The following is a 105,282-nucleotide window of genomic DNA, read 5'->3' on the forward strand; positions in this document are numbered from 1 at the left end:
TCCTTTTTTTTTATATATAAATTGTACTGAGTTTTGAAACCGAGCACATCCTGTCTGCGATAAAGTGACAAGATAGAGGGCTGAACTTTCCCATTTTTCTGCAGAGTGGTGCGGTGGACGGGAGAAACGGTGTGGAAGGGCCGACGGCTTGCTCCGAAGAAAAGTGAAGGGGCAGGTCCCACGAAGTAACACCGATTGAGCCCATCCTGCCAGCAAATAGGTTTCAAAAGATCAGGTGCCCTTTAATATACATAAAATTAAAAATAGAACATTCCGCCAAACACCACCTACCCCCTCCAACACCTATCCTAAACATCACCCTCCATGGAACACCCCACCACTCTTCCTCCGGGTGCTCCAGTTTCCTCCCAGAGTCCAAAGATGAGCAGGTTAGGTTGATTGGCCATTGCTAAACTGCCCCATAGTGTCAGTAGGATAGGCAGGGTAAATACACGGGGTTGCAGGGATAGGGCCTCGGTGGGATTGTTGTCAGTGCAGTCTCGATGGGCCGAATGGCCTCCTTCAGTTGAAGGGATTCTATGAGAACCCACCCTCCCCCTCACGCAAACCCTCCCAGCAGTGCGTAGGCAGAGGGTGCAGTGCCTGGGCAGAAACTGCTCCCCCTGAGCCATGCACTCACTGGAACTCCTCTGGTGGGTTCTGCTCGCTAGGTGCACACAGTGGGAGGCAGCACGCTGATGTGAATGGATTGTGCAAAGTGGGGGGGAGGGAAGAGAGACCCGATAGTGAGATATAAGTTTATCGTGATTGGTTTCCAGTGTTGAATGGTGGGGGTTCCTGTTATGTATTTGGTGGGATCTGGGGACAATTGCAATGGAAATTCCTGCTGGCATAAATTGCGTTTCGGGTCTCTTGCGATAGTTTGTTCTCCCGTCACTATTAACACCTGCTACAAGCAGGAGCACAAAATCCTAGCCATAATGTTGGCATACCTTTCAAATAAAAGTTAAAGATCAAGAAGAACTTGAATCCATGTCTTTGAATTAAACAGCATTCTCCAAAGAAAGAAAACTCATGATGAAAACTAGCCCCAGTTAAATGCAGGGACAACAGAGGCCCCATCCCCAGATAGACTTCTGTAATAATGTTACATAGAATCAGGAAATGCTAGAGATGGACAACATCTAGAAATAAAGATAGATTAGGAGCAATAAACACTAGAAAGGGAATGCATGCTTTATTCGGACTGAACAAAGCAAAGGGGAGTACACAAGACTACAACATGTAGAAGAACTAGGAAGGCTGATTCCAGAAAATAGATTCTTCAGGGGTTGAAACTGGTGAATCATCTGCAGGGTTTACCTTAAGAGGCCATAAAAGACATCAAAAGGCCATCAAAGACAAACACACAGACAAAGTGCAGGAAAAGATAGAACAAATGCAGGATCAACAGATCCGAAAACACCAAAAAAGAGGTGGAACAAGCTGATATCCCAATGCTTAAAGTGTTTGCATGTACCTTCAGTTACAGTTAAAGTGACAGGGGAAGCCCAGCTTGAAATCAGAGCAGTGGAAGAATTACCAGTGTATCTTGGATGAAACAGTCCTTGAGAAAAGCAGAGGAGGACGAGACAAGGAAATCTGCTGGGTGTTAAGGTCAGGTAGATGGTGGAAATGGTGGGATATCATCTGGAAGTCTCGATGCCTGTAAGGTGGAACATGATGTCATAGAAAAAGGAGAATAGAATAATAGAACCCTACAGTGCAGAAAGAGGCCCTTCAGCCCATCAGGTCTGCACTGAACACAATCCCACCCAGCCCCTACCCCCCTATCCCCACGTTTTACCCACTAGTCCCTCTAACCTATGCATCCTTGGACACTAAGGGGCAATTTCTTTGCATGGCCAATCAACCTAACCCACACATCTTTGGACTGTGGGAGGAACCTGGAGTACCCTGAGGAAACCCACACAGACACGAGGAGAACATGCAAACTCCCCACAGACAGTGACCCGAGCTGGGAATCAAACTCAGGACCCTGGAGCTGTGAAGCAGCAGTGCTAACCACTGTGCTACCGTGCCACCTAAGGTACAAGATTCGAGAAATGAGGTAGACATAAACCAGAGATCTGTGGACCACTGCCAGTGGGAAATCCTGGCTAAGAGAAATTAAGATGAAACTTCTGAAGTACTGATGCAGAAATTGGAGCTTTTCATTGTCGGCTGTCCCTGGATTCAAGCAGTACATCTACTCAGGGTTGAAGTTTTCTACCAAGGATCTTCACGTGATTGACCAGGCTAATTCTCGAACCACAGATCTTTGAGCACATGGGGCAGGATATCCCACATGGTGATGGGTTCGGAAGTGCAAGATTAGCTTCCTTTCTTCTCCTCTGTGCCTCATCAAGATGTTGGAATTCAAAATGTGTTGCAACTTGATGGACAAGTTGTCACCACTTTGAACTATTGGTTAAAAAGCCCCTCCCAGTCATTAACATAAATGTCACCACGTTTGAAGTTTCAGAGTCTCTTTGAAGTATTTTCTTTGCCCTCCCTGGAGGAGCGGGCACACTAGAAACAAAGGAAAAGAGGTTGGCTGAGAAGAAGCATTTTGGGAATCTATGACCTTGTAGTAGATGTCTATGGAAAGTCAATTAGATGTGTTGGAGGGAGCTGTCAGAAATGGATCATGTAAAGCTGAGGGATGTGGAGAAACTGGAATGCAATTCTCAAAGTCAAAGTGAAAGAAAGTAGTAAAAACACACTCATCAGTGTAATGTGTCAGGGAGCTCCCGAGCAGGATTAAAAAAGAGAATCTTTTTATTTCTTATTTTAATTTTCACAGTGCCTGTTGGGGATTGTTTGTGGGTTTTTCTTTTGTCTTTTGTTCAATTTTTTTTTCAAAGTTTACATGTCTCAGTACCTGAAATATACAGAGACTGTTTATGCAAAATGCAGAGATAATCACAACTTCGCAGGAACACAGGCTATAATTGGAAGTTCTGCAGGATTTTTACAGAACAGGATATTTAGGAAATGGAATGTGTTTCACTTCACGAAGTAGAGGTCACAAAAGAATCAGGTTGCTGAAAGCAAGGTGGATGTGTACGTCCACTGGCAAATGAGGGTAGAGTGTCCTGTAGGGTGATTTCAGTTTGTGGCAATGTTTGAGGTGGCTGTGATGTGGAGATGCCAACTGGGGCGGGCACAGTAAGAAGTCCCACAACACCAGGTTAAAGTTCAGCAGGTTTATTTGGAATCACGAGCTTTTGGAGTACCGCTCCTTCATCAGGTGACTGGAGAGGTAGGTTTCACAAACACAGCATACATAGGCAAAGACACAATTGCCACTGGGGGATGCAATGACGTTGTAGTCATGGATTTGCAATCTGGCAGAGTGTCAGCATTCTCGTTATACCAGATGCTGCCTGACCTGCAAACTTTTTCCATCCTTTCTTTGCCTTATTTCAAATTTCCGCCATCTGCATTGTTTTGCTTTTCTCTGGGCTTTAGTCTGTGTTGTCACCCGTCCCAGTACATCCCACTGGGGTAGGGATTGCATATTTTACAACATACCACAATATGACCCAGGCTGCGTGCGTCTGTCGGTCTTCCCCTCGCTGTATCATAGCTTCAGATAAATCTGATGGTGTCAATCTCACGTAGCAATCGCAGTGAAAAAATAAATTCTAACAATCTAGCCTCATGATAGTCTTGATGAGAGATTATAACCTATTCTGCTGCTGTATTCCCAGTGTAATGATCGCTTTCCCAATTACTCTTCCATTCCCAGTTCACCAACAATTTCTTACTCAACTTAGTTGCTCTAGTGAATCTGTCAGATATAGTTTTAAGAATTAATCATTATTTTATCACTGTGAAATTATTCCCACCCCCTCCACTCCTTCATGTTGACCTGTGGCTCACTGAAATTCCCCCCAATTTCATTACAGTTTGCTGCAGTCCTTTCTGTTTTCCCCAAACACCTCCTTAACCTCTATTTCACAGTGAGCTGGAAGTTAGTTCGTCATCACTTTACTGTCTTTAACACTCCTAATTTCCATCTAAATTGATTCTGCCCACTCTCTCACTGCTGTTACATCCACCCATTCCATACTTACTGAGCTCATCAACCGCGCCTCTACTCCAGTTAACTTTATGAGCCATTCTGGACCTTCTTAGTCCATCTTCTGACCATTATCAATCCTCATCGTGCTCTTTGGATATCGCTAATGCAAGTATATGCAATTGGAAATAACACTGGTAACAGTCATTTGCATTATCGTAAAAGCATTTCTGTTGAAACCACTTCAGTATTGTGCGTTAATTGTATCCTGCCTCCACCCTGATCAATATTGTTTTCTTCGCTTTGTTGTTTACTCCTCTTGAGTCATCGTCTTCTCAAATCTACCCCCTCACATTAAAAGCTGCAGATTCCTGATCTGACCACGACTATTTCATTACCAAACCAGCCTCTCCAGGACCAGTGTGTGTGAGGCACTGCCCACATCCTTCCTATACATAGGGAGTGCCCCATGCTATGCGCAATACCCATGGAGCAGACAGGCCTTTAAATTTGTCCCTTTATAAACGTATTTTGCCCGATCCCTGAGTTTGGCCTCATCCAATCCTCTATTAATAACCCCACATTAAACTTGTTAGCTGCTAACCGATTACAAAGATGGTGACTGAGCTTATCTGCACACTCCTCCAATATAAAGTATTGTCATTCAGAGTGCCATGTTAATGCTAATACATTATCATGCTTACCTTTACCTATCGAGCAAATGCCACCAACTAGTTTTGTTTACGTTCTTTATTTTTCACTAGATCATTTGCCTGTTATAGCTTCTCAAGTTCAGAGACATGCCAGAAATGACCCCATAGAACATTCCAGCGCAGTACAGGCCCTTCGGCCCTCGATGTTGCGCCGACCAGTGGAACCAGTCTAATGACCCTCTAACCTAAACTATTCCAATGTTATCCATATGCCTATCCACTGACCATTTGAACGCCCTTAAAGTTGGCGAGTCTACAACTGCTGCAGGCAGGGCATTCCACGCCCTTACTACCCTCTGAGTAAAGAACCTACCTCTGACACCCGTCCTATAATTACCACCCCTTAATTTAAAGCTATGTCCCCTCGTGTTAGCCATCACCATCCGAGGAAAAAGGCTCTCACTGTCCACCCTATCTAACCCTCTGATCATCTTGTATGCCTCAATTAGGTCACCTCTTAACCTTCTTCTTTCTAATGAAAATAACTTCAAGTCCCTCAGCCTTTCCTCATAAGACCTTCCCACCATACCAGGCAACATCCTGGTAAACCTCCGCTGCACCCTTTCCAATGCCTCCACATCCTCCTTATAATGTGGCGACCAGAACTGTACACAATACTCCAAGTGCGGCTGCACCAGAGTTTTGTACAGTTGTAACATGACCTCATGGCTCCGAAATTCAATCCCTGTACCAATAAAAGCTAACACACCGTGCGCCGCCTTAACAACCTTATCAACCTGGGTGCCAACTTTCAGGGATCTATGCACATGTACACCGAGATCTCTCTGCTCGTCGACACTACCAAGAGTCCTTCCATTAGCCCTATATTCCGTACTCCTGTTACTCTTACCAAAGTGAATCACCTCACACTTTTCCGTATTAAACACCATCTGCCACCTCTCGGCCCAGCTCTGCAGCTTATCTATGTCCCTCTGCAAACTGTAACATCCATCCTCACTGTCTACAACTCCTCCAACTTTGGTGTTGTCAGCAAATTTATTAACCCATCCTTCTACACCCTCATCTAGGTCATTTATAAAAATGACAAACAGCAGTGGCCCCAAAACAGATCCCTGAGGTACACAACTTGTAACTGAAACGGTGAGGAAGATGATGGATATGGTATTGAGAAGAATGATAGGTGGAATACACATCTAGATGGTACCTGTGGACACCGCATGCTCCCTCTCTAGGAAACCCAGCTGCAAATGTAGCCGCAGTAGAGGGGCACAAAGTCTGGTCAGATGGCTCCCTTAGTTGCCCAGTGTCTGGACCTGTTCATGGCAAATTTGGCCAGGCCCAGGAACAGGTTCACGAGGGGCTCCTCCTCCTTCCCTGCCCACCTCCATACTGGTTGCCTGTACATCAGGAGTGTGGGACTGAACTGCAAATAAAACATTAAAAGAAGATTTTTTAAATAACAAAAGGGAGTGCAGTCTTAAAGACCCAATATAAACGTGATCCGTGGGTGCTGCAAGGCCACAATAAGGGCAGGTTTCTTGGGAGTCTGTGCACCGATGGATCCTATGATTGTATGGGACTGCTATGTGCAACACCCTCCATCCTGGTATTAAAGGGGAGGATCACTCCTCAAAGGGACCTCACTACCAGACAGCAAAAAGGCCCAGCAAACAGCAAGGCATGTCCGGGCAAGGGCAGGGAAGTGGAATGTGTGCAGCAGCAGCCCATAAATGAAATCCTGTGCAGTGGCAAAGGGTCTCACAACACCAGGTTAACGTCCAACAGGTTTATTTGGTAGTAAACCCGCTGGACTTTAACCTGGTGTCGTGAGACTTCTTACTGTGTTTACCCCAGTCCAACGCTGACATTGCCATATCGTGGCAAAGGGCACAGAAGGCATTTCCGTCAGGCTGTGGGCTCCCAACCCCTGGGGGTAGGGCGAGTCTGGGCCTGGGGCATCCAAGAGCAGACATCTGAGCAAGGCTGTGCCTCCTCAAGACCACATGATTTCCGAGCATCACCGTTTTGAGATGGTGGATAAAATTGGTTGTGAGCTGAATTCCCACTTACGCGCACTGAGCCAATTCACGGGGTGTCATCCAGCCCACTCCTCTGCCACCCTGGCATCCACAGCCCATCTCTCCACCAGCCACTGGAAACAGAGTTGGTGGAGGAATGGATTCCTGAGCAGTGGTTCCTGGGCGACAGCCTCTTCTTCAGAAGGGGGAGAGCTGTGGCACAAGGTGACAGAGTTTAAGACTTGAAGGAGGTCCTGGTAAAAGATGGACAATGCCGGCAAGGAGCTTTGACAAACCCTCTGGTCTATGAACAGGAGCTACACATCACAATTCAGGCCATGCACCTGGCAGAAGAAATACGTCACCAGGGCACACCATGGAGGAGAGAGCTCAATGTAAAGGCGTCACTGCAGGGCCTGAAGACAGAAGGTCACCACCTGGGTGCAAAGGCATACCAGTGCCTCACCGCCCTCCCGAAACAGGAGGTTCAGAATCTCAACAACGACCCAGCACAGTCTGTTGTCCAAATATACTCCTGGGGCTAAAGGAATCAAGGGGAGAAAGGCAGGATCAGATGATTGTAATGAATAGTGGAGCCCTCTGGATGTTTGCGACAAAGTCAGAGGGAGGGGTCAAAGTGACCAGCTGGTACCACAACATGGAAACAACCAGCTGATTTATGATGAGAATCCATGCCCTGTAAGGCAGCACTCGGATTGGTCCTTAGAGGGGCTCGCTACTACATCCCTCCCCCTCTAAGTGTCTCCTTAACAAATACCAACAGAAGTTAAACTATCGATAATATCACACTATAAATACATAGTCTACCACAGTCCATTATAAAGTCAGTCTGTGAGGGGATCTCCTCTCCCTCTGGGAGTGACACAGCTTAACAGGAGGAGCCTCAGCAGCAGGGCCAGAGGCAGTTCGGGTTTTAGAACTTGGCTTTTCCACTGATAAAGATGCTTTAGTGCAGCTCATTTCTCCAATTTCCACAGGAAGACCACTCCACCCTTCCTCAGGCTGACTTGTTTCCATACAACATCATCACGGTGGTTAGCTCTGCTTCCTCTCAGCACCAGAGAACCCCAGGTTTAATTCCTGGCTTGGGTCACTGTCTAGGAGGAAACCTATGCAGTCTCTGCACACAGTCTGAAAGACGTGCTGGTTAGGGACACTGGCCACGCTAAAATCTCCCTGGTGGGCATCCTCAGACCAGACTTTCCCACTGGTTTTTCATGTGATTCTCTTCTTCCCAAATGATCTCAGTGCTTCTTCAATCTTTTACCTTGAAATTTGACATCATACAGTAACAGGCCCATCCTGGGATGCAATTCTGACACGTCACAAAATGTTTTGCATATACTAGATCTCCCACTTCTCAGACTTTGTAGAATCATAAAGTTTCTGCTTTGCCTTCACCTTCCCCACTATGTTTGGGAACACCAGGTCCAATCTGATTCGAATATGCCTACACATCAACAACTCCAGCGATCATATAAATTTCTATATATCATTAGAAAATGTGCTAATATGATCTGGAGGGGTTCTGGCAACTTTTTTAAATTCATTCATGTGATGTGGGCATTGTTGGTTATGCCAACATTTATTGCCCATCCCTAGTTGCCCTTGAGAAGATTCTTGTGAGCTCTTTCTTGAATCGCTGCAGTCCTCGAGGTGTAGGTACACCCACTGTGCTGTTAGGGAGGGAGCTCCAGAATTTTGACCCAGCGACAGTGAAGGAACGGTGATGTATTTCCAAGTCAGGATGGTGAATGACTTGAAGGGGAACTTACGGTATTCTCAGGTATCTGATGCCCTGGTCCTTCTAGCCGGGAATGTTGAGAAGGTGCTGCCTAAGGAACTTTGGTGGCACGGTGGTTGGAACTTTGGTGAGTTCCTGAAGTGCATTTTGTAGACATTAGGCATAGCTACCACTATTGGCAGTGGGGGAAGGGACTGAATGTTTGTGGAAGGGATAGCAATCATGATAGCTTTGTCTTGGATGGTGTCACACTCGAGTATGGTTGGAGCTGCACTCATCCGAGCAAGTATAAAGTATTCCATTACATTCATGACTTGTTGCTTGTAGATGGTTAACAGGCTTTGGCAAGTCGGGAGGTCAGTTACTCATTGCAGGATTCCTAGTCTTTGACTTGCTCTGGTAGCCACTGTATTTATTCGCTTGTCCAGTTCAGTTTCTGGTCAGTGGTAATGATGGTGATAGTGGGGGAACTATTGATGGTAATGCTATTGAACGTTAAGGGGCTTTCCTTGATGGAGATGGTCATTGCCTGGCACTTGTCTGACAAGTAGCAAGTAACATTACCACCACACAAGCCTGGATATTGTCCAGGTCTTGCTGCATCCAGATATAGAACAAAGAACAACACAGCACGGGAAACAGGCCCATCGGCCCAACGAGCCCACGCCCTCATTTCAACATTGTGAGTTCCACCCAGGACCCTTTGTCTACGCTTATGGCACTCCACATTGAAAACCAGATTGAGGGGAGACTAATTTAGGGACAATTTGTTGCACCAATCTGCCTAAGAGCACATCTTTGGGGTGTGGGAGGAAACTGGAGCACCCGGAGAAAACCCACGCAATCACGGGGAGAATGCGCAAACTCCCACAGACACCGACCCAAATCCATGTACCTGCACAGCAAACAGTGATAGTCACTGAACTGTTGTGTTGCCCATCATCTGGTCCAGTTTAAATGTACACTAACGATGTGAAGCACTAGGCTACTCTCGAAACATCCAAGAGCAGCCCTTGCACAACCCACTGCGTGTATGCCCCTTGTTGGACAACAATGCGGACCGAAGCACCTGTGGATTAAAAGAGAAAAACATCAATAACATGCACATCCTTATACAAACGTTCAAGGGAATCCCCAGAAGCTCAAAAGTAAAACAAGTGAGCCAGAAAATATGTTGGAAGGTCCATAGAATCAATTGATTCCCAGGGATGTCCAAAGGCTCTTGATCTTTATTTAAAACAGTCTCCTATATCCCTCCATCTCTATTCCGTTCATGTGCCCATCTAACTATCCCTTAAACAACTCCAGCATGCCTGCCTCCACCACCTTACTTGGCAGTGCATTCCATACCCCCACAACCCTCTGTGTGAAAAACCTCCCTCTAACATCCGAATTATACCTCGCCCCCCTCACCCTAAGCCCATGGCCCCTCGTAATATTTGTTTCCAATCTTGGAAAAAGCTTACCACTGTTTACTCTATCTATACCCTTCGTAATCTTATACACCTCTATTAGATCTCCCCTCATTCTCTGTCTTTTTAAGGCAAACAGTCCCAATTTGCCCAATCTTTCCTCATAACCCAGTCCTTCCATACCAGGCAGCATCCTGGTAAACCTCCTCTGCACTCTCTCCAGGGTTTCCACGTCTTTCTGGTAGTAAGGAGACCAGAACTGGACGCAGTACTCCAAATGCAGCCTAACCAACGTTCTATACAACTGCAACATTAGACGCCAGCTCTTGTACTCTATACCCCTTCCTATAAAGGCTAACATACCATAGGCTTTCTTCACAACCTTCTCCACCTGTGCTGCCACCTTCAAACACTTGTGCACCAGGTTCCTCTGCGTTTCTATACTCTTAATAGGTCTACCCTTTATCATAAAAACTCCCCCCTACATTATTTCTTCCAAAATGCATCACCCCACATTTATCAGGATTAAATTCCATCTGCCATTTATCTGCCCAATATACCAGCCTATCTATATCCTGTTGTATTGCCTGACACTGCTCCTCACTATCTGCCAGTCCAGCCTTCTTACTGTCATCTGCAAACTTGCTGATCACACCACATACTCCCTCTTCCAAGTCATTTATGTATAGCACAAATAGAAGAGGTCCCAGTACTGAGCCCTGCGGCACACCACTAGTAAAAAGTCTGACAACACCAGGTTTTAGTCCAACCTATTTATTTGATAATATACTCGCAAGCTTTTGGGTTAGCCCCTTCGTCAGGTGAATGGAGAGTTCATTCACCTGACGAAGGGGCTAACCCGAAAGCTTGCGAGTATATTATCAAATAAATAGGTTGGACTAAAACCTGGTGTTGTCAGACTTTTTACTGTGTTCACACCAGTCCAACGCCGGCATACCCACATCATGCACACCACTAGTGACAGACCTTCAGCTAGAAAAGGACCCTTTCACTACTACTCTCTGTCTCCTATTACCAAGCCAGTTATCAATCCATCTAGATACCTGTCCTTGTATTCCATGAGCCTTAACCTTTTCAACCAACCTACTGTGAGGGACTTTGTCAAACGCCTTACTGAAATCCATGTAGACGACACCAACAGCTCGTCGTTTGTCGACCGTTTTTGTCACCTCCTCAAAAATTTCTACCAGATTCGTAAGTCATGACTTCCCCTTAACAAAGCCATGCCGCGTATCCCTAATCAGATCGCAACGCTCTAAATGCGTATACATCCTATCCCTAAGAATCCTCTCCATCAACTTGCCTACCACTGACATCAAACTCACCGGCCTATAATTACCAGGGTAATCCCTACCATCCTTTTTAAACAACGGTATCATCCTCTGGGACCTCACCTGCATCCAAAGAGATGTGAACTGCTTCAGCATCTGAAGGGTTGTGAATGGTGCTGGATGTTGTGTAGTCTACAGCAAACATCCCACTTCTGACCTTATGATGGAAGATAGGTCATTGATGAAGCAGCTAAAGATGGCTGGACTTAGAACACTAACGATGAGGAACTTCTGCAGTGATGTCCCAGAACTGAGATGATTGATCTTCAACTACCACAACTAACATCCTATGTGCCAGGTATGACTTCAATGAGCAGAGAGTTTTCCCCACGATTCCCATTGAGTCTATTTTGCTAGGGCTCCTTGATGCCACATTTCGGTCAAATGCTGCTTGAAGTCAAGGGCCTGTACTGTACTGTGCTGTACTGTTCTATGTTCTATGAAGACTTTATCCTAAGAGTACTAAAGAGGTTTGACTGCATCACTAGTGAAGAGGGCCAAACATTACTGGCCGAGTGTTTAGTGAAAGAAAGCACTGTTTGCTTTCAGGATGTTGTTACCTTTATCAAGGACAAAGAGAACAACAAGATGTGCAGTGCATACCTTCGTGCACTGTGGAACATTGGGAGAGTCCAGCAGGGGAAGAGGGGGGTGAATGTAAACAGGAGAATGTTGTGTGGGAATCTGTGTATGCATGCAGGACCTGAGGTATTTAACTCTCTACTGTCTACTTCATAATGTTGAAAACATAGGCTTGTTATTAATTCTCTGTACATTTGTGTCTTTGAGGAAACAGGATAAACTTGATTTCTGAGTCGGTTTAAGCACAGGAACTAAGGTGCACCAGCATTTTTAGTTCAATGTGAGTGTTGCCATTTTATAGAATTTCAGAATTATTGCCTCATAAGAGAGATTTTATTCTGAAAACTTGAAATGTCTGACAGATGTCCAAATGGAACAATTCAAAAAATATTAACAAAAAACTCCTACTCACCTGACAAAGGGGCAATCCCCAAAAGTTAGTGGCGTTTACTACCAAATAAACCTGTTGGACTTTAACCTGGTATAGTGAGACTTCTTACTTTTTTTCTCATAGCAGCTTATGATTTTTAAACTTGTTTGATTGAGTATTAACCCTTTCAACAAGCATGTCTCTTTAATCGCAACCATACCATTCCCATGTTTACCAATTTGCTCCGAGTTCATCTACCTTATAATGAATGCTCCATGCATTCAGATACAGTGCTTTTAGGGTTGTCTTTTAATTTTTTTTAACACCTTTTTTTTGTATTATGGCCCTATTTGCTGCTCTCCCTCGCTTCCTCTGCCTGCCCTTGTGCTTTCTACTTTTCTTCTTTCATTTTTATCTTTGTTTCTTCACTCAGTTTCATATCCTCCTGCCACTTGGAGTTTAAACTCTCCCCAATAGTGTTAGCAAATACCTCTGTGAGGATAGTGGTCCTAGTTCTACTGGGGTGCAACATGTCCAGCTTGTTCAGGTCCCCTCTTCCCCAGAATTGGTCCTAATGCCTCAGGAATCCGAATCTCTACCTCCCACACCATCTCTCCAGCCATGCATTTATCTGGTCTATTCTCCTTTTCCTGCTGTTATTAGCTTGTGGCACTGGGAATAATCCTGGGATTACTACCTTTGAAGCCCTGGTTTTCAATTGATTTCCTATTTTCTATATTCATCTTTCAGGACCTCATCCCTCTTCTTACGTATGTCATTAGTACCAATATGGACAACCTCTGGCTGTCCACCCTTGCCCTGCATCCACTCAGTGACATCCTTGACCTTGGCACTAGGGAAGCAACATCCTGGTGTCACATCTGTAGCTGCCAAAACATCTATCCATTCTGTTTACGATAGAATCCCTTATCACTGCCACCCTCCCACCCTGGTTTGAAGCCAGAATGCACTGTAAGACTCTGTGGGGATTATAAACTACCTGTGAACGAGGGAAACCAGATAAGTAGATTCATTCTGAGAATCAAAGACCTCTGTACGAAATTAGCAGGGCATCTTAAACACACCAAATTAGTTCTGTCATATCCAACAGCAGCTGGAGTTAGATGAAGATTCTCAATGGTTAGCCACAAAAGGCTATACCAGCACACATGTTGACCCTTCAGCGTCTCATCGGCCTGTGCCATTTTCCAACGTACAACGGAAAGTTTATTGCAGAACATTCCGAAAGTAGCGATGTACGTGGATGATGTCCTAATTACCGGAGCATCCACTGAGGAGCACAGAGCAAAATTAGATGACGTCCTCAACAACACTAAAGAAGCTTAACACCATTCAGGAAAAAGCAGCCCGTTTGATTGGCATCTCATCCACAAACTTTCATTTCTTCCACCACCAATGCCCTGTGGCAGCAGTGTGTGCCATCTAAAGCAGGATAGAGGCACTATGATAACTTACTGACTGCTGGATAGTTGTGCTTCCAACGACTTGTACACGAGGTCTGTTCTGCTGTTCTCCGTGACAGATGGAGAGCACTCTGTTGTAGTATTTTGGACAGAGTGGCAACCATCTAATGGAGTAACTGAAGAACTGTTTATTAACAGGAATAATTTCAAATCTTAATGGTTGAAATTTAAGATATTAATTTGTTGCTGCAGGAACTTACCAAGCCTCTTTACATAACACCTTCCAAACCATCTAGAAAGACAAGGACAGCAGGCACATGGGTACATCACCACCTGGAAGTTCCTCTCCAAGCGACTCACCATCCTAACTTGGAAATATGTCGCCGTTCCTTCACTATCACTGGGTCAAAATCCTGGAACTCTCTCACTAACAGCAATATGGGTGTACCTACACCACATGAACCGCAGCAGTTCCAGAAGGCATCTCACCATCACTTTCTCAAGGGGCAATTAACGATTGACAACAAATGTTGGCCTAGCTAGCAACGCCGATAAATTAATTTAAAAAGCAATGTTAACAGCAACAAATTACTATCTTAAATTTCAAACATTAGTGAATTATCCAGTCTTAATAACTACTTGATTAGTTATTTATTTTTCAGTTATGCATTGAGGCTCACTGTGTATTTAATCTGTTTCCAGTTTAGTAGTAGCGAGCCCCTTTCAGGGGCACAGTTTCAGAGGGTCATGTGACCCATTCAGGCAAGAGCACATGAATCTTGGGGCTGAGCGTGAGCACTCGATGGCAGTCTGGAGACTGGAGTCCAAGTAATGGGTACCATATTTCTCACTGTGTACAATTATTCCCATTAATAAACCGTTCTTCAGTTACTCCACTAGATGGTTGCCACTCTTTCCAAGAGACTGCAACAGAGAATCAACAGTGTGCTTTCCATCTGCCACAGTGAACAGCAGAGCAAACCTCGTGTACAAGTCGTTGGAAGCACATCTATCCACCTATCAGTGAGTTATCATGATGCCTCTATTCAGAAAGCTTGAGTCGTTTGACCTTAATTCGGAGGATTGGGTTCAACTGGTGAACACCTGCTAAACTTCTTCAAAGCAAACAAAATGCGGGGTGGAGGCAGAGGAGAAGCAGAGGGTAATTCTGTTATCAAACCTAAGTTGATAAAGAATTTGATTTCTCTGGGATGCCCCTGACCTATGAAGGGCTCAAAGAAATACTAAAAGACCATTCTCACCCGAAGCCCTGGGTGACTGTGCAGAAATATAAATTTAACTCAATGGTGAGAGCCCCCTTGAGGAGACAATAGCAACTCTCGTGCCTTGGTTGGTAATCGGGGGTTATCAGTGCCAGGAACTGAACAGGATCAGACACACCCACACACAGCAGACCCCACATGACAAACAGAACTGATTCCACCTGCACCAATCCTGGCAGCTCATATTTCATACTCGCTGTATAAGTTGACCCACATTTTGGGTTGATTTTTTCAAAGCTTCATTGGCGAATTTCACATCATGATTTACAGTATACTGCTATTCCTTCACTGGTGCCGGGTCAAAATCCTGGAACTCCAATCCTGTCAGGACTACAGGTGTACCTGCATCAATGGACTACTCACTGCCATCTTCTCAAGAGCATTTATAATGGGCAACAAATGCTGAATTCATCAACAGTGAACACATCCCATGAAAGAATGAAAAGGAAATTCTGCTCTTTTGTACTTCCTTGATGTCTTTTTTTTGGTGTGAAGATGAGGAGGATCTTGAATGAGGTGAGTAGACAAGGTGCTTAAGGGAGGAATGGACATGATTTGATTTTTATTTAAGATTTGGTTTGTTACCGAGGACCAAATTACAGCTATTATCTGTCCTGCCCAAAACCATTGCTAAATACAAAGGTTTCAGTAAGTGGCAAACAGCTCTCCACCCATGAGTCAGGTTTCAGTCAAAACCAAGGTATCAATCATTCCAAATAAGATGAGTTGTTATAGTCCAGTAAACCAAGAATGCAACTCCGAGACATAGCATAAGACCAGGCTAGGTGGGAACCTAAAAGCTAGTTTCAAAACAATGACATAGAATATTTAACTTACAGAATGGTGATGCAGGAAGTAAATGAGTGTCAAAAGCTGTGACAGAGAGGTGGAATTAGAGACTTTCTGGATGAATGAGATAAGCTAGACCAAGCGGCTCTCTTCATATAGGGTAGCATGATGGTTAGCATTGCTGGCTCACAGCACCAAGGACCCTGGTTCAGTTCCCACCTTGGGTGGCGCATGTCTGTGTGGGTTTCCTCTAGGTGCTCCGTTTCCTCCCACAGTCCAAAGACGTGCAGGTTAGGTTGATTGGCCATGGTAAATTGCTGTAGCAATTAGTAGCATTTACAGGGATAGGGCCTGGGTGGGATGGGCCAAATGACCTCCTTCTGCATATTAAGGATTCTATGATCTGTATTTCGCATGTATACGTCCTCAAATATGGTGCTGAAAGTTGGAATTACATTGTAACGTTGGAGCTTGCTCTTTTCCTACATTGGAAAACTGCTCCATCTTGTGGTGAACAAAAGCGGTGAATCAGAAAAATGTGAAATTAAGCCGAAGACTGAAGTTTTGTGGGTTCTTTGGTCGTAGATGCACAGAAACTTTATCACTCATATGCTACAGGTTAATGAGTCTAAAACAATATTTTAATCAGCATTTATGTTATGTTTGGATAAAAGCAAATTACTGCTGAAAGAAGGGATGTTGGCAAGGCAACACCAGTCTTAGACTCATCAGGACAAACACAAAAATGCCAAATTTCAAAACAAACCAACAATTTACACACAGGAGACAAGTTGTGCTAAATTGGTTGGCCAGTTTGATTTGCTGAGGTGTTGCTATGGAGTAGGCGTTAAGTAATTCAAAAAAGGCACAAAAATAGGGTAGATCAAAGCGATTCTGCCGACCAGTGATCATCCTGATCGGATCACTGTTCATTGTGTCTGATGCAAATTTGCGAATGGGCTAAAGGCTGCCACATTCAGACCTGAAAACTGTCCAGTCTAACTTTCTAGCATAATTCTAGATGAAGTATCTCAAACTTGAAGAACAGGTTAAGCAATCCATTTCATACTATTACTATACAGTGGCATTTGGAATGGTATTTCCACTAATAGGATGTTGCCATCAGTCCCAAGAGGCGTTCTACCTACCATATAGTTGTGCAATGTCACTCTTGAATTTCAGTCCTGATGTGATGACAGGTATGTAGGCCGTGGGTCCGAATGATTGGCTGATCAGAACAAATAATATGTTCCTCTGATTGTTCATAACAGGCAGAGCACAGACTGTATTCAACCAGCCCCATTGCAAAACACAAAACGTGTTAGATATGATGCTGCAACTGGGCAGTTTGCTGATCAATACTGAGTGTGCTAATAATTACATTAACAACCAATTTAAGATAATCAGTCAAGGTCATAAAATGGCTCATCTATGCTTGCTAGAAGCAAAATACAGGTTTATTTTCCAAAGAAGTGAGTACAGACGCAAAGGTGATGGCAGAGATTAGCCTTATGGATTGTTCCATTGCCTTTCCATCACCTCCTTTGATGTCACCACCAACACATTCCTCCCACACTCTAGGTAACATTCCCAAGGGACCATCCCCTCCCTTACACCTTGGTTCACATATTTCTTGAGAATTACTAAATAGTTTCACAATTGCTTATCTATCAGATTTTCAATTTAACTTCCAGGCTTACCTGAGGCAACTCGGCCCTCACCTTCACTTAAATTGGTTTTATGCATGCTTAGTTATCTCTAGATTTGACTATACCCAGATATTCTGGGTTTGTCTCCCACATTCCATTCCCAATAAACTTGAGACCATCTGAAACTCTGCTGGCATGCCTTAACTTGCAGCGAATCCCCTGCCACTAACATCTCTACCTGCTGACCTACATAGAAAATTTATGTTAGAAAGAGGCCACTGGGTCCATCATGTTGCATGGTCTGAAAATCAGGCCATGCAGCCTAATCCCACTTTCCAGCATTTGGCCCATAGTCCTGCAGATTATGGCACATCTAGACACCTTTTGAAGTTGAGGATTTCTGTCTCTACTTTCAGGCTGCGATGTGATGCGATGCCCTGCCCCTTCATTCCCCCACGAATCTTTCTGCCAATCACTTAAAATCTATATCCCCTAGTCACTGGCCTTTATCGTAGTAAAATAAGCCCTTCCCATTCACTCTAGATAGACCTCTTACAATTCTGTACATCTCAATCAAATCTCCCCTCAGCCTTCTCTGTTCCAGCCTATTCAGTCTTTCCTCATAACTGCAATTTTCCAGTCCTAACAACATCCTCATGAATTTCCTCTGTACCTTCTCTAGTGCAATCACATTCTTTCTATAATGGAGTGACCAGAAGTTGTGAGTTAACTAATGTTTTGTATAGTTCCAGCATGACCTCCTTGCTCTTGCAACTGCACTTCCCACTGCTGTGACACTAATTTGCCTTCTAGTAGCTGTTGCCAGTCCACTTTTGCTCAATCACTCCTCAGTTTAGTAAAGTTGACCTTTTATCTTTGTCCTTTTCCAGATGTTAAAGTTAACAATTACTATCACTACCACTGCAATGCTTTCCCAATGTCACTCCCTCCACCTGCCCAGCATAATTTCCTAAATCCAGATCCTCATCCTCTCTTTGACTTGCTACATATTAGCATTCTCCTGAATGCACCTTAAAAACACAGTTCCTTCTATTCCTTTCACACTAAGAAATATCTCAGTTAATACTGGTTAGTTTAAGATCTTTTACTTTACTGCCTATTATTTTTGCATGTGTCAAGAAATCGATAAAGTCAGCATTAGATTTGAGGAAAAGGGGTGCAACAAGTCCAGAAAGAAATGGATCAGAATGAGTGAGGGGAGCAGAGAAGTTAGGATGTTTGATGTCAGACTGACAGTTTTCAAATGATAAGATCAAGAACAGGTGAGAGGTCTGTCAGAGGGGCCCCAAATGGGGGGAAGTATTCAGAGACAAGTGAAAGGTCCATTCCATGGAGGGGAAGGTTTATTTCCCAAAGAAGTGAGTACAGAGGCAAAGGTGATGGCAGAGGAGCTCAGTGTCATGCCAAGCCAGAAATTCATTGTGATAAGGGTATAAGAGGATTAAGCTGATTTATTTGCTAAGCTCAAATCGTTCAGCATTAGACAGGGGAAAGTAAGAGGGTACAGTGAAAACATGTGAGAGATGGGATTAGAAGAAAAGGATGGGGTTGAAAGGAATGGTCTGGAGGAATGTTGGTATCCATAAATTGTTGGCGCTCGTGTTCCTCAACACACGAAAGGGAGAGAATTTGTTAAGATGCAGATGAAACGAAGAATGAAATGAAAGTTGGGACCACGACAGTTGTAAGAAAGGACAAGTTGGTGCTGCTGGAGAAGTCAAGGGTACGTGTGGGGACACATGGCATTCTGAGTGGTCTCAGGGTATAGTGAAAACAGTGAGAAATGTTGCATATCTTGGGGATATCTAGAATCCAGGGCAGATTTGAAACATGAAGGATTGATCTTCAGTTGGAAGCTACATAAGGTAAATTTAGCCCAGAGCCAGACAATCACTGAAGATGTGGCTGTGAAAACTAGTTTGGTCAGGAAGGAAATGGAAAGCTGTGAAGGTGAACAAGATGAGACAAACTGAATTCCTGCTTGGGAGAAAAGCAGAACTTCAGGGCAGTCATTCTTGGAAGAGAAGTGGCAAATTAAACACAAAAAAAAATACTGCATATGCTGGAGATCAGAAATAAAAAACTCAGGTCTGGCAGCATCTGTGGAGAGAGAAACAGTTTTGAGTCCAATATGATCAGTATTTAAGGGACATATTGGAATTGAAACATTAACTATTTCTCTCTCCACAGATTTGCTGAGTTTTCCAGGGCGTTTTTTATCTAAAATAATTATACTTGTTGGTGCCACAAAAATTGTCTCTAACAGATTCCATGAACTTATCCTACAAGAAATAGTGAGGCACCTTGAGAAGAATTGTTTGATAGAGCAGACGCAGCACGGATTCGTTAAAGGGAAGTCGTGTCTGACGAACTTATTGGAATTCTGTGAGGATGTGACTAGTGAGGTGGACAGATGGGTGTGGTGTTTCTCGATTTTCAGAAGGTGTTTGATAAGGTGCCGCACAAAAGGTTGCTACACAAGGTTAGGGGGCATGGAGTTGGGGGTAAGGTGTTAGCGTGGATAGAGGATTGGCTGTTGAATAGGACGCAGAGAGTAGGTATCAATGGGTGCTATTCGGATTGGCGGTTGGTGACTAGTGGAGTGCCCCAGGGGTTGGTGCTGGGGCCTCAGCTATTTACCATTTATATAGATGATCTGGAGGAGGGAGCTGTGTAGGGTGTCAAAATTTGCTGATGACACAAAGATAAGTGGAAAAGAAAATCCCTCTGCAGAGGGATCTAGACAGGCTGAGCGAGTGGGCAAGGACCTGGCAGATGGAGTACAATGTTAGCAAGTGTGAGGTTATCCACTTTGGCAGGAATAATAGGAGGGATTACTATTTAAAGGGCAAAAAGCTGCAGCATGCTATGGTGCAGAGGGACCTGGGGGTCCTTGTGCATGAGTCGCAAAAACCCAGCCTACAGGTGCAGCAGGTGGTCAGGAAGGCAAATGGGATGCTGGCCTTGAGAGCGAGGGGGATTGAATATAAAAGCAGGGAGGTCTTGCGGCAACTATACAGGGCACTGGTGAGGCCGCAGCTGCAGTACTGTGTGCAGTTTTGGTCGCCACACTTGCGGAAGGATATTTTGGCCTTGGAGGGAGTGCAGAGGAGGTCCACCAGGCTGATACCGGAGTTGAGGGGGTTGAACTATGAAGAGAGGCTGAATAGACTGGGCTTATACTCGGAGTTTAGAAGGATGAGGGGGGATCTTATAGAGACGTATAAGATGATGAAGGGATGGATAGGGTAGAGGTAGAGAGATTCTTCCTGCTCAGAAAGGACAGCAGGACTAGAGGGCACAGCCTCAAGATTGTGTGTGGGGGGGGGGGGGGTGCAATTTAGAACGGAGTTGAGGAGGAACTTCTTCACTCAAAGGGTGGTGAATCTCTGGAATTCTCTGCCCGTTGAAGTTGTGGAGACTACCTCACTAAATATATTTAAGACACGGGTAGATAGGTTTTTGGTAGGCAAGGGGATTAAGGGTAATGGGGAGAAAGCAGGAAAGTGGAACTGATCCACTTCAGATCAGCCATGATCTTATTGAATGGCAGGGCAGGCTCGAGGGGCTAGATGGCCTACTCCTGCTCCTATTTCTCATGTTCTTACAAACTGCTTTTGCCAATTTGATATTTCCAGTTGAGACAAAGATTAACAATTCCCTTTGCCTTTGTTATAAAATCCTGTTATTTCTTGACCAATACACTAACGGCAGAGCCACTGTTCCAAGATTTTTAAGTAACTCCCAGCAGCCTTGTTATTTCTTACTTCCGTCCACCTACTCATCGTTTGAGCCCAAATTCTAAAAACTGACTTTGTCCTTCTTTACTTGAAGAGCTACATCACTTCTACGGGCAGCACAGTGGTTAGCACTGCTGCCTCACTGCTCAGATCTGGGTTTAATTCCTGGCTTGGGTCACTGTCTGTGTGGAGTTTGCACGTTCTTCCCATGTCTGCATGGGTTTCCTTCCACAGTCCAACGATGTGCAGGTTAGGTGCTTTGGCTATGCTAAATTGCCCCTTAGTGTCCCGGGATGTATAGGTCAGAGGGATTTGCAGGGTAAATATGTGGGGTTAAGGGGATTGGGCTTAGGTCGGATTGCTGTTGGTGCAAACCCGATGGGCTGAATAGCCTTCCTCTGCACTGTATGGATTCTATACGTCTTCAAAATATCACATACCTGAAATATTTTATGATTGAATTTGAAGAGTACTCGCATGAAATTCTTTCCCCAATTTACAATAATGCAGTAGTGAAAGGGAGACAAAGGCATAAAAATAGAGAAGTGAAGAATAGAGAAGTGAATCCAATCATAACATTCACCTTAGCTTCCTAGGTTAAATAAATCCAGCTGACGTTAGAGCCATAAACGTCTTTGCTCTAATCAACCTCCTTTGTTGGTCACAACAAAGATTAAGCTTCTTTTCCATGAGGACATGCCTTTTCCAAAAGGAGAATGTATGCAATTATTGGCAAGCAATAAGGAGCTAAACAAGATTTTAATAATCTAAGCAAAATATCAGGAATTTAGCCCTTATGCAATCATTTGGGGCCCCCACACAGGTATCAGATATAAAATCTAAAAGAATATAAGGTTAAGCATCCTTGAAGTGTAGATTTTAAAGGCTGTGGCTGATTTAGATTAGTTGGTTTCTTGGATGTGGTCAGATGTAGATGATGTAATTGTTAGATTATGAGAGGCATGGACAGAGCAAAGAGTCAGAAGTTTTTCCCCAGGGTGGAAGAGTCAATTACTAGGGAGCACAGGTTTAAGGAGCACAGGGCAAGGTTTGAAGGAGATGTACGAGACAGATTTTTTTTTATGTATACACAAAAGTGTAGCGGCTCCCTGGAACTCGTTGTCGAGGGCACCTTGACAAATACATGAATACGATGGGAATAGAGGGATATGGTCCCCGAAAGGGTAGGGGGTTTTAGTTAAGTCGGGCAGCATGGTCAGTGCAGCCTCGGAGGGCCAAAGGGCCTGTGCTGTAATTTTCTTTGTTCTTTCTCAGTTTGCTGGTAGGTTTCTGGTAGAGTTGGCTATTTGAACTGGACTTAGAGTGCACGCAGCCTTCAGCCTGTTTCCTCTACTGAGGATTTGCTGACACTTGCAACATTCTCAAATGGCTAGGCAGCCTTGCCTTGAATACTTTACCCTTCAGCTGATTAGACATCAAACACTAGAATTCATAAGAACATAAGAAATAGGAGCAGGAGTAGGCCAACTAGCCCTTCGAGCCTGCCCCGCCATTCAATAAGATCATGGCTGATCTGTCGTGGCTCAGTTCCACATTCCCACCCTCTCCCCATAACCCTTAATCCCCTCTCTCATCAAAGACTCATCAACCCGCGTCTTAAAAATATTTAGCGAGGCAGCCTCCACCATTTCAACGGGCAGAGAATTCCAGAGATTCACCACCCTTTGAGTGAAGAAGTTCCTCCTCAACTCTGTTCTAAACCACCCCCCCCCTTTATCTTGAGGCTATGCCCCGTAGTCCTACTATCCTTTCTGAGCGGGAAGAGTCTCTCCACCTCTATCCTATCCATCCCATTCATCATCTTATACGTCTCAATGAGATCTCCCCTCATTCTTCTAAACTCTAACGAGTACAAGCCTAATCTATTCAGCCTCTCCTCATAGCTCAACCCCCTCAACTCCAGAATCAGCCTAGTAAACCTCCTCTGCACTCCCTCCGAGGCTAAAATATCCTTGCGCAAGTACGGCGCCCAAAACTGCACACAGTACTCCAGCTGCGGCCTCACCAATGCCCTATACAGCCGCAGCAAGACCTCCCTACTTTTATATTCAATCCCCCTCGCGATGAAAGCCAGCATCCTATTCGCCTTCTGACCACCTGCTGCACCTGCAAGCTGGGTTTTTGCGACTCATGCACAAGGACCCCGAGGTCCCTCTGCACCGTCGCCTGCTGCAGGTTTTCTCCACGTAAGTAATAATCCTTCCTACCAAAGTGGACCACCTCGCACTTACCAACATTGAATTCCATTTGCCATTTCCTGGCCCATTCGCCCAGCCTATCTAGATCCTTCTGTAGACTCTCCCCACCCTCCGCACAATTTGCCTTTCCACCAATTTTGGTGTCATCAGCAAATTTTGACACCCTACACTCGGTTCCCTCCTCCAGATCATCTTCCCTTCCTAAATCATTCCCTTCCTAAATTGCTCTATCCTTTAAGATAATCCTTCAAGTCTACCTCTTTAACCAAGGTTTTGATCACCTACCCTATTATTTCCTTAGGGAGACATTATGTTAAATTTTGTCTGATTAGATTCCTATGAAACCCCTTGGGCCATTTCCCTGCACTTAAGTTGCTATACAAGTGCAAGTTGCTGTTTTTGGAGCAATGGCATTTGCTTTTTGCAGTGTCAAATGTCTAGATATCCTCTGCACAAAAATGAAGTTAGTAACAATAAAAAGGGATAATTTCATCATTTTATTTCTTTGGTTCAATGCCTCCAAATTACCTGACCTGCAAAAGGAAGTGTATTTGTTCCACCTCTAGAAAGCCCCTGGGTGTGCATGCCTCCTCTTGTAGGACTTCAGATTTGCTTGGCACTATTACACACTTATTGGCTTAGGGAGGTTTCCTTATGCAGCATCATAGATACAAGGCTATCTATTAGTGTGTGTAATCTCTTCACATACCTTATTCTTTTATCCAGGAGAAAGAAAATATCCTAATGGTATAATCACTTATTTACTGTTAAATAAAGCTAGTAACACAAGTTGCATATATCTTTATTACAAGATAATACTGTTATAGAAACATTTCAGGATAGTTAATAACCCATCCCCAATAAGGCAAATAGAAATAACTAGGTTTCAAACTCAGTAAGTCATCCTTCCAGCACAGAAGTGATAAAGGATTAATTCTGCAGATAAATAAATACTTTTGAGCTAAATCTTTGATGCCAAGTTGCTTCCTGTTGGTTTTGTGCAATGTTGTGTGAAGGTAAGCAGCACAGAGTCTTGATTATAATGCCATGTACTATTCCCTCTTAGGAGTGATTGTGCAGCAATCCAAAAAATTTCCCACACAAGCCATGCACAAGTTGGCCTGCAAGTTACCATGTTGTAAGACTCCACAAAAAAATTAAACAGTTAACACCCATGCCAGTGAATTGGCCACACAAGAAAAAAGGGTATGTTAGTCCCAAGTCAATTACTGTCCAATGGAATAAAAATGGTGAAAGTCAACTCAGCAGCACCAAATCAGAGAGAGGTGGTAAGGGAGATAGGGAAAGGAGAGACAGACTTCAGCCAAATGGGGCATATCACTGGCAGCACCATCCAGACAAGAACTAGAGAACTGCAAGTTTGTTAAATGTGTACTTTTCTTAAAAATTGTTGGTTCATCACGAGAAGATTTTGCAGGAAAAAATCCTCATCTGTTGTAAATCTACCTTTGGCACTGTAAATTAGCCACAGGGATACTTTTTTCCTGATCCTATCCAGTTCTTTCCACATGAAGAAATAGCACAAGTTGTGCTCATACTAATTTACATATGCTGCAAACTATAATTGTCCAGTTATAATTTAAACAGGATGAAAACAAAGAGCACTCACATTACTGTTTAGGTCCATTCCAATCTATAACTAACCCTATAACTAAATTCAATTCAAGTATAAAGCTGACCAATTTACATACAGGTTGCCTAGAAAATCTCGTCAGCTCTGGCACCAGCATAACATGGTGGGAGTTTGATTCTTTAGTAGAGAGCAGTAAAACACCACAGTACACTGTCACTCAACCCAGACGGGAGTAATGTTGATGGCTGCCCAGTGCTGAATGCTTTTTATCATTTAAGATAAACATTTTATGTAAAAGCTGGAATTGCAATTATTTACACTTTATCATGACCTATTCAGCAAATTAGTTTTCAGGAGTCAAGCCTGCCATCAGAAGTGACCAAAATCCTTCTATAAACTAGAACTTTGAAGTAGTAACCATGCTGGGGATAAAGGGAAATTGGTGGATGTATTGTACTTAGATTTCCATAGATTTGGTAAGGTGCTAAGGTTATTGCAGAAAATGTGTTTTAGGGAGTTAACATATCAGCATGGATAGAAGATTGGCTAGCTAACAGGAAGCAGAGAGCATGCCTAAATGGGTCTTCAGGTTGACAAGATGTAATGAGTGGTGTGCCACAGGGACCAACTGTTAATTTATAAGAATGATTTAGATGAAGAGATTGAAGGGATGGTTGCCAATTTGCTAATGACACAAATTAAGTTGTGAAGATAATATGAGCAAGCTACAACAGTAAGATAGGTCAAATGAGTGGACAAATATCTGGCAATGTGGGAAAATGTGAAATTGTCCATTTTGGCAGGAAGAATAAAAAAAATCATCAAATAGTGCGAAATTGCAGAGGTCTGAGGGGGAGAAGAATCTGGGTATCCTAGTGTATGAACTGTAAAAAGCTAGCATGCAGGTACAGCAAGTAACTAGGGAAGCTAACAGAACATTACTGTTTATTGTGAGCTTATACTTCAGTTGTACAGGGCATTAATAAGCCCACATGCGGAGTACTGTTGGTCACCTTATTTGAGGGAGGATGTAAATATGTTGGAAACAGTTCAGAGGATGTTCACTAGATTATCAGGAATGAGCAGGTTGTCTCATCAGGAAAGCTGAACAGGCTAGGGTTGTATCCGCTGGAGTTAAGAGCAAAAGACGACTTGATTGAAATATACTAGATCCTGAGGGGTCTAGATAGGATTAATGTAACAGCTATGCCAGTGTCACCCACATCTCAAGAACGCTGGAAATCTGAAAGAACAGAAAATGTTGGGGGCAATACTCAGCAGGTCTGGCAACATCTGTGAAGAAAGATACACAGCTAATGTTTTAGGTCAATAGCTTTTCTTGCTGAAACATTTAGCATTTTTTTAATCTTTGACTAACAAATTGAAAGTTGTCAATCAATTGCATTGCAGTATTCCATTGTCTTATGTAAAAGATGGACAAAATAAATCAGCCAACATATACCTTGGGTACAAACCCGATATGGGCCAAAGGATCATTGTACTAACTTTGACGTCAAAGCAGTCATGTGCAGTGTGTGAAAAGCCCCCAAAACAAAACATAACATTCCCATGGGAACAGGATCAATATATGCCAGGGTCAAGGCAGTTATTTCTTCCAATCATCCATCCTTTTCTCACTTCTGATACAGACACTTGATATTAAATTGGAGATTATAAAAATCAGTATCTGCAATTGATATCCCATAGGATTCGATAGCAACCAGGCACATTGGGGAAAAGTACCTTACACTAAGAGCCTAATATATAAATTGCTGTAGAAACAAGATATTGCCACTGAAAGTATTACGCGTGTGACAATTATTTGAAAAATGATAAGTGCTTCTGTCACCTTCTGGCTCAAATATTTCAGATCTTCAGTGGATCAGAATGCAACATTTGAAGAAACTGTTTTGCTAGTAAGCATAAGCAGTGGTCATGGTGGTGCATAGGAATATATTTCATTAAAGGATCTCCGTAACTGCACAACACTTCAACATGCACAAAACCACACCAGACAACTTCCCAACTCAGCTTAAAAAAATATATGTTCACATCATGCAATATGAATAAATAAAATCAGGTTATAAAGTCTTGTGGTTATATCAAATGCAATGAAAATGCAATTAAGGCGGCAAGTAAAACAAAACATACAAGTATACACAGACATCAGTATTATATTACCAGCCCTGCACTTTCTATAAACAAACAGTGCAAAAACATTGTTAAGGGGTAAGGAACCCTCAATATCAGGACACTCAAATACCATTATAAGTTGTAAAAGATTGGTTAGAAATTATGATTATCATCTGCCAGAGACTAGATCGTCAGTAATTCACCAGACAGGTATCAGGTGTAACATATTATCAAGGATATGGTTTTGTTTTGATACTGAGTGACATTCCCCTCCCTGCTTTTGTCTCCCTCCCATCATGTAAAAGTTGTGCACAAGTTCATACAATGGTGCTCTTAGAAACCCAGCTGTGTTGTACTGTTCAAAAAAGGGATGTATGCAATTGACTGGGTGCAAAGAAGAATAAAAATATTCTTGTAGTAGGAGGAGGTGATCGAAAAAGTTGGAGTATATAAAGTACACTGGTAAGAATAACAATACTGTTTTGAGATAAGATTAGTTAATAGAATCAAGAAACAGATTTGGCATATAGCTGAGATATTTTGAAAAAGGTTTCAGCATTGAAAAGCTGAAATATTTGGAATGCTCTGCCAAGAAAGATAAAAATACATTAGGGATATTCCAAATGTAGATGGGTATTATGCTGAACAAATCAGAATATAGAAAGGGCAAGTTTCAGTGGGCCAAATGGCCATTTGTCACTCAAATTGGATATCAGAGCATAGGAACATAAATCTGTGTTGTCAAGTTTTGTGATACAAGAAATGTCTCATGTCGTTGGAATGGTTGATTCCCCTTCTCCACCTGAAGCCATATTTTCTGGGATATCATATTTCAAATTCAGCAAAGCCTCTCAAGGTAACTTGTCTTGATAAAGTTTTGCTAAAAAAGTAAAGGTGTCATCCTTGATCTATGCTGAGTCAGTTTATCTTGTGGCTTGCCCTTGAGGAATAAAAAGTTAATCCTTCATTTTTTCCTGATCTCTACCATGGAAGTGTGCACCATGTACAAAGAGAATTGGGCTGAGCTATTCAAGTCATCTGCCAACATGCTAATAAAGCAAATGACAACAGGGGGAGCTTCTGAAGTTTAATGGATGCCTGTAATCTATGTCCCTACAAATTACCCTCTTTAGAAGAAAAATTAAGGGGTGTGACATACTAAATGCCACCAGTTTAACGTTCACTTCCTCCCCTGCTGGCAAGCTATGAGCTGTAGTGTGCACCATCCTCAAGATATATTGCAGCAACTAGCAAGGTTCCTTCAATAGCATCTCCCAAACACACAACCCCGAGCAACTAAAAGGATAAGGGCAGTGATTACATGGAAATACTACCACCTTCAAGTTACCCTCCAAGTAGCACACCATTCTAATTTGGAATCTATCATTCCTTCATCAGCTCTAGTTCAAAATCCTGGAACTCCCTCCTTTTAATGGAGAGAGTGTAGCTACCAACAGTCCACAGCAATTCAAGAAGCCCATTTGCCACTCCCTTCTTAACGGAAGTTAGGAACGGTCTGTAAATGCTCCTCCTGCTAGCAACATCTCATGAAAAATATGAAGGTTCTCAAAACAGTCTCTCGAATAATGATTTTTCAGTTTCAAAACAAAACTTGGAAAGCTGCTTTGCACATTAGCTTTCATTATTTCAAAAAATGAATACATTTGAGGGTTCTTTGGAGGGTTTTAAGTAAATTACTCATTAGGTCAAAAAATAAGGACAGATGGAGTTATAAATCTACTATGTGTCCAGGAATATACAACATCAAATACATTGTTTATCATTACTTAATTCAGCAGTTACTAAACTACTGAAAAACTCCTAATATTTCTGAAACAGATCAAAACAATTCCAGTTACTTAAAACAACAATACATTCAACCATCCAACACAAGCAATAAAATGAAATCTCCAAACTCAGCACCAAATCAAAGAGAAATCAATGTTTTCTCGTTATTTGACACTTATTTTTACTCTCTCGACAACAGAAGGGAATGAAGTCATGTTACACTGTGCAGTATACGTAACAGTACTGTAGCTGTGTAGAGAGGTATAAGGCACTAAACAGTTATTGATAGGGCAGTACAAATCACTAAAAAGTTTGCACTGCACACCAGGAACAGATTAAGGCACTAAAATAGTCAACTTGCTTTTTCTGCTGGAGGCAATTATGCAAGGGTGCTTGAAAACTTGACATTAAAAATAATTTGAGAAAATTAATAGGTATTATGCAATTTTACCACAGGAAATCTAGTTAACATGGCGGCAGTTCAATGTGCTTAACCCACTGACCATTCAGTCCCATTATTTTTTCTTCTGGGCCAGATAAGAGAGAATGGAATAGTGCTGTAAAATACTTAAAATTAACACTATTTTATTCACTATAAAAATAATCTTGCAACATCAGCCCATTGTCACCAAATTAGACTGGCATAGAATTATTGATGTCAGTTCGGAGTATCACTATTTGAGTTTTTAGGCAAATCAAACAGCCTGCTCCTGAAACTCTCACCAGATTAGTTCCTGAGAAAAGTTTGCATCAGAACAACTAGTGGATCAGCTACAGTTTGAACACAATTTTGTTAATCTGGAGGACACCAAGGTGAATTTTCAACCTCCAGTTATAGAACATGTGAGGCAAAGTACTAAATTGGAATATCCTTTTGCCCGCATTACAGAACCAGGCCCCAGGATTAGGGAATATTTGTTTTCCAATCCAAGCTAGAAAGCTATAGCAATATGATAAAAATCCATTGATGCTACTTAATTCTGGGATTTAGCCCTTTAAACTTGTGATTTCAGAAAAGGTGCACATCTTAATATCTCCCGAGTGACCCTTATTTGCACACTGGATTACTGATCGTTATATTCCTTTCATTAAAGCTTATGCAAGAGACTGGATTTAAACAGATCTATTTGGCAAATGCAGGCATTAACTTCCCAAATCGGTGTCATCACTTTACTGTGAGTTGGCATTTCAACATCAAACCCCACCCTTCCCCAGTTCTTTGGCATCACTCATTAAAGCATTTAACCCTGAAAGTAACACTGTCACCTGATCTCCATTAGACAGGAGTCAGCCTGTCTGTACCTCTGCCTGGTTGTCTTTATTTACTGTTGAGAAGACCAGCTGTGGTGGAGAGGTTTCAGAATCACCTCTGGCTCGAGGGGACCCACTGTTCCGGTCAGTGCTCTCAATGCCCACTTGCAAGCTGCTAACTTTCAGAATGTCCTGTGGATCCCGTAGGAAGACCAGCACCACAGTGATATTGTCACTAGAACCACCTTCTTTTGCAGCTGCTACAAGTGTCTCTGCAACTGTACTGCCATCACCCGCATTTTCTTGCAAGTGTTCTTGCACAAGGTCCACAACCTTGGAAGGTTCAATTCCATCAAAAAAGCCATCGCAGGCTAAAACAATGTAGTCCTCCGTGCCATCTAGTTGGAACGAGGCACTATCTGCATCCCCCGAAATGTAAGGTTTTTGGTCAATATCCCCTAAAAGAATGAACAAAATCATCTTGATAACAGGAAAGAAAAATTAACATTCCAGAATTTGGTACAGTGCAGAATGTCAGTAAATACCAATTCACCTTTGGCAATGTGGATTCATTCAACTCAAAGATGAATTTTTTTTAAATAGTTATTGAAATCACTAAAAATATACACATTACTCAGAACCAACTCAAACTAAATATGAATTCATGTGAACCAGGAAACAGAAATAAGAAATGACATTTATGCATAGACACTTGTAAGTGCCTTATAAATGATATTTATGCAAGGAAGTTTGACCCTCCCATGTGAGTTATACGTGATCCAAATGCTCGTGATGGGAAGGGCAGGAGAATTCTTGCTGCATTTGGCTTGTACTGTATGAATTGAATACACATTCACAAAAACAATGCTAGTAACTGGGTAATAAAAGGACATCTAATTCATTATTGTATTATTTCCAATAGTTTCAAATTAATGCTAATACTGAAGATCCAAACACTATTCACCCGTGTCAACATCAAATATTCTAGATCAATTACAGCATAATCAGATGGAGAAATGAGGCATCAACAATAATGCATTGCAACCCCAAACTCAACTGTGCTTACTTATGTGGTAATGTAAGTTTTTCTATTCCAATATTAGACATTCTTGCATCTTTTCTTAGATAGTTCAACCTGTAAGTTTTTTTTTGGTATGGGAGCGTGCAATACCAAAGCCCCACTGCCTTGGATTTGTCCTGCTGCTTAAGAGATATTCAATGTCTGAGTAAAAAATTGCTATAGCTAAATATCGGAAAGACCCAAACCATTACCTTTGGTCCGTGCCACAAACCGTATTCATAAGTCATAGAAACCCTACAGTACAGAGAGAGGGGTCATTCGGCCCATCGAGTCTGCACCGACCACAATCCCACCCAGGCCCTACAGCCATATCCCTACATGTTTTACCCATTAATCCCTCTAACCTACACATCTCAGGACACTAAGGGGCAATTTAAGCATGGTCAACCTAACCCGCACATCTTTGGACTGTGGGATGAAACCAGAGCACCTGGAGGAAACTCACGCAGACAAGGAGAACGTGTAAACTCTACACAGACAGTGACCTAAGCCAGGAATCGAATCCAGGTCCCTGGAGCTGTGAAGTAGCAGTGCTAATCACTGTGCTACCGTGCCGCTCATTCTCTGGTCACCAACCCTATTCTTCCTATCACTGTCTCAGGTTGAACTGTATTATCTGCATCGTGTTCTTACTGACTCCAAGACGAGCTTCTCCCCCCATCACCACGACCTCCCCCCTTCGCACTTCCACTTCTATGTAACACCACCCATCTTTTCCACAGTCTCAGCTCATCTACTGATGAAACTCTCAACCAAGCCCTTGCTACCGCTATACTCAGCTATCCCAGTGCTCTCCTTGCTGGTCCATCACTTTGCATCCTTCATAAATTTAAGGTCACACCCTAACTTGAACCAAGTTCTAAAATCCAATTACCTCAGTGCTAACTAAGCTACATTGGATAAGAATTTTAAAATGGAAGCATTTAGGTGTTGGGAACCAATCTTCAAATTCCTCCATTGACTCACCTCATCCCAATCTCAGATTTGTGCACTCTTCCAGTTTTGGTCTCATGTACATTATTGCCTGCAGCTCCAAAATTAGCCACCCTGCTTCTGCCTAGACTCCAAGCTGTTGAATTCCCAGAATAAACACCTCCATCTCACTTTTGTTCTTAAGTTCATCAGGAAAGCTAATAGAATGATATCACGTATTGCGAGGGGAATTAAATACAAAAGTAGGCAGTTGTGCTTCATTGGCACAGGGCACAAGTGAGACCACATTTGGAGTACTGTATGCAATTTTGGTAACCTTATTTAAGGAAGGGTATTAATACATTGGTTTACCAGACTAATATCTGGAATGTGTGGATTGTCTTATGGGGAAGGCTAGGCTGTATCTGCTGGAATTAAGAAGAGTAAGAGGTGACTAGATTGAAACATAGAAGATCCTAAGGGTCTTGACAGGGTAGAAATGGAGATGTTGCCTCTTATGGGAGGATTTAAACTAACGGTCACTGTTCAAAATAAGAGGTTAAAACAGAGATGAGGTGACACTTTTTCTCTGAGGGCCATAGGTCTTTGGAAGCCTTTGACAAGATCCCATATGGGAAACTTGTAAAGAAGGTAAATGCACATGGGATACCAGGTAATTTGAAAAATGGATTCAGAATTGGCTCAGTTGTAGGAGGCAGAATGATGACAGAAGGCTGCTTAAGTGCTTGGAAGTGTCCAATGGAGTACCGTAGGGATTTTGTTGGGTCCCCTATTACTTGTAATTTATATAAACAACATAGGTGACTATGTAGGGGGTAGGATTAGCAAGTTTGCAGATAACACAAAGATTGGCCAGGTGGTTAACAGTGAAGTGGAGTGTCTTGGGCTGTAAGATATAGATGAAATGGTCAAATGGGCAGATAAGGAGTAGATGGATTTAACCCCAAAAGGGAGATGATACACATTGAATACTTCCTTGTTTAATTACTTCTTCCAATGAACAGCATGACAGTAGGAAGCTCTGTGGGACAAAGGGACCTTAGCATGTTTGTACATAGATCTCTGAAGATGGAAAGGCACATTAGTAGGGTGGTGAAAAAGGCATATAGGACACTTGCCTTTATCAATCAAGGCACAGATTACAAAAACAAGTCAGTCATGGAGTTGTACAGAACTTTGGTCACAGCTGGAGTACTGTTTGCAGTTCAGTTGCCACATTATACGAAAGATATGATTGCACTGGAGGGGTGCAGAGGGTATTCACTAGGATGCTGCCTGGGATGGAACATTTAAGTTACGAAGAGAGGTTGGGTAGGTTTGGGTTGTTTTCGTTGGAGCAGAGAAGACTGAGGGGTGACCTGATCAAGGCGAAAAAGATTATGAGGGATATGGACAAAGGATAAGAAGCAGCTGTTCCCATTAGTCCCAATTAGTCAGTCAGAAGGGAACATAGGTTAAAGGGGAAGGGCAGGAGGTTCAGGGGGAAATGTGAGGAAAGCTTTTTCCACCCACAGAGTGGTGATGGTCTGGAATGCACTGCTTGGGAGGGTGGTCGAGGCTGATTGTCTCATATCCTTTAAAAAGTACCAGGATGAAAACCTGGCACATCATAACATTCAAGGTTATGAATCAAGTGGTGGTTAATGGAATTAGGTGGGAATTCATGTGTTTCTCATGCTGGTACAAACCTGATGTGCCAAAGGCCCTCTTCTGCATTGTACAATTCTATGATTCTTCCTGAAAAGGTGGTGCAAGTAGAGTCTTTGAATATTTTTAAGGCAGAGGTGGATAGACTCTTGATTAGCAAGGGGTGATAGGTTATCAGCAGTACGTGGGATGCAGATTTGAGGTTGCTATCTGAACAGCCATGATTTTGTTGGATGGCATAGCAGACTCAAGGGATGAATAGTCTCCTCCTGCTACCTGTTCATAAAAACTCCTTAGGTACCTTACCGTCAAAGAAAGAACTGTTTAAGGAAGGGAGGGAGGCAGCAGACGGGAAATTATAGGCCAGTTAGCCTGACTTCTGTCATTGGCAAGATTTTAGAGTCTGTTATTAAAGATGAGATTGCACAGTACTCGGAAGTGCATGATAAAGTTGGATCGTGTCATCTCAGCTTTGTCAAGGGGAGCTCATGTCTGATAGATCTGTTAAGAGTTCTTTGAGGAGGTAACAAGGAAATTAGATAAAGGAGAACCAGTGGATGTAATTCATTTAGATTTCCAGCAGGCCTTTGACAAGGTACTGCATACGAAACTGTCAAATAAGTGCCCATGTTGTTAAGGGTAAGATCCTGGCATGGATAGAGGATTAGCTGACTGGCAGAAGGCAGAGAGTGGGGACAAAGTGGTCTTTTTTAGGATGGCAGCCAGTGACTACTGATGTGCCTCAGGGGTCAGTGCTAAGACCACAACTTTTCATAACATACATTAATGTTTTGGAGGGAGGAACTGAAGGCACTGTATCATCTGAAAACTTAGCAACAAAGGTATGTAGAGGGACAGGTAGTATTGAGGAAACAGAGGGGCTGCAGAAGAACTTGGACAGGTTAGGAGAGTGGGCAAAGAAGTGGCAGATGGAATACAATGTGGAAAAGTGAGGTTATGCATTTTGGAAGGAGGAATGGAGGCACAGACTATTTTCTAAATGGGAAAATGCTTACGAAATCAGAAACAAAGGTACTTGGGAGTCATTGGTCAAGATTCTCTTAAGGTTAACGTGCAGGTTCAGCTGGCAGTTAGGAAGGCAAATGCACTGTTAGCATTCATATTGAGGGGGCTAGAACACAACAGCAGGGATGTACTTCTGAGGCTGTAAAGGCTCTGGTCAGACTCCATTTGCAGTGTTATGAGCAGTTTTAGGCCCCATATCTAAGGAAGGATGTGCTTGCCTTGGAAAGGGTCCAGAGGAGGCTCACAAGAATGATCCCTGGAATGAAGAGCTTGTTGTATGAGGAACGGTTGAGTACTCTGGGTCTGTACTTGGAGTTTAGAAGGATGAGGGGGGATCTTATTGAAACTTACAGGATACTGCAAAGTCTGAATAGAGTGGACCTGAAGAGGATGTTTCCACTAGTAGGAAAAGTAGAACCAGAGGAAGCCAGAAGTAGAACCTCAGGCTAAAGGGACGATCCTTTAAAACAGAGATGAGGAGGAATTTTTTCAGTCAAAGTGGTGAATCTGTAACAGTCTCTGCCACAGAAGGCTGTGGAGGCCAGGTCACTGAATGTCTTTAAGACAGAGATAGTTAGGTTCTTGGTTATTAAGGGAATCAGGGGCTATGTGGAAAAGGTGGGAGAATGGGGATGTGAAAAATATCAGCCATGACTGAATGGAGGAGCAGACTCAAATGGGCCAAATGGCCTAATTCTGCTCCTATGGTCTAAATGCTCTCATGAAGCACTTTGGGATGTTTAACAATGTAAGGTTATTATATAAATGCAAGTTCCTGTTGTACATGAAACAGTTGGGAAACCAGGAACTTGGGTCCCACATAGTTGGAAATGAGTCAGTCACTTGTCATCTGGATATAGACATGAAAAGACAGTGTGCAACACTATCCTGCTTAGAAATTAGTGAAAGAATTTGAGGAAAAAGCAATATTTTGATACAATAACTAACTTCACTTTAGCAAATTTCTGGCAGTTAAGACCAATAAATGTTTGCTCTTACCATATTCCCAAGAATTCATTCCATAAGTGCAAACACAAAAATTAAAGCTCATTGAGGAAAGAGATCATCCAAAAGATGATTTTCATTATTGGATGCTGGGATTTCTGTTTTCTTTTCACAGATTGTAAAAGAGTTGGATTATAAAATGGGAACACGGAACTCAAGTTTAATCGGTATTACATTGGCTATAGTTGGAGTATTCCATTCACGGTTTGATAATCTAAGATGACCAGTTGTTATATTCAACTGGTCTCCTATTGAGAGGTCAGTCACATACTCACCAATCGCCCTAGAAACTGCAAGAGTTCCATTTACACGCCAACATCCCAGAAATACCACACATCCACCAAGGTCTTCAATCCTCTCTTTCTCTTTCTAAAATAGAATAATTCACACAAATAACCATTTACTCAAAGCTGAAGTTAATCAAAGTGCGGTTAGAAATATTCACAGGGCAGAATAATCCAGTTCAAATATAGCTGCTTTTATTAAACTTCACCATATGTAGGCTATGCACGTCTTCAGAATCACTTGAAAAGAAAAATAGGTCAAGATCCAACTTGTCAAATCAACCAACTAGTGATCTGAACATGAGTTTCAGCAGATTCTTGGAGACTGAAAATGGTGAAGCAGATTGAACCTTGCAAGGAGGGGAACACTGGTACTTATTGTTTTATGAAGAATCAAACATTCTTCAGAAATTGTAAAAGCCACACTGAACTGAGAAAAAAGGAGCTGCTTCATCCTCAGACCAGGTCTTTTGTGTGTAACAGCACAGCTAAGTCCCTCTAATTCAAGACTATAACTGCTTTGGAATTGCACTGATGCCAGAGGACGCTGACATACAGCGACAATAGGCAAGGAGATTTCTCGGTCTAAGGACAATTGTGGGATGGGCTATAAAGGCTGAATTTGCCAGTGACAGCAATATCCATGAATAATTTTTTAAAAGTTATTGGAAAGACTCAGTTTGAATGAATGAATTTCTGCTAGCATCGGTGACTTCATTGAGACTCTGGCATTGCTGCTGGCTGCACAAAGCTTTTGCCTCAGAGACTGGTCGTACTACAGTAGCACTTAAGCACCATTTCTGTGACCAGTTTGCAAACTAACTTAAGATATTCGCGGGTTCAAGTTAAAAACTACATTACGAATACTAAATACATCATGCTGTTAATTTTTTGTAATTCTCATACATATCAGTAATTAATGGGTTGGCTGAATACATTATTGCCAATTTTTCACACTGCTAACAGCCTATATTTGTAGTTATATTCATGGGCAATATTTACATGCAACAGTCAAGCCAGAAATCATGATTTAGCTGAACTGCCTCCACTTTCTTTTAAAAAAAATCTACACTTGATGGCTCACTCACTTCATTCTCAGGTTTGTGGGGCTCCATAAGTGTCACAACCCTGCCCTGTCGAACCATCATCACCTGCGAATCCCCAAGCCAGGCCACATGCAGCGAACTGTCAACAATCAAGGCTGCCACTCCAGTCGTACCACTCCGTAACTTCTGCAACACAGATGATAACTCAGTTAGAAGCATCCATTCCACGACAGTTACAGGTTTAGTGAGTCACCTCCTCTATTTAACCTAGCTCTTACTGAACTACACCTGCCTTCTTCCCAGCAGAAACCAGTCTCTCCTTTTTACCCCTTTATATGCAATCTTGAAATTGTTAATTTAATATGAAAACTCTACCTTAAAAGATGAACTATTTTAACACATTACCATCTAACAATTACATTCTATGCCAACAGTACAAGCTCCTGGTGTTTTTTTTATATTACTTGCATGAAGTACAAAACAAAACTAATACTACAGAGTTGAAAAAATGTTGCCTTTCATTTACCCCTCTGTAGTATGGCATTAAAACTATGCTTTATTTATGTAAGTGTCTCGTATGCCTATGTATTTCTCTGCAGTCATTGCCAGCTGTCCCTAGATTCAAGGTTAGCACCTATTTGGGGTTGAGTGTTTCTGCCATATCCCAGTGTCATGAGACTGAACTGACTGATTCCTGGCTAGCACATTTGGCAGGATGTCCCACAAGGTAGTGGAATCTAGAGTGCAGGATTTACTTCATTTATTTCTACCTCAGAAAAAGGGACACCTTATTTTTAGAGCACTTTTTCTAGCCCCTTCCCCATTTGAGGTGATCAGAAGGTACTCTGAAGAGTACCTCAGTCATAGATGTTGCTGCCCAAAGACACTCCTGTCCGTACACAGGTGTTCAACAATCTTTATTCATCTCACCCGTGTACAGATTCTTGGGCTAGGGACTCCTAGGTTCACAGGCCCGTCCTTGTGCCAATTTTCTATTGCCACAGGACTTAGCAAATAAGAACATAAGAACATAAGAAATAGGAGCAGGAGTAGGCCATCTAGCCCTTCGAGCCTGCCCAGCCATTCAATAAGATCATGGCTGATCTGTCGTGGCTCAGTTCCACATTCCTGCCCTCTCCCCATAACCCTTAATCCCCTCTCTTATCAAAAACCCATCAACCCGTGTCTTAAAAATATTTAGCGAGGCAGCCTCCACCACTTCAACGGGCAGAGAATTCCAGAGATTCACCACCCTTTGAGTGAAGAAGTTCCTCCTCAACTCCGTTCTAAACCGCCTCCCCTTTATCTTGAGGCTGTGCCCCCTAGTCCTACTGTCTTTTTTGAGCGGGAAGAGTCTCTCCACCTCTATCCTATCCATCCCATTCATCATCTTATACGTCTCAATGAGATCTCCCCTCATTCTTCTAAACTCTCACGAGTACAAGCCTAGTTTATTCAGCCTCTCCTCATAGCTCAATCCCCTCAACTCCGGTATCAGCCTAGTAAACCTCCTCTGCACTCCCTCCAGGGCCAAAATATCCTTGCGCAGGTGCGGCGCCCAAAACTGCACACAGTACTCCAGCTGCGGCCTCACCAATGCCCTATACAGCTGCAGCAAGACCATAGCTCCCTCTCCCTTTGTTTAACATGAAACTGAAACCTCAATGGAAGAAGCCAGACAGTGGTTGTGGAGGATTGCTTCTGAGTGGAGGCCTGTGACTAGTGGTGTGCCGCAGGGATCAGTGTTGGGACGGTGTTTGTCATCTATATCAATGATCTGGATGATAACGAGGTAAATTGGGTCAGCAAATTTGCTGATGATACAAAGATTGGAGGTATAGTGGACAGTGAGGAAGGTTTTCAGAGCTTGCAGAGGGATTTGGACCAACTAGAAAAATGGGCTGAAAAATGGCAAATGGAATTTAACGCAGACAAATGAGAGGTATTGCACTTTGGAAGGACAAACCAAAGTAGAACATACAGGTAGGACTCTGAAGAGTGCAGATGAACAGAGGAATCTGGGAATACAGGTACAGAATTCCCTAAAAGTGACATCACAGATGGATAAGGTCGTAAAGAGTGCTTTTGGTACACTGGCCTTTATAAATCAGAGTATCGAGTGTAAAAGTTTGAGTGTTATGGTAAGGTTATATAAGGCATTGGTGAGGCCGAATTTAGAGTATTGTGTACAGTTTTGATCACCTAGTTACAGGAAGGATGTAAACAAGATTGAAAGAGTGCAGAGAAGGTTCACAAGGATGTTGCCGGGACTTGAGAAGCTGAGTTACAGAGAGAGAGATTGAATAGGTTAGGACTTCATTCCCTGGAACATGGAAGTATGAGGGGAGATTTGATAGAGGTGTATAAGATTTTGATGGGTATAGATAGAGTGAATGCAAGCAGGCTTTTTCCACACAGGCTAGGAGAGAAAAAAGGGTTAAGGGTGAAAGGAGAAAAGTTTAAAAGGGAATATTGGGGGGCGGGGGGGGGGGCTTCCTCACACAGAGTGTGGTGGGAGTGTGGAATGAGCTGCTGGATAAAGTGGTAAATGTGGGGTCACTTTTAACATTCAAGAAAAACTTGGGACAGGTACATGGATGAGAGGGGTGTGGAGGGATATGGTCCAAGTGCAGGTCAGTGGGACCATGCAAAAAAAGTGGTTTGGCACAGATAAGGACCAAAAGGCCTGTTTGAGCTGTAAATTTATGGTTTTCTATGGTTTCCATGAAGAATTTGGGGTGCTGTCATTGTTCACATGATTGTGACAAGTTGATGGTCAGATTTCAGTGACATGTCAAAGCACAATAACTGGGACAGCCATACTGCAGCAGCCCTTTTTCCACCTCTACAGCTGTTGATCTACATCTCAGCATATAAGTTGCTGACTGTTGGTTCCGGTAAGGAAAAAGAGTTTTGGCCACCAACAGTGCTGACGTATTTTTGGTCTGAATCTTACAGCTCAATACTATTAATCTTTATTCCCACAAATTGCACACCGCCACATAAGGACTTAACTGCTGCAAGAACTGGGGAGCTCCGTGTAAACAGTTCCCCAGCACCTGTTGCAAACAATTGCAGATGGCAACCAAGAAGTCAGCACCACGCTTCATGGAGAGGTCCTTGTCAAGCTGCTCAATGGAATGACACACAAGAACATAAGAAATAGGAGCAGGAGTAGGCCACCTAGCCCTTCGAGCCTGCCCCGCCATTCAATAAGATCATGGCTGATCTGAAGTGGCTCAGTTCCACTTTCCCACTTTCTCCCCATAACCCTTAATCCCCTTTGCCTACCAAAAACCTATCTACTCGCGTCTTAAATATATTTAGCGAGGTAGCCTCCACCACTTCAACGGGCAAAGAATTCCAGAGATTCACTACCCTTTGAGTGAAGAAGTTCCTCCTCAACTGTGTTCTAAACTGCCCCCCCCTTATCTTGAGGCTGTGCCCTCTTGTCCTGCTGTCCTTTCTGAGCGGGAAGAACCTCTCCACCTCTACCCTATCCATCCCTTTCATCATCTTATACGTCTCAATGAGATTCCTCCCCCCCCCCCCCCATCCTTCTAAACTCTAACGAGTACAAGCCCAGTCTATTCAGCCTCTCCTCATAGCTCAACCCCCTCAACTCTGGTATCAGCCTAGTGAACCTCCTCTGCACTCCCTCCAAGGCCAAAATATCCTTGCGCAAGTGCGGCGACCAAAACTGCACACAGTACTCCAGCTGCAGCCTCACCAGTGCCCTGTACAGTTGCAGCAAGACCTCCCTACTTTTATATTCAATCCCCCTCACTATGAAGGCCAGCATCCCATTCGCCTTCCTGACCACCTGCTGCACCTGTAGCCTGGGTTTTTGCGACTCATGCACAAGGACCCCCAGGTCTCTCTGCACCGTAGCATGCTGCAGCTTTTCGCCCTGTAAGTAGCAGTCCTTCCTATTATTCCTGCCAAAGTGGATAACCTCACACTTGCCAACGTTGTATTCCATCTGCCAGATCCTCGCCCATTCACTCAGCCTATCTAGATCCCTCTGCAGACTTTCCACACCCTCTGCACAATTTGCTGTTCCACTTATCTTTGTGTCATCGGCAAATTTTGACACCTTACATTCGGCTCCCTCCTCCAGATCATCTATATAAATGGTAAATAGCTGAGGCCCCAGCACCGATCCCTGGGGCACTCCACTAGTCACCAACCGCCAATCCGAATAGCACCCATTGACACCCACTCTCTGCCTCCTATTTGACAGCCAATCCCCTATCCACGCTAACACCTTACCCCCAACTCCATGCCCCCTAACCTTCTGTAACAACCTTTTGTGCGGCACCTTATCAAACACCTTCTGAAAATCGAGAAACACCACATCCACCGGTTCCCCTCTGTCCACCGCACTAGACACATCCTCATAGAATTCCAATAAATTCATCAGACATGACTTCCCCTTAACAAATCCGTGCTGCGTCTGCTCTATCAAACAATTCTTCTCAAGATGCCTCGCTATTTTCTCTTTGATTACAGATTCAAGCATTTTTCCTACAACAGATGTTAAACTAACCGGCCTATAATTCCCTGCCTTTTGCCTGCTACCCTTTTTAAACAGCGGCGTAACATTAGCCGTTTTCCAATCTGCCGGCACTTCCCCGGAATCCAGCGAGGTTTGGAAAATAATCACCAAGGCGTCCACTATCACCTCTGCCATTTCCTTCAGAACCCTTGGATGCATTCCATCCGGTCCTGGGGACTTGTCCACCATCAGTCCCTCTAGTCTGTCGAGCACTGCCTCTCTAGTAACAATGATCTCATTCAGGCCCTCCACTCCTACCATCTTTCCATCGTTAACACCCGGCAAACTATTCGCATCCTCCTCTGTGAAGACCGAAGCAAAAAAGTTATTCAAGGCCTTAGCCATTTCCTCATCCCCCACCACTAAATCCCCCTTCTCATCCTCTAAGGGTCCAACATTCACCCTAGCCAGCCTCCTCCTTTTTATATATTTATAAAAACTCTTACTATCCTTTTTTATATTTAGCGCTAGCCTAGATTCATAGTCAATCCTTCCTTTCTTTATCAACTTCTTCGTCATTCTTTGTTGATATTTAAACCTCTCCCAACCCTCTTCTCGCCCACTACTTTTAGCCACTCTAAATGCATCAGCTTTTAATTTAATACTCTCCTTTATCTCCTTCATTATCCACGGCTAATTATCTCTTCTCCTACAATCCTTCTTTACCATCGGAATAAATTTCTGCTGAGCACCAAGAAAGATCTCCTTAAAGATCCTCCACTGTTCCTCAGCAGACCTACCTCCCAATCTGCACCCCCAATCTACATTTGTCAATTTGTCACAGAGGAGGGAACCACTATACCCATGCTCCAGGTGGCAGACATCCAGCAGGGTAACCACCATTTGGGATGCAGTGGCAAGCCTAGTCAGTGCACTGCAGCAGACGGGATAGCACTGTTAAAAAGATGAATGATCTTCTTCACTCAGCCAGGGTAAGTGAAGCAGTTCAGTCTCCCACTGGATCTCCCTTGCACCGCCAACCCATTCTTGCACTCAGCCACCTTAGCCTCTGCCAACATCAGGCACCAAGTTCCCCCTCACTCGCTCCCAGAGCCACCATATTCCCCCAGTAGCTGCTATACTCCGCACATTCCAGCATCCACCCAAACCCCACGCCCACCACAATCTAAATGCCCACACTCCCACCTACCCTCTTTCTATTCACATCATTGCAGGACAAGCTTGAGCACAAGTGTCAGCAGGCATGCCCAAGTTGCAAACCCACACACGCTTTTGGGTGCAGGCCCTCGAGCTGGCTGGAGAGGAAGAGCATACCTATGCTGCTAGTGAAGTGGGGCAGCCAGGAAACTTCAGAATCCTCAACACAAATACTGTCATTCCTCAAGTATCAAGTGAGTAATCAACATTCCCTCCCTGCACTGATATCATGTGCTTGCCCTTGCAGGCTGACTGCTGGAACAAGCCAGACAATCCTCACTCCCACTGGAACCAGTTGAGGGGGGGAATTTCTCTGACCCCACCATGGAGGAGGCATCACAGCACTCACCCATGCCCAGCACCAGCAGATACTCACTTCGGTAGGTTTAATAAGTAGATAGGCTTACCATCGTGGTCAATCCACAGCAAGCAGAAGCAGGAACATCCCAGGGAACCGGCACTCGAGATGCCGGAGCCAGACACTGCTGAGCACCAGGCTGATATGCCCATGGGCATGGTCTTCCCACAATTGCTGGAGCTGCAAAGGCAGAGTCGCAAAACTCAGGAAAAGATGACAGTTGCCATCCTCAGACTGCAAGGCCGATTGGAGGAGTCCCATTGCCTTCCATCTGAGGAAATGGTGCTGTCACTGCTGTGCATGAAGGTTGGCCCTGGGTTGGAGACCTTGGTGCAGGACATGCATTCCATGCCAGGTGTCCTCACCATGGCACAGGTCTTCATATGCACTGGTGGCAATCAGGAGTGTCAGCACCAGGAGAAAGTGGAGCTTCTGCTGGTCACTCCAGCTGCCCCTCCATCTCATGGAAGAACACAGTGGTCCCCAGGAACCCAAGGGGAAGAGAATCAGCAAGATGTTATTTGTCATTATTATTAACGGTTTGGATGAGAATATAGGAGGCACGGTTTGTAAGCTTGCAGATGACACCAAGATTGCAACGGGATCTTGACCAATTAGGCCAGTGGGCTGACGAATAGCATATGGAGTTTAATTTAGATAAATGCGAAGTGATGCATATTGGTAGCTCAAACCAGCGCAGGACTTACTCAGTTAATGGTAGGGTGTTGGGGAGAGTTACAGAACAAAAATATGTGGGGTACATGTTAATTGCTCCTTGAAAGTGGAGTCACAGAGGTGGACAGAGTGGTGAAGGCGGCATTCAGCATGCTTGGTTTCATTGGCCGGAACACTAAAAACAGGAATTAGGAAGTTTTGTTGAAGTTGTACAAGACATCGTTAAGGCCACACATGGAATACTGTGTACAGTTCTGGTCACCCTATTATAGAAAGGATATTAAACTAGAAAGAGTGCAGAAAAATTTACTAGTTTGTAGCCAGGACTTGATGGTTTGAGTTACAAGGAGACGCTGGATGGACTGGGACTTTTTCCTCTGGAGTGTAGAAGGCTAAAGGGTGATCTTACACAGGTCTATAAAATAATGACAGGCATAGATCAGCTAGATAGTCAATATCTTTTCCCAAAGGTAGGGGAGTCTAAAACTAGAGGGCATAGGTTTAAGGTGAAAGGGGAGATATACAAAAGGGTCCAGAGGGGCAATTTTTGTTTAGGGTGGCAAGCGTCTGGAACAAGCTGCCAGAGGTACTAATAGATGCAGGTACAATTTTATCGTTCAAAAAGCGTTTGGACAGTTACATGGGCAAGATGAGTATAGAAGATATGGACCAAATATGGCCAATTGGGACTAGGTGTTTAAAGAAAGGCAACATGGACAAGTTGGGCTGGAAGGCCTGTTTCCATGCTGTAAACCTCTGACTCTGAGTGCAGCCCAGGGTCCTCCAGCCAGAGAACTCTAAGCCTCTCTGACCAATCTGCCATTCACCCTCCCTGTGAGCAACATGCCTTCAGCCCCTGACACTGACAGGGGACAGCAATCCAGCCAACCAAGCTGCCCAAAAGCAGGCCTGGAACCTCAAGATCCTAGCTCTCTGGGGAATGCCTGCCAAAGTCATCTCAGATCAGGCAGCTACCTCAACCTCAGCTGTGGATCCTGGGGACGCATTTAAATGTAATGCGTTGATGAGGAAGATTAAGGAATTGTAGGCACTTAGTGGGCATGGGTGACTATAAGCACTTTGCAGTAAGGTCACCATTTTGTTCTGAATGTTTTTCAATCAAGTTCAGTTTGTGCATCCACCTAGCCTCCACTATCCATTCACGCCACATGGTGTCTCAACTCTGTGGAATGAGGAAATGGCAGTGTTGGCACCCTCGTCAGCCCCCACTAAGGAAAGGCACTCCCTCAGCTGTGATATAGACAGAAACCAAGGGAGGACGACACAGGAAGCGCTGCCTGCATATTAGCAGTCACAACCCCTTTACAGCAAGGCGCAGCCCAACATTAAGGGTAGTAAGGCCTGAAAATTACCCTTCCTAACCCCTCTCCCCCAAAATAGCAATTCTGGGACTCCCACCTCCAACTGAACCTATCCATGTCTCCCAGTCCTTTCCAGTACCTCCCAAGCACTGCACACTGTGAAGGGTACTGGCTGCCAGAGTGTACACCTCTAAAATCCCCCACAGAGGTGAAGGCCAGGTTCAGACTTCTGCGTATGTTGTAACATGACATCCTGCCGATACCAGCTGAAACCTGTGCTGTGGATCCTGGGAAGACATAATAGGTGAACCACCTCTTCAGTATCTAGAAAGAGTGCTAATGACATGCTAAAGTATTAAATTGGGTGTTCTGCAGTCCTGTGACCACTCCACCAGTGAGGGGCCAGTGAGATTTGAACTTGGAAACGTGCTGGTGTAAATCACACCCTCTGGATTTTGATCACGTGCCATCATTCCCGCAGACAGAGTGCAAGCTCAAAATTGCCCCCGCAGTTTTCTTTTGAGTTTTGGATCAAACTTGTCTGATGCGTCTTCCCAGTGTTGCTGTTTTGGGTAACCATATCAAGAGCAAACAAGATGAACGGAAAAGGAAAGAGCAGCAAACAAAAGCTAGCAAAGCAAAAATTAAAAAAAGTCAGGTTTTTGAAGCCTAGATTGTATGAAGGAGAATTCCAAAGGGCCAGAGCAAAGTTAAGGAGCTGTTAAAACGAGAAGTAGCTTGGTGTTGCAAAATTCTTAAAGGGATGTTGAGCTGGAGGGTTACAAAGGCCCACAACATGAAGGGTTTTGAAGATGAAGACAAGGTTGTTGAAAATGATGCTCCTTTTTATAACAGCTTGACATGTTTGTGTGTGCAATGAATACAAAATATATAAAAAGGGTTTTACTGGTTTCAGGGGCTAACAGTTTGAAGACATTCATTCATAAAAAATGATAAGAGCTCTTTGCTCATTCTAAATGCAAATTTCTATGAGAGAGAGAAAAGACCACCCTATATGCTGTTGAAATATTTCCTTGGAATCACAATGAATTGGTTTGCACCAGAGTAGCTGATGTAAAACCTAAGCAATCTAATTCCTCGCCCACTTATTTTGGTGCTATCTAATTAAGCATTCTAGAACAACCCGAAAGTGTTTCACATTGAAAAAAAGGCAGTAAAACAAAAAATTAGGTTGTTACGTCAAATAGTTTGTTGGCTCCACATTTCAATCTAAATGGAGAGATTGATATTGCCCATTTTTGTGCTATTGTTGTGATGAGCACAAAATGATATTACGGAAAGGTTTTCTCTGATGGGATAAATGCTGATGTTATGCGACTTGATCCTTCTAAGATCTGTCCAGCTTCACTACACTCACCTTTCTCTTAGCTCTCTGAAGAAACATCTCATCCGTCTGTTTGAAGGCCCGCCTTAGTGCCTCATCTGGCTGAGTCATAAACACTTCTTGATGTGCAAGGTTGACGTGAAGGTGCATTGCAGCATAGACAGCAGCATCTACTCCACCATGGCCATCAAACACAGCAAAATATGCCCTCTCTTTCGCATCCTAGAATGGAAAACAGTCGTCTAATACAAAGTGATTGAGAGGAGAATTCATGTTTCACAGCTCATCAACCCGCACCTTTGGCTCAGGAAAAAACAAACCTCAAGCCCTACGGCATAAATTCCTTACTTTGCCCCAGATTGATAATTAATTGTTGCATCTTAGAAAGATAATGCAACCAACTTACATGTACAAAAATAGTTGGCAGACAGACAGATCAAAGTTGCAAGTTAGAAAGGAAGTAAAAGCTAAACCACAGTCTGCAACTCTGCTAAATGCTGCACTCCTCAAACAGTAATTTTCAAACCTACAGCTACACATTAGGCATATATTGCACTGACCACTAGCTTTAGAAATTAAATAGAGCACAACTTACTACAGATTACTCATGATCTTGCTTTACTTCTAGCCAAATGATCTTCACAAGATAAAATGGGGAACTTGAAAACAAGACAGAGAGAACTACAACTCTTCACTACAAACAAGTCAAATGCCTGACTTGAAGCCTTTTATTTACAGTGGTTCAATTTTGGCTCAGTTGATATGGAAACTCAAGTATGGGCAACATGGTGGCACAGTGGTTAGCACTGCTGCCTCACAGCACTAGGGACCCAGGTCAAATTCCAGCCTTGGATGATGTCAGTGTGGAGTTTGCACATTCTCCCTGTGTCTGCGGGATTGTTGGCGGTGCAATCTCGATAGGCCAAATGGCCTCCTTTTGCACTGTAGAGATTCTATGATTTTTGTGTAGAAGAATATTTGGTTGCTCCAGGCTCTGACATGACCTGAACAAGACTAATGGAAAAATAAAAGGGAAGGGGAGTTTTGGTAAACCAACAGTAAGCAAATTGCGTAAAAGCTATGGTACAGAAATAGGCCAACCATCCATACTAGTCTGTTAGTATTTATACCTCAGACAAACCTAATCCCATTCTACCACTCCTCACTGTCTTCTCAAATCCCTTTCCCATGAATGCCCAAGGCTGGACTCATCATTGTTTAAAGCCAGTTGTTTTACTCTAGCAAATGACTTACTTGCATTCAGTATTTACATTTCACATACCCATGGCAGGAATGATCTTGTCAGATAGCACTGCAAACTGCCTCAGGGACAGTGATAAAGATGACAGGTAGCTGGATTGTGTAATTCATACAGATGTACAAAGAAATCTTTGATATATGCTTATTGAGCTGATGTCAACAGAGGTTGTGATAAGGGTGCTGTAAATGGCCTCTGCCTCAGATTCACAACAGAGAAACAAATTTAATGGATTCCTTTTATCATCGAACCAGCCACCTTGCTGAAAATCAGGTATGGGCAGAATTAGGCTCAGCTGTCAGTTTACATGTTGGGATTTTTCTTCAATGGAAATCATCAGATCTGTTAGATTATTTACTGCACAATATTAAACAAGAAAGCTTTTAATTAAGCTAGATTGAGGCACAGGACCAAAATTAGGCTATCTGAATGACAGAGCAGACTCGATGGGCCAGTCATGGTTGATAAGTTTCTCAACCTCATTCTCCTGCCTTTTCCCTGCACCCTTTGATCCCCTTACCAATCAATAATCTGTTATGATTATAAATGTACTCGATGACTAGACCTCCACAGTCTTCTGTAGCAATAAATTCCATAGATTCACCGTGCTCTGGCTGAAGAAATTCTTCCTCATCTTGGTTCTAAGGCTGCGCCCTTGGATCCTAGTCTCACCTACTAATGGAAACATCATCTCCACATCCTCCTTATCCAGACCTTTCAGCATTCTGTAAATTTCAATGACACTCCCCCTCATCCTTCTAAACGCTATTGAGTACAGACCCAGAGTCCTCAAACACTTCTCATATGTCAAGCTTTTCATTCCTGGGATCACTCCTGTTAACTTCCTCTGGCCCTCTCCAAGGCAAGCATATCCTTCCTTAGATACAGGGCCCAAAATTATTCAAGTATTCCAAATGTGGTCTGACCAGCTTTATAAAGCCTCAGCAGTACATCCCTGCTTTTGTATCCTAGTCCTCTTGAAATGATTGCTAACAATGCATTTGTCTTCTGAATTACCAATTCAACCTGCAAGTTAACCTTAAGAGAATCCTGAAGTAGGACTCCCAAGTCCCTCTGTGCTTCTGATTTCTGAATTCTCTCCCCTTTTAGAAAATAGGTTACATCTTATTCTTCCTACTGAAGTGCATAACCTCATACTTTCCCATGCTGTATTCCATCTGCCACTTCCCTAACCTGTCCAAGTCCTTCCTGCAGCTTCCCCACCTCCTCATACAACCTATCCTTCCACCTATCTTTGTATTATCTGCAAACCTAGCTACAATGCCCTCAGTTCCTTCATCTAGGCCACTGACATATAAAGTGAAAAGCTGTGGTCCCAACACATCCCTGTGGAACTCCACTAGTCATTGGCTGCCATTCTGAAAAGGACCCCTTTATTCAAGTCTCTGCCTTCAGCAAGTCAGCCAATCTTCTATTCATGCTAGTACCTTACCTCTAACACCATGGGCTCTTATCTTACTCAGTAGCCTGTTGTGCAGCACCTTGTGAAAGGTCTTCTGGAAATCCAAGTAGATAATGTCCACTGATTCTCCTTTGTCTAACTTGCTCGTTACCTCCTCAAATTATAAGAGATTTGTCAGCCATGACCTCCTCCTGATGAAACCATGCCGAGTTTGCCCTATTTTACCATGCACTTCCACTATTGGTTAATAATATTGAGGCTCATGAGTAGGAAAAAAGTGTGTCAAATTGGATAAACAAAAATAGCTTCAGGACCAAAAACAGCAAGTCAGTCATCGAAAATGACTTTTCTTGGAGGGTGGTAGACATTGGTGATCAGAACAACTGTATTCTTTTGTTTAATACAATCAATGATATTGACCTTGGAATAGGGTAGAATTTTAAAATATGATACCAAACTTGAAGGACTGGCAAACAGCACAAAGAATACAAATCATCTTCAGCATGACATAAATAGACTAGCCTTTTCTGACTTTTATATTTCATTCCTTTGCAAGAAACACTATTCCATTTTCTTTTCCAAATCACTTGTACCTACATACTAATTTTGTGCTGTGCGTGCCAGGACATCCAGATCTCTCAATATCACTGAGTTCTGCAATCTCTCTCCATTTAAATAGTATACTTTACTTCCATTCTTCCGGTCAAAATGAGCAAGTTCACATTTTCACACATTATGCACCATCTGCCAAATTTTTTGCCCTCTCAACTTATATTCCTTTATAGACTTTATGCCTCATCTTGAGGACTCACTTTCCCAACTATCTTGGTGTCATTGGCAAATTTAGCTACTACGTATTTGATCTTCTCAAAGCCACTAATATAGATTACGTATAGTCAAGGCCCTAATAGTGAGTTATGTAGCACACCACCTCAAATGTCTTTTGAAAATTTAGGTTCACCACATCTACAGGTATCCTTTTATCTACATTGCTTGCTACTTCCAATGAATTAAACACTTTTTCCTTTTCACAAAACTCTGCTTGATTGCATTATTATTCCAAATAGCCAGCTATAATCCCCATAATAATAGATTCCAGCAATTTCCCTTTGGCAGATCTTAGGCTAACTGGCCTGTAATTCTCTGCTTTCTCTTTCCCTCATTTGTTGAATAAAGGCATTCGTTATATTCCAGTCAGTTGGGACCTTTCCAGAATCTAGGGAATTTTAGAAGATTATAACCAATGCCTAGAAAGCCAGACAGGCACACTCTCAGAAGTAATCATCCATAGCTCAACCACTTGTTACTTCTCAGACAGAAGTTGTGATTTCAAAGTCCAAAGAGATTTCCCACATATTGGCATTGGAGGAGAAAACTTGCATCCAAATTCAAGGTTTAGCACATCAATACGCAGAACCATTGTCAATTTTGATGCAAATCTGTGCCAACTAAGAATTGAAGTGAACTCATAAATAATGAGCAGAATTTTGCAGTCAGTGGCAAAGTAAGGGATCCTGAAGAATGTCTCACTGTGGCATGTTCTGATCTTTACCCCGCTTGCTAAGCAAGTGGTTGTAGTGTAGTTTAATGGAAATTCCCCAGATGAAATTGCAATGTTAAGCTGCCCAAACAGCTAATCACATTCAAGAATTCTCTTGAAGAGACAGACAAGAAACGAAAAACAAAAGAAAACGATATATATATATATATATATATATATATAGGGGTGAAGGTAGAAGCTGAAGTATCAATATTGAAATACTGGAAATATTGAACGCTCCACAATTTTTAAGGGTCAAGCCTGTTCACCAATATTTACTATTCAGATTGCTGTTGAAACCCCAGTTACACCGGACTGAAAAACGTGCAACTTTTTTTTAAAAATTAAGTTTCTGACAGCGAAGAGAATTCTCGTGCCTCATCGTAACTTCAGCTATCCTACATTCTGTCCATGCAGTAAATTGTGACATTGCAATCAGTTGCAGAGGTGCAATGGTGACGAATCCTGACAATTTACAGCCAAAAACACCTGCAAAATCTAGGGCAGTCACTCAACTTTGGCCACAACACTGTTGGAGATTAGATACATTCACCTATTTAGCTTTAGCTATATTTATACTCAATATAAATGCAGAAAGAAAGTGTTGTTCAACTAAGCAGACTTACCTTAATGCCAAAGAGAGCATTGAACTCAGGCAGTGCTACATGTTTGTCCTCCATCTTTCTCCGTGTGTTACGAATGGCATAACTGGAAATTTTTAAATACTGCATTGGTAGATGCAATAACTGTGGTTCTTTCATCCACTCACAGCAGACTTCCAGCAATTTGTTAAAAATTGATCGGGCCACTGGTTCACCTTCCAGCACTGTGGAAAGAGGGCACATGACAAGTTAACAAACAGTGAACTGACTTCCTCTTAGTAAGGGATTTATAACAAGTGTCAAAAGGATAGGTTTAGTAGGTTAAGTAATTAATTGAAAGCAAACTTTATGTGCCTTGCTGGCCTCTGCCCTCTTCCACAAAGTTACTGGTGGACGACAAGAGTCAAGGCAGAAAAGCAGGGGTAAACCGATTACAAAACTTTCCAAAATCCTCAAAATTAATTATGCCAAAAATGTAAATGTTGTCATCTGTTGCTGAAACTGAAATACAAGTTACTATTGTTCGCTCTCCCATGCTGCCATGTATTTGAGTGCATGAATGGAACCGTGTCTGTGGTAAATATACAATTATTAGAAACAGATCAAGTAATGCTTAATTATTAAAATGTTACAAGCAAGTTCCTAGCTACAAGATTCATTATCGCCCGTAGATTGTGAAGTACACAGATGAAAATTAGGAAAAATTTATGATTTATTTAAGGAGATATCACCTTGGTTAGATATTTCATACACATATTACAGCTTGGTAGACATTATATATTAAGCTAGCTCAAATTTAAAATGTCAAGACTATTCCCTCATTGGAAGTAACAATTTTAGATTACATAAGAACATAAGAAATAGGAGCAGGAGTAGGCCATCTAGCCCTTTGAACCTGCCCCGCCATTCAATAAGATCATGGCTGATCTGATTGAAGCCCTTATGTTAGAAATTAGATCCATTTTTATTTGTATTTCAATAACTATCAGTATGTGGACATTTTATTGGTTGTTTTGTGAATAAGAGAATCCTTTCATCTTTTTAACTTGCATTATACTTAGCAAATGACAGAAAGGATATTGTCAGTTTTTCTTTTAAATATCTCATTTAATCAGGCAGCTAACTAACTTCATTAAGGTTACACAAATGCGTGAATAATCCTTCAAGGATCTCTAATTGAGACAATATGAAGCTTTGATGTATTCATCCCTATGATACAGTTGATTGTAACCTAACCACAATAGATACAGAATGTAGCAATGAGCAAGGCAAACTAGCAATCATGAATTTCAAAACCTGCCAATTCAAAATGGACAATTAAACAGCTACCACCAGTAAATATGGAGCTATTAAAATTATTTCCAATACTTAAAGATCCATTCAAGTACCATCTTCATTCCATGGTGCTGATAAATGCAGCATGTTGGATTTACACAGGATATTGTCATACTGGCATAATATGTAAATTATGTATGATATCCTTTAATACAACAAGGAAGTTCTGGGTACTATAAGCTAATGAGTTAGTAAAACAACCTACATGCAGTGTATACAAGATACAGATAGCAAACATAGCATAAATCACATGCCATGCAGGCTTTCAAGGACCAAACACATGCTGTTGTTAATTTCTTACATTACCTTCAGCAAGAATAAAAACCAAAAATAGGTCCGAAAATATTTTCAACTAACATTTTAATTCCTCACATTAAGACTTTCTGCTCTTTCTTGATCTTTCACATGCAGCTGAAGAGAAGGCAATCAGCCATGACCTAACTCACAGGTTCCCAAACACAACTCCACAGGACCCTGGTGATCAGTTGTCCATGGGTCCCAAGAGCCAGAACTAGGGATGCCAAGGAGGGTGGATGAGGCTGAAGGTGTGGGAGCTGTGATTAAAAGTGATGGTAAGACTTAGAACCGTTTGTTGAAAACAGAACCTTGTTATAATAAATGTATACATAAGATAAAAACATCAAGTTTTTGTATATTTGTACCTGTTGTGCAATCTTTTTTTTGTGGTTTCATGGTTCCACAGTTGGAAAAGTTTTGGAAGCCCTGATCAAGGTGAATGGCAGAACTGGCTCAAGGGGCTGAATGATGAATTCTCATTTATGTACATGACCTGATCTGAAACATCTGATAATTAGATTGCACACAACTGTCACACTAGATTATGTAGAAAAACCCTGGAATGAAACTACAATCTGAGTTAGAGACAGGAGTGCCTCCACTTGGTCAAAATAACACTAGCCTACTTAATATTGTGGTTAAGGAGGTTCTGTGGGAAACAATTTCTATTTTCCTTACTCAAAACATTGTATTTCATCCAACCATACAAAAATAGAAGAAACTGTAAAGGGAAATGATTATTACCAAAACGTTTGGTTAAAACAGGGAGCCAGAATCCTTGGGTAATATAATCCAGTTAAGTATAAATCTATAATCATAGTGCACATGATTGAGTAATAACATTGCTGAGAAATATTCAGCAAATTTTCAAGGAATAAAATCAGAATTTTGTTTGTTCAGTTCAAGTTCATATATAACAGATAATAGAGCATATTGAAGCAATATTGTCATGATCTACATTTTAATTTTAAGATGGACACCAATATGTGATATTTAATAATGAGCTCAATGCAAATTAAGATAATTCATTAGAAGGCACTTGAAACAATCATATCAGAAGGCACTTGAAACAATCATATCAGAAAACAACATGATCAGAATGTAATCAACAATAATCATGAAAAAGATTTGGATGTGTCATAAAGGATCAGTGAGTTACAAGTCTAGCAAAATTGTGACAAGTTGTTATGGTTGATGTCTTAGCACATAACAGCCATTTTCAGGATCGGCAAGAAATGAAAAATTCCTGGTTGTTTCCATTTTTGAAGCAGTCTGGGCATCTTTTTATTGTAATCATTCTGAATGAAAATGCAATGGAATAGAAGAATCCCTACAGTGCAGAAGGCCAAACAGCCCATCAAACTTGCAACAACAATTTCACCCAGGTTCTCTCACCATAACTCCATGTATTTACCCTGCTAATCCCCTGACATTAATGGGCAATTTTACATGGCCAACTTAACCCACACATCTTCGGACTGACCAGAACACCCAGAGGAAAACCATGCAGACACAGGGATAACATGCAGACTCCAGAATTGAACCTGGTCTCATGAAGCAGCAGTGCTAACCACTGTGCCGTAAACTATGATTATGGCTCAATTAGTTGTATATATTTTTTGCATGCCATCCTCCATGTCACAAACATTTCCATAAACTACATTGTAACACACCCTGGGTTATGTAAACTTGCAATTGAAAAACTATCCTTCTGCTGCTTCTTATCATTGAGATTACTGAAGAATGGAATAAAGCTCTGCACTGAATCATAAGGACGCTAACTCTTCCTCTCTCCACAGATGTGGTCAGACCTGCTGAGTTTTTCCAGCATTTTGCTTTTATTAAAATTCTTGCCTTTTTTTAAAAAAAAATGTAAATTTTGATCTTTTGTCACATTCTTAGAACAGCATTGTGAAAGTACTGATATGGCAAGTCCAGTTTAGCTTCTAATCAGTGGTATCCCTCAGGACATAGTGGTCATTCAGCAACAGTAATGTCAGCGAATGTCAATGAGGACATAGTTGGATTCACCTTTGTTGGAGACGTTCATTATCTAGTTCTTAAGTGGCAAGTAATATTTCACATCATATGTCTGAATGTTGTCCAGGCCTTGTTGCAAAGACTGCATCAGTAGATGAATCATGAGTGGAACTGAACGTCCTCACTTCTGACCTTATGACGGCTGGAAGGTCACTGTTAAAGCAGTTCAAGTTGTTTGGGCCAAGACACTACTCAGAACTCCTGCAGTAACATCCTGGGATTGAATGGTTGATCTCCAACAATCATCACCATCTTCGTTTGTGCTAGGTATAACTCCAACCAGCAGAAAGTTTTCCATGGTTCCCAATACCTTGAATTTTGCTAGGGCTCTTTGATGCCACACTGTCAAATTCTGCTTTGAGATCAGGGCCAGTCACTCATCTTTAGAACTGTTTGCTCTTACTTGGTAAGATGCTGTGATGAAGTCTGAAGCCCAGTGACCCTGGCAGAACCCAAACTGTATCTTTGAGCCAGTTATAACGGTTTAAGCAATGCTTGATAGCCACCATCAACAATACCTTCCATCACTGTACTGATGAGCGTAGACTGTCAGGTGATAATTGGTTAGATTGGATTCACCCTATTTTTTGTAGGCAAGACATACCAGGGCAATTTTCCCATATTGCTGGGTAGATGCTAGCGTTGTAAGTGTACTTGGCTAAGGGCAGTTAGTTGTGAAGTACAAGCCTTCAGTACTATTGTCAAGATGTTGTTAGGGCACAGACCTTTGGTGTACCTAGTGCCTTCAGTGGTTTCTTGATATCACATGAGGTGAATCAAATGTTACAAAACATGTACTCCAGGAGGCAGCCATTTGGGCCATCACACCTGCACCAGCTCTCCAAATGAGCATTATGACCTCGTGCCATTCTCTGCACCCTTGCACATTGGATGATTTGAATGGAAACAATGCCATCTAATGCCTTGATTGTATTTGCCTCCACCATGCTTTCAGGGAGTACATTCCAGACCCAAACCTCTTATTGTGTGAAAGATTTCTTTCCTCACTTCACACTTGCTTCTTTGGCAAAACACTTCAAATCTATGCCGTCATTCTCTATCTTTAAGCAAGCAGGAACAGAGATCTACTAGTATTGTTAAAATGGCAGCATTAAGATAGTGAAGAAATGTGCTTCAACGTGTCTTTTTTTTGCCCTTTTGCATTCATTGCAGAACATTTGCATTCTCCTGTTCAATACAATACTGTTGGAACACTGAACATTTACAAATCATTTTGGGAAAGAAATACTGCTGTACCAAACACTATGTCTATTGCAATACACCATCTCTGGAACAACTATCAGGCTGTAGTTTTGGCCAAAAGCTGAAGGTGTCACCCTTCCATCGATGATGTACCTAAAACTTAGATCATTAATTTCTGGAGTAAATGAATAGTTTTAGTCACACAGCAAATGCTCCATTTCCCCTCTCCCCTTAAGCATCAAAACTGAAAATACATTTTGCAAGTCCAGCCATTCTTTGAATGTATGCTTTTAACCAACTCAAGGGTCAATGGAATCTCAGCTCACCAACTGTTTGAAAATTCAGGTCGTGTTAGTTTGGTTTGTAAAACGTACGGCCCAGCATAAAATTGTAACAAAGACCAAAAAGCTGCTGGAATTTCTCAGCAGGCCTTAATGGAAAAATAAAACTAAGTCAGTTCCTACACAGTTTACAATTGAAATTAGTGTGCATGAGAAAAAGGACTGAATTGGACTCCACTTTGATGTTTTCTGTACAAAGACCGTGTCAATATTTGCCATCAAGGTGAACACAAAGAAAACCCGCATGATTAAAGTACTACCTATTTACCTTTCACTGGCATAAAAATGTGATGGGTTCAACAGAACAAAAGTCTCTTGGTACAGTGTTGGCATAAAGATAACTATGTAAACTGTCTCTTTTACCACACAGGAGATAGTTCATAACATCAAATTGATGGCAGAAATGTAGTAAGAATGTGTCAGAGCTCAAATGTGTTCCACCTGGACAGGAGCAGGGGTAAATTTAAACAGCTCTGATTTCACCTCACTATCCAGCTGTAAACAGAAAATGCATTTTTGATTTCTCCTTTCATAAGTAGTGGTGATGTATTTCCCCAACTCTTAAATTCAGAGTGTTCTAATTTTCTATGGTAACTTGCATAGCAAACTCCAGGGAAGATGAAATAAAGGGGTTGGTTTATTTATTTTAAATGCATACAATGTCTGCCCTTTTTGCATTCACACAATAAACAAAGGATAAGGAAAAGAAAGAAGAGCATTCAGGGCATGACTGCAATACAAGTGCATGCAAATCCAGAATCAGATGTTTAATGGAAAGTTTCTTAAGAGAAGATTGAAAGATTGTTGCAGGATGATCCTTCTTTCCAAAAGGAAGACTTCCACAAAAAGAAAAGGCACATGGAGCAAGTTAGTCTTAGAGGTGCATGTTCCAATAGTTCACAGTTTTGATGATGGTCAGAGTTCTTTCTGCTGCTACTGGTTCGATGGCAAGATGGTAGACAGCACAGTTTGCTTGCTTGGAACTATTGTTTTCAGACCTTTGAAGGAAACAACTGCCTACAAAAGGTTCAAGGATTGTGCAATTGAAGTTCAGATAGCCATGTCTCAGTCGTGTAATGTTGGTTTCAGGATGTTAAATGAAGTCCATTTGTTGAAACGAATGCGTTAGAACAGTTGATGCTTAAGCCATTAGGTCTGTTATTGGAGATTAGGACTTGCAACCAGCTGTCTTTGTCTGTAGCTAGCTAGGATAGACAGACTGTTAGGCCAATGTTTATGTAATGCAAGGAATATTACATTCTGGGATGTTTGAAGCATTAGCCTTTGAGACTGCTCAGAAACTTCCAGAAGCCAGCACTTGGCGAGGTGGAGCCATCTGGTCAGTTCAGCAACTGTCCTTTTTAAAGGCATATGTTTTTTAAAAACAATCTCAAAAGTAGTCCAGTTAACAAAGAAGGATGTACACATTCCTTTACTGTGACAAACTATTCACTTATCTGCACCTTGGCTCCACTTAACTATAAGCCACATCCCTTGATACGCTTATCCATATATTAAAAAAAAAATCAGTTGACCTCAGTATCGATAATTGCAACTGACCCAATCTGTTGGAAGATAGTTCCAGATGTCCACTACCCTTTCATGAAAGCAGCTTACCCCTTTCTCTCCCAAATTACTAACTAAGATTGTGCCCTTGTTCAGATTTTCCCACTGGAGGAAGTGTTTTTTTTTTCTGTTTCTGAAGATCTCAATTAGTTTGACTTCAACCTTCACTGAAAGGATTATACAACTTGTGCCCATTTCAAGCTCAAGCCCTGGTACTGTTACAATAGTAGTCATGATGTGGGTATGCCGGCGTTGGACTGGCGTAAACACAGTAAAAAGTCTGACACCACCAGGTTTTAGTCCAACCTATTTATTTGATAATATACAGTATACAGTGAGTATATTATCAAATAAATAGGTTGGACTAAAACGTGTTGTCAGACTTTTTACTGTTACAAAGCAGAGGCTGATTTCCACATTCCCCCCCATCTCCCAAACTAACACCTAACCACAAAGAGGTGTGCCTCACCCTATAATCTGTAAAAGTGAGTGTGAAGTGGTACAATCTACTCTTTAGCAACTTTGTGTTTAAATCAAAATAACTCTGACGCACACTCTAAAATCAACAAGTAACAATGTATTTTATCTAACAATGAACAAGTTTAACCAAACTATTAACCGAATAAAACAATTCTATGGAATGCTGTTCCAACAAGTACTTAAATGCCCCGCTAGCTCAACAGTTCTTGCAATAACCATAAAGGGCATGTACCTTTCTCTACTCTCCCAAGAGGTCCAGTAAGCTTGCACCATCTCCGGAAATGTAAAAAAGGCCATTAAATTGTGTTCTGGACATCCCACTAATGAAAATTGGAACCAACTGAAAGCAGTTGCACTTTTATGTATGCAGTTCCCTCAAGTGAGCCACATGTGGATATCACAATCCCACACACTCTGGCAAAAATATTGGATGCAAATTTGGAACCAGGACTTCCAAAAAACAAGGCTCCAGTGCCATTTTGGCTGTGCCAGAGACCATTTCATCCCTGTGAAAATTCCAGCAAAATTGTCAGCTAGTTTGGTCCTCATAATTAAAATTACTAAATTCAATTTTCAGTAATTTTCCACTCAGTTATCTAATTTCTACATTCACCGTATTCTGCTTTCTCAAACTATATTTGCACAACTTTGGTGCTAACATTCACGAGAAGATGCACTCAAGGCATAACAAGTAAAATTAAGAATGTGTTTTGCTAGGAAAAAGGGACACACTGCTCTTGCTTCCAAGCAATGTACTGAGTTCTGATATTCTTTGCACTTAGCTTCAGAATATAAGAACATAAGAAATAGGAGCAGGAGTAGGCCATCTAGCCCCTCGAGCCTACCCCGCCATTCAATAAGATCATGGCTGATCTGAAGTGGATCAGTTCCACTTTCCCGCTCTCTCCCCATAACCCTTAATTCCCTTTTCTGTCAAAAATCTATCTGCCCGTGACTTAAATATATTTAGCGAGGTAGCCTCCTTGAGTGAAGAATAGATACAGTTTGCTGCTTATATTTTGCCAAGGGCCCAATTTATGCAGATTGAGGAAGTGACTTCAAAAATTGAATTGTATAACAGGAAGTAACCTCAGACAAACCGGGTGTGCCTGTGCAACATGACTAGACAATTTCACTTCAATCCCCAAATTTAAAAACCTATACATGCTTGCGAAAAAGGAGAATCAGAGTATCACACTGCAGTTTGAGGAGTTGCACCTGGTATGGCATCTACATTTAGTGAATGCACTTCAACCAAGTTACAAAAACACCAAAACAAATAAGGTGAAAAAAATCAGAGGATACTATCTTTTGAAGAGCACTTTATAAGTAGATGCTATACTACTGAAAAGAAACAAGCAGCACCAAAAGTAGGCCATCTAACATTCTCATTACTTGTATAAGGAGATAAAACTAATTTACTACAAAGCAGCGCAATAACTTTTTTTTTTAAACTTCTTATGTCTTAATTCCACAGGTTGGAAGCCTTAAAAATAAGAGCCATAATAAATTATCAACTGGAGGAAACAGGTAAATCCCAATAATGATACATGTGGAGCAAATTGTTTAAGGTGCTACAGTCACACCTTAAGGTTGGGGGGGGGGGGGGGGTGGGTGCAAGGAATGCAGCCTTATTTACAACTGTTTTTTGCTTGTGAGCAGACTCTCACTCTTGCAATTTCACAAGCAGAGAAGTTGATGACCACTGAGCAGAGTTGTGGATGACAGCCTTGACTGTCATTGGTGCTCATATTGATGAACTGCAAAATATCTGTAAGGAAGTGAGTGAAGTGGAGATACAATTCCAAAAATGTGGGGGTTAGGTTGATTGGCCATGTTAAATTGACACCAGTATCAGGGGATTAGCAGGTAAGTGTGTGGGTTATGGGAATAGAGTCTGGGTGGGATTGTGGTCGGTACATACTCAATGGGTCGAATGGCTCTTTCTGGCTTCAAGAATCCCTGTTAAGGAAGAGTACAGTTTCCTCAGTGGAGGCTCACCTTCAGTTCACAGAAATCCTGCTGCATGGTATGTCAAATGTCCTGGCTAGTTCAGGGACCTGGATCTCCCAAGAGTGAGAATGAATTTCTGTCTGAATTTGAGGACTGGCTGCCATGCTTTCACAACCTAGAACAAAGAACAACAACACAGCACGGGAAACAGGCCCTTCAGCCCAACCTTGATTTAAAGGCTGGACATTTCAAGTTTGATGGGGCCTACTGTATCCAATCTTCAATGCCAGGGGTCGGTCAAAGATTCCAATCATTGAGCACGTGTTCGTCAAGGAGGGCTGGAGGCGGCCAGACGTGACGAGACCTCACTGCCTGCTGAGGCCTAGCTCTCTCTTCACTAGGACGTTTGGGTAACAGCACAGCAGAGGTGCAGAGTTTTTGGATGGGTCCTCCATTTTGCTTGACAGTCCTGTTGTGGCTTTAGCTTTTTCAAGATCCGTGGATGGATAAATTAACCTACAGTGAGATCATTAATCCTGAACTTTTTTCCCCCCTTGTGATTGTACTCCTGGTTTTATGAAGCCGTCTTTTATCCTGACAAGAACACATGATATACAAGCACAGAGGAGCATGTTGCCTGTTACTCTGCTTATACTGCTATCCATTGAAAACCAGAGATATTTATTTATCTGTAACCAAACTTATCCTCCAGTACATTCTGGCAGTGAGGGGAGGAAGACCCAAGTCTGATACTATTTGCATTCAATTTTGGTCTTGTTGTGTGGTGCTGAGGGAGTGGGTTGGGTAATGGGGCCTTGCTGCTGGATGTGTGTCAAATTCAAATCCTTTGGATTCAGTGTTTGCAACAGATATATTTTCCTGATTGTGAACTGAAAGTGAGTCTCCTTCATTCCAGGGGGTAACATGCTGGGTTGGTTGCATGACATTAGAGTTGTGCTATACTTAACCTTTTGTTTAGTTGAAATCCATCATTTTCAGTGAGGAATATTTACTTAGGTACCTTTTGCTTTGTTTTATAGATAAGATGAGGAGCACATATCAGGGTTGTGGGCAAGCAGTATGGCATAGAGGTGGTGTGTATGGCCTTACAAGTCCTAAATGTAGATGAGGCAAACCCCATGTTAGATCTTGTGGCATCACTCTTTTTGGTATTTTAATTAACTTGGGGTTGAAGATTCCTTGATAGCCTATGAGGGTGCAGACATATGTATTCTGTTGTCATTAGCACCTCAGGCATATTTACTAACGCCCCACAGTGGTCAGTTTATCTGTGGTTATCCTGCTTTTCTCAGGTAGATTTTTTTTTTGTATTTTCTTGGCTGACACTAGTTGCTTAGTAATTTGGCTCCTGGAACAAATGGTGAGCATGTCATTAGGGCTGTTAAAGTTTCTTTGATGAGGGGTAATGGGTGAAATCCTGTTGGTGGTGGGACCTAATGGCAACTTCAGTATGCCTGGAGACGGTGCGTGTGCGTGTGCGGTCAGTCTTAGGGTACTGAGTCAGGTCCTATTTGGGGGTATATGATCCCATATATTATGCAGCTCTGTCTTTGTTATCCTGATGGCAAGGGTGTGCACCACTGTATTCTATCCTAACAGGTAATCCTGATATCTCACTTTTTGAAACATCCCTCAATTACTTACGCAAAAATGAGGCAATGACTATAACAGGTACATCTGATAACAAAACTGTCAGTATTTGTCAGTTTTTTCTATTTGTATATATTGAATGATGATTTTTCTGTACTGTACTGGATTTTGGGTTCTGTTGTGGCATGTGATAAACTGCAAAATAGAAATCTTCACTAAAAACATTTAAAAAGAATGCTCAAATACCAGGGCCCCAAGGAGATGAAAAGGCAGGGTTGTTGAAAAACTGCATTTGAGGGAAGATATTGCAGCTCGGAATGGCTAATAGTGGAAACATGAACAAGAAATTAGCTGAGTGTTGAAGCTAATGGTGTAATCACAGACCAGGCTGACTGAAGAGGTCAGACAAATGAAAGGATGAGAAGGGGATAGTGTGTGTGTGTGTGTGTGTGTGTGTGTGTGTGTGTGTGTGTTTATTTTGGTGGAATGTTGGGTACACCATGGAGGGCTTTGAATGTGAAGATGAGAACCTTAAAGTTGATTTTCCTGAGCTTTGGGAAGCCAATGGATCTTGGTAAGGACAGAAACAAAGATGTGGACCTTCATATCATTTAAAAACATGGGCCACAATGCTCGAGATGACTTACAATTTAGGAATTGTGGAAGTAGAGGAAGGATTCTGGATCTCATTCACAAGGTGAAAAATATGTATTAGGTAGAGTCAATGACCGGGGGAGGAATTTGGGATAGAGATTTGGTTAAGCAGAAATGCAGGAATGCAAATTTGTGGAGATCTTGATGGTAACTTAGATATGGGGAAGTATTGAGGAAGAAATCAAATCAATTCTCCACATGTCTGGGTTATGACAGAGGTACAATTAGGAGAGAGCTGGAGTTGGAAAGAGGTATTTGCACGAATCAAAAAACATGGCTGAAGATTTAGTTCATCCAGGTCTTTGCATCAGAGACAATGGGTAAAGTAACCACAGTCATGGGGTCAGAGAAAGTGGCAAGGTTGAGCTATGAGCCAACAGCATATATGTGACAACTTATTCCATTATATTAGATAACATTATTGATAAGCAGTGTAAAATAAGAGGAAAATAGGAGGATGAAGCCTTTCATTTCAGAGATAACAACAGTTATGCAAGAAAGATAATTTGTGGTGATGAATGTGCAGCGTAACAAGCAAGAGCAACGTCTGAAGTGGACTGTGATCAAGTGACATTCAAGGACAATGAAGAGATTAGTAGCGTTGAAGGGAGCAGAGGAGACAAGGAAGAGTAGGAGTAACAGAGACTCCGTTACATAAAGTACCACTGATGATTTGACCCATAAAATGTCAGAGCTTTGGTAGGGCAGAAGCTTGCTTGAGGAAAGGAGTATATGAAAAGTTTTAAAACATGGAAGGGATGAACTGCAAGATAGGGATGTCAGTAATCTTGGGACTGAAAGTGAATTATGAATGGCAAGTTGGGTGGATCATTGAAACACAATCGCAGATCACACCATGAACTTCGTGCTTTATAAACCAGTCAGATGTTGAGTGTTTTATCAAATAAGGAAGTGCTTCTTTGAGTCTTTAGCACTTGCGGTTTGTGTTAACTTGAGGTTGCCCATATTTAAATTTTCATCTGATTTAGTGCTGTGCAGAAAGTAGTCTTTTTGTTTAAATTTACTTATTAGAAATGATTCCTAAGTAGAGATATTAAGCTAAAGCAGAACAGTGTCAGTATCTGGACTGCAGTAAGCATTTGTGGACAAGATTGCATGGGATTTTTGTAAAGGCCTCCCTGATAGCTGTTTTGAAGTGGCAGAATGTATAAATGCAGTGGTGGAGCAAACATGTAGCAAAGGCAGAGTGGTTTTACTGGGGAATTAAAGGCAGAGTGGTTTTACTCAGGATTATAACTTTCATGTGGGTTAGATAATGTGATACTATGCTTTTGAGAAACGTATGCGTCATTTTTCTGGTGAAGGGACAGTTTTATATTTCAGCTCCGATTATGGTGCCAATTGTCCGTAACCAGCAGCCCACATGCTGATAATGCGTAAGAATAATTCTCCTAGCTCCTGGGATGTTTGTTTTAATCTGAGTTAATGCAGTTTTGTTTTTTTTTTAGGATTTTCCCCTGGGGTTTCAGAATCAAATTTAATTGACAAGAGAAAGTCACACAAATGGGTGGAGCAAGGCTTACAGAGCGATAAAGAGGCTGCTGCTGTTTAAACTTGAAAGGAGCAGCTCTTTCTCTCTTTCACTGGAAACTGAAATCTGGGACCTGCTAGAAATTAGATATCCATCTCCAGAGGTCTGCAAAAGGCAAGACGCGTTTTCTCCCTCTCTGGAGTTCTGACATCTGAAGAGAACACACGAGAGCATGAGAAATTTGAAAACAGTAAGGAGAATGTTGAAGCTCTGAAGTGGAATCTGGGGTAAAATAAACATAGAACATAACAGCGCAGAACAGGCCCTTCGGCCCACGATGTTGCGCCGACCAGTTAAAAAAACAATGACCCTCTAACCTAAACCAATCCCTTTTCGTCCATAAACCTATCCACGGATCTCTTAAACGCCCCCAAACTAGGTGCATTTACAACCGCAGCAGGCAGGGCATTCCAATCCCTCACCACCCTCTGGGTAAAGAACCTACCCCTGACATCCGTCCTATAACTACCCCCCCTTAATTTAAAGTCATGCCCCCTCGTGCTAGCTTTCTCCATCCAAGGAAAAAGGCTATCACTGTCCACCCTATCTAAACCTCTAATCATCTTATATGTTTCAATAAGATCCCCTCTTAGCCGCCTTCTTTCCAGCGAAAACAACCCCAAATCCCTCAGTGTCTCCTCATAGGACCTCCCCTCCATACCAGGCAACATCCTGGTAAACCTCCTCTGCACCCTCTCCAAAGCCTCTACATCCTTCCTGTAATGTGGGGACCAGAACTGCACACAGTACTCCAAGTGCGGCCGCACCAGAGTTGTGTACAGTTGCAACATGACGCTGCGACTCCTAAATTCAATCCCCCTACCAATAAACGCCAAGACACCGTATGCCTTCTTAACAACCCTATCTACTTGATTCCCAACTTTCAGGGATCTATGTACACATACACCTAGATCCCTCTGTTCATCCACACTATTCAAAGTCCTCCCGTTAGCCCTATACTCAACACATCTGTTATTCCTACCAAAGTGAATTACCTCACACTTCTCCGCATTAAACTCCATCCGCCACCTCTCGGCCCAGCTCTGCAACCTGTCCAAGTCTTCCTGCAAACTATGACACCCTTCCTCACAATCTACCACACCTCCGACTTTGGCATCATCAGCAAATTTACTAATCCACCCAACTATACCCTCATCCAGATCATTAATAAAAATTACAAACAGCAGTGGCCCCAAAACAGATCCCTGAGGCACACCACTCGTAACCGAACTCCACGACGAATATTTACCATCAACCACCACCCTCTGTCTCCTATCTGTTAGCCAATTCCTGATCCAATTTCCTAGATTACCCTCAATCCCATACATCTGCATTTTCTGCAGAAGCCTACCATGGTGAACCTTATCAAACGCCTTACTAAAATCCATATATACCACGTCAACTGCCTTACCCCCATCCACCTCTTTGGTCACTTTTTCAAAAAACTCAATAAGGTTAGTAAGGCACGACTTCCTAACAGATTAGGTTAGGAAGAGACAGGAAGAAGTGGAACAAAGGCAACAGGGCATTAGTGACTATGGTAATATTAGGGAAAATTAGCAAAAAGTCAAAGCTCAAGGCACTTCTGGATGCACAAAAAATTAGATAAGTAAGTTTAATACATGAGCCATTATTGAATCCTAGTTGTAAAATGACCAAGATGAGCGATAAATATTCTAGGATGGTTAACTTTTAGAAAAATTTGGCAAAAGGCAAAATGTTATTAGGAACGCTGGAATAAAAATAGGAGTAAGGATTTTAGCTCAAAATCAAAAAGTACAGTTTGTTATGGGGCGGCGGGGGGTGCAGAAGAGGGGAGCTAAGAAACAGAGGAGCAAAAATTAATGGTAGTTGTTTATAAACCTCTAAACCGCAGTTGTAGCATATGGCTGTGCATGAATTAGGAAATTAGATGTGTGTAACTAGGTAAATACAGCAATTATGGGGTACTCCAATCTACATAGGCTTGCAAACTGTAATAATGTGGAGGATAAGTTTGTTGAATGCAAGCAAGTAGTTTTCTGAATAAGTATGTCAAGGAATCAACTCAGGAATAAGCCAGTTTGGATCTAGAATTGCGCAACGAGAAAGAGTTAATAAATAACCTTGCAATCAAGGGGTCTCCAAGAAAGGGTGACCATAATGTGTCAGAATTTTATATTGAACCAGGAAGTGATTTGATCAAGTCTAAAACTAGGATTGAGATCTAAACAAATTGACCAAGATGAATTTGGAAAATACATTAAAAGATGCAGCTGTAAATAATGGCTAGCTAACAAAGAACAAGAAATTTACAGCACAGGAATAGACTCTTTGGCCCTCCAAGCCTGCACTGATCATGCTGCCTGACTTAACTAAAACTCTTCTGACGACCATATCCCTCTATTCCCATCCCATTCATGTAATTAAAACATTAAAAGAAAATGTAACTTATAACAAATAAGCACTCCTTTGATGCACAAAATAAGTCCACCTTTGACTAAAGAGTTTAAGATGGTACCAGATTTTAAAAATTGTAACTGGTTTCAATAGGTATGTGAACAAGATGATAAAAAAAGCATGGGCTCGTTAAAAGGAAAGACATGTGAAATCATAATGGAGAATAAGAAAATGCAACGACATTTAAAAAATACATTATCTTCATGGTAGAAGATAAAAATCATTCCAGAAATGAGAAACCAAAGGTCTCGCAACAATTGAAGAGCCTAAAAGAAATCAACATAAAGAATACTGGAGAAGCCAGTGGCAATGAATTGTCTGGACCTGAATCTTAGGGTTTCAAAAAGGCAATGCTTCAATTGTTTTGATCTCCCGAACTTCTTAAATTCTAAAACAGTTTCCAAGGATTGGATGTTATCAAACATAATCCTGCTATGAAAAATATGGGGAATTATAGGCCAGTTGGTTAATGGACAGAGGGCAAAGTAGGAGTAAGGGGCATTTTCAGGTTGCAGCAGGTACCACAAGGGTAGTGATAAAGCCTCAGCTATTCACAATTTAGTTCAGTGACTTAAGAGCAAGAGACATCCAAGTTTGTTGACAATAGTGTGACCTAACTGAATCAAAATTCTTCAGGGGTCTAATAGGAGAAAGGCCGAGAAAATGTTTCCCCCCTGGCTGGCGAATCTAGAGGAGGTCAGCCATTGAGGACCAAAATGAGGAAAAATTTCTTTAAACAGTTGTGACTTTTTGTAATTCTCTATCCCAGAGAAGTCTGCATGGTCAACTGTCAAACATATTTAAAGCAAAAACTTTTGGATACCAGAGGAACCAAGGAAAAGTGGGATTTGAGGTAGATCAGCCATCATCTCATTGAACAAAATCTAGAAAGCCTACTCCAGTCCACGTTGTATCTCTGCAATACCTGCACCAGAAAACCTACAAGCAGGTGATGTAATAGCGCCCATTATTGCCCACACATTTATGCTTTTCAGTGGACAATAACATTTATTATTCATCACCTCAAAGATGGTACTAAAAGAATGTAATATGGAAGCCTAGTATAATATATTCAAAGAAAGCTTTTTTTTCACTACATTGCAAAACAGTTAATTTAAAAATATAATGTAAATACCTACAGATAAGTTTTTCTGTATCCTGATCATGTTCCTTTTTGCTTTTAAACATAGAGACATCCAATTGTAGTACATGTGCAATGGCAGCATGAATCAATGTGGCAGCAAGGACAGGTGGCAGATATCTGAAGGAGGAAGAAAAGTTATGACAGCAATCATTCTTTGACATTTTTAAACAGACAATTAACTCATTTGATTTATATCAAAATATACTATGAAAACGATAGTACAAAAATGATACTGGCAATATCATATAGTATATATAAAAAAAACAAAATTTTTAAAAATTCAGGGCTTGTACATACTGCATGACTGGTTGCATTTAGCTGCCCTTGGTTGTTCAAACTTGTCTGTACCAACAATTAATAAATCCTATCAGAATTTATTCCCTAATGCCCAGTCAATTCTGGCATGTGCACTGCTAGATTCTTGATGCACTTCTATTTATATAATACATCCTACCCTCCAGCAACATCAGCAAAAATAGGGCCAACTTCCAAATGTTTAGTGCATTCACAAGGTCAGCCTCTAAACATGCTGACTTTTTTACTCTACCACTGTTTATTTCAAATCTGTTATTGCACAGATTGCTTCACTAAAGTCAAATCCTGAATGACTTGCAGTTTCCTATGGTTCAATGTTGATAAAGCTAAAATCACTGTTTAGCTGCTGTCAGCAATGTTGGCTTGCTGGTGATTTAACCAGCCTCAAAACATTTGACAAAGCCAACCCAGATAGACAAGCATGTGCCCTTTTTGATGAGCCTGTCCCAAAACTTCCTTTCTCCAGTGCATTGCCAATTTCAACTCCCTACCTCACCCATTTTGTTAAAGAAACCCTCATCCATGCCTTCATCAGTTTGAACATTGTTTCATATTCTATGGTAATCAGTATCCAAAAGGCTAGGTAATTCAGTACCATGTATCCAAAAAGGTTAGCATGGTGGTATAGTGGTTAGCATTGCTGCCTCAGCACCAGGGACCCTCGTCCAATTCCTGGCTTGGGTCACCTCTGTGTGGAGTTTGCACATTCTCCCCATGTCTGCATGGGTTTCCTTCGTGAGCTCCAGATTCCTCCCAGTCTGAAAGACATGCTGGTTAGGTGCATTGACCCGAACAGGTGCTGGAGTGTGGCAGCTAGGGGAATTTCACAGTAACAAATTGCAGTTTTGATACAAGACTTACTTGTGACTAGGAAATAAACTTTAACCTTTAATTCAGTACCATGGAAAAACAAGACTTGCATTTATATAGTGCCCATCAGTCAACAGAAATTCCAAAGCACTTAAATTTGTGCACAAACTCCCACAAACACGTGAGACATAATGGCCAGATAATTTGTTTTTGCAAAGTTGGTCAAGGTAGGATACAGCACAATTCCCCTGCTCCTCCAAAATAAGCCTGGTGAGCTTCAAAATCCACTTAAGGGGCAAACAGGATATTTTAATGTTTCATATGAAAAACAGCACTTTTGACAGTGTAACATTCCCTCAGCTCTGGATTGTCAGCCGAGGTTGTGCTCAAGTTCTGGAATGGATGTTCTGACTCTCAAAAGGACAACAGTAGTAGATGCATGGGAACACCACTACCTGGAAGTTCCCCTCAAAACCACACATCATCCTGACTTGGAAATGTATTACTGTTCCTTCACTGTCACTATGAAGAGAGTTCCAGGATTTTTGACCTAACAACAGTGATTCAAGACGACAGCTCACCACTACCTTCTCAAAGCCAGTTAGGGATGGGCAGGTCTGGCTAGCAATACCCACATCCCTGGAATGAATAAACTGGAACCACCATTGAATCTCTGCACTTAAAGACACAGACTATCATCCTTGCCCAGCTTCACTAACTCTGGTAAGTCTACCAAATTAACCAAGATTTCCAACATATAAATTTCTCAATTCTTCCAATTTGAGATAAAAGCTTGAGCTCTAGCTTATTGCAATTAAAGGGCCAGCCATTATGTGCACTCCAGAACTTTTCCAAAACTACTTTGTCTTGCTGTCCAATTTCCCTCCTTTTAAATGCTTTGATTTATTCCATCGTCCAATGCTTTTGGCTCCCAAACTTAATAAATAATTTTCCACTTGGGATACAATTCTTTCTTGCAAAGAATTTCATATTCTTTCACAAGGAGTACTTTATATATCCAAGTTGTTTCACATACAGCATTAACATCTTCAACTGTCCTTTTCCTTTCCAAGTGTATAACGTTATATACGCTCTAATGAATGTCTGAGTTACGTTTGTATGATGCCTGCCACTCGAGATGGTCCAAAATGGTTCATAACCCATCAAGTACCTTGGAAATATAGCCGCTATTGTAGTATAGAAAAAAAAACAACTGCACAGCAAGGATCCACAAATGGCAGATAATATGCTTTGCTGTGATGTTGGCTAAATGACAAATGCTTGCTAAAATACTAGAATTCCCTGCTTCTCCTCAAGCAATGCCATTTTCACCCAAAAGGGGAGCATGGCATTGCTTAAAGTGGAACAGGGAGTTCTCCCAGTATCCTGACAACCATTTGTCATTTAGCCAATATCAGATTTATATTTCAACCTAAAGGTGGCACCTCCAGCTATGCAGCACTCCCTCAGCATTGCAATGAACTTAGCTGGCTGATTCAGTATGGGGTAATTACATGGATAGCATATTTCCTGTAGAGAACATTAAATAGCAGACAGGACCCAAACTCCAGATAATTTTCCCTCTTTAGCTCTCGTGGATGTGACAAGCAATCTTTGTGTTCCTGCCACCACCTCCCCCCCCCCAACCCCGCCCCTGCCCGACATCAGCCAGCTTAGCAGAGATGAAGCCTGAAGCCTGCTGCTGCATATGTCTCAGTATCACATCATACACTGCATTTAAAAACTGGATCATTGGAAGGAAAATGCTTTGTCAGTCTGTCTCCTTTGGGCGTCACCAAAAGACTCAACATCCCTTCCTATTAAAACAATGTTCCATCACAAACCGAAATAAACTGCTTTTATGAGCAGTTTAAGAGGGGAAGCAATACAATTAACACTTGTTCTGTAACATCTGACAGAAAAGTTTGAATCTCAGGGGACAATGACTGTTTACAGCCAGAAGATGCTTACAGGAAATGACTTGTGTTTCCTTCAAACATTTCAGGAAAGCAACAGGAAACTACAGCTTATATTCTTTCCCAGTGTCATATTATTCATTGAAAACAGGAGACTCCTCTGTGCAACCAAACAGCAAAGTGCAAGACCACAAGCATGGAGAAACAAGACAACCTGCTCTTAAGCAGATCACCACCAATCAGGCAGGGAAGTGCAGTTTTCAGTTTTTTTTTGCACACCATCATGTTTGTATTTGAATGCTGGGGTTAATGGGAGAAGACAATCTACCTGCTTAATAGGATGCACATGGACTGCAGTTAGGATGGAATTCTGGACTTTTCGGCCATACCATGATAGGGAAATCAGGAGACAGCTGATGGGCCTAGATGTTTTGATTTTGGTTTGATTTATTGTCACATATATTAACAATGACTAAGTATTGTTTCTTGCACACTATACAGACAATGTAAACCGTTCATAGAGAAGGAAAGGAGAGAGTGCAGAATGTAGTGTTACAGTCATAGCTATGGTAGAGAAAGATCAACTTAATGCAAACTAAGTCCATTCAAAAAGTCTGACAGCAGCAGGGAAGAAGCTGTTCTTGGATCGGTTGGTACGTAACCTCAGACTTCTGTATCTTTTTCCCCCGAACAAAAGGTAGAAGAGAAAATGTCAAGGATGTGCGAGGTCCTTAATTATGCTAGCTTCTCTGCTGAGACAGCAGGAAGTGGAGACAAAGCCTACGGATGGGAGACTGGTTTGTGAGATGGATTGGGCTATATTCACGACCATTTGTAGTTCCTTGCAGTCTTGGGCAGAGCAGGAGACATGCCAAGCTGTGATACAACTAGAAAGAATGCTGCTGATCTGGACATCTAAAAACATGAAGCTCTCAACCCTTTCTACTTCGTTCCTGCTGATGTAGACAGGGGCATGTTCTCCTTTCGGCTTTCTGAAGTTGATGACGATCTCCTTCGTTTCGCTGACATTCAGGAAGCGATTAATAGTGTCACACCAGTTCACCAGATTCTCTCATGTGACTTCAGACCCACAGCAAAATTGTTTAGCAAATCACTCATATCTTAAAAATCAAAAGATTGAAGAATAAAACGCAAAATGACCATTTGGCATGAATCTCACCACTGACCACAATATTCTTTGTTAACACTATTATTGACCCAGCAGCCAAGTCCTGGAGAACATAATTGCCTGATGGATCTTTGTGAAACACTTATGTTGTTGTTGTTGGTGGTGGTGTTGAATCTAGTTCTCACCAATTTATCTGAAGGCCTGTCTTCTTCTGAAGGACAGCTTCTCCTGTGTTGTGTAACACTGTCATGAGGCAGTGATCCATCAGCAGCAACAACTCACCAAGGCTCCTTTAACAGCACCTTCCAAATCTGCAATCACTACCACCTGTGAAGAGGAGGGCAGTAGGTGCATGGAAACACCACCACATGCAAGTTCCCCTCCAAGTGTCTCATCATCCTGACTTGGAACTATATTACTGTTCTTTCACTGTTGCTAGTAAAAATTCTGGAACTCTCTCCCAAACAACAGTGTACTATGATGACACTGTCTTTAAAAAAATGTACATTGTTTCTTGTTAAGGGGTACATTTAAAATTGAGCTCTGTTTGACACAATGCTGATTTGTCTGGACAACAGGCAACTCCATATTGAGAACACAGGATAACAACTGATCTTAGCTAATGGTGTGTTCATTTAAACAGAGCTTATACATTTGTGCTTCTTTTGGGGTTTCAGGGTAGAGTTTTGATTAGGTCGATTGGAGTCTTATGTTAATGGGCTCAGCTGAGTTTGCAGATAGTGTTTAAAAGTGTCAGTTACTGCCTAATTCTGTCTGAGGTTGTCAGAATCCACATGTGCCTCTCTCCAGTTGTGCCCTGAGAACTAGAGGCCTGGCAATCTAATTACAAACACGTAAGCCTGTGTTTGCAAACTGATTTTGAAGATAGGTTTTAAGCCTGCAAGAGGAATATTGCTTGAATTGGAACTCATAGGGATAGGTTAGCAGTTGTATCTTGTCACGTTTAAGCATTGTTCAAATGTTAAATGTTAAGCTAATTCATTTGTAATAGTTAAACCTTGTTAAATAACGTTTGTTTGACAAAAGCTTCTCCGTTTGTCAGTAGAATCACATCATATACTCACTAATGACAAAACAGCAAATAGTAGGGGTCTAATCTCAATTTTTTTTAAAATCGATCATAGAACGTGGGCACCGCTGGCTAGCCAGCATTTATTGTCCATCCCTAGTTGCCTTTGAGAAGGTGGTGGTGGTGGGCTGCCTTCTTGAAATGCTGCACTCCAAGTGTTGTGGGTTGACCCACAATATATGAGGGAATTCCAGGATTTTGACCACATGATTGTGAAGGAACAGCGATATATTTCTAAGTCAGGATGATGAGCGGCTTGGAAGGGAACTTGTAGGTGATGGTGTTAACCACCTACAAGTAGTATTGAGTGGATAATCCAAATTAGGCTAAGATCCCACCATCATGACAAATACAAGAGGTCACATGTTCAAGGTCAGGGGGACAAGGTTCAATACAGATACGTGGGGGATGTATTTTACTCACAGCGTGGTGGGGGCCTGGAATGCACTACCAAGGTGGTTGAGACAGACATGCTAGGATCATTTAAGACCATCTAGATAGCCACATGAACAGTCTGGGAATAGAAGGATTCAAACGGATGGTCTAGTTAGGAATACATGATCATTGCAGGCTTGGAGGACTGAACGGCCTGTTTCTGTGTTGTATTGTTCTTTTTCTTAAAAAAAAATCACAAAATCTAATCTTCAGCTATTTAGATTAATTCCACTTGATAACATGTAAAGCTGAATGTGCTGGATCCAGCAAATACTACAGGTCCTATAAGACTTGCTGTATTGCTAAAGACCTATGCTCTAGAACTAGCCATGCCCTGACCAAGCTCTCAGTACAGTTACAACACTATCTGCCTGACAAACATGGAAAATTATTGATGCAAATCCTACCCAAAAACCAGACAAAGGCAAATCTGACCATTAATTTTACTTTAAGTGTACCCCAATTAAAATGGAAGGATCTTGGACAGCATCAAGTATTACTTGCTTACCCATAACCACTTTCAGCAGGGCTGCTCTGCTCCAAACTTCATTGCAAAATTGGTCCAAAGAGCTTAATTCTAGAGATCATGGGAATGACCTCTCTTGACATCAAGGCAGCATCTGACTAGACTGGTATCAAAGAGGTCTACTGAATTTCAATTCAATTGGATCTGGCCAGTATAGGGGGTATATCCAGTATATCCACGTCAGTATAGGGGGTGCAGTGAGGTGTGGCAGTGGTGCACAAAAGAGATTTTTCCATTAACTTAAGTCATACTTGACACAGAGATTATTATGGTCATGGTAACTCAATCTTTTCAGTCCCAAGCCTACACAATAGAAGCTGCTCAAGGCATCTGCACTCTTCAGCGACTTCTATCATAAGCTCAGAAGTGGGACTTTTGTTTATTATTGCAATGTTCAGCTTGACCTGCAATTTCCAGATACTGAAACCTGCATGCAACAAGATCTGGACAACATTCAGGCTTGATCTGATGAGTGGCAAGTGACTTCCTATCGCACAAGTGCCAGGCAATAACCATCTCCAACAAAAGAGAATCTAATCATCTTCCTCTTGGCATTCAACAGTATACCATCACTGAATCCCACCAACATCCTCTGTGTGGGGGTGTCATTGACCAGTAAAAAAAAACTTTTGCAACACTCATAAGTACTGTGGTTACAAGAACAGGTCAGAGAATGGATATTTGGCACAAATGCCTCACCATCACACTTCTCAAAACCTGTACACCATTTACAAGGCACAAGTCAGGTGTGGGATGAAATACTAATCACTTGCCTGAATGGGGACAGCACCAACATAATTCAAGTATATGAATAAGTATATCTGTGTTGGGTGTGTCAAGCTACGGCTCCGAAGGGACCGCGTTAGGGAACTAGAGCTGCAGCTCGAGGACCTTTGTCTGGTCAGGGGGTATGAGCAGTGGTAGATAGGAATTACAGGCAGGTGGTTACATGGTGGCCACGGGAGGCAGACAAGCTGGTCACAGTCAGGGAGGGGCAAGCTCAGGTGCTAGAGAGCACTCCAGTGGATATGCCCCTTCACAATATATATTCCTGTTTGAGTACTGTTGGGGAGGACAGCCCACCTGGTAGAAGCAACAATGGCCACGTCTCTGACACAGGGTCTGGCCTTGTAGCTCAGAAGAGCAAGAATAGGAGGAAGGCAGTATTAATCGGGGACTCCACAGTGAGGGGGTCGGACAGGCAATTTTGTGGAGGCAGATGGGAAACTCGGATGGTGGTCTGCCTCCCTGATGCTGGGATTCGGGATGTTTCTGGTCGTGTCCCAGAAATCCTGAAGCGGGAGGGAGAGGAGCCAGAGGTCGTGATATACATTGATACCGCTGACATAGGTAGGAAAAGGGAAGGGGTCATGAAAAGAGAATATAGGGAGTTAGATAGACAGTTGAGAAGGAGGAACACAAAGATAGTAATCTTGTGATTGCTGCCTGTGCCACGAGAAAGAGAGCAGGAATGGAATGAGATGGAGGATGAATGCGTGGCTGAGGGATTGGAGCAGGGGGGAGCAGGGATTCAGGTTCCTGGATCATTGGGATCTCTATAGGGGCAGGTGTGATCTGTACAAAACGGACAGGTGGACTTGAATCCCAGAGGATTCAATACCCTGGTGGGAAAGTTTGCCAAGGCTACTGGGGAGACTTTAAACTAGAAAGGTTGGGGCGTGGGAATCAAATTGAAGTGACTGGGAGAGAGGAGGTTAGCTCGCAAATAGAGAGGGATTGTCGACAGTGTAAGAGGGAGGATAGACAGGTGATGGAGAAGGAGCGCGCTCAGGCCGAAGGTTTGAGATGCATCTATTTTAAAGCCAGAAGTGTAGTGAATAAAGTGGATGAGCTTAGAGCGTGGATCACTGCTTGGAAATGTGATGTGGTGGCCATTACAGAGACTTAGATGACTCAAGGACAGAACTGGATACTTCGAGTGCCGGGTTTCAGATGTCTCAGGAGGGACAGGGAGGGAGGCAAAAGAGGTGGGGGAGTGGGACTATTGATAGTGTCACGGCTGAAGAGAAGGTGGACGCCATGGAGGGATTTGTCTATGAAGTCTCTGAGGGTGGAAGTTCGGAACGGGAAGGTGTCAATAACTTTACTGGGTTTTTTCTATAGGCCGCCCAATAGCAACAGGGATGTTGAGGAGCAGACAGGGATCCTGGAGAGATGTCATGATGGGAGACTTTAATTTCCTGAATATCAATTGGAATATCCCTAGGCTAAGGGGTTTGGATGGGGAAGAGTTTGTTAGGTGTGTTCAAGGGGGGTTTCCTGACAGTATGCAGATAAGCCTACAAGAGGAGAGGCTGTACTTGATCTGGTATTGGGTACTGAACCCTGATAGGTGTCAGATCTCTCAGTGGGAGTGCATTTTGGAGATAATGATCATAACTCTCTCATTTACACTAGCATTGGAGATAGATAGGGTCAGGCAAGCAAGGAAAGTGTTTATCTGGAGTAAGGGGAAATATGAAGCCATCAGGCAGGAAATTAGGGGCATAAATTGGAAGGAGGTTTTCTCGGGGAAATGTACCAAAGAAAGATGGCATTTTTTCAAAGAATGTTTGTCTGAAGTTCTGCACGACAACGTTCCCATGAGACAGGGAAGTTTTGGTAGGTTACAGGAACCATGGTGCACAAAAGTTGTAATGAATCTAGTCAAAAAGAAAAGAAAAACGTACAAAAAAGGTTCAGGGAGCTGGGTAATGTTAAGGATCTAGAGAGTATATGGCTTGTAGGGAGGAACTTAAGGAGGAAATTAGGAGAGCCAGAAGGGGTCATGAGAAGGCCTTGGCAGGTAAGATCAAGGAAAACCCCAAGGCGTTTGACAAGAATGTAAAGAGCAAAAGGATGAAATGTGAAGGAACAGGACCTATAAAACGTGACAGTGGGAAAGTTTGTGTAGAACCGGTAGAAAAAGCAGAGTTGCTCAATGAATATTTTACTTTGGTATTCACGGTGGAAAAATATCTTAGCGGTTGTCCTGCAGGTTTGCGGCAGACTGCAAAGCTTGAGTATGTGGACATTAAGAAAAAGGACGTGTTGGAGCTTTTGAATAGCATCAAGATAGATAAGTCGCCGGGACCGGATGGGATGAACCCCAGGTTATTGTGGGAGGCGAGGGAAGAGATTGCAGAGTCACTGGCAATAAGCTTTATGTAATCGATGGAGACAGGAGGGGTTCCAGATGATTGTGGATGTGGTTCCTACATTCAAGAAAGGGAATAGAGATAGCCCAGGAAATTACCAACCTGAGAGTCTAACCTCAGTGGTTGGTAAATTGATGGAGAAGATCCTGAGAGACAGGATTTATGAACATTTAGAGAAGTATTGTATGATCAAAAGTAGTCACCGTGGCTTTATCAAAGACAGATCATGCCTTACGAGCCTGGTTGAGTTTTTTGAAGATGTGACTAAACACATTGGCAAAGGAAGAGCGGTAGATGTGGTTTATATGGACTTCAGCAAGACGTTTGATAAGGTCCCCCATGCAAAACTTATTGAGAAAGTGAGGGGGCATGGGATCCACGGGGACGTTGTTATGTGGATCCAGAACTGGCTTGCCCACAGAAAGCAGAGAGTGGTTGTAGATGGGTCTTTTTTTGCATGGAGGTCGGTCACCAGTGGAGTGCCCCAGGATCTGTTCTGGGACCCTTGCTCTGTGATTTTTATAAATGACCTGGATGAGGAAGTGGAGGGATGGGTTGGTAAGTTTGCCGATGACACGAAGGTTGGAGGTGTGGTGGATAGTTTGGAAGGATGTCAGAAGTTTCAGCGTGACATTGATAGGATGCAAGACTGGACGCAGAAGTGGCAGATGGACTTCAACCCGGATAAGTGTGTGGTGGTTCATTTTGGCAGGTCAAATGGGATGAAGGAATATCATATTAAAGGGTAAGACTCTTAGCAGCGTGGAAGATCAGAAGGATGTTGAGGTCCGGATTCATAGGACTCTCAAATCGGCTTCGCAGGTAGAGGATGTAGTTAAGGTGTATGGGGTACTGACCTTCAATCGAGGAACTGAGTTTAGGAGTCAGGAGATAATGCTGCAGCTGTATAAGACCCTGGTCAGACCCCACTCAGTTGCTCAGTTCTGGTCACCTCATTGCAGGAAGAATGTGGAAGCCATTGAAAGGGTGCAGAGGAGATTTACAAGGATGTTGCCTGGATTGGGTGGGATGCCTTATGAGGATAGGTTGAGAGAGCTTGGTCTTTTCTCCTTGGAGAGACGAAGGATGAGAGGTGACCTGATAGAGGTGTATAAGAGGTTGAGAGGTATTGGTCAGGTGGATTCTCAGGCTTTTTCCTCGGGCTGAAATGGCTGCCACAATAAGACACAGGTTTAGGGTGCTGGGAAGTAGGTATAGAGGAGATGTCAGGGGTAAATTTTTCACTCAGAGGGTGGTGGGTGCATGCGTGGAATCGGCTGCTGGTGATGCAGTGGACGTGGATTCGACAAGGTCTTTTAAGAGACTTCTGGATGAGTACATGGGACTTAGTAGGGTTGAGGGTTATAGGTAAGCCTAATAGGAAGAGATATGATCGGCACAACTTGTGGGCCAAAGGGCCTGTTTGTGCTGTAGTTTTTCTATGTTCTATAATATCAAGTATAAAGCAGTGTGCTTGATCAGCACCCCATCCACTATCTTGAATACAGTCATTTCATTACCGGCACAGTGGTTAGAATGTCTACAATTGCTACATCTTTATTTGAAGATGTCTTCTGAACTGATTACTTCCACGAGGAGAAAAAGGACAAAGGACAGCAGAACAACATCACCTGCAAGTTACATACCATCTCTGACCTGGAAATGTATCACTGTTTCTTTGGTATCACTGTTTAAATTCTGGAACTCCTTAACAGCACTGAGTGCACATACGTCATAGACTGCAGCACTTAAAAGGTAGGGGCTCACCAACTTCATGGGCAGTTAGAGTTGGCAAAATGCTGGCCTCAGTGATACCCACATCCAAAGCAAATAAAAAAATCAGAAATGAACCACTGTACTTCTCTAATATTTCAGATGAAGCTTGGGACTTCCATTTGCACATGGAAGCATTGTCAACTGAAGGTCAATTTTAATTCCCAGTTTCTCACAGGTAAAAATTGAATTACCATTCCTGAAGAGATAGAAGTTGATTTATCTCAAATTATTCTTTTAATCAGACATTGGATTTTAATTTTATGATATGCCAAGATATTCAACAACATAGGTTAAACATGTACACTAATATTTCCTCTATTATGTCTAACCATACATCTCAACTTCTACTTCCGGAGGACTACCCATTACACCAGTTTGCCATTCCAACATCCTACATCAATATTCCTTTTGGTCCCTTGTCAAATAATCCTGAATCATTGGCATTCTGTGTTGTCTCTCACATTGAGCATATTCACATACAGGTTACAAATGAACTTTTTCTTTACACTTGCACATAGAATTCTATAATAATCTGAATTATAATTAAATAACAACAGTAAGAAAGTTTAGTGCCAAAATCTGGTAATGGGAATTAAAGTACCCCAAGTTCAGATATCCAGACCGATAGGCAGGAACTCATTAGGACCTCTAAGAGCTAATGAAGTATTTCCAAAATATTGTCAATCTTCTAATGTAGGAAATGCAACAGCCAATTTGTGCAAAGTTTGTTCCCACAGGTAGCAATGTGATAATTTATTTCAGTGATGCTGGCAAGGGATAATACATATCTGGATACCAGGGAAAATTCCCTGGCTCTTCAAAATAATGCCATGTAACCTTTTTCACATTCACTACTACACACTGGAATTACAGCATAAATCGTGCTCAGATCTCTGGAGTCAAATCTGAGCCACTCTTTTCACTCAGAGGCAAGGATCTCTCTTCCCATTCAGGGAAGCAAGGAAACTCATGTAATAAAATTCAACTGGTTAACAGCAACCAACATCAATACAAAAATGTACAATTCTTTTCTTACAGGTAACAACTTGATGAAAGAAAAGGTCACTATCAATGACCAGAGATATTCAAGTTAACCGTGCCTAATTTCTAATTTTTAAACCCTTCATAGATGACACAAAGTGGCTTTATTGACTTTGTACTGGAGATCCCAGGCACTCAGTCCAATAGTGGTGTGTCCATTTGGCACAAGGACAAAGCAAGAATTACAGCATGTGTCAGGACTTTAGGAATAAGGAGAGAGGACAGAGCAAAAATTAATTAACATTTTGTGTTCACTTAATTTCAGTGCAGTAAATAATTCAAGGCATGGCTGCTCATACCTGAAGTACCAGGTGGGTTTCCCAGATACCACCATGTCCTGGACAATGCAAACGTCAAAAACCTGAGCACCACGTCTTAGAAGTCAATCAAGGAGCAGCTGGGTGTCACTGAGGTGAATTCATAAAGGATAAGAGTTATTTGGCTAGCACATTTCAGAAGGCACTCACCCTGCACAAAGAGCAGGCAGAGGACTAGGTGGCCACCAGACAGACAAGCGGGAGAAGGCAGGTAGTTCCCAAGGACATCCCATTTTCTAACAGGTACTTAGTTCTATGAAGTGGTACCAATGGTGGAAAGAGTTCCTCTGGAGAGAGCAGCGAGAGTCATGACTAGAACACTATGGGTGACAATGCAGGGAGAGAAGATAAAAGGCATGGAAGCAATTGTGGCCGATGGAGCACTGCTCTAAAGCACTAGCAGTGAGCTATATTTCTCCTAAAAATAATTCTTGCTACCTCAACTTTCCTTTGAAAAGCTTTTTAAAATCCATCACTTTGATAGTGTCTTCCTCATTTCATTGCTGTGCTCCAGCACTGTCATATGTGCAAGGAATGTTCCAATTGGGGCTGCAATTGTGGCACAGTGGTTAACACTGCTGCCTCAGTGCCAGGGACCCAGGTTCGATTCCTGGCTTGGATCACTGTCTGTGCAGAGTTGCATGTTCTCCCAGTGTCTGTGTGGGTTTCCTCCAGGTGCTCCAGTTTCCTCCCACAGTCTGAAAGACGTGCTGGGTAGGTTCTTTGGCCATGCTAAATTCCTCAGTGTACCCAAACAGGCACTGCATTGTGGTGACTACGGGCGTTTCACATTAACACTGCAATGAAGTTAATGTAAGCCTATTTGTGACATTAATAAAGAAACTTAAGTTGTCAAAGGTAATCAGTTATTTTCATTTTGTAAAACTTTTCATTGTAAAACTGCAGAAATCTTTTATTGGTCTTCTGCAGCTCCTGTCGTCGAGGGGGAATGGGAGTGCATACTCACCATGGAACATATAACTGGGAGAGCTCATGAAGGTTTAGCAGTTATAAGTGAAGTTTGGACAAAATCTTTTTGAAACATAACGGTGGCTTCGTGGCCTGTTTTTCTACCAAATCTTACTTCCTTTTCAGCATGTTGCATTCACAGGTCACCAAATATAACTGTGCTGCCCATAATGAAAAGTTGCATTCCAATTAGGAGTTCAGGTCTAAAAGTGCTACATGCTTCAGATACATTTTCCACCCACAGTTCATATTGCAAACGAGCTCCTCCCTTAAATTTTCAGGATTCAATTCTCTGCTCCATTCTTCATTTATCTTACCTTGCAGGAGTTCTGCATACACAGCACAGAGTCATTTTATCAACACATTCACTCAGTATATTTGTCCCTTAACACAGTACCAAGCTATCAAAAACACACACGCGCGCACACACACAGTTCCTTGCTAGTGCAAACAGGTAAAAATGCATCTTCCTCCCTGGATATTGCACAAGCAACTTTTTAGGGTTGTTGAACTGAATGGAATTCTGTAAATATAAACTTGCCATGGTTTGTTGAAATCAGACAGGTTCAGGTTGAAACGTATGAATGCAACTCCAGTTGCCAGTCAAGTTTACATGTTTCCCCAATTAACATCACTTGAGCAGGCTGTCCGTCAAGAAGCTACCAATTATTAACTGATCTCATTCAATCAAAAGAACACGTTATGCATCATTAAATTTGAGGAGTTCCAAACAAAAAAGGACTTGATCTGAATAGTTTGCATTCTCAGTTTCAAAACAGCTGCCAAATGGCTGAAATGACAACAAAAACCCTACTTACTACGATCAGTTCCATCACTTTCACATGGGATACAAAAGGAACAGACAATTACTATATATCCCGTAAGAGAGAAATTCTAAATGAATACTGACATGTTGCAGACTGCATGTCACATGGTGTTCTTTCATCTTATTATTTAGCCCAGAATTCAAAAGTATGCAGGGTACCTGTTAAATTAGAAGCACAGAACTTTTGCCACTGGATACTTAGACTTGGTAGCTTAGTCTGCTAACCTCAATAACAGATGAGCCATCTGTTGAAGGCCCTTGGAGAGACCGAAAGGGTCATCAGTTTGATGGTCCACAAGTAGCAGCTGATGTTTTTCTCACCACCAGCAGCCAAGTTAAGTCTTGAGGCATGTTTAAAAGTGCTGGCAATGAGGTAGCCTGTAAAAATTCTTTGTACAAAGATTGAATGATCTGATTTATTGTCACATGTATTGATACACAATGAAAAAGTATTGTTCTTTGTCCATTCATAGACAAGGAACGGAGAGTGCAGAATGTAATTACAGTCATAGCTATGGCGCAGAGAAAGATCAATTTATTGCGAGGCAGGTCCATTCAAAAGTGTGATGGCAAAAGGGAAGCTGTTCGATTCGGTCGGTATGTATACTCAGACTATTGTATCTTTTTCCCGATGGAAAGTGGTGGAAAAAAAAGAGTATGTCTGGGTTGCGTGGGGTCCTTAGTTACACTGGCTGCTCTTCTGAAGCTGGAATTGAACCAGGTCTCTGGCACTGAGGTAGCAGTGCTAACCACTGTGCCACCTTCGTTTTGTTGACATTGAGGAGAGGTTATTGCCATCACACCAGTTCATCAAATTCACTATCCCTTTCCTGTACTCCATCTCGTCATTGCGAGAGATCTAGCCAACTATGGTGGTGTCATCAGTGAACTTGAAAATCGAGTTGGAGGAGAAGTAAGCCACACAGTCACGTGTACAAGTATCGCAAAGGGGCTGAGGATACAGCCTTGTGGGGCACTGGTGTTGAGGTGTTGTTGTTGCCTATCCTTACTGATTGTGGTCTGTGAACTAGGAAGTTCAGGGTCCAATCACAGAGGGAGGAGCCAAACCCCAGGCCGCAGAGTTTGGAGATGAGTTGAGTTCATAGCAATAATGGTGTTGAAGCATAACCAGGACACATCATCCCCCCTATACAATCTTAGGGCATTATGTACCCAATGCATTGTGGTCAAAACTATTCGGCATAAACATCTCTACAAGAGAGGTGTGATATGGCATGGTCCAACTGGCTAGAATGTACCACAGCAATGTAGCCTGATCTATATTTTAGAACACTGGGGACAGAACCTCAGCATGCAGTGACACTTGGTGCTCACTTACAGGGAATCTACACAGATTCACACAGCCAGATTCAAGAGTGGCCAACAGCATGAAGTCGACAATTTCTCCCACTTGTCTGTTAGTATATCATGCTCTTATGGACACAGTCCATTCTCAATTTCCAGATAAAGCAGAAGATAGCTTGTGAGATCATCATGATGCAGGAGTGGGGTATGGTCCAGACCTTTGCCACATGCAGGAAAATCAACTGGACTCACCACAAGCAGTGGCTACACAAGGTCAGAGGCTAGGAATACTGCAGCGAGTAACTCCTGACTCCCCAGAGCCTATCCACCATCCACAAGGCACAAGACAGGAGTATGATGGAATACTCCTCACTTTGCTGGATGGGTGCAACCTCAATAACAGTCAAGAAGCCTGACACCATCCAGGACAGAGCAGCCCACTTGATTGGCACATCTACAAACATTCAATCCCTCCACCACTGACACTTGGTAGTACACGCTGCTGCTATCTACAAGTTGCACTGCAGCAATTCACCAAAGATCCTAAGACAGCACTTTCCTAACCCATGACCACTTCCATCAAGAAGAACAAGGGCAGTAGATAAATGGGAAAACCACCACCTGCAAGTTCCCCTCCAAGCCACTCACTATCCTGAGTTGGAAATATATCACTGTTCCTTCACAGTCACTGAGTTAAAATCCTGGAATTCCCTCCTTAATGGCATCGTGGGTCAACCCATAAAACGTGGACTGCAACGATTCAGCGACAGCTCACCAGCACCTTCTCAAGGACAACAAGGGATGGGCAATAAATGCTGGCTAGCCGGCGACACCCATGTCCCATAATTTTTTTTAAAAAGTGCATCTTGCACCTGGTGATCAGCTTCTTACTCATAATGCTCCCACAAGCCAGGTTTTTGTTATAGCATTGCTACACACTCCTTCCAGTGTGTGTTTGGGCACATGCCCCAGTCTCTGAACTACACCCCATGCAACTTTATATACCGACCTTAGTGAAGGAGACAAAGGGGCAGTCAGCCAGTTCTCAGGAAAATCTCACCTTGCCACAATTAACTTTGGTTCCTGAGGCCAGTTTAAACTGATTTCAGATGCTCCGTGATCCCCACCCATTGATGATGCATATTGACGTTTGGGTACAGTAGTTGTATCCAACTGCAGATGACCTCAGATTTCATTTTGAAGAGCCCAGCCATCGCATTATATGAGATATTCTTTCAAAGGCTTTGCCCTGCTCCAAGCTGATGAACCAGGTGTCCACATAGGCCAACATATCCAAGTAGCGCAAGGCTATCAGATTTTCTGCCAGGTACACCTGATCCAAGTGGAACATCAGCTCCCGAGCAGACTGAACTTACGACATAGAACAATACAGCACAGTACTGGCCCTTCAGCCCTCAATGTTGCACTGAGCTATGTCCAAATCCAAGATGATGCTATCCCACTCCCTATAATTCTGGTGTGCTCCATGTGCCTATCCAATAATCACTTGAAAGTTCCTAAGGTGTCTGACTCCACTGTCACAGCAGGCAGTGTATTCCAGACCTCAACCACTCTGAGTGAAGAATCTATCTCGGACATTCCTCCTATATCTCTCGCCATGAACCTTATAGTTACGCCAACTTGATTGGTGAGGGATATCAGAGGTAGATTCTTCACTCTGTAGTTGGGGTGTGGAACTTGATTAGTGATAACACAGATTATAAAATTCTGTCCAAGATTAAGCAGTAAAATTGATCACCAATTTTGGATTTCCTCCCTGTTCACCCCTTCTGTTTGCAGATGAGGACAATGAGACCTTTCCTCATGGGTTCTGAAATCCTGCCAGCCAGCAGTGGTGATGGACATACCGTAATGTCCAATCAGGTCCCAGCCACGGGGCAAATAGCACATTGTCTTGTGGAGATTGCTCAGGAGAGTCAAGACATGAGTAGAATCCTGTAGACAGCTGGTGATGTATTTCAGTATTTTTCACAACATCTGTACCCAAGTGGACTTCAGAAATGAAAGTTTTCACCATTCTGGATTCAATCCATAAAGAAAGTGAGATTCAATTGCTGGGCAAATCTGTGCCATCAAATCCTGCCTCGAATATGCAGCCTAAAACAATTGGAGGGGACATTTCATTCTTACTCTTATCAGTGAGGGAACCAACACAGGATATAGCACCTTTATGGATTACAAGTCCAGCTTGATTGGTGTGGAAGGACAGGGTTCCATTGGAAAGAATCAATACATCCCATTGGTCAGTCACCACCCACCTCAAAGAGGGCAGTCCCAGTCAATAAGGTAGAGACCTGTTAGCTTTAACCTTCCTCTATGGGTGCAAGAGCATCAGGGACATTATCTCAACAAGCAGATATTAAAGGGCACCATGAAGAAAAAAGTGAAGTTTTCCTGACTGGGAAACTGCAAAGTCAGAACTGTGTCCTGGCATACACAAAGACCTGCAGTCAGATAATGTACTTCAGATGTCACATGAGCTACCCAAGTTAACCATATCAACATAGCTGCCCTCCATGAGACTAGATAGGCTAACAATGGGGATCAAAATGAGGTCTAATGAGCACCATGAATATAGAGCAAGTTTTGCAGTCAACATTATGCAGATAATGGAAATACATGTCACAACCTCTGAACAACTACCACTTCCTCTACCATCAGATGGTTCTTTTGTCATCATCATCTATGCTTACGCACCAACCATACATGCCAATAGTGAAGACACAGATCGCTTCTATGGCATTTGCTGTGTGGGGAAAAGTTATTTCTATTAAGCGACTTTGACGCAAAGGTTGTATTAGACAGAGTTCCATGGCAAATTGTGCCTCGTTCATCATGGTACTGGCAGGATTAACAAAAAATGGTCAACAGCTACTACAAGGTTTTGCATTACCAACACCACCTTCCATGGCAGACATCAGCACTAGGTGTCATGATGTCATCTGAGTTCTCTCAGCAGCACAAACCTGGCCATCACTAAAAGATGTGATCTGTGCAGCATTTGATGCCAACTGCAAGACTGACCACTCACTTGGCAGAAGCAAGTTGAAAATTCAACAAGGCCAAACATAATGCCATTTCACGCAATGAGTCTTCATCATAGAACTTCTGTCTGCTGATTCCAAAACAACAGACCAGCTCCAAAGGTTTCTGCTGCCTGCATCAGGTTTTCCCTTGGTGCCAGTGTCAAGAAAACTGTAATTATGTGACAGGGTGCTGAGTTTCCACCTGCAATCGGACTGTGGACAGCATGGCGACATTTCCAGCTTGGCGCACTGTCCTTGTTCTTCATATCTGCAAAGGTTCCTTCCAGGTCCTCTGGTTTCATCCCACAGTCTGAAAGACATGCTGGTTAGGTGTAATGGCCTTGCTAAAATTCTCCCTCATCATACTCGAACAGGAGTCAAAGTGTGGCGACTAGGGGATTTTCACAACAACTTCATTGCAGTGTTAATGCAAGTCTACTTGTGACATCAATAAATAAACTTTTGAAAATTCAATATCACCCCTGGAAGTGATCTGTGAATTTGGATCTAATTTGACAGACAACTAGTCTCCTGATGAAGAGTTCAGCACATGCGTTAGAAAAGTAATCAACTAAATAGGCATGGAAAACAACATTCTGATCCGTACGACCAAGATGCTTAAGGCCTATCTCCTCAGCATATTGTCTAACTAAACTATAATTCTTAATAGCTTGCAATCTCCATTGTTCCAGTTTAAAAGCTATATCCCCAAAGACACGCACTCTTCTCAGAATTAGTTAGCACAAAAAACAAGCATGCTCTCATGGTGCTAGATTTCTAGCCTTTTAACACTTCTCCAGAAGGGATCCAGACAGTATTTTCCATAGATAGGTATATTCTCAAACAGCAATTCTGAGAAAGAAACTCATACAGCAGAATCTCCAAAAAAAATGACTTGACTCCTGCCAGATTCCAGTCTCTCAACTCAAAGCAGCATCTAAAATGTAACTAAGCTTGAATTCTCTAATTTCAACTTGTCATAATACCCTACCTGTCAAACTAATCAAGCCCTGCAAAAGTGTTCCAAGCATTAACTTATATAAGACATTTCTTAGTGTTACAACTTTAAGCCATACACTGTCATCAGCCATGACCCAAGTGGAAACAGTCATGCCTGAGTCAAATTGTTCTGAGTTCCAGTCCAACTCCAGACTTGAGCATAAAAATCTAGGCTGATACTATGATGCATTACAAAGGGAATGCTTTCCGATGAAACACTAAGCCCCCTTAGTTAGCATTAAAATCCCATAGAACTATCTAAAAGAAGAAAAAAGGTGAAGTTACTCCTCATACTTATAGGCAATATTTATCCATATGCCAATGAAATGTGGTTATCACCACATTGCTATTTGTGGGAGCTTCCTGCATGCAAATTAACTGTGTTTTCTATTTTACAACAGTAGGTACACTAAAAAATTCCACAATTTGACATAAAACATTGAAATGTCCTGAGATCATGAAATGTTCCACTGCCTCAGCACCAGGCACTCAGGTTTGATTCTGGCCTTGGGTGACTGTGTGAGATTGCATGTTCTCCCTGTGTCTGTGTGGAGTTTGCTCTGCATGCTCTGGTTTCTTCCCAGTCCAAAATGTGCAGTTGAAGTGGATTGACAGGTTAAATACATGGGGTTACAGGGATAGGGCCTGAGTAAGATGCTCACACATCATAAGATGCTCACACATCATAAGATGCTCTGTCAGAGTCTCACAGACTCAATGGGTCAAATGGCCTCCTTCTGCACTGTAGGAACTCTATGAAGTGTATGAATGCAAATCTTTCTTTCTTTTACATTTTTCTCAGGAATTCTCCTGATCACAAATGCCTCCGCAAACTAAAAGAAAGATTGACAGATCAACCTATTTCTTAAGTTACAACAATTATTTCAATAAGTTTTCAAAAGACTGTAAAGAGTTCCCAATGATCAGACTTGTTAATGTTCTGACCTTAGTATGATTTTCTGTATAGCTACTTTTACAGATGTCAACAGAATGTGTTGCTTGACACTACCAGGCAATCGGTGCAGGAGCTCAAGTTATTGTCTCCTGTCCCCACCCCAAAATAGTTACGCACTGAAACACCACCTCCTCTGTCTTCCCACGCCTGCCCCCAAGCCAAAAATCCTTCTAGTGTGTGTGACCAGAGGGTGGAACAAGACATTGCCAAAATTCCTCACATTCCAAACCATACAGTGGACATTCTCTCCTGGAAGGGGACTTAAAACTAGTGGAGCTATCATTAACGTCTGTTGTTATTTCCAGCACCTGGTAACTATAAAAGAGCAAAAAGGGAAATAAAAAGCACAATACAAAAGGCAGGCCAACAACAGAGGCTGATTTATGTGGCAGCAAATACCAAGACTGGTCTAGCCACAGAAAGCAATATATATATACGAACATGCAAGAGTCAAAAGCTAGGTGACAAAATCTACCAATGTATCTAATGTACTCACTATAGAGAGCAATATTATACAAGTTGGCACAGATTTGATGTTGGCAAAAATTAAAAATAGAAGTAATCTTGATTTGAAATTATAAAAGGAAATATCTATATTCTGGTATTTGGATTCTATTTCAGCCACAGATACGATATAATCTAAAAGAATTTGGTACAATAGTATAGTTCATGAAAAGCCAGGCAATGTGCTTTAATGACTATCGTCCAGTGGTGCTGACACCCATCCAGTATGAAGTGCTTCAAAAGATTAGTCACGGCACCAATCAATTCTGGCCTCCCTGATTGCCTGGATCCACTACAGTTCGTTTACCACCACCATAAGTCCATAGCATCTCCCTGGCCCTGTCCTCAACTCTGGAACACATAACAAAGGCACCTACGTCTGACTCCTATTGATTGACTACAGCTCAACCTTCAACACGATTATTCCTACAAACCCATTGCCAAACTCCATGGCCCGGGGCTCGGCTCCTCCCTCTGTGACTGGATCCTGAACTTCCTAACTCTCAGACTACAACTGGTGAGCGTAGGCAACACCACCACCTCCACGATCATTCCCAACACCAGTGCTCCCCAAGGCTGTCCTCAGCCCTTTACTCCACTCCTTATACATCTATGACTGTGTGCTCAAATTCCCTTCCAACACAATTTTCAACTTTGCTGATGACACCACCATAGTAGGTTGGATCTCAAACAATGACGAGGCGGAGTATCTGGTGAACTAGTGTGACAACAATAATCTCTCCATCAATGTCAACAAAACAAAGGAGACAGTCATCAACTTCAGGAAGTGTAGTGAACAACATGCCTCTGTCTACATCAATGGGGACAAAGTAGAAATGGTCAAGAGCTTCAGGTTTTTAGGTGCCCAGATCAACAACAGCCTGTTTTGGTCCCTCCACAGTAAGAAGTCTCAACACTGGGTTGAAGTCCAACAGGTTTATTTGGTAGCAAAACCCACTATCTTTCGGAGTGCTGCCACTTTGTCAAGTCCCACTTACCTGACAAAGGGGCAGCGCTCTGGAAGCTAGTAGCTTTTGCTACCAAATAAACCTGTTGGACTTTAACCAGGTGTTGAAAGACTTCTTACTGTGATTACCCCAGTCCAATGCCAGCATCTCCAAATCATTGGTCCCTCCATGCAGATGCTATAGTTAAGGCCCACCAGCACCTCTCAGAAGACTAAGGAAATTTGGCATACCTGCTACAACTTTCACCAATGGACCAAAGAAAGCATTCTTTCTGGTTGTATTACAGTTTGGTATGGCTCTTGCTCAGTCAAAGACCACAAGAAATTATAAAGGCTTGTGAAAGAAAACCAGTCCATTACTCAAAGCAGTCTTCCACCCACTGACGTCGTCAACACTGCTCGCTGCCTCGGAAAAACAGCCAGAACACACATTCTTCCGTCAGGAAAAAGATCAAAAGTCTGAGGACATGTACCAACCAATTTAAGAACAGCTGATTCCCTGCTTTTGAATGGACCATACTTTACATTAAGTTGATCCTTCTCTAAACCTTAGCTATAACTGTAACACTACATTCTGTGTATACTAATTCATGTGACAATAATAAATTAAATCAAATCCAACACATCGGAACCTTTAGTAACTTCCTTTTGGGTGAGGGGTTACAGTTTATTTGTCTTCAGAACAGTTAAGTGCTACTATTTTCTACTTTAGTCACCCATCAAGAGGCAAAAGTGATAAACTACTCTGGTGCCTGTTTCACAGAACAAGAAAAGGATAAGTCAAATTCCCGAAAAATCATCAACCAGGCCCTGTTTTAATATCCTCCTCCAGGTAGACAGACATTCACACCTCCCATCCACAAACAAAATCTAGACATTGAAAATACCGGAGGGGCTGCAGAGAAACTCTTGCTCTTGCTTATAGAATTTAAAGCAATGTCATCTAATCAACTGAAGAAAGATAATCCAACTCCAAATTAAGATGCAATCTCTATCAATAACCTCAAGGATGCAACTGAATTGTCAACTCAAGCACAACAGCCATGGTTATTGCTGCTTACGTTAAACTATCCCATCTATTTCAGGGACACAATCCTTTGAACCTCAACATTCATTAATCCAAGAGTACTGTTTTGTCTCTGCCTCAGAAAACGTCAAATATTGAACAAACCTCACTTGCAAAACAAGGATTACTGGGACCTGATAGAAATTGGCACGTCAGCACAATTCTTCAAGTGGTTTGTACACCCAGCCATTGAATTCATTACGCTGCGAGTAATATACCAAAGAGCTAAAAAAAAACTTTGCCCTCAGTCTCAAATATTGCAATCAAATTTTACTTGGTAGATTACCTGCATGTTATACTAATCCGTGTTTAAAACATCCTTGTGCAGAATTGTGGCACTTCATGGGATACAAATGCAGATGTAATGGGTTAAGTTGGACGGTTCAGGAGAAAACACCAAAGCTGGCAAAGTGTGAGACAAAAAGCCAGCTGACAAAAAAAGGAAACAAATTCCTTTATCTTTTATAAACACAAGAGCACACAAAAAAAATCAAAGGAAATAGCAAGGCTCTAACCTTACTAGCATAGAGGGTTTTGTTTCCCCAATTCTTATCCAAATAAGCAGGAATTGAAACTGAATTCTCAGCCAAATAATAATGGTTTCCATCTATCAAGTTCATGAATCCTTGGAATTTTCAAAGAACAAATTTCTGTACCAGTTCTTTTTATTGCGCACTTAAAGTCTCTCATAATTGTCAATTGTATTGAGATTGCCTTTTCTTGGACTTCATGAAATACAAGTGTTAGTGCTAATTTCATGAAGTGGTCAACAATGCTCTAGTTCTGTACAGATTAGTAGGTACAATGTAATCTACAAAATAAAATCTGGCTGCTGTAATTCTATTTATTACAGTTTCCACTTGCTCAGAACTATTGCTGCCCTTTTCATTGATTTTGAATTTATGTTGGATTGTTCAGAAATAGAAGAGGTTGAGAAATTAGAGCAAGAATTTGTAGAGGCTACGCTGTCAGAAATATTTACTTATCTCAGTAATAGCTGCTACATCCTCATTTGAACAATAGCTGCTGTACCTACAGGAAATCTTTAGTGCCCCCACCCAGCTGCCTAACTGAACTAAAATGCTGTGGGCCTCCTTAATTTCACAGAAAAACTATGTTATAAAAAAATACAAAAAAATGTATTATAGTAAACCAAAGCTTTCATGTCAAAGGTAACACCACAATATGGAATTGTTTGCAGACTATTTATAAACCTATAAATCGATAGAAAATTGAAATATATACTCGGAAGTTTCTTTTCCGGCCCCAGGGTAAACTGTACAGACAAAAATAAACCCAAATACAAGAAACCATAATGGAAAGTGAACAAAAATGTAACCTTTCATCAAATGATGCAGCACAGGAGGCAATTCAGCCCCTGTACTCGCATTTTCAACTTAGTCCCACCCTGCCCTTTCTCACAGCCTTGTACTTTTTCCCCCTTCAAGAATTTGTGCAATTCTCTTTTGAAAGATACTATCAAGTCTGCTTCCATCATTCTTTCAGGTTGTGCATTCACAGTCATAACTGCTTTCTCACATCACCCCTGGTTCTTCTGTAAACCTGTCTCCTATAGTCACCAAATCTACTGTCACTGGAAACACTAATATTATTTTACTGTCAAAACAGTTTAATTCTGAACAAACCTCCTCTTAAATCTTCTTTGCTCTAGGGCAAGAAACCATAGTTTCACCACACAACTGAAGAACTCATTCCTGTCGCCATTCTAGTTACCAAATCTCTTCTGCACCCTCTCAATTGTTTAAGACACAGCACATTTGTAGCTCTTTTTTTTTAAGGCTGGAATGCACTTTTGTCTAGTTACAGCCACAGTTCAAACTATATAAATTGGTTTAAAAGTATGAATAGCATTGTCCCTCTATCTTTGTTGTAAAGTGTAAAGACTGGCCAACTCTTACACGTGATCACAAAATGAGCATGTGTTTTAAAGACATAAGAAATAGAAGCAGGAGTAAGTCATTCAGTCCCTCAAGCCTGCTCCACCATTCACTAGGGAAGTGACTGGTTTGACTGTGGCCTTAACATGTGCTTGTCCCCATAACCTTCAGTACCTTGTGGATGATAATAATCTAGCTTCACTAATTAAGCACCCTCAGGAGAAATTACTCCTATATTAAATGGCAGATCTATTATTATAGCTAAATAACTGATTTTTTTAAAACTTGGTACACTATATGGTACACAGTCCTATAAAGAACTGATTTTTTTTTTAAGCAAAGATGCAAATCCTGGAATCTTTTAAAAGTAGAGAGATCAAGTGGACTTAAAAAGTTAGTAATTTTATTTAGAATATTGTTGATTATCTTAAACATTGTGGAGGTCTCAACTTCTGTGGTGCAACTTATCACAATTGTCAAAACATGAACAGAATTTTCAGAGCAGATTGCTGGATGTGGATTGGCCTGAAGTCTCCTTTGACAGATAAAAGTTAACTACAATGCTGAAAAAATTTGTTAAGAGCTACCAGAGAAAAGTCTCAGGCCTGCATGCTAACTTTTGTGTTTCATGTACAATGACACCCAGATCCCTCTGTACCACAGTACCTTGCAATCTCAGTATTTAAATATTCATTTTTGCTGTTCTTCTCAAAGCGGACAGCTCACATTTTAACATATTATACTGCATCAGCCAAATCTTTGTCTACTCACTTATCTATTTTTGTTTTGACTGTGCATCAAGTCACTTCCTATCAGCAGCAAATTTGCCTACAATAAGTTCCTTCATCCAAGTCATTAATATAACTTGTAAATGCTTAAGGCCCCACTGATTCCTGCAATAACCCAGTTATTTTACCAATCTAAGAAAGATACATTACCCCAAGTGCTCACCATTCCTCCATCCATGACAATATCATCTTAACAACATGAGGTTGTAACTTCAGTCATAATCTTTTAGGAAATGCCTTTTGGAAATGCAAATATAAGACATTGCAGCCACTGGTCTACCTTATTTGTTCAATCCTCAAAGAAACCTTAAAAGATTGGTCATACATTTCATGCATTCCATACAGTCCCTGCCTGAGTAACCCTAACCGTAAAGCTGATGATGGCAGCTCAGAGTAAACGTGCTGTGGTAATTTATCAGAAAAGTGAGCATTCCTGCCCAAGTCTGCAATCTCACCTGTCCCGCAGCAGCTTCAGCCCCATTTCGGCGCACTCCCCCTCCAGCTCATCCCTGCTTAGCACGGGGCTTTGCAGGCGCACGGGTAACGAGTCCTCAGGGCCTAGGGGAGTCGGAAACTCTTGCACGAACGAGTCCAAGAGCTGTTGCACATTCTTGCCCTCCGGTGCCACCATCGTCTCGCCCTTCTCCGGTGCAGCAGTCATTACTGCTTCATGCCAAGTCCCTCTGGGTCATTGCCGGCGGCAGACTAACCGACAGCTCACGCGCCTCCAACTGTCAGCCACCCGCTGGCAACAGGACTGCGCAGGTGTGATTATCCCAACCCCGCCCACCCGCCAATAACGCATGCGCTTCCTTCAAAGGCACCGCGCCCAACCCTAATAACGCATGCGCTTGATTTGGCAACGCTCGCCCCGCCCACCCTTATATAAACCCATGCGTTACAGTTACGCACCACGCCCACACCAGTCTGACGCTTGCGCTCTGCTCACCAGGTCTAGCCCCGCCCATCCCAATTTAACGCTTGCGCTCTGCCAACCCAGCTTCGCCCCGCCCACCCCAATTTAACGCTTGCGCTCTGCTAAACCAGGTTAGCCCCGCCCACCCCAGTCTGACGCTTGCGCTCTGCTCACCCAGTTTACACAGTAAAAAGTCTGACAACACCAGGTTTTAGTCCAACCTATTTATTTGATAATAGGCTCACAAGCTTTCGGGGTTAGCCCCTTCGTCAGGTGAATGGAGAGTTCTGGCCTCAGACAGAGCATATGAAGCACAGACAGTTTACAGATTACTGATTAGAATGCGAATCCTTACACCGAACCTGCTGTTCAAGACCTGAAGTGGCCGACAATGTGAGTGGAAGGAGCACTGATCACAGGTTACAGAGATGTGTATTGTCTCCAGACAGTACAGTAAGTGAGGTTTTGCAAACCCAGGCAAGTCAGGGGGGTTACAGATAGTGCGACATGAACCCAAGATCCCTGTTGAGACTGTCCTCATGTGTGTGGAACTTGGCTATCAGTCTCTGCTCAGCGACTCTGCGCTGTCGTGTGTCATCACCCAGTTTAGCCCCGCCTATCCCAATTTAACGCTTGCGCTCTGGTTACCCAGCTTCGATAGTAGTCATGATGTGGGTATGCCGGCGTTGGACTGGCGTAAACACAGTAAAAAGTCTGACAACACCAGGTTTTAGTCCAATCTATTTATTTGATAATAGGCTCACAAGCTTTCGGGGTTAGCCCCTTCGTCAGGTGAATGGAGAGTTCTGGCCTCAGACAGAGCATATAAAGCACAGACAGTTTAGAGATTACTGATTAGAATGCGAATCCTTACACCTAACCTGCTGTTCAAGACCTGAAGTGGCTGATAATGTGAGTGGAAGGAGCACTGATCACAGGTTACAGAGATGTGTATTGTCTCCAGACAGTACAGTAAGTGAGGTTTTGCAAACCCAGGCAAGTCACGGGGGTTACAGATAGTGCGACGTGAACCCAAGATCCCTGTTGAGACCGTCCTCATGTGTGCGGAACTTGGCTATCAGTCTCTGCTCAGCAACTCTGCGCTGTCGTGTGTCGTGAAGGCCGCCTTGGAGAATGCTTACCCGAAGGTCAGAAGCTGAATGCCCGTGACCACTGAAGTGTTCGCCAACAGGAAGGGAACAGTCTTGCCTGGTGACTGTCGAGCGATGTTCATTCATCCGTTGTCGTAGCGTCTGCATGGTCTCCCCAATGTACCATGCTTCGGGACATCCTTTCTTGCAACGTATCAGGTAGACAATGTTGGCCGAGTTGCAAGAGTATTTACCATGTACCTGGTGGATGGTATTCTCACGTGTGATGATGGTATCCATGTCGATGATCCGGCATGTCTTGCAGAGGTTGCTGTGGCAGGGTTGCGTGGTATTGTGGTCACTGTTCTGAAGGCTGGGTAGTTTGCTGCGAACAATGGTCTGTTTGAGGTTGTGTGGTTGTCTGAAAGCAAGAAGTGGGGGTGTGGGGATAGTACTTCCAGTACTTCCCTGGAGCGGAGAAGCTACAACATCTTCTCCGGAGTCTTCAACATATTGATGAAGACGAACGTCTCGCCAGGGCTATCCCCACACCCCCACTTCTTGCTTTCAGACAACCACACAACCTCAAACAAACCATTGTTCGCAGCAAACTACCCAGCCTTCAGGAGAACAGTGACCACAATACCACGCAACCCTGCCACAGCAACCTCTACAAGACATGCCGGATCATCGACATGGATACCATCATCACACGTGAGAATACCATCCACCAGGTACATGGTAAATACTCTTGCAACTCGGCCAACATTGTCTACCTGATACGTTGCAAGAAAGGATGTCCCGAAGCATGGTACATTGGGGAGACCATGCAGACGCTACGACAACGGATGAATGAACATCGCTCGACAGTCACCAGGCAAGACTGTTCCCTTCCTGTTGGCGAACACTTCAGTGGTCACGGGCATTCAGCCTCTGACCTTCGGGTAAGCATTCTCCAAGGCGGCCTTCATGACAGCGCAGAGTCGCTGAGCAGAGACTGATAGCCAAGTTCCGCACACATGAGGACAGTCTCAACAGGGATCTTGGGTTCATGTCGCACTATCTGTAACCCCCGTGACTTGCCTGGGTTTGCAAAACCTCACTTACTGTACTGTCTGGAGACAATACACATCTCTTTAAACTGTGATCAGTGCTCCTTCCACTCACATTGTCAGCCACTTCAGGTCTTGAACAGCAGGTTCGGTGTAAGGATTCGCATTCTAATCAGTAATCTGAAACTGTCTGTGCTTTATATGCTCTGTCTGAGGCCAGAACTCTCCATTCACCTGACGAAGGGGCTAACCCCGAAAGCTTGTGAGTCTATTATCAAATAAATAGGTTGGACTAAAACCTGGTGTTGTCAGACTTTTTACTGTACCCAGTTTCGCCCCACCCACCCCAATTTAACGCTTGTGCTCTGCTAACCTGTTTTAGCCCCGCCCACCCCAGTCTAACGCATGCTCTCTGGATACCGTGCTGTAGCGGCAGTGAACGGTGCGGTGAGTCGTTGTTGGAAAATTTCGATCAATTGCTTCCCCTTCCCGTTTTATCAACAACTAAAACCTAGTGTATAAATTGGACCCCATCATCCCTGTGCAATTTGTTCCAGAAACTCTCACAACACCCCAGTCCAACGCCGGCATCTCCACATCATGACTACCATCGATTTGTTCTACGACAGCCTATATAGAGAAACGGTCCTAAAACGGAAAATGCTGGAAAATCTTTGAAGGCCTGACAGTAACTGTGGAGAGAGACTCATAGAATCACTACAGTGCAGAAGGAGGCCATTGAGCCCACCTAGTCTATCCCACCCAGGCCCTATCCCTATGACGCCATGCATTTACCCTAGCTAGTCCCCCGATACTAGGTGGCAGTTCAGCATAGCCAGTCCACCGAATCCACACATCTTTGGACGGTGGGAGAAAACTGGAGCACCCAGAGGAAACCCATGCAGACACAGGGAGAATTAAAATTTCCAAGCAGACAATGACCCGAGGCCATAATTGAACCTGAATCCCTGAATTGTGAGGCAGCAGTGCTGGCCACTGTGCTGCCTGGCTAGGATATTCTGCTTCCTTGGAATAGAGCCAACTTTAAGTCTGGGTGACCCCTTGTCAGAGCTAGGATCAAAGAAAATCAGATGAAATTTATACTATGAGGGACTGTAATTGGATAAAGGAAATTAAATTATGACAAAGAAGGCTGAAAAAGGTGATAAGTATCCATTAAGTGAGCAGAATGTGTGAATGGCAGAACAGAGGTACTAAGGGACTAAGCACTCACCTCTCCCCCCTTCCCCCCCACCCTTTCAGGGCAACAGTCACATCCGTCAACATTTCAACCCTGGAACCTGGGCTCGTCCAGTTCCCATGGATTTACAGGGACGTACTCAGCAGAATGGTAACTGTACTGAAGGAGGCCATTCGGCTTGTCATTTCCTATGCAGCTGTTGCAGGTGGAAACTTCTCTCAAAATACCTTCCAGCAATTTTACCCACCACAGATGTGAGGCTCACTGAGGGGCAACTTGCCCTGAGGGGCAACTTCTTCACAAGGAGAGTGGAATGTAAATGGAATGAACTGCCAGAGAAAGTGTTTGAGGCAGGTACAATAATAGCAACCTTAAAATGTATTTGGATAAGGACGTGGATGGAAAAGGATGAGGGATGTGGGCCAAATGTGGGGAATTGGGACTAGCTGGGAGGGCAGCATGGTCAGCATGGACCAGTTGGGCCAAAGGGCCTGTTTCCATGTTATATTGCTGTATAACTCTACAAAACTCCTGTTCAGCTTTCCAATTTAAAACTCCAGGGGCAGGGTGGGATAAACCTAAGTGTTGTGACCACCCCAGCTGATGCTACTCCTGGACAGATTGGATGCTAGTGTGAAACATGATTTGATAGATCCTAATTTTTATTTTTTATTTAGCTACATGGAAGGTGGTGATTGAACAGAATCACAGGAGTCAGCTAATAATTTTTAGCCAAAGAATACATTTTTTATTGAACAAAAAAAATGGACTACAATAAACCACTCCTCCACTCCACCTGTACTTTTACAGATATATATAGATTTGTAGAGATAACGCAAATTACAAAATCTATCTTGTACACTAATGTTTTCAGTAAGTGCACAGTTCATGTAAATCAATAGGCAAACTGTAATCAGACATTCCACACTCTGAGACCAAGTGACAGAAATCACCCAAAGTAGGTGCTATAGATCTCTGAGCCAACTAGTCTCACTGGAACCCTGCCTTTCACATGAGGTTTTCCAATCTCCACTCTTGGAATCTTCCCCTCAAATAATGCCCTCACCTAGCATCCACCTCCAGGGTTTCAACCTCCCCTTTCAGTGTTTCTCTGCCCTGAATCAAGCTTCACCTTCCATATAATCTCTCAGATACTCAGCCATGCCAATAGAACACCACTGCTTCACAGGCTATATTAAGGAGTCACCATTATTCTTATCACTTTGGATCTCTGGTTGATATTGTCCCAGGTCTGCATCTTGCAGCTCTGTCTTTTAACTTGGGACTCTCTGCTCCTCACTCTTAACTTGGCTGAACTGAATCTTTTTCTAGATTCCTATGTTTTGCTCCTTTTTCCAGAAGTTCTTCTTGGAACTTGCTTCTATCCCTTTCCCTGGTTTCTGGAATTTTTATGTTCTTTAGTTTGGGGTCTGCTTTCAGCAACCCTCTTTTATGTCCCTGTTCCAGAAGATTCTGTAAAAATCTCCTTGCTCCTGGGTTACTTTGTCCCAGTGCAGTCAACCTGCATTTGTTATTCTATAGGCCCATGTTTGCTTGGCAACAGCTTTTTATTACCTTGTGTTTGTTTTAGATATCATCAACATGTAGATAAAGTTTAAATTGGAACTAAACTACAAGTTCATTAACATACAAATGCAGAAACACAAATTTAACTTCTTTCCCCCAAGGACATTAATGGGCCAGATGGGTTTTTACAACAATTGATTCATAGTCATAATCAGAATTTTAATTCCAGAACTTTTTTATTGAATTCACATTCTACCACCTGCTATGATGGGATTTAAACACAGGTCCACAGAGTATGATCCTGGGTATCTGGATTACTAGGCCAGCAGCAATACCACTGGGCCACCACCTCTTCAAGGCATTTCCCTACTTAGCAGGAATGCACATACACAGTGAGGCAGCATATAGAAAGACAATGAGGTTCTTCCATTGGACCCCACAGTCACATTCCAACTGGAAATGGCAAAACTTTTTCTAAGGCACAGGGAAGTGGAAAATTGGATAGAGTGTTTCACTGCTTCCAAATGCCTTGCCACTGTGTCTTTTCGCCTCTGGGGTGTACTACACCCTTATTGAAAAAGGTTAAGCCGGAAATCAACCATATGTTACACAGGGACATTATTTCCTCGGTCACCGATTAATCTATTGGTCCAGTCACCGTTCTTAAGCTCAGTAGCCACCTCCAACTTTGTGTGGCTCTTATGCAACGTAATAAAGCGGGATAGGGAGAAGTCCACCCATTGGCTTCAGTAGACAATGGTTCGGTCAAGCTTGCCAATAGTATCCTTTACTAAGCCTGATACAAACAGTGGGTTTTAGCAAACATCCTTTGACAAGGAATCTAGACTACTGATGACCTTTATCATGCCTTTGGTCATTTTTTCTTTAACTGCCTCCCTTTCAGCGTTCAGTCTACGCCTGAGATATTCCAATGTACCATGTCAAAAATCTTTAAGGGCAAAAAAATGGTGTTAACTATCAGGTGGCCAAAATTCTCATACAGAGTTCTACACGAGCTATGAAATAAATGTCAGAACAGTCAGGAACATAGACACACAGAGAGATGTGGGCGTGCAGGCCCACCAATCCTTAAAAGTGGCAGCACAGGTGAAAAAGTTGATGAAGAAACTACATGGCATGCTTCCCTTCATTGGCTGGGGCATCGAGTATAAAAGTTGGCAAATTATGTTGCGGCTGTATAAGACGTTGGTTAGGCCATGTTTGAAATACTGTGTCCAATTCTGGTCACCACACTACCAGAAGGACATGGAGGCTTTGGAGAGAGAGCAGAAAAGGTTTACCAGGATGTTGCTTGGTATGGAGGGTATTAGCTATGAGGAGCGATTGAATAAACTGAGATTATTCTCCCTGGAAAGATGGAGGCTGAGGGGGCGACCTGATAGAAGTTTATAAAATTATGAGGGGTATAGATAGGGTGAACAGTTGGAAGCTCTTTCCCCCAGGGCAGAAATGACAATTACAAGGAGGCACAAGATAAAGATAAGGGGGAAAAGGTTCAGTGGAGATGTGTAGGGGAAGGTTTTTACACAGAGGGTGGTGGGAGCCTGGAATGCACAGCCAACTGAGGTGGTTGAGGCAGTCACGTTAGCCACTTTTAAGACTCGTCTTGATATGCATATGAACAAACGGGGAATAGAGGGATATAAGCGGTTCGTTTAGATGAGTAAATGAGATCGGCACAGGCTTGGTGGGCCGAAGGGCTTGTTCCTGTGCTGTATTGTTCTTTGTTGTTCTTAAGAGCAGAACGTAGCCATAGACTAAGAGAGGACCTTAAGGCTCTCCAGAAAGAAGGCCTCAGGCTGAACAGCAAATGAGTGTTCACCAGATCCACATAAAATCCCTAGAATACATCAACCACTGACATGGTATTATAGTCGATCCTCAGAAAACAAAGACCATTACTGAGTTTCCATAACCAATGTGCATCATCGATAGTCAATGTTTCCTTGGGATGGTAAACCAGGTGGGGAAGTTTAATTCTAACTTAGCCGCAGTCAAGGGAACCTCAAGAGACTTCCTGAAAATGGGCCAGTAATGGTTCTGGGGCACTGAACAACTCAAGGTCTTTCAATCCATTAAAGAATAATTAGTCTATTCAGATGTCCATGCCAACCATTATCACAGTTGATGCTTCCGCCACTGGCCTCAGCACTGTTCATCCAGCTGCAAAAGAAAGGGGATAGAAAGCCTATTTTTTAGCTTCTAGAGTCCACATGGAAACCAAATGAAGGTATGCCACTATTGAGACAGAGGCACTGGCCATTACATGGGTGTTGAACACTTTTCTGAATACCCAATATGCTGCCCTTCCAGGTGGAATTAAACCACAACCCCTCGTAACACTCTTCAGTTCCGCTGAGATTGTCAAAATACCCAACTTAACTAAGAACAAAGAAAATTACAGCACAGGAACAGCCTTTGGCCCTCCAAGCCTGCACCAACCATGCTGCCCGACTTAACTAAAACCCCCTACCCTTCCAGGGACCGTATCTCTCTATTCCCATCCTATTCATGTATTTGTCAAGATACCCCTTAAAAGTCACTGTCGTATCTGCTTCCACTACCTCCCCGACAGCGAGTTCCAGGCACCCACCACCTTTTGTGTGAAAGACTTACCTCGTCCTTTAAAAAGCGGAGGAATTTAGAGTAGCTAAGAGCAGTGGGCGAGAAGAGGATTGGGAAAGGTTTAAATGTCAACAAAGATTGACAAAGAAGTTGATAAAGGAGGGTAGGAGAAGCTATGAGGCTGGGCTAGCACTTAATATAAAAAAGGATAGCAAGAGTTTTTATAAATATATAAAAAGGAAGAGGCTGGCTAGGGTGAACGTTGGTCCTTTAGAGGATGAGAAAGGGGAGCTAGTGGTAGGGGATGGGGATATGGCTAAGGTATTGAATAACTTTTTTGTTTCTGTCTTCACGGAGGAGGACGTGAATAATTTGCCGGGTGTTAGAGATGGAAAGGTGGTAGGAATGGAGGGTCTTAATGACATTACTGTTACTAGAGAGGTGGTGCTCGACAGACTGGAGGGGCTGATTGTGGACAAGTCCCCAGGACCGGATGGAATGCATCCGAGGGTTCTGAAAGAAATGGCGGAGGTTATAGTGGATGCCTTGGTGGTTATTTTCCAGACGTCGCTGGATTCCGGGGAAGTGCCGGAAGATTGGAAAACGGCTAATGTTACGCCGTTGTTTAAGAAGGGTGCCAGGCAAAAGGCGGGGAATTATAGGCCGGTTAGTTTAACGTCTGTGGTAGGTAAAATGTTAGAATCCGTCATTAAGGAGGAAATTGCGAGGCATCTTGAAGGGAATTGCTTGATAGGGCGGACGCAACACGGTTTCATTAAAGGGAAGTCGTGTCTGACAAATTTACTGGAGTTCTATGAGGATGTGTCTAGGGCAGTGGATAGAGGAGAGCCGGTGGATGTGGTCTTTCTGGATTTTCAGAAGGCGTTTGACAAGGTACCTCACAAGAGGTTATTGCAGAAGGTCAGGGGACATGGAGTTGGGGGTAGGGTGTTAGCGTGGATAGAGGATTGGTTGTCAAATAGGAGGCAGAGAGTGGGGGTCAATGGGTGCTATTCGGATTGGCGGTTGGTGACTAGTGGGGTGCCCCAGGGGTCGGTGCTGGGGCCTCAGCTATTTACCATTTATATAGATGATCTGGAGGAGGGAACCGAGTGCAGGGTGTCGAAATTTGCTGATGACACCAAGATTGGGGGAAAGGCAAATTGTGCGGAGGGTGTGGAGAGTCTGCAGAAGGATCTAGATAGGCTGGGCGAATGGGCCAGGAAATGGCAAATGGAATTTAATGTTGGCAAGTGTGAGGTGGTCCACTTTGGTAGGAAGAATGGTAGGAAGGACTATTACTTACGTGGCGAAAAACTGCAGCAGGCGACGGTGCAGAGGGACCTCGGGGTCCTTGTGCATGAGTCGCAAAAACCCAGCTTGCAGGTGCAGCAGGTGGTCAGGAAGGCGAATGGGATCCTGGCCTTCATAGCGAGGGGGATTGAATATAAAAGTAGGGAGGTCCTGCTGCAGCTGTATAGGGCATTGGTGAGGCCGCAGCTGGAGTACTGTGTGCAGTTTTGGGCGCCGCACCTGCGCAAGGATATTTTGGCCCTGGAGGGAGTGCAGAGGAGGTTTACTAGGCTGATACCGGAGTTGAGGGGATTGAGCTATGAGGAGAGGCTGAATAAACTAGGCTTGTACTCGTTAGAGTTTAGAAGAATGAGGGGAGATCTCATTGAGACGTATAAGATGATGAATGGGATGGATAGGATAGAGGTGGAGAGACTCTTCCCGCTCAAAAAAGACAGTAGGACTAGGGGGCACAGCCTCAAGATAAAGGGGAGGCGGTTTAGAACGGAGTTGAGGAGGAACTTCTTCACTCAAAGGGTGGTGAATCTCTGGAATTCTCTGCCCGTTGAAGTGGTGGAGGCTGCCTCGCTAAATATTTTTAAGAAGCGGGTTGATGGGTTCTTGATAAGAGAGGGGATTAAGGGTTATGGGGAGAGGGCGGGAAAGTGGAACTGAGCCACAACAGATCAGCCATGATCTTATTGAATGGCGGGGCAGGCTCGAAGGGCTAGATGGCCTACTCCTGCTCCTATTTCTTATGTTCTTATGTTCTTAAACCTTTCCCCTCACACCTTAAACTTATACTCCTGGTAATGGATTTTTCCACCCTGGGAAAAAGCTTCTGACTATCCACTCTGTCCATGCCCTTCATAATCTTGTAGATTTCTATCAGGTCATGGCTCAATCTCTGTCATTCCAGTGAGAACAAACCAGGTTTTTCCAACCTCTCCTCACAGCTAATTTCCTCCATGTCAGGCAACATCCTGGTAAATCTTTTCTGTCCCTCTCCAAAGCCTCCACATCCTTCTGGTAGTGTGGTGACTAAGTGTGGCCTAAGGTTCTATAAACCTGCAATTTTTAGACTCAGCGCCCTGGTCAATGAAGGCAAGTAAGCCGTGTGCCTTCTTGACTACCTTCTCCACCTGCGTTGTTGCTTTCAGTGATCTGTGTACCTGTAAATCCAGATCCCTCTACCTGTCAATACTCTTAAGGGTTCTGCCATTTACTGTAATTTCCGTTCTGTATTAGACCTTCCAAAATGCATTACCTCACATTTGTCTGGATGAAACTCCATCTACCATCTCTTTGCTCAAGTCTCCAACCGATCTACATCCTACTATATCCTCTGAAGGTCCTCATCACTATCCGCAAATCCACCAACCTTTGTGTCGTCCGCAAACTTATTAATCAAACCAGTTACGTTTTCCTCCAAATCATTTATATTTATTACAAACAGCAAAGGCCCCAGCACTAATGACTGAGAAATGCCACTTGTTACAGCCCTCCATTCAGAAACGCACTTTTCCACTGCTACTGCCTGTCTTCTATGACCAAGCCAGTTCTGTATCCACCTTGCCAGCTCACCTCTAATGCCATGCGACTTCACATTCTGCACCAGTCTGCCATGAGGGACCTTGTCAAAGGCCTTACTGAAGTCCATGTAGACAACATCCACTGCCCTAGCCTCATCAATCATCTTCATCACTTCCTCAAAAAACTCAATCAAGTTAGTGAGACACGACTTCCCCTTCACAAAACCATGTTGCCTCTCACTAATACATTCACTTATTTCCAAGTGGGAGTAAAGCATGT

At 42.6% G+C, this 105,282-nt stretch overlaps 1 protein-coding gene across 1 annotated transcript; it reads right to left on the minus strand.

Moving 5' to 3' along the window:
• Positions 1-24,111: 24,111 nt before the first annotated feature.
• Positions 24,112-94,551, minus strand: ppm1f (protein phosphatase, Mg2+/Mn2+ dependent, 1F). Its single transcript, XM_080208518.1, has 7 exons — positions 94,260-94,551; positions 67,963-68,084; positions 51,377-51,576; positions 46,563-46,751; positions 37,156-37,299; positions 36,059-36,152; positions 24,112-30,549 (listed from the first exon to the last, which is right to left on the minus strand). Exons 1-7 carry the CDS (start codon positions 94,463-94,465, stop codon positions 30,128-30,130), a joined length of 1,377 nt encoding a protein of 458 aa, XP_080064644.1. The 5' UTR covers positions 94,466-94,551; the 3' UTR covers positions 24,112-30,127.
• Between the last annotated feature and the right edge of the window lie 10,731 nt (positions 94,552-105,282).

Source organism: Carcharhinus amblyrhynchos, chromosome 20 (genome assembly GCF_965287045.1).
Source record: "Carcharhinus amblyrhynchos chromosome 20, sCarAmb.v2.hapA, whole genome shotgun sequence".
Classification (NCBI taxonomy): Eukaryota; Metazoa; Chordata; class Chondrichthyes; order Carcharhiniformes; family Carcharhinidae; genus Carcharhinus; species Carcharhinus amblyrhynchos.

Bases quoted from the DNA above. Each gene is read 5' to 3' on its own strand.
- ppm1f (XM_080208518.1), bottom strand. From the start codon at position 94,465: ATGACTGCTGCACCGGAGAAGGGCGAGACGATGGTGGCACCGGAGGGC. The intron at 68,085-94,259 runs GTGAGATTGCAG...TTCCTCCTTCAG, and splicing joins CTGAAGCTGCTGCGGGACAG to ATATCTGCCACCTGTCCTTG. The intron at 37,300-46,562 runs GTGAGTGTAGTG...TCTGTGTTGCAG, and splicing joins TTCAGAGAGCTAAGAGAAAG to AAGTTACGGAGTGGTACGAC.